The sequence below is a fragment of the Primulina tabacum genome, chromosome 2, assembly GCF_025594145.1.
Source record: "Primulina tabacum isolate GXHZ01 chromosome 2, ASM2559414v2, whole genome shotgun sequence".
NCBI lineage: Eukaryota > Viridiplantae > Streptophyta > Magnoliopsida > Lamiales > Gesneriaceae > Primulina > Primulina tabacum.
The window spans coordinates 53,757,211-53,861,476 of record NC_134551.1 but is presented as its reverse complement, the minus strand read 5'-3'; the positions used below and the strand labels follow the sequence as shown (position 1 = coordinate 53,861,476).

Genomic DNA, 104,266 nt, shown 5'->3' with positions numbered 1-104,266 from the left:
GAAGAATTGTTGTAATAAGCACATTGATTTGAGTACAAGCTGCATTTCATGCTAATGAAGGAACAACAAAATTAAATGAAAGTTAAGAGTCTACTCGGGTAAAAGAAATCGATGTTTGACTTTTGCCTGCGGAAATCTTGGTTGAGAATGAGATAGATCTGAACAAGTTAACGGGAAGTGATTGGAGAGAATCTCATGGGTTTGGACATTAGAAAATCTATACAAGTTTGCTCCTGATTAGTGGCTGCCCTTTTTGCTATATCGACATACTTCCAATTTAATGATCCAGCCTCCAGGTGACCAAAAACTTTCTCGTCTCCCAATTTTTCTCTTAATTAATCCCCTGTTCGAGCAATTCTGTTTGATGATCTGCGTGTATTGTCAACTTGGTGAAAAGAAGCTCCAGAATCAGAGCACCAGCGAGGTTTATATTTTAGCTTGGGTAGTTCCTGTTTCTTAAGGTTGTAATGGAAGATTTTCTTAGTGGGATTGCTGGATTTTGGTCATTAGACATGAGGGAAAGAGTGGTGAGAGAGAAATTCGGAAGTGGGCTAATTATTTGTTCCATGTTTCTGGACTTGGATTGCTCATGCTTGGCAAATATACTGTCAAAAGTCCCAAAACATGGTGATATTTTAAGCATCTATTGTTTTCTAACTTTACACATTTTCTTGGCAATATTTGTAGATTTCCCGCAAGGCTAAGATTTGTTGTCTGATGTGTGAAAAGGAATGCCGATCTTGGTGGGCGTCGCGTATGACCTCAGCTTCGGTTTCTTTCTATTGCCCCGCACCGGAATGAGGTATTGATCCCACATCTGCTTGTGCAGTGATCGACCGTACGAGTATATATTTTGTTTCAATTTCTTTTTATGTATAGGATCACGTTTTCAAGTGTAGGAATAAAACTGAAAATGTTTCAGTACTAATTTAAACTGGCAAATTATAAAGAACTATCTTCTCCATTTTTATTTTTATTTTTTTAAAAAAATATCTGCACTTGACGACAGCCCAAGAATGAACCAAAATGCAACGGTTAATATTTTTTCAAATATATAAAATATTTTGTCCTCATTAATTAGTTCAGTTATCCAAAATAATCCTTATCCCCCAGCTAGTTAAATTCCATATCTTGAACCTATTCAACTTAAAATGGGTGGGCACAGAGCTAGAAAAAAGAGAAGCCTTTTTGCATCCATATGTAATTGGCATTGACTCCATTGTCCACATGTCTTTGGAAAGAGTTCCCCTTTTCTTTTCTGTATAGATTCTACACTTCTTTTTACAATGCGGTTTCCAATTACTAGAGTAGGGTAAGAGTACACACGAGCTCGACTCCTGCCTGATTCACCAATTACTTTCTTTGAAAACTTTAACTTTGCACGTATGTGTATCCCTTTGTTCCACTTTAAAGTTGTAAATTTTCCAATTTTGAAGCTCCCCAGTTAGGCGCACCCCATTCCTCCTATGGCTTAGAAACCGGATAGAGACATACATATGATCTCTCTCCCTCGTAGATCAACTCGACGTAGAACTTTGACTTGTTTAATTTGTGTAGATGTATGCACGTGCACGCGCACTACAAAAAAAAAAGTAGTTTAAAACGGTGAGGCGACAGTTGTAGCGACGGTTTGGTGGTCAGTAATCGGAGGTCGCATTGCCTTCATATAGCGACGGTTTCTCAATAACCGTTACAAAAAGCGACGGTTTTTTTGAACAACACTGTCGCTATGAAGCGACGGTTAAGATAAAAAGACTGTCGCTATTTAGCGACGGTTTAGACACGCCGTCGCTACTATTAGCGACGGTTACACAGTGACCATCGCTAATTTATAGCGACGGTTATGTGCGACGGTTACACATAACTGTCGCTATATATAGCGACGTTTTATTAAAAATCGTCACTATATTTAGCGACGTTTTATTAAAAATCGTCACTATATTTAGCGACGTTTATTTAAAAAACCGTCGCTTTCGCTTTATTCACCGACGGTCTTTCAAAAAACCGTTAATTATTGAAACGACGGTGTAGATAAACCTAATAAAAAACAATGATTTACAAAATTAATAATCTAATACGCTAAAATTCATAAATAAAGTACTATACAAAAATCAAATATTAAATTTTCTGTAAAGAAAACGCTTTAAAAAACTTACGTGCACGAATATATGTAAATTCACGTAACACTAGAAGATCACACCAACGAGCAAATCTACGAAATTAATACGAAAAAATGTTAGTACAAAATAAAAAACCGGAACTCTGAAAAAATTGATAGATTTTCGTTACTACCAGAGAAGAAAGGCGAAAATCGCGTAAAGAGAATGTTCTGGAACCGCGGTATATATAGAATCATAGCGACGGTTTTTGAATAAACCGGGTTTTACTCTTTTTTCAAAATTATATTTAATTGATCACTGTTCAACTCAAGTATTTTAAATCATATGATAGCCCAAGTACTAGATGTGCGTGATAGACATATTCAAGTAGAAAAACGACTATGAAAATGATCATAGCTGCTGCTGAATCCTTAAAATGTATATATATTGAGCTACAATATGTACCAAAAAAACATGAATGATTATGTGAATTTAAAATCATTAATTGTAAATATCAATAATTAACTGATGTTTCTGATATTAATATCTCAAATTTAGAACGAAATCTCAGGTTTAATACCCAATAATAACTAACTTTTTTCCTAACACCCCCACCCACAAATAAATTAAAAGGATTATTGTAATGAATATGAAAAATCTCAAAACATTAAATATTCGCTTATATTAATGTCATATGATTTACACTCTTTAATTACTTTTCAATGAAAAAAAATGTGAAATAAATGCTGTGGGGACCCGGACGCTAATTTATTCCTTAATCGTCTTTAGGAATAATTCAAACAATTATAATAAACAGGGTCAAAAATTTTTTTTTTAAAATACACAGCGGAAACGTAATGTAACTCAATTCAAATTACATATTAAACATAAACATATAAATCTTGTATTATCTACAAGAATTCAACTAGGTTCAACTATATATCAGTGCTGAATCCTAAGTTGCTTCGAAGCCCGGATCTCCGCGCTATCTAGTCCAGCCTCTTTCTCTTCTTGACCATGATCCTATCCCACCTGTTGTCATGCACACATACAAACAAGACAACAGACGGATAACTCCGGTGAGAATTATATTCTCAGTATAAATCATGTATACATGCAATCATAAAAACCATATAAAAGCATATAACAGATATATCTAACATGTATTCAAATCAGAATATAAATCCATATCAAGAATAACTCATATTCTAAACATGTACCATCATCAGGAACATAATCAACATAAATCAATATAACTGTCAATTAGCCTCATGACTCCACATTTAAGACTAGACTCAATCCTAGTCTAGGGATCCCGGTTTCCAGAAGTTAGCATTCCCATATCGACCAACAGTAATAGAAAAGACTCCAGTTCTATCCACGTCAATAGGGTATCGATCACCAGTAATAGAATAAATACCAATTCTATCCACATCGATATGGTATCGATCACCAGTAATAGAAAGAACTCCGATTCTATCAACATCGATATAATATCGATCACCAGTAATAGAAGAAGTTATGATTCTATCCACATCGATACGGTACCGATCACCAGTAATAGAAGAAGCTCCGATTCTATCCACATCGATATAATATCGATCATCAGTAATAGAAGAAGTTATAATTCTATCCACATCGATAGCCAAACATCCGGTGACAGACTTTGGCACTATCGCCAATACACTATCTTGTGACATCGTGCAATGTGCCCGTGGCGATCCCACCACTATCAGGCACTTCTGTCACAAGATTACTCGTCTAATACCTGCTGTCTATAAATCAAGAGAACAAGTACATCAATCACATCAATGCAAATATCAATGCAATAAAGTAAAGTATGTGATTTAGGGAAACTCGAGTCAAACCTCACTCGAGTTGTGCAATCCCAACTCAACATTAATTTATATCATTTATCTTCTCGGTCCGACGAAGACGAAGTATTGAAGTCAACTCTGTCCGTACCCAATGTCCAGTTATAGCTGTCGTCGCTAGGAACACGGTACTGTCCTCGGATTAGAAATCTAACGGACGCAAAATCGCGATTAAAGTGCCACAGAGAATTTTCTTAACGATTCCTTCGATTTCCTCTTTTTTTATTCTCTGCAAATGTTTGTACACACACACACACACACACACACACACACATATATATATATATACACGTCGCACGGTGAGGCCAAATGGCTTGTTCTTGTTCTGCATGACTCGCGCATATGCGCGCTCAAAGTCCGCGCATATGCGCCGGAAGCCTTATCCAGCCACTGGACTACTCACGCATATGCGCGAGACCTACTGTCTCGTGCCTCCCCTTACTCGCGCATATGCGCGCCTTCTGCCGCGCATGTGCGCCAACCTTTCTGCCCTGCTCGCGCATATGCGCTGTTCACGTCGCGCATATGCGCCGAGCACTCCACTAGGCTACTGGACACCTCGCGCATATGCGCGTCCTCACGCCGCGCATATGCGCGGGGTCTTCTGTCCACTCCGCGCATGGCTCGCGCATTACGTCGCGCATGTGCGCGAGCACACCTCCTTACACATATATTTCGCGTCTTTTCTCACCTTTTCCGGTCTAATACTTTTCGTCTATAATTACCTTGATTAATCAAGAAATCATCCCAGACTAATCTCAGATTAAGGTAAATACACCCAATTAATTTTCGATTACGGTAATCAAATTCTCGGGCCTTACATCTCTCCCCCTCTAAGATATGATTTCGTCCTCGAAATCACAGGCAATCAAATCAGATAAAGAAGAAATGTATACTAGAGATTACTTCAGAAAATTCATTCTATCAAACCATTCTGATAAAATTACTTGCAAATACTGGCTATACAACACTCGTATATACCAATCAACAGCTCATATCAAATCAATTTCATCAGCTGTTATCAAATTCTATCTCAAATATCACCGTAATATCATTCCCATTCAGCGGAAATCTGCAGTACTCACTGTACAATGTCTCGTCTGTAGCTATCTCAATACTCGTTTGATAGCTATCATTAGACAATAATTCATAAAGTGACAAGATCTCCGGTCACTAGTGCTAAAATCCAGCACTACAGTTTCTGGATATCCTCCAGTATCTAGATAGTTCACTCCAACTATCCGTCAATCTATAAATCATAGATAAAAATCATGCTATACATTCTGCCAACAGTTTAAAATCAACCAAAAATCACGGTATGATATAATTAACTCTGGCATTCAATACCATTTGACCCCTTTTCTGACATACCTCTTCGTCGTCTTGTCATATCTGTACGTCATCCTGTACAATATATATATGCCGATTTGAACAATCGTTCAATCATAACCACATCCTGGTACATTTTGGCACGATTTCGGTAAATATCACCAGATCCATAGAAATGTACTCCTATTTCTATTCAGGAATCGATAATCTGTATAACCAATCTCCTGGTTTCTATCTTCATGTCTTCATCTGTCAGCGATTTAGACATTTCAATACAAATTCTGACAAAACTGATTTCATTTGTTTACATCGAAACTGTCTGTTCGTATTATCACACATTTGATGTTACCAGAATAATACTGAATCTACTACTGTGTGCATCTGACAATACCTGTCATTTCCAATTCGAAATATCTGGCACAACAAATCAGCTAATTATATAAAATAAAGCATTACTTACCTGATATTCTGATTAACACATTGTTCTGACTATCAAAATCAAGTTCTGAACAATATGATTAAACTTCGGAACTGCTGTAATTTTCAACATCAGCTCTGATCCGGCTTGACTGTATATAATCTCAATGGTTCATATAATCAATCATTATACTATCTTCAGATATCACACACTCTGAATACAATCTGTTACAATCTGGATTCATAGCCGAATAATTCTGTATACAACAATCTCAGTTCCCAGAATATTCAATACAAATTTCAACTGTTCGATTCAATCAATCATACGCTGCGAATATATCAAAATATCAGAGATAAAACGAGCATAAGGTCATCAGAACACTTCGGAACACAGGATTTATCAACCCATATACAGAATTAAAGTATTTCCCAGAGGAACACATAATCAGATGTAACTCTAACTCTCAGACAGTAAATCTTCTAGCTGACATTTCAATTCAATCAATATCATTCTGTACAGATGTCTAAAATGAAATTCATACCTGATATCAAATCAAGGCTGAAGTCGCTCTCCCTGATATAAGACAAACCCGGATTCCATCTAGAACGACTATAGCAACTCTCCTGCTACTGACAAATCATTTCCAGATAGGCTCAACTTCAGTAATCAACTGAATACATAAGGAATTTTTCATTCTTTTCGATAATCATCGAATCATACATAATACGGATATCAAGGAATTCAAAATCGAGAATCCTTACCGTATATCATTCGTTCATCGGCCATTTCAGGTCCGAATCTTACCATCTCCTGGCAAGAATCTATAGTAGTTCTGTACTTGTTAGTATATTAATATCAATAATGTAATCAGAATCAGATACCACAAGTACAATACAATCTAATTCAATCTCATTCTCTTTTTACTGCAGTACACAATATATCAGAGAATTCACTGATATCAATTCCTCTCCCCAAAAGGTACAAGGATCAATACTACAGTAATACAGACCCAGCAGGTACAACATATATCAATACAACTCAGTCAAAGATAATCGTAGGAAATGCATTAGTATATATCAATACATATGCAACGTAATCATAAAAGGTCAGTACATGTCACTATATCATCACGTGTGTCCTGGATCTGTTCCTCGATCACTACCACCAGATGATTCTGCTCCCTGAAATCTTCGGGAACCTCTCTGTGAACAGACTCTAGCAAAGTGTCCCTGCTGTCGACAAACATGACAACTACTAAGTACATCTCTGCATTGTTCTGTGAGATGCCTTCCTCCACAGGTTCTACAATAAACTCCGGTGTAACTCGGATTAGAACCACTGGAGCTAGATGAACCACTCGGTTCGCTTCCTAACTTCTTAAACTGTTTCTTTCGAGTTTTCAGCAAATCTTGCTTTCCACTCGTGCTGCCGCGATCCAATCGGAGAGGAAATTGTTGTGTCTGGGGTTGCATTGCACACACCCTTTCTTGTTGTCTAATCAGACTCGCCTCAGCTCTTTTTGCTTTATTCAAAGTATCAGCAAAATGGTGGTGTCGTTCTACCTTTATCAAGGCAATTATCTCAGAATTTAATCCATTGATGAACTGATCAGCTACAGCTTCATCATTCCCAGCTATCTGAGGAACAAAACACAGTAAGGTAGAGAATTTAGCAACATATTCTTCAATATTCAGTTGGCCCTGTTTCAAATTCTCAAACTCTGCTCTCTTGTCCTCTAGGTACGATCCTGAGAAGAATCTTCGATAAAATTCAGCTTTAAAGACTTCTCACGTAATCACCGTACCCCGCTGTTCTAATACTCTTTTGGTTGTAATCCACCAACTTCTAGCGACCTCGTGTAACTGATTGGGCACCAGTTTGATTCTCCATTCATTTGGATAATCAAGTGAATCAAACAGTATCTCTATATCATCTAACCAATTCTCACAATCTTCAGACGTCTCAACACCCCTCAGAATCGGCGGCTGAAACGACTGAAACCTCTTCATCCGTGTTTCCATCAAAGTTTCTGTCTCATCCATCTGATCAATCAAAGTACTACCCAATTCTCGAATTCTTCTTGGAGGTATATCTGATTACCACAAGGGTTAGCCATCACATGAGATAAATCAATCTCAGTCCCTTTCTGATCAGCTTACCTCTGATCGATAATTTGTTCTGATTTATTTTCAAATCAGACATATTACCAAATCAATTCAGATATTCAGGTAATCATGTAATTAAAACAGTAAACATAATAGCATGCTAGCATACACAATGTAAGTCAACATTATAATAAGTCACATGCTAGCAATCACATGCAGGAAAGAAAACACATTCTACCCCGCTCACTCTCTTCTATCTCAATTTCAAGAACCTACAGTTCTAGAACCTATTGTTCTGGAACCTAATGCTCTGATACCACCTGTTGTGGGGACCCGGACGCTAATTCATTCCTTAATCGTCTTTAGGAATAATTCAAACAATTATAATAAACAGGGTCTAAATTTTTTTTTTTAAAATACAAAGCGGAAACGTAATGTAACTCAATTCAAATTATATATTAAACATAAACATATAAATCTTGTATTATCTACAAGAATTCAACTAGGTTCAACTATATATCGATGCTGAATCCTAAGTAGCTTCGAAGCCCGGATCTCCACGCTATCTAGTCCAGCCTCTTTCTCTTCTTGACCCTGATCCTATCCCACCTGTTGTCATGCACACATACAAACAAGACAACATCCGGATAACTCCGGTGAGAATTATATTCTCAGTATAAATCATGTATACATGCAATCATAAAAACCATATAAAAGCATATAACAGATATATCTAACATGTATTCAAATCAGAATATAAATCCATATCAAGAATAACTCCTATTCTAAACATGTACCATCATCAGGAACATAATCAACATAAATCAATATAACTGTCAATAGCCTCATGACTCCACATTTAAGACTATACTCAATCCTAGTCTAGGGATCCCGGTTTCTAGAAGTTAGCATTCCCATATCGACCAACAGTAATAGAAAAGACTCCAGTTCTATCCACGTCGATAGGGTATCGATCACCAGTAATAGAATAAATACCAATTCTATCCACATCGATATGGTATCGATCACCAGTAATAGAAGAAGCTCGTATTCTATCCACATCGGTATAGTATCGATCACCAGTAATAGAAAGAACTCCGATTCTATCCACATCGATATAATATCGATCACCAGTAATAGAAGAAGTTATGATTATATCCACATCGATACGGTACCGATCACCAGTAATAGAAGAAGCTCCGATTCTATCCACATCGATATAATATCGATCATCAGTAATAGAAGAAGTTATAATTCTATCCACATCGATAGCCAAACATCCGGTGACAGACTTTGGCACTATCGCCAATACACTACTATCTTGTGACATCGTGCAATGTGCCCAGTGGCGATCCCACCACTATCAGGCACTTCTGTCACAAGATTACTCGTCTAATACCTGCTGTCTATAAATCAAGAGAACAAGTACATCAATCACATCAATGCAAATATCAATGCAATAATGTAAAGTATGTGATTTAGGGAAACTCGAGTCAAACCTCACTCGAGTTGTGCAATCCCAACTCAACATTAATTTATACCTTTATCTTCTCGGTCCGACGAAGACGAAGTATTGAAGTCAACTCTGTCCATACCCAATGTCCAGTTATAGCTGTCGTCGCTAGGAACACGGTACTGTCCTCGGATTAGAAATCTAACGGACGGATTTCGCAAAATCGCGATTAAAGTGCCACAGAGAATTTTCTTAACGATTCCTTCGATTTCCTTTTTTTTAATTCTCTGCAAATGTTTGTACATATATATATATATATGTATATATATATATATATATATATATATATATATATATATATATATATATATATATACACACGTCGCATGGTGAGGCCAAATGGCTTGTTCTTGTTCTGCATGACTCGCGCATATGCGCGCTCAAAGTCCGCGCATATGCGCTGGAAGCCTTATCCAGCCACTGGACTACTCGCGCATATGCGCGCACATAAGTCGCGCATATGCGTGAGACCTACTGTCTCGTGCCTCCCCTTACTCGCGCATATGCGTGCTTCTGCCGCGCATGTGCGCCAACCTTTCCGCCCTGCTCGCGCATATGCGCCGTTCACGTCGCGCATATGCGCCGAGCACTCCACTAGGCTACTGGACACCTCGCGCATATGCGCGTCCTCACGCCGCGCATATGCGCGGGGTCTTCTGTCCACTCCGCGCATGGCTCGCGCATTACGTCGCGCATGTGCGCGAGCACACCTCCTTGCACATATATTTCGCGTCTTTTCTCACCTTTTCCGGTCTAATACTTTTCGTCTATAATTACCTTGATTAATCAAGAAATCATCCCAGATTAATCTCAGATTACGGTAAATACACCCAAATCATTTTCGATTACGGTAATCAAATTCTCGGGCCTTACAAATGCTCTCTGTTACACTAGCTTGGTGTCTTTTGGTAGTTTACTAATAATATATCTTTATATTCATAATTAGATTATAAAATGTACAACAAGAAACAAAAAAATATAGTCTCTATTTTGTGTTACCCCATAATAAATGAAATTGTTTAAGAAAAAAATTATATTCTCGGTCCAATAACTTGTTTAATTTTTTTGTTTTCGTAAATTAAATTTTCAAATTTTTGTGTTGATATATTAAAATTTAATTTTCGTTTATTTTGGTACAATTTTTGTATTACAGCTACAAGTCAGCATTTTTCTAATCATTTTTAATGATATCATAGCGACGGTTTTTCAAACACGTCGCCATTAGCGACGGTTTCGAGTTAAACCGTCGTCAATAGCAATGGTTTTTGACTAACCGTCTTCGATCTGGATGGGCGACGGTTATAATAGCGACAGTCTACTAAAACCGTCGCCTAATATGGCGACGGTCTTATAATATACCGTCGCACATGGCGACGGTAAAAAACTTGTCGTCTAGTATGGCGACGGACTTAAATATAAACGTCGTCAAAGGCGACGATAAAAAAAACCCGACGCAAAAAATGCCGACGGGTTTGTTCGAACAGTCGCAATATTAGCGACGGTTTGTTGATTAACCGTCGCTATATTTATTAGGCGATGGTTTTATGAAAATCCGTCGCTAAAGAGCGACGGTTTTTAAAAAACCGTCATTCTAATAGTGACGGTTTATCTAATAACCGTTGCTAATCCAACCGTTTTTTGTAGTGGCGTGGAAGGAAGACGGAATTCTCACGTTTATGGACAACGATAGAGAAATATTCTTGTCTCTTATTTATTAATTTGGATTATTTTTGCACCCTTTCAACTAGGAAAATGGGAGAAAACACTCCAAACTGTGTTATTATGCTGTTTCTAAGCATTGTCAGCACCAAACAAGAAAGTTCCACGTCTCAGTTCTAAAATATATGTAGAACTTGGTATTATTTTGTAATTATGTGATAATAATTTCAAAAATAAAGCATGTTGTGGTGCACTGCAAAACCTGGTAGATGTAAGATCGCTTCATACATACATACATATATGTGTGATTCACTTTCCCTTGAATGGGTTTTGAGCCATCTCACAAATAATTGTCTCCGCGTCGATGAAACTGCACAAATAAGACTATATTTTAGAAGCTTTGGTGTTAATAATTCGCAAGTATCTCCGATTTATAAAAATGGTTGGCATAAATTGCTAAAAAAATCTAGTTTCTTATTAGCTACAAATCCATATGTGCACATCCTAAAGCACAGGCCCGGTCATATTGTAAAGTAATAATTAACCATGTATGAACATGTACCCTCATTTTTAAAACAAATGTTGCCTTAATCATTTGAGCATCAAAATCAAAATAAAATAATAAAATATCAAACCTGAAAGCTAAATAAATCCATGAATCTTAATAATTCAAGTTTTGTACCAACCACAAAAATGTTGTTGGTTCACATGTTTTTTTACATGTTAAGTATGATGATTCGCTCAGTATTATAAATATTTTTTTATCGAAGATGCAAACTTTGTGTTTTTATACAAATTAAGAAAGTGCGAGTATGTTCATTATTTAGATTTATTCTTATTTTCACATAGATTAAGAAAGTTATCGGAAAAATAAATTTTATAAAAAAAATCATTTTATCCTTATTTAATAAATGTTTTAATATGATAAAAATTTGTTGGAAGAAGTTAAAATATTTACCGATGAGGATAAAATTGTAAAAGAATTGATAAAATAATAATAAATATGAAAACTGGAAATATATATTTATAAATGACGGAAAGTTAAATGTGACCTTTATATTTAGGGGCTAATGAGATCCTATCTATGTGTGCACTATCTTCACTTCATTTCAACGGGTAAGATCTTGTCACACATACAATTTCAAAAAAAAAAGTGGGTCCTATATACGTATGGACAAATCTTGGTCATCCATCCTATCATGGGAACAATATCCACATATGTATGATGAAATAAATCATATTTAGGATGGTGAGAGTAAGGTTTTATAGTAATAAATAAGTATATAAATATAATTGGAGAAATAAATGAGAGCATTAAATAGAATAATTTGATGCTCCCATCATCAGCTCTCGTGAAGCCAATATCACCACACACTTCAATTAAGCAGATTAGCGAAGATTCTTTGGTCCCCATCCATTATAAAACACAAATTTCTATAAAAAAAATTAATCATCAGATCGGTTAATTAAGTTTTGATTATAAATTATCAGAGAGTATTCAGAAGGCCATCTAACCTAATTCAGTAATTAATGTCTAGAAATTACTAAATTAATGCGGTTGACATCTCAGCAAACATGGAATCCTTCGTACTTTGGATTTACAACTAATAAATAAACAAATTAATCATCTCTAATCACAGTGATATATATATATATATATATGTGTGTGTGTGTGTGTGTGTGTGTTAGTATATGCTATACCAGAGTGTTTTTCCCAGATAACGAGTCAAAAAATGAAGATTGGGGGTGCACTTTTTCAAAAAATGAATATTGTAGTGCATCCCCAATCTTCATTTCTTGACTCCGTATCTGAGAGAAACACTCCGGTATAACATAGACTATTACCGACATTAACCTTAGGAAATCAAATTTTTCCTCCATTTTTTGAGTTTCGGCTTGCAAATTTGATTTCTCCCAGATACAGAGTCAAAAAATGGAGGAAAATTTTGATTTCCTAAGGTTAATGTCGGTAATAGTCTATGTTATATTAGAGTAGTTTCTCCCAGATACGGAGTCAAAAAATGGAGGTTGGGGTGCACTTTTTTAAAAAAAAATTAGGTGGAACATGAACAAATATTAAGGGGAAAGTTGAAAAAAAATAATTAATTTTAGACTCCTAGTCGATGAAATTAAAAAATTGAGGGGGACGGTCGCACCCACCCACCCTTCTGTCTCCGTCAATGTTTCGCTTCCTATTACAATATCATTAGATCATGTGGATCTCTTATATTTTTTTAAAAATTGACAAATATATTATTGATCCAAGAACTAACGATAACATAGAAATGTTCAATATATAAGATAGATCAATTGGATATATACATCTTCAGACATTAATTCAATTATTAATTGTATACGTCCGCAAAGGGTTTACTCGACCCTACCCCTGCTGGCAGTGTCCGCAAGGGTCGATCCAACGGCTCGGATTTTTCCGAGTCAAATTTTTTTTTTTTTACATGAAGATGGGTCCAGATCACTCATGTGGATTGCCTGCACGGGCAGGGTGAAACAATCCTCCGCAAAGCATGTCTGTCAGTTTGATTAAAGATTGGGGGTTTCACTTACTCCCACGTCAATTATAGTATTTATAGATATTGGGGAGAAACAATATGAATCACTTTGTACAAAAATTTCATTTAATGGTAAAATAGAACTTTTTGCGATGTAATGCTGACTTTTATATTGTTATATCGACGTTCCCACCAAAAAAAATAAAACTAAATCGCTAAAAATATGAAAATACATAGTTAAAATTGAAATTTGATAAAATAAAAAACTAAAATCGCAAAGAATCAAACATACATGACCCATTATACATTTCACTACCCCATTTATATGGAATATCAAGCATTCAAATGTGTGTATAAAACTCAATTTTCATATGAAACGACAATTATCAATAAATGCACCAGCCTTGATTAACATTTTAATTATTGTCCTAGCTATACATCAAAACTCCATTTGCTTCTCTTTAAACGAATATAGGTCAACATGACGACAAACTTTGATTTTTTTAACTACTTAAATATTTGTTATCGATCTTGGAAAAGGTCAAAACCCTAAACATTAATCCTTTATTTTATTTACTGATACTACGACAAGCAATAATTTCTTGGATACTCAAAGACAACGTGGGTATCTCCATTTACCCTTTAATTTTCTAAAGTTTTTCAAATCTCAGTTATTGGACAAAGGGACACCCACAAAATTCTCATTTCCTTTGAAGCATCCATTGGCTTTCATCCCTTTTGAGGTGAATTACTTTCTTCTAGCAATCTTATAGGACCGAATGCTCATCGCTTTATCAAAAACTATAGCTGGTGGTAATGGTACAACTCAAATCTCTTAAACCGCACAACAGCTCAAGCACCACGGTTCGATCGCTCTACCAAACAAGGACAATTATTGCATCCAAAAAACCTCAAACCATGTTATGACTGTAGACATTGACTGCTATGTAGATATACTAGTTTTTTCTCGAAAGAACAAATTATCAAAATTTTATAATATACATAGGTTTGGGGAAGGAAACTACAGATCAATTGCAAAAAGACTAAGTGCAGCGCTAATATTTCGTTGAATCAAACAAATGGATAAATTAATGTAAAAGGCTACTAATTCTTTGGAAAGATAAGATTTTTCATGCAAAACATAGCAGTACATTGTTTTACTTCACTTCAAAATTAACTTTTTGATAATTAAAAAAAAACGACTTTGCTAACTAATATTGAGGTTTGTATTCAAAGGCTTAAAAAAAACGTGCATGGAAAAATTCAAAACTTCAAGATTTTAATAGCCTTGAACTTAATTCCCATGCACAACTTCTGCATATTGACCTTTTTCTTCACTTTTTGTTGACCTTAAAATTCCCAAATTGAAAAATATAAATAATGATATAGAAATATTTAAGTAATTTTTTTCGAAAAGTAGCAATATTGTTAGTTATTGGTCTATTACAATTTCCTGAAAATAAATCTTATGATATTTTTGTTAAATGAAAAAATATTATTTATTTACTTAAAACATCTTTCTATAAATGTTTATTTCAAAATCATGACGAACTCAAAATAATTTATTTAATTTCATGTGCAGCAGAATTTACATCTTCTTATACACGAAGTTTTAATTTTAAAATATTATTTACATAAATTGAATGGAAAATAAGATGTTACCCTAGAGAAAAAAATAAATGATTTAATATTGATTTAAGAGTGTATTTAATAGTATACGTGGTCTATACTTACTTTAATGGACCTGACATATGAGAACAAATGTTCATTTTAAATGTATCATTGGGTACAACATTATTGTATTCTTTTTAGCATGCTTGAAAATAAAACTCGTTGTCAAAACATTTAAATTAATTGTTCATACTTATATATTTCTATTATTAAGAATTTAGATAATAAAGACAAATTTGATGTCTTGAGTTTTTATACCATAGAAGTGTAATGTGTTTGATTTTAAAAAATTAAAGATATATTAGCTTATTAATATATTTTTTAAAAAATTATTTCTTTTACAATTTTCACTATCCCTTGTCACAACACTCTGTGTATATGGTGGTAAGAGCACCCACAATAGGATGCTAAATGAGTGTTATCCATTGTGAGTGGGCATTATAACGCCCACTCACAGAAGAGAGGGTATGTGGCGTTGAACGCCCCTGTGTCAGTTTATTTTTTAAAAAAATTGGACAATTAGCGACGGTATTAGCGACGGTTTTTTAGCAACGGCTTTTAAAAAACTGTCGCTGATTTGGTGACACGTAATTTAAAGTAAGAATAAGATGAATGAGTGGACAGCGATACCTACAAATAATATGTGTGAATGTTAAAATGAATGTGGGAGAATAGATGTGTTAATGTAATGTGTAAGTGGCATGTGGATCCTACGATTTTTGATGAGGTGGTCTTGTTCTATCTTTGATCAGAGATTTATCTATAAAAAATAGAGAACAGGAGTTTGAAGAAGGGGTGGGAGAAGGAGTCCTTGACCCGCAACACACAGAGGAGACCAATGCGGGTGCTCTAAGAGACAAGAGCAGCCATTGGATTTTGTGACACCCTCCTCATTTTTAATCACAGTTTTATCGCTCAAGCAATTCACTTTTCTATCACCAACCATACTTTTTTTTCTTTCAATATTTCCTCTAATTCTGTCACCTTTTAAAGAATCTACCTTTGTACACTCTTTGACAATAAGAGCTCGAGATTTTCTTCATTTCAAGTAAAATCCTGTAGGCAGAGTTTACGCTCCTTTATAGCACCTAGAGGTTCCTTCATTGCCCATAAGCCACAGATGAGGCAGCAGATTTTGTAGGGGTGTGGATGAAAATGGGAGCTTTACTTTCCTACAAAGTGAAAAGAGACGGAACATTTTACGAGTGCACATGATCCACTGCTGTGTTCAGAAATCGGATTGGGCAAGGGTGAAAAATATGCAAGAAGACTTCGGGTTTTTAACTCCAAGTTGATTGAGGTTTTCAGGACCCCCTTTGGGAATTCTTGTTTTTATTTTAAAAAAATTCAATCTTGGTACTCATAGCTCCAAAATCAGAGCTTGTGAAGGTATGAAGTTTTCAGTGGCCCCTCAAGCTTTGTATATAATTTGTAAAACTAAGTTTTGTTTGTTAGAAATGTTATATTGTGCTCGAATGATTTACAGAGATGAGTTTGGAAAGGTTTGGCGACGGTAGGTGGCCGGAGCTGGTCCAACACAAGCGATCCAAGAGGTGATCTTCTTGTTTGGTGACGCTATTTTGGGGTTGTTAGTATGAGAATGTTAAGGCTAATGATTTTCTTTATGAATTAGAAGACTTCGGTGATATTTTAAAATTTCCTCTGCCGTTCGAGAGTATCTCTGCATTATAATGATTTTATCCGTTTGACTGTGAGCCATTATGCTATTTCTTGGTGTTCATCTTATTTTTGCTTACATTGGAAAAGTTGATGAAGAAATGAGAATGTGGGGAATGATTATTTGTTTTAAATCTTGAATCTTAGATTAAAATTTTGTGATTGTGTGTTATTTTAGTAATTGATTTATAATTATATGGCATTTGTTTTGTTAAAGCTCTCTTACTTCTGTGGCAATTGCAGCTTCCCCAACTGCAAAGAACAAGAGCAAGATATGCAGGATCAATCTACTGAAGCAGTTCGTGGGGCGAAATTGGTGTGGTTACTTTGTTGTAGAATTTTGACGTTGTGAATAGGGTCGGCAGTTGTCATTTGTAACGAAATTTTTTGTATCTCCGGCATTTATCAAACTTTTGCTTGTGTATATTCGATGTAATTGTTTGCCGTTTATAGTCCCATTCTTTTCCTCCGTCTATCATTTGCTGCTTTTTCTGGAATTATGTTTATTTTGATTCAATCGACCATGATATGTAGACTTTGATTAAGACGTGTTTTCTTTTTTCGGCTGCCAGAACATGGGATGCTCCAATGAATGTACCGACAGGAAGAAAGGGCAAACAACGAATGCTGATATCCAGTATTCTTTGAAGCAAGAGGTATGGGATAATATTGATTTTCTAAGCTTTGTAAAATTCAAATCTCAAATGTTGTCAACCTTGATCAGTAATACACAATTCACCATGCCAGATATTGCAGCTTGAAAAGAGATTACATGACCAAATGACTGTCCGTGGAGCTCTCGAAAAGGCTCTAGGTTATAGGACTTCCTCCAATGATATTTCCGACGTAACCACTGTTCTTAAGGTACCACTCTGTAGCTCTTACATTTGGAACTTAAACGAGATTTTTTATCATTATCTTCTTGGTCTTCTCCTCCACAAACCTTACATAAGTCTCCCATTTATTTTCTTATAGTTCTATAGCTAGCTTAATATTTTTCATGAACTTGCCAACCATAGTGGTTTTGATGAAAATTGCTCAAACTATATACAGCCAACCACAGGACTCATCAGAGATATTGCCGTTTTGGAGCTAGAAGTTGGGCATCTGGAACAGTATCTTCTTTCACTGTACAGGAAAGCATTTGATCAAAAAATACCTTCCTTGTCCCTCTCCAAGAAACACGAAGATTTGAAACCACCCATATCACCGCCAAGAAGAAGGCGCCTAGATTTTTCAAGATCGGATATTACGTCAGCAAGAGTGAAGTTTTTGCCTCAAACTGAAATTCCAACAGTATCCAATACGAGGAAGGAACTCGATGATTCAACCGTAGAGAAGTTCAATGATTCAAGTGTACTATGTTCTCGTTCTTCTGTGTGCCAATACTCATCTCAGGGAAACCAAAACTCACCTCCAGCGGAAGCCTTTGGGAAAGCTTTGCGGGCTTGTTGTTCTCAACCATTATCCATGATGGAGGTATCTCACGTTTGTCCTTTATTTCCGTATTTTTAAAATTTTCAATTTTCCAGTAACTTAAATTTCTTTGTTTTCTTAAAGTATGCGCAGAATAATTCTTCACAGGTCATCAGTCTAGCAGATCATCTTGGAACTTGTATCTCAGATCATTTCATAGAGACACCGAACAAGCTTTCTGAGCATATGGTCAAGTGCATGTCCATTATATATTGCAAACTTGCTGATCCTCCATTAACAAATCATGGCCTGTTATCTCCCACTTCATCTTTGTCATCAATGAGTGCATTTTCTCCAAAAGATCAATGCAACTTGTGGAGTCCAGGATTGAGAAATGATTCTTCCTTTGATGTTCGGCTGGATAATCCTTTCCACGTTGAAGGACTAAAAGATTTTTGTGGACCTTACAGCACAATGGTTGAAGTACATTGTTTGCATAGCAATGGCCAGAAATTGGGTGATAATGAATACTTGTTGCAAAATTTTAGGTGAGCATACTTCCACCATGCTGATATGTTCACATATCTCTATTTTGCATCATCTAACTTGTTACCATCCCATATTGAATCTGTTATAAATTATGGAATTGTTATTAAGTTTAGGGGTTGTCCGACCTACTAACTAATCTTCAAGATTTAGCCATTTAGGTTCTCTTCTTGGGTGGCTGCTTAACATATGCTGCACTTTGAATATTATGTTTTTACATTTTGCAGGAGTCTTATTTCTCGATTAGAAAATTTCGACCCTCGAAAGTTGGCACATGAGGAGAAGTTGGCATTTTGGATCAACGTACACAATGCTTTGGTGATGCATGTAAACACCCAAATAGCTAAAATCGTGTCAATATGATGTGTTGATCATGACTTGACTATGCAGTTTTCATGTAAACAGGCGTTTTTGGCTTATGGTATCCCCCAAAACAATACTAAGAGGATGCTACTACTCTTAAAGGTAACAAAAAATAATTTATTTTTTGAAATAAGACTGAGTTTGAAAATTAAAAATTAAAACTCTTGTTACCAAGGCTGCCTATAATGTTGGAGGTCAAATAGTAAGTGCAGATGCCATCCAAACTTCTATCTTGTCTTGCCGAATGTCTCGTCCAGGACAGGTATGGATATATGTTCAGTATGTTGGTTTTCTAGAGTTTTATTTTACTCAACTTGTAAATAGACCGATCTCTAGACTGCATAAACTTTAATTCATTAGCCAAAAACAGCGAGAAACATGGCTAAGTTCTGCACTTGAGGAAGTGTTTTTGTCTTCAGTTTCATATTCTCAATAAGATAGGCATATCCATGTTTCAGTCATTAGTTCTTGTTCTTTTTTGACAAGTCAAACAAGAAGCTCTTATCGAATTACCTTTGTATCCAGTGGCTCAGGTTGCTACTTTCTTCGAGAACGAAATTTAAACCGGGTGACGAACGACAAGGATATGCAGTTGAACGTCCCGAGCCTCTTCTGCACTTTGCACTTTCATCTGGGAGCCATTCTGATCCTGCTGTAATAATCCGTAACCTTCTTGTTTTGTATATGCCTTGTTCTTTTATTCTTTTGGTTAAATCACTTCTTTCTGTACTTCTTTGATCTTTAACCAAAACAAGGGTTCGTTTTCTTCTGTTGTCAGGTACGTATTTACACGCCCAAGAGGGTGTTTCAAGAGCTGGAAGCAGCAAAGGAAGAGTACATTCGAGCGACTTTTGGTGTCCGAAAGGATAAGAAAATCGTTCTGCCCAAGGTTGTCCAGTCCTTTTCGAGGGATTCAGGTTTATGTGCTGCTGGTATAATGGAAATGATCCAACATTCTTTGCCCGAGTCATTGAGGAAAAGCGTCAAAAAACGGCAACTGAGAAATCCTCTCGAGAACATCAAATGGGCTCCTCATAACTTTGCTTTCAGATATCTTATTTCAAAAGAGCTGGTAAAGTGAATGTTAGCCTCGGTTTGTATCTTGTTCCTTAAATCATTTCTTGGTGACAATTTCATGTTCAATACCGCTTAGTCTGTAATATGCTTCAAAAGAATTTATTTTTTTTCTCCTCAGTATTGTATCTAAGTCCAGCTATCATGTGAATTTATTTTTGTACATCCTATTTTGGTACAGCCTTTTGTTTTTTTGTTGAAAACAGTACAGCCTTTTCGATTACTATAAATAGCGATGGAGTGCAAATGATTTATGATCTAAATATGTTATACTTGCTTTTTTCCAATCAACTCATTTCGTGTTCTGTGGTTGGAAAAGATTGAAAAGCCCAAATAGAAGAAAAACCAAAAACAAAGCTAAATTTGCACCTTTTATTACAGATTTCACGGAGGCAGCTCCATCTCTAAACTGTACACTTGCAACACTACAATGAATCGTTTCAAAGATACAAACCAAAAATGATGTAGCAATCTCCAATTAAATTTTACATGTCTACATCTCACGTCTTGTACAAGAATTACGGACAAGCTATAAGGTAGCTGGAAGAAGCCAAAGATTAAAGAGGGATGATGCCAATATTAGAAACCACGACAAGAACGCCATGGCAGCAGAAAGTTGATATCTGGAGCATATCTTTTGGCTGCAGAAGGAGCCTCCAAAAGCAAACAGGATACTCGTCACGCTAGCCGTTGAACAAGACGCAGCCAAAGCCAAAAACGACAGAACCTGAGAAAGGATATGGCCTTTATAAGAATATTTTGCAAATGATGTTAAAAGAAAGAAACTATTGGATATAAATATGATTAAATTTGTAACCCAATCTCCTATAACAACGATCGAAAGTATTCCTGGATGACGGGCAGTGCGTTTTATGAAAAGAGAGAAGATATCCACCACTGCTAATGTCAAGCTCCACGGAATCACTAGAGCCATGATGGTGACCAGGAAACTGTGAGCAGAAACAGTAACGGCATGTTACATAATGAAGAAAAAAATATCAAATCACGCAGAAGAAACAATGGTATTAATACTCGGCCAAGTATGCTAACTTGTCGAATATTTTTCCAAATCGATTTTGTAATGCATCAAGATCTAACATTTATCAAGCTAATACATATATTAAACCCACCCTATTCAAAGCACAAGACATACACACAATACTTAGCACCTGAAGGGTCTACTATATTAATTTTTCTTAGCTTGTAGACTGATAGTTGATCAATGAACGGAAAGGGAATGCTAATACAACCCTTGATCTCGAACCACTTTACGACGATAAAAAAACATGTTGGCTTCAGACAATAACAGATGCTTGATCCTACTAGTTTGGTAATGCATTGAAACTAAATCTTGTGACGCTTGTGGTCGATATAGATCATCTCAAAATTTTAAGCTTCTTTCAAATCTCCATCACTAATGTGAAAAAGGTTCTAACCACTCGAAGAAGCGATCTGAAACCAAAAAAGAAAAGCTACCTTTCCCATCCTTGAAGAGAAGGTGCATATCTTTCATCCATGATTTAAGTAAACATTCAAAATTTTCAATCTCAAATCCTGATTAATCACATCCTACTTCTAAATTCTTGAATTCATCACTCGATTGACAACTAAATTTCTCAACTTATATCTTTAACCACCTAACTTCATCTGATACCGACTCTGTAAAAATGTCCACCATTGTAACACTTATCAGCAGTAAAATTATTAAAGCACAACACAACTACATGATCAGAAAACATATCCATATCCAATTGGGAACTCTACATCCTAGAAAATCAATACTACCAATCAAGAACAAAGAAAACATTAAAAAACAGTATTCAAACAAAAGAAAGGAAAATAAGAAGAAACAAAACAAGGGTGTTCTCTAAGAATCAAACAAACTGAAAAGACACCATCTTTAAGTTTAAAACTTTTTACCAGAAAGCAGTGTAACTGTAAAACTCGACATCAAAACACATAAAGAGCAATGAAGCAACAGCAAAAACGGCCTGTCCCAATCTCAAAGCCAGGCTCGCACTTGTCCCCGAACCCCCAGGCAAAAAATCCATATAATCTGTACATAAGTCCCTCTGTTATCCCGAATTCATGCAGACACAATCTTTGTATGCCTGTGATGGTGATCAAAGCACAACTTCCTCACACCCATATAATCCTCTGCTCAAGGCCATTCATCGAAAGATGAGCACTGGGAAATAGAAGCAAATTCTTAAAGGCTTTCCATGGAAAATTTGAAGCAAGCGTTCTCTTTGATGGGTCGCGAAAAGTTTGTCCGGAAGGAAAAAATAGCGGTGGAGATTGGTTGAGCGAGGAAATGACATGGTGGCGACCAGACCTTTCCCCCTGTCTTTTTCTCTTTAATTAATTAATTCAGTCATAATCATATATCATAGTCGTGTACATTACTATTGAATTGAATTGAATAAAATATGCATGCAAAATGTATATGAAATATACTGAATACATATGAATTGACAAACCTTTTTTTCCTAAAAAGGTTGTTGGACAGATCATCTATAATGTATATAAATAGCTCTTATTGTGAAATCAATTAATATTTACAAAAATATGTTATTTATTTAGATAAATAATATTTTTTTATATAATTTACTGATAATTATAATATCTAATCAACTTTAAAATTTTGCGTATTATATCTACAAATTATATATTTAACATTGTTATCTAAATAATAATTAAATATTATAACAAAAATTTAAAAATAAACTCGATTAATTGATGATAATGATTTATATATATAATAATTATTATTTTACACGTAATTTCCTAGTACATATAAAATGAAAACACGTCGAATGTTTGTTGGTGATTGGTGAATGGTGAGTATGATATTTTCACGGTTGATCAAAAAAGTTGACCATTGGCCAGATTCCTATATTGAGAGGTTGGGGCTTCAATTTAAGTTCCACCATCCATGGCTTTAAACTACTTCAAATTCAACGTTCAATCTCCATTAATTCTTATAAAATTATCACACTATAAATATTCTTAAGTATATATTATTTATTTTTAATTGTTTTTTATGAAGAATATATCTTATTTATACCACGGATTCTTGGGGGTATTTCATGTGTCAATGACAATGATTTTTATTAAATGACATCGGATTCAAGGGTTTTGCTTTGCCGTTTATCCCATCGATCCAGTTTTAAAAACTATTGTTATTCTTGAAAATAAAAGTTGAAATTTTTGAATATTGAAAATGAGAGTTGTAAATATTGAAAATTAATATACGGTGATGTACGTAATAATGTATTTATTTTTGGATTATTTAAAAAAAAATTTATAAATAGATCTCTCAGTTTATGAACAATTGAGTACACAAATTTTATAAACTGTATAGTTTAATATATTTTGTGAGTTTAAGATTTTTACTTTTTACCGTAAATTTTACTTTTAACATGTTATCAGCACGATACTTGAAGGTTCGGTTCTCTATATTTTTTCAAGCTCCAAGATATAAATAAAATGTAACAATATTCAAAAGTAAAAATATTTATTTTATTGTTTATTTATTTTTAATGTGTATATATTTAATATATAATATCATGTTATTATATAAAAATGAGTATATGACACCTCATTATGATAACATGATGTGATTATATTATTTCACTGTTTAAATCAATCCAACCGAAGGTGGCATAACAATTCAATATACCCTTGCGTTTTCATTAAAAAAACATCTGGATGCGTAATTATTGTTGTATATGTTGTTGTATATGTTGATGATTTAAACATCAACGAATAAGAAAATTTAAAAAGTTTGTCGTACTTGAAGAAAGAATTTGAAATGAAGAACCTTGGAAAAACAAAGTATTGTCTGTGTTTGCAAATTGAACAAAAAAATGTAGAATATTTGTTAACCGGTCAAATTGTACAGAAAAGATTCTTAAATGTTTTAATATGGATAAAATCTTTTAAGTACTCTAATAGTTGTTAGATAATTAAACATAAAAAATTATCTATTCCATCTATGTGAAAATGATGAAGTTATTATTGCTCCAGAAGTATCATATCTAAGTGTTATTGTTGTCTTTATGTATCTTGCAAATTGTACAAGAACTGATATATCATTTGCAATAAATTTATTGGCAAAATTTAGCTCATACTCCAATAAAGAGACACCGGATGTGTTGCTCAAACGAAAAAAAGATACACAAAAGCGACAGAACTAAATATATTTTCCCTAAGTTCATTCACCTAAGAGCTTGAGAATAATAAATATATTGATATTTATTACTTTCCACCACCTGAAAACTCATCAGATCTCTTCAAAAAGGCACTTCATACGACGATATTCAGAAAGCATATACATAATATTGGGATCCGCAATCTACGAAATTTGCGAAAAATCATTCTTGTTAACATGAGAGAGAGTTTACATGACTACACTCTTTTCATTACTATAATTTTTATCCTAATGAGTTTTTCCTAGTAAGATTTTTAACAAGACAATATAAAACACGCAATGAAGACAATCATTATATCATAATCATCATCACAATGGGGAGTGCTGAAAATTAATGATGCTCGATAAACCAACGCAACGTAGTCGGAAAACACAACCGAAAACAAGAATCCATGACAACCTTTAAGAATTTTGCGCAAATGAATTGGAGGAAATTTGCGCAAATGAATAGACGAAATGAGAGCAATATAAAAGCGGATGGACTCATAGAATCCGTGACTCTCTGTCACGGATTTGTATGTCACGGATTCATTTGAATATGTGACCTCTTTTTTTGAAAAAAAAATTTAGAATCTGTATAATCACGGATTCATTTGAATATGTGAACTCTTTTTTTAAAAAAAAAAAATTCGAATCTATCCAGATTGTACTATTTTGATAACAATTTCATTTTTGCAATATTTTAATAAATAGTTTTTTAATTTATATTATTTTTTAAAAAAACCCCAAGTACCAGATGCAGCAATGTAGTTTTCAATGCAGCGGCCCTATGAAGGTCTCGAACCTGCGACCTTGGCGTTAAAAGCACCACGCTCTATCCCGGGTCTTTTATCAAATTATAGTACTTTTTATTATCTATTAACAATCTACCGTACTTTTCTAAAATTTATTAAAATATTGTAAAAAAAATAAATCTTTTACTCCTCCGCCCTTCCAAATGGGGGGGAGAGCAAATTATTTCACCTCCCCCGCCTATTGCAGTGGCGGGCAAATTTAAATATTTTTAAAATAGAATTCTTCTATATATATACACGAGACTTGCATTTTGTATTCAAAGATTTTTCACTTGCATTTTGTATTCAAAGGTTGTTCAAAAATTTGTCGGTATGGATTTGATTTATTTTTCATCTCAAATTTTTTAATAAAATTTTGAATTCTAATAATTTTATACCTTCTGTCTCTTGATTTATTTCAGGAAGTGTAGATATTGGTATTATCGTGTCTATCTTATTAAAAGGTAAATAATATTTCTAAGTGTTGATAAAATTATTTGTATTCAATTAATTTATTTGATGGTTGTATTATATTAATTTTAATTTATGTTTAGAAATTTTTAATCTTAATTCGTTAAAATTAATATCTTAATTTTTGTTATGATATATTTATTTGTTAATTTGTTATCATAAATATTATTTAAGTGTTTTTTATTTATCATGTTTACGTAAAAATGATATATTTGTTTAGAAGTATTTTAAAATGATCTTCTACACATGTATGTTTATGATCAAATTTAACTTTGAATTAGTTTTTAAAACTAGCACTTAATTAAATTAAATTCCAATTATATCATTTGAATCATTTTCATAATGACACAAAATATGTTAAATTAAGTCAAATAAGAGGGATTATTTCTATTATCATCATAATTAAATTTGGTATTAGATTAAATAACTAATCAAACTAACATATTAATTATGTTAATTGCTAAATATGTTAATTAGATTTTTATGAATACCGTTGTTAATATAAATAATTATTTTCACAATTCTATTCAAACTATTCTTTAACAATTTAAAATTTAGATCTAATATTTTGTAATATTTCGTATTAAATTTATTACTTTGTATGTAGTAGCGTTTTTTTTAAGATTAGATCTAATATTTTGTAATATTAATAATTTGTAAAATGTAGGAGAAAAAATTATGATTTAGTAGTATCATTTAATTAAAATATTAGACATAAATAATAAAATAAAATCTAAAAAATTTATTAGACATGAATTTAATCATCGAGATAAACTTTTATATGTTTATTATTTTTTAGTGTTAAATTAAAGATCACGTAATATAATATATTTATTTCAATTATTATTCGAGAAATTTTAGGGAATAAAATGGGTCAAATGTTTTTTTGATAAAAAATAATTCATTGAGTTGTAATAGTGAAAAAGGTAGTGGAACATTATAAAATAATGGAATGCTATATTATAAAATCTTTAACAAACAAGAATATTTTAAAAAATAGTGTCTTAAGATAGACTATAATAATTAAATTTATATCAATTAAATCACAATGAAATTATATATAAATATGTATTTATTTCTAACTGATAATTTTTTATATATGAAATACAGATGAAATTTAACGCTGGACCAATAATGGTAGTGTTTTATATAGACAAGAAACTCATATATCAAGTGTCATTTCAAAAAACAATTTAGATAGAACTTTAAGGGTGCGGCGATACGACAATATTACATCCAAATTGTGTGAAGATAAAACACTGCACCATCGCGTTCTTACGCGTTTAAATAATATGGGTCTTTATGGCATTATTCGTTGTGGATTCTTCGAATATGATAATCATTTGATTACGGCTCTCATTGAAAGATGACGTAGAGAGACTCATACATTTAAAAATATATTCCCCCGCCTATGCAATAGGTGGGTAAAATTTAAAATTAATTTTGCTGCCCCGCCTCCTGCAGATGCGAGAAATATTTTAAAAAAAATAACTCTCCCCCAACTGTCATAAAGGCGGGAGAGAATTTAAATTAATTTCTCAATCCCCCGCCTGTAGGGGAAACGAGGGAGGTGAAATAATTTGCTCCCCCATTTGGAAGGACGGGGGAGTAAAAGTTTTATTTATTTTTTTTTTAATTTTTTTTTACGATATTTTAATAAATTTTTGAAAATTACGATAGATTGTTAATAGAAAATTAAAAGTGCTGTAATCTGATAAAAGAACCCTCTATCCAACAGAACTAATAGCCTAAATGTTAAAATGCACATTTAATTTTATAAAAAAATGTCGATTATTGAACTTCGTTTTGTTTTCATGAACCAAATGGGTTAAGAAACACAAAACATTAAATCATGTCAAAACAAAATTTGAATAATTTCATCTTCCTTTCAAAGTACAATATTTCTATATCTTTTAAATAATAAGAGGTACTTTTATTTTCTTTTGAGAAGAACAACAAAGTCCGATCAAACAATCTGCTGCGGAGCCGTTGTTGCAGACTAAGACGACTAAATCTGCAAACTGAAAAAGGTTCTATCAATTATCGGGAGCACTCAGAATGAGTAGGAGGTTATAAACTCAATCAACCAAAAATTCAGATCAATTTGTTTTCCTCATCATGCCCCCTTTAATTAATTATTCCAAAAAACCAAAAACAAAAACAAAAACAAAAACAGGAAGAAAATCAAAATGAACGAAGATCGAGTGGTGTGGAATTCCTTTCAGACAAATGCCTCGATTCGTCGTCATATTTTTAACGAATGGATTTCGATCGGACTCGTCATCGTAATTTGTTCATCACGAAGAAACATCCATTAATCACCCAACCTTTTCCTACTAAAACCATGGAAATCAAAAAGGAAAAAAGCAGACAGGAGAGAAACAAAAGACGTGATTATGTAAGAAGAAATTATTCAGAAACCCTAATCGGAAGACGTGAGCAGTTAAGTGAATTGTTCTTAGTTTTATAGGGAAATTTTTGCGTTTAGGGTTTTGCGTTAAAATGACCAAAATGTGTATGGGCTTCTCGGAAGGTCATTTGTTTGGCATTGCTTTGGCCCAATTGTATTTAATTTAGTACCTAACTTAATACACAACCGTTGACTGGCCCAACCAAGTCGTGGAATCTGCATAACTTAATTACCATTTTATAGACTTTATTTTTTATTATTTAAAATTGTATTATTCATATCTATTTTACACTTCTTATTGGGGAAAATTTCAACTTAATATCTTGAAAATTAAATTGAAGAAGATAGAAAACATGTTGATGAGTGGAGATTCGCCGACACAGAAAATAAAAAAAGACATGATATATGCTTATTATTAAATTAATAAATTTTATAAATGTTAGTCATCACCGCTCACCAATATTTGAAATCTTTTTTTTGTTTTTATTCAAGGGAAATGACCTCTTCAAATTGATATGTAAATAAATTTATTTTACAACAATCATGTTAAATCATGCCATAACTCCCCAGAAGATTTAAAATTTTAGATTCAAGATGAACACATACTTGAATCAAAAGAGATCACTGGGTTCAAAGTAACTCGCTTGCCGTACTAGTATTTGTTCATTAACCGGAACCCCTTGCACTTCATTTTCTTCTAATTAAGCCCCAAATAGTTCAAGAAAATGAACAAAAACTTGATACTACACTTTTCAGTCATACAAACCAAATATATATATATATATGCAGTCATCGAACCATATTCGACAATAAGCTGCTGGCCGATGGTGAGCTCTGCTCACTCGGCCAAGGATCCTTCACAGAAACTGGTGAACAATCCTTCTCATCTCCTGCTGTTCTCGATGGAACAATCGCCCTAAGGCTTTTCACCCCGGATTTCTTAAAAGCCATATTTTTCAATGATTTCTCACTCGCATGATAAGGTGATGAACAAGGGGAGGTGACAGATGATCCTAGATACATAGTCTCGTCCAAATGTGCCCAACCACTTCGCCTAATCTGTTCCAACTCGTCTGCCACTTCCATCATCGAGGGTCTCATGTCCTGATGAAAAGAAAGACATCGAAAAGCCATTTCGGCCACCTTGTGTACCGATGAGAGTGTCCAAGCATCTCGGTTTGGCTCCAGATATGGGTCGATTATCTCATCAACACGACCTTTTCCGATCCTGTCGATTGCAAGTGCAGCCAAATTAATGTCGCTGTGAGGTCGAGAGAAGTCTACGACCTTCATTGCTGAGATTATCTCGACAAGAACGACCCCAAAGCTGTAGACGTCACTTTTGTCAGAAAGATGGAAGTTCTGATTATATTGAGGATCCACATAGCCAGGAGTCCCTTGTGGAGCTGTGGAAACGTGGGAATCGTCTGTCATGCCAAATCTTGAAAGACCGAAGTCAGCTACTTTTGAGTTGAAATTTAAATCTAACAATATGTTACTCGACTTGATGTCCCTGTGATATATTGGATTCATGGCAGAGTGAAGATAGGAAATGGCACGAGCCGTTTCAGCAGCAACGGTGAGCCGAATCGTCCATGGGAGAACTGCACCTCTCTCTCTTTGGAGATGCTCGGAAAGGGTACCATTTGGCATGAACTCGTAAACAAGAATATGTTCACCATTCTCAATACAACATCCTAGGAGACGGACTAAATTTGGATGGCTAACGGAGGATAAAAGTTTGATTTCATTTATCACTTGTTCCACACTGTCATGATCTCGACTTCTTAATTTCTTGATCGCTACCCACTCATCATTGTGGAGTTTTCCTGCGTAAACCGTTCCATAGGCGCCTGTCCCAAGCCGTAGCCTTTCGGAAAAGCCATTTGTGGCTCTTTCAATTTCCTTGTATGGATATAATGGCACACTGGAGCTGCCTACTGCTTCAGACATCAAACGCCTTGCAGTCAAGATGCTCTTCAGAGAGGCAGAACGTTTCTTTATGCAGAAGAAGACGAAGGCCAAAATGACCACGGAAGCGCCTCCAGCAATAACCCCTACGAACAGAACCGAATGAAGAAATTTTTACCAGTAAACTATGAAATGACTCAAAGATTTGTGGCTAAGGAGCTCGAGAGCAAGCAATCAAGGGCCAAAATGGAATGGCCCGGTAACCTTTTTAAAATAACATACAAGAATGCGCGATTTTAACAGGGTGAGAAGTACCTCCCATAAGAATGCCCACTTTACTTTCACGGCTCCGTGAAGAAGTGTAGATAGGAACGGCTAGTAGAAAATACAGAGAAGAAGTTAGGAGAACGAAAATTAACTCAAAGTACATATTTATGTCTATGTATAATATATATACTAGTGTTTCATCTATGATCATATATATACTTAATATTCATGTTTACACACGTTGTGTGTTTGTATATTATTTTTTTTATACAATTTGATTATTTTGTTATATTTTAATAACTATTATTTGGATCAAAATGATCCAACCATATTAAATATATAATTGTAAAAGATAAAAGTTAATTTTAGATATTTGGATTCTTATCTATGCAATTGGACAATACGCACCTTAAAAGCTAGTTTTTGAGGTAGATTTAGATCAAAATATCAATCTTAACATGATATCAGATCTTAGACTCACTGTTATGTGTTGGATAGTACTATGAGTCGTCCGATAACGTCTTATAAAATTAACGTTCTAGTTGTTCATTCCTGAACATGAATTAAAGGTATTAAATATCTCACATCGATTGAACTAAGTCATTGAAAATTATATATATGAACTCAGTTTAAGCTCAAGTACCAATCTTACTGTGAATATTTGAATTTAAATTTTTATATTAATTTGTACTATATAATGCGTGAATATACGAATTTATTGATATGGTTATTTTAGTAAAAAAACAATTGATATCATAAATTGGCACCAAATTATTAGTGTGCCTTATTCCATCTCCTGAGGGGGGATTAGAATCACAAGCTGCTCATGATTCATTGTACGAGAAACAAGCGACTTACTCTTAATTAACAAATAACGCGTCATTCTTCTCAAATTCTACCCAGTAAAATATAAAATTCAAAGAAAGGAAGCTGCAGACTATTAATTACTATGTCAAGTTGACAAATCAACAGTCCTTCAATCAAAATTTGACAAAAATTGTGTGAGACGATCTCACGAGTCATATTTTGTGAGACAGATCTCTCATTTGGGTCATCCATTAATACTAAGAGCATTATTTTTTATTGTGAATATCGATATGATTGATCCGTCTCACAAACAAAGATTTGTTATACCGTCTTACAAAAGACCTACTTTCAAAATTTATTTAGCTTTTTCCCAAATATTTTCTCTATTTTACTAATTAATTATGTTTCAATTTAATTAACTCCAATATTTTTTTGTTTTAACGCTTAAATCATCCAATTACATTTTCTAAAAATTGGATCTTATAATTTTTCAAACAAATTTATATCTCGCTCTCATTCGATACAAATACAAAACCAATCATTTAACTGTTCTATATAGCTATATAAAAAAGGAGAGATCATTTACATAACAAACTTTTGGTGAAACAATTTTCAGATATTTTAATTTGATTTTGATGAAATTTTTTTAGTTAATTTATCATTTCTTTAATTCAAATTTTATTTAGAAAAAATTGATATTCTAAAAAATAGTAGACGTGTAGTGTTATATATCGCTTAGCGCCTAGATCGTGAGTTTTTAGCCCGTAGTCTACGCGTTTTTTTTTTAAACTTAAATATCAAATTCTTCTTGACGACTAGGTAGCCGATTTTTTTAACAACGACCTCATACAATATTTTTCTAAAAATCAAGACGGCGAGCAATCGTCAATCGTCCACCTCTTAAGCGACAACTTTTATAACACTAGAAAAAATAATTATACATAAAAAATTATAAAAATTTTGATCTAAATTTGTTACTAAAAAATATACGAACACACGCAACGAGTGTGATTGGACGTGCTAGCAGTAAGAATGAGTGGCAAAGTCAGTTGATTGTTTTATTCACCTATAAATAAAATATAATAGAATCAAAAATTTAAAATTATGTCAACAAAATTATACTTACGCAACAATTTAATATAATTAAATGTAAATTTTATATTATAATTTAATGTGATGTGGACTTGTCATGTGGTAAAGAAATACTAAGTATATATTAACTAAATATTTATATGCGATTACGAACAAAATACTAATATCCAACTTATAGTCATGATCAGGTTTCAACGTTTACCGATTCAAAGGCTAACATAGATGGTTTGACCAAATACCAAGTCTACAATTGATGATGAAAACCGGTAGACCGGCTCTTCCACTTTCCACAAATTGTGTAAAATCCAACTACCCCTTATCCATATATTTGAAAACTTAATATTAATATTAATATAAGAGTTTTTTATAACATGAAAAAGTATTAAAATCTAATCTCATTCCTCCTCTCCAAAACTCTCAAAAAAGAAAAAGCAAAGAAAAAAGAGGTAATTTTGCTTAGTTGGGAGCGAGATTTATTACAACTAGTTATTTTGCACACACGATGCGTATGTGTACAGTCTTTTTTATCATTATCGATGTACTAAAGTGAAATTTGATAAATTATGGAGGGACTAAATTGATATTTGAATTGTTGAAATAAAAAATAAAAGTGTGTTGAAATTTAAAAACAAAAATCAAAAGTGTAATATTAATATCAATGGTAAAATTGAAAGAAAAAGTTGATATCCTCTAAATAATTAGAGTCATGTCTTCACCCTTAATAAAATAAATTTATACCATGAATCCTGGTGTCATGCATAGTAGACCAAATATTAATTTAATTTAATTTAATAAATATTCGATTACATCTGCAATCTTTGATTAATTTGCTGCAGGTCTGTCCAATCTGCAATCATTTGACAAATCAAAGGTACCATTCCCATTTCTTGAACTCAACACGCATTTACGCAGCAATAATAATAATAATAATTTTCAAATTAAATTGAAGTAATTGGACTAACCTTTCTTACAACCTTCACCGTCGGCGAAACCATCTCCGGCGTACCCATCGTTACACTTACATCGGAACCCTTTCCGCTCCCCTCCTTCTACGACCTCCGTGCAATTCGCGTTTGCGGCACATTTACAATCCCCATCAAGCCACCACCCCAACTCCGCCGTCTGAAACTCCAGAGTGACGGAGGAACTCCCTCTCACACCACCGGAATTCCCATCCATGTCCACCAGGATTGAAGAATGTAAAAAAGTGCAGTTCCCTTTACTCAACACCTTTTCATAATCCAGAAACTCTGTTTCGTCTTCAATATCCTGCGAATAACACGTTACGTTAAAATTGCATTCCTGGTCACCGATTTGTGAACTGATCAATCTACTTGGAATCACGCAATCCTTGAGTCTCGAGCTGCAGTTTTTCAACAGAAGGCCATTACGCCACGTCGGTGCGTAGTTTTGGCTGAAGAGTCCCTGCAGTTCTTGAATCGGGCGGTTACAGCTCGCCGGGAAACTGATCAGAATGTGATCGGCTGTCCAATTCTGGACGAAAAAGTTGTCGATTGTAATGTTTCCCGTGTTCCGATTGCAACTTAATTTAATTTTACATCCATCGGAGAAACCGAATGGATATTGCACTGATTTGTCGTCGCAAGACTGATTACATTCCCTTGAGTCGTTATTCTGAGCAAACGACCGCAGGATGAAAACACATAAAAATAAACCAATAAGGTAAATACGAAAATCATATCGTGCGAAAGGGATCATTAATCAGTAGCATGGAGCAATAAAACGAAGAAGAGAGAAATAGAGACGAATTGGCTTGCGAGCTAGGATCAAGTCTATGCAGCTGCTGCAAGATGTTGGATTCTTGGAAAGTAAAAAAAAATTCAACTATTTGATGCAGATTCACTGGAGCCGAACGAATTAGTTAGCCAAATGTCCACTGGGAGTACATATTGGGTTTCAGATAACAAGGGGCCCACGTGTATTGCTGAATGGTTTAGATATTTTTAACCCGTTATTTCTGTTTTTGCCAGTCCTCAAAATTTAACAACATTTGGACCTGAGTCTAACTTATAAAAAGAAGCATCTAAATCATAAGGTGTGTTCATGTTTTTTTTAGTTTCATTGCAATTTTTCAAATTAAATCAATACGTTAAAAGACAATATAAAAAACTAAATGAATAAAAATATCAAACATGTCCAAAACGATCACTAAAAAACATGTCTAACAGTTTTAGAGCTAAAAATATTAATCAAGTCTGTATAATCATGTTGTTCAGTAATTTCTTTCTCAATCGATAACATAGTCAATTCATTCAATCTTTCTTGTGACTTGGTTGATCGGAGAAAAGTTTTGATGAGCTTTAACTTTGAGAAACTTCGCTCTGCACTTGCTACTGTGATCGGGACAGTCAACAAGATTTAATAAGTAATATGAGCATTTGAGATTCTAAATGCAATCATTATTCATATGAGTATCACATAAAAAAGACGCTGATGATTAAGCGCAAACAATCTTTAGCCACATTAATAGCTTGAATGAATCTCTCACTTTTTACACAACTAAATGTCTGGGAAAGGCTGTCTTACTCACCAACCGAATTCAACATCAAATATACATATCAGTAACAGCCAATCGCCACACATTATTGATGCGACTCACATACACATTTTCGACCTTTCACTTTTGAATTTTGATCTTAGCTGGACCTGATATGGTGAACGAATGGACTGATTCCATGGGACCTTTAGGGTTTTCAATTTTTCATCTCGTTATACTTTATATTTATTGATATTTGAAATTTTGAATACATATTTTAAGAAATATTTAGGTTTTTTCTATGCACTCTCAAGCAAAGTTTCATAGCAGGAGATATCATGATTTGGAAACTTCCTCGTGTATATATTACAATAGCAAAACAAAAAGGAAGTATCAAATCTTGAATCCCCGCCTCAGAAAGAGTGAATAAATCATTAATTCGAAGGTAATATATGATTGATTCTCTTTTTCTGATTTGTTTCGATTTTTATCCTTGTCCTTAATCCGCCGTGCTTCCCACCATTACTCCACCCCGATAAGAAAACTAGATTGGTTTGGTAAATCATACCAACAACTTATTGCCAGCTAGATTAATTCATTGACTCCTGACTTTGATTTTGAAGATGACCGATAATTTCTTAAAATTTTACGAGTGGTATTTTTAATAATAAAATTCATGTTTCGGCCGCTCTAATTCTTCACAAACTGGATTTTTCCTTTCGTTTCCATAGATACATACGTGGGGCTATCTAGTATTATATATAATAATTTTTTTAAAAATTTTTGGGCCCCAAAAAAAAAAAAGGGCCTGAGTTTTTGGACTCATTTGACTCCAAATAAGCACGGCCCTGTGTAACCCATCATTCTCTTTTTTAGTCCCCTACTCTAGTATATTATAATCCTCTTTATATAATAAAATTACTAAATGCGGACATTTTGAATATTTATTTTATCCATTCGTCAAAATATAAAAATGATCGGACAAAAATTTGTGTGACACAGGTTTCACAGGTTGTATTTTGTGATACGAGTTTTTTATTTGGGTTATCCATGAAAAAATATTACTTTTTATGCTAAGAGTATTACTTTTTATTGTAAATATCGGTAGGGTTGATATGTCTCACATATAAAGATTCGTGAGACCGTCTTTCAAGAAATCTACTCAAGCGATTATTGAGACATTTTTTGGAAATTTAAAAGCAAATACTCTCTAGCTTGTTATCATATTTAAAATTTAATACTACACACACTGTCTCAACTAATGGAATCCTCCCTAATTTTTATCATGTAAAATAGTTGGGGGGAAACACGAGAGTGGGTCAACAAAAAACGTTTCCCCCGATCACCTTTAAATTTCCAACTTTTTTTATCGCAAATGTTGTGTTGTTTTCTTGTTTATCGATTTGCATACCCTTGGAATTCCATGCAATTTCAAATCGACGTCAAAACAAAACATCATAAGATCGAATAACTGACTTATATGACATCAATGCCTCAATTTTAAAACAAAATTTCGAACAATTATAAAAACAAAATGTCTTATTTCGATGTACGTATGACCAATAGAAATTGAGTGTATTAACTCTTTCTATATTATGGTCAAATGCGAAGTTTCAAATTAAATATTTACATTTTCTTAGGTAAAGCTGTTTGCTTAATTATGGATATAAATGAATTGCATCGTCTCAAAAGTAGTAATTTTCATAATGATTTTCAATTAAGGGTTGCGGCCTTCGCAGGCCCAAATCCCAGACGCCCTTTTTTTTTCTTTTCTTTTTTTCCCTCGATGGCGCCTTTTTCTACAATTTTCACAATTTAGGGTTTTAAACATAAATTTAGGGTTCTTATTACAAGCTTGATCTGCATCCAGGTTCTTCCGAATTCCATCACGTGATCTATCCTTCGAAAACTTGTTAGAAGCTTCGAATTTGGACAGGTGGAAGTGTGAGTTTTCTTAGTAAATGGCATTCTCGTTCACTCCACAGCAACAGCAGCAGCAATCGCCTTTCCAGTCTCCGTTCAACCAACCCAATCCTTTCCAACAGACTACCCCATCGCAACCCCAACAGCAGCCTCAATCCCCGTTCCAGTTTCAACCCCAACAGTCACAAACGCACCCGCAGCTCCAGCAACCGCACCCTCAACAACCTCATACACAGCAGCAGCTTTATCTTCTAACTAATGATAAAGCTCCCGCAACTTACAGTACCAAATGGGCGGAGCTCCATCCCGACTCTCAAAAAGTTCTCCATCAAATCGAGTAAATTTCTGCGAATTTTTCCCCGATATATTTGAAAAAAAACTTTCTTAATTGGATTTTTCTGGGATGCAGGGAAAGAATTTTGGGATACAGAGATGAGAGTCAGCGACTGGATCAGTGTAGCCGGCTCTATGATTCATCCATTTCCAACAACGGGTTTGAGAACGACGCCAGCTCTATCATGCAGGTTTTATTTCCCTTTCTCCTCTCTGTATTCAGTCTAATATTGTTGTGGTGCATTACCCATTACTTATTTTGATAATTTCTCGGTGGATATCTTGATGGATGGCTAAAACTAGCATTGAGCTTAAAAGTAGGAAAATAATTTTTATATTAGGTATAATTTCTTTGGCTTGCCTCCCGTTATTTGGCTGTACCATTTGAGGGAACAGTTCGACCTCATTGTGCTAGTATTGGACCTTTGTGGCTGGAAACAAATTTGCTTTTGTTTTTTTGGGCATCATCAATAAATTTATTTCATGTAATCAATGTTGATTTATTTATAACACAGCAGTTTCGATTTATCATGCACATGAATCTGATTCTGCACATCCCCAAGATAAAAAATTGTTTGGCATCTTTTACTTTAACAATTTTGTTTGGCATGTTTTACTTTAGCAGGAACTTGGAGGAATTAGCATAGCTATAGATAGACAGAAGGCAATTCTACAAAAGCTAATGACTGTTGTCAAAGATATGCTACGAAACACAGAAGGGGCTGTCCGTTCCTTTATGATTTTACAGCCAAGATTTCTTCACCAAAATAAAACGGCTGCTGCAAGTGCTTCTGCACCATCCCAAACTTTAGGAGCAATGACCACACAAACTTCAAGTGGTCATGCTGCGGCAAATAATTTACTGCCAGTACTTGATTTCTACAGTGGTGTACCAAAGAAGCCATCTCCCTTCTTGCACCAAACTGTTGACAGATTCGAGAAGTATATATCGGAGTGTCGTCAGTGGATCGAAGAGTTGGAGCAGTTGCTTTTTTTAGATGAAAAGAACTCTTGCAATCCAAGTTCTTCGCTGTTACAATCCCTGCCTAAAGTCTTGGCAAATGTACATGACTATTTTGTTCATGTTGCAGCAAAGGTAATGATAAGGTGGCCTTCTTGTGTTGTTTTTGTATTAGCTTTTTACATTATTTGTATTTCTCTTCTGGTTGTTTATGATGTATTTATTCAATTTTTCTTGTGATTATCGATAATAACTCTCCTAGTCAGTACATTCAGGACAGTGGAGTCATAACCCTGTCTTCCAGTTTTCGAACTTCATATATAATTAGAATTTACAATTGTCTCAATAATGCAATTTTTTCCTCGTAGTTTTAAAATCACAAAAATTATATTTTTCTCTACAGTTCTCTGTTACATTTATTATTTATATGGGTTTTTTTTCATGCTTACCTGTTTTTTTAATTTTTCCTTTCGTGAATTATTACCAATGACTTGCTTTTGCTAATGATTGTGTAGGTTGAAAGTATTCATCAGTATATTGAATCCATGAAAACCGCATATCTTGCTGATCAGCGACGTCAAGGGGATGGCAACAATCCATTTCTCGAGGCTGATCGACGGGAAACAGCTAAACAGGAGGCCGCCTCTCGAAGGATACACCCAACTCTTCACTTACCTGCAGTTTCAAATCCAACTGCTCAAGCTACTGGACCATTAAACAACTCAGCTGCACCTGTCTCATCAATGACAACCAGTGCTCCTGCTGCTGTATATGCTTCGAGTGGAAGTGCATCCTCACTCTTTTCTACTCCATCAATTGCCACATCATCTCCTTCTCTATTCCCCACTCCCACATCTTCTGCTCCAGTTTTGTCTTTGTTAGGGACCACAGTTTCCCCCCAGTCATCACCATTTAGTTCCTTATCTGCGTCATCCTCAGCATTTCCCATTTCCACTCCCTTGTTTAGTTCAACCCCAGCTTCTGGAGTCTCAACGTTTTCAACACCTTTTGCTACTGGTTAGTGTAATTCAATTGATTAGTTTTTCTAATGTTATCAAGATTCTAGATTACTAAGAACTCCAAACATAGAAAAGGATGACAGGTTTTTACGCACAAATTTATGCCAACAAATGGATATCCTTTTCTTTCCGCAGTGCCCCCTAAATTCCGGCCTCGGTCTTCTATCATTAGTGGAATATTCATCAGTAGGGTGCTACCCAATCTGTTATTTAGTCTGAAAATTGGTGTCAACCTGTGGTTATGGATTAACAACAATATATGGTTTGTGACTACTTTTTATAAAAGCCGCATGCTATTCTCCAAACAACTACTTTTTATAAAAGCCACATGCTATTCTCGGAAAGATGCCCCACTTATTAAGGCACTAAAATCTCATCGATTCATCCCCAGATGATAAAACATTTTTTCTTGTAATATAAAATTCTCAGTGGATTTTCTTTCTTTCGCAAGCAGGTGCCGCAACTGGATCAGGAGCCAGCTTTGGGACTTTATCTGTGAGTAATTTTGATGGTTTTAGGCCAACTCTGCTAATCCTTTTTTGCCTATTTTCACCTTTTTATCTGCCCATGTTTTGACCTTACCTTCCAAGACGATACTAAAAAGGGCTAATTTGTTTAATGATATAATTTTCTTCTAATTATTAAGAGTTGTCTGCCCAATATTGCGAGAAACTCTGGACTAGCAAAGTTTACTTTTAAGATCACATCAGAGAGAAGAATGCTCATGGCTAGAACTTTCTTCCTCTTAGCCCCAGACCTCTATTTTTCACTTCAATATTTATCCACGGTAGCTAAAAGTGAAGTTTAGTTTTATTTTATTTTATTTTCTTTGCAACCGCAAAATAGTGACCAGTGCACATACTTGGTTGCCTTGATTCCAAAAATGCAAGATTTAGCTGCGTACCAATGTATTCATTTTCTCTGATATGTGAACACTTGTTTTATTGACTTTCTTGCCATTCGTTTATGGCTTCCTCTTTTGTCGCACAGAAGGCGAGAGCAAAAAGCCGCACTGGGCGTCGCTGAGAAGGCATCTCACTGTCTCTCATCAGTTCGGTCCTTTCCATAGTAATGCAGCAGGCTTTCCGATGCTTGTTTTGATGTCCCTTGAATTAACTCAATTAATTCCTCGTCAACAACCGATCGTGAGAATATACGCCTATGAAATTGTACCTGAATCACCACCAGAAGTGCATTTTGTATTTGTTGTATATTGGATTTCCTATTCTATTTTTCCGACCGAATTTCATAGAACTTAGTTATCGAATTCGTTTGAAGAATGCATAATTAGAGATAAAGAAAACATGGAAAATTCCGGTCCTTGGTTCATATAGATTATTACTACGTAAGTTCCCAACGGAGAATGGAACAGAAATAATTAAAAAAGTGTTGAGGCGACTTAATTGAAACTATATGGTGTCTAGCTCCTACTTAAGGATGCTTAGCCTTGCCACAATATATCACCTTATCGGGGATCCCATTTTCTGTGGAGCGGCTGGGCTCATCGTTCCACACTTTAACATACAGTTCTTGTCCTAAATATCGCCGTTGCCAATTCGCAGACCTCAAATTCCACATCCCCTTGTTATCGAACGAAACAAATATTGCACTCCAAGAATATGGATACACCTGCATGTACATTTTATGTCACGATTGCATGATAAGATATAAAACTGAACTATTTGAGACGTCTTTATATTTGGGAGGAAGTGAAAATTCATTAATTACCTGAACAGTACTTCTAGAGACGGCGTCATAAATGTTGTAGAAGCGTGGCCTCAATGCAGGATTCCACTGCCCACTACCAAACCTAGAATTTAATTTTGGAGAAACAACAATGTTAGGTAATTTGTCAGTTTGTTGGAGTTTAGGAAAAGGTGATTTTTATAAGGTAAAAGACAATAATATTGATATTCTTGGCTGATAGGCTTACCCAACACTCCAGAAACTGTCACCATCCAGATGCCAAGTCTGAATGTAAGATTCATTATTCTGAAAGACTATCTCCACAAAATCGTGCAGAATAACGCTTAAAACTGGGGTGCCAAGAACTACAGGGCCGGCAGGAGGGCTGTCATTGGATGAATTTGTGAAAACACCAGTCATATTGTAGTAATCAGCGAGCTTTAATGGGGTCTCTGGGTTTACAAAAGAAACTTTGTTCACTGCGTATCTCAGCTTTCCGTTGATTTCGGCACGTGAGTTGGCTAGTATGACTGTTCTTGTTATGTTTATGCTGCCATAGTGGTATGATCCCTGGGGGTTTGGCCTGGCTGCGTTTGCTGTAGTGTTCCATCTGAAATAAAGACACATGGATATTGATGTTCATGTTTGATCTTGGTTTTTCGGATCGCATTCATTCATTCATCGGATTTAGTTAGATATACATCTTGCGCACTTTTACCTACTATGGAAGTGATCAAGGCAAGCCAAGCTACTAGTAAAAAGTTTATATAGTCTTTATAAGATCAAATATAAACCCTGTCTAAATTACAATAACTAGTCCCTCAACTAAAATTATAAATTAAATTCATCTGTGTCTGGTCATACCTGATGGTTCTAGCTTGCCTCATGGACCAGTGAAATTGGCCAATTGGAGCAGCAGGTAATTCCCTAGAAGCTGCAGTTTTCGAGCCTTGAAGATGAAGGATTGCAGTGGCAGTGAGTGTAGGCCTCATAAAACGGGTGGAGGCGACGATGAAATAATCTGTCAATGGATCAATGGCGCCATTTATCGTCACCAAAAATGAGCTGGATTGGCCCACATGAATGTCTAGTGAGTCGTACATTTCCGGGAGAGTGTGGGATCCTTCAACTTCTACCAGGGCCAGTTTGTGGCCCTGGATTCTGAAATTAATCGATGTCGTCATTCCTACGTTAGACACTCTAAATAGATACGTTTGGCCTACAAAATCAAATTTTATCAAGAATCTTGTAAATCAAATTATTATTGGTAGATTATAATTCACTTTGTGTATCATCAATTTGTATCACCTGGAACAACAGTGAAGGAGGTAGAATCAGGATTCCCGTTTATGAGGAGACCGTCAGGAGATGGAAACGGGTTCCCTGAGTCCAATATCTGTTGCAATCCCTGTAAACCAGTGACCAAACGTAACATAATTCTTCATTAGCAAATATGTTAGAATAATAATAACAATAACAATAGAATATAATACCAAACCTCGTGATCTTTCTTCCACCAGTCACCGATAAGTACTGTAAATTCGTCGTATGGTTTAAGATACGGCACTGGAATGATCGACCTGGCCAAGATATTGAAGCCCCCGAAACCGCCAGCAGCTCTGTGCAACTGTGTAGAAGGGAAGTAGTGGTAAGTTCCGATCTGGTCTTTCATCTGCATTTTGTACGTCCAGTTTGAGTTGGGAGGAATCGGGCAGTTGGTTCCGAGGACTCCATCTTGCCATGAGGACTTCCTTTGTTTGATTCCATTCCTTATATTCACCAATAAGTATACACATAATAAGTCAATCTATTATACTATATATAAGGCGCAATCTTTTACATGTTAATAATTGTAAAACTTACCACGTGAACAGCAGAGGTTCATCCAATTTATTTACAACAGTGACCCATACATTGTCATTAGTTATGACATCAACGGTAGGACCTGGAAATTGTCCATTGATAAGAATTCCCTGCAAAGAAACGCGATCAATCGAAATACTCAGAGAGCATCGTATGTAACTCATCATGTCAAATAAATCCTTGAATCTCACCCTTTGTTTGATGAAGAGGGGCGAAATATCTCCATACTCCACGACCCACGTAAAATATACAGTTCTATCTTCGGCCTCCACAAGCGAAAAGATCCATAAAGAGGCCAAGATTCCGAGCAGGATGACGACCTCTCTCATTTTCTTCACTTACAGCAGTCAGTTGAGAAAGCATGCAGGATATGCATGAGTTTATAAAATAGGAGATGTACCGCTTTTGTCTGAATGGTAACATGCAATGGACTCGGTTCCCAAATGAAATCTTACGGCTCCTTCACGCCGCACTTCATGCTCATCGATTAACGCATTTCCAGCTTGATTTCAATGGGGTCTGGACCGATGGATCGATCAAGTTTCTTTAGATTATCTATGCTTCAACTTTAATCTTGTTTAGTCAACTATTAAAATATAATTCCTGAGTATATAAGACTGAAATAAAACATACCAGAAGATTAAAATATTGATAAATATAATCTAACTCTACGTATCTTTATTACCAAAATTTATGAAAGCTTAAAAAGTATTCAAAAATAGAATAAAAAAGCGGAAAAAAAATTTAAAGAGCGTAACAAGTAATTAACTGTCTCATTCAATCAGGATTGTATCGGATCGTCAAGAGTCTCGAGAACCGATTGGTTTTGATCATGAATTCGAATCCCACCATCTGCTGCGTGAGATGTTTAGTTAGTTAATTAGGTTTCGATAAAATCTCCGTCCCATTGTATCAGTATTCTCATCGGAGAAGCCCATTGGAACAGGAACACGATCGAGGATGGAATTGTAAATTTCCTTTCTGGTCAATACTACTACAATATAGGTTTCTTCCAAATTCCTGTCGTAAAGATTAATTTGTCGGCGGATACGTTTGGGAGAGTAACACGCATGCAGCCAGTAACGGATCGACTGGAATATAATAATGGAATTTAAGGGAATGCAAAATGTTCATTGTTAATACAATTATTTTGTGGATTTTCATTTGAACTATATGCTAAATTATTTGTTAGAGTAACTTTGGAATTTTGATGTCTGCGCACTTTAGGTAACTATCTTTATTACTTGTTTTGATTATAGCTCTCAAATTATCGTTGCATGTTTCGTACCAAGGTTTTATCCTGTTTTCCACATTTGATATTTTCGTTTCAAAATAATATCAGAGAATATCCCACAATTATATTACTTTAAGATAAGAAATTCAGATCTTAATTTAATTTGAAATTTTATCAGTGTTTATTTATATAATATAATTGTGAATTAATAAAAATAGTGCACATAGCATTATTACTATATATATTGATATTATTTTTGTTATTTTGTATCAGTATATAAAAATATTTTAATCATTCAAAGCTTTGAAGACTTTTTTAGTTCATCATCTTCTCTTTTTGATAGTTTGACCTTCGAATTTACTAGGCCCTTTTTTTTTTTTTATTATTTTTCTTGTTACATTTTACTTTATTATAAGATACTTAAATTCATTATTCAAACATATGATCATCTCTTAATTTTTTGAAATTATATTATTGAATATTTTATCTTCTTCTTCTTACCTTTCTACTAAACTTTCTGACAAAACATATGAAAGGAAAAATTCGCTTTTAAGTTATAATTCTCGGCCCCAAATGGCCAAGGATATTGCATGCTGATGTATACGTATGCGATAAAGATTGTGGGCTTTGCCCGAAGATCCTCCGCGCGATGAAGTGCCAACAATTTTTTAATAATTTTTTTATAAAATTTGAACTGTCCAATTTTTTCTGACCAAAATCAGTGACAAAAAATAGCTGGTCTTTATTATTTTTTAGTATATTAAAAACATATAAATTAAAAGATTATAAACATAATCCAAAAAATTAATAGTAAATCGAAAAATTATAAAAAGAACTTGATATATTATATCAGTAGTTTACATGATAATGAATAGTGGAATTTGTCTACTTTTGAATCATGTGTAATTTTTAATTATGCGTATTTTTGTTTTTAAATTTTGTGTATTTTTTGTTGTATTTTAAAATTTAGTTTTGTGTAGTTGTATTTTCTTAAAATTATTTGAATTTTGTTTGTTTTAAGAATTTTGCTTAAATACAAAGTACTTAATAAAATAAAAAATTATATTTTAATTTCACCACTACAAAAACATGAGATGAAATCATCAATAGTGACATTAACCTGTCCAATTTTACGAGGAGTATATGATACTTGTGATCTTTACTTACACACTTCCTATGAATGACATGTGTCTTATTTATTTATTTATTTTTCTCTTTCTTTAAATTTTTTGTTTCGTTTTTCTTTTTTCCTTGTTCTTTCTTATTTTCTCTTTTTTAGCATGAAATTAATTTTTTTTAAATTTTTGTTTTTCTCTTTATTTGCTATGTTCTTATGAAATTGAATTTTATTTTTACCATTTTAACCATTAATATTTACAAATAAGAATTCCACTTTAAATGGTGAACTTTAAACTAAAATATAAAGAATGATAGAAAAATTAATACATAAATCTTTTATTGATATATATACTTTTGCTGATGACCTAATCAATACATATTAGTTAAATTGGATATTTTTTAATAAAATATAATTAATAAACATATTTACTCCTTATAAAATGATATATTTAAATATGAGTTACAAGTGATAAAATAGTATTAAATTTCCTTAAAAGTTGAATCTAATATAAAAACCATTTTTGATGTTATGTATTAATGGTTTCCTCTTCTGTTTAATCTGTCAATGAATAAAATAACTCGCTCAGTTGCTCTCAATATGTATTCTCCCATAATTCGCACATTTGTGGGTGCCAAAATGGTAGTGTAACAAGAGAGAGATCGAGACAACTGTAAATTTAACCATTTCCAGAGGTGTCTGTAATTTACGTTTTCATCACAGACCATACATAAAATGAAGGATTCTCAGAAAGAGAAGATTTACATGTGTGTCTCGCAGTCAACCTCTCATGACCAGAAAGTAAAATAAATAATGATCTCATAAATTAGTTAAGGATTTTTCGTTCGGCCGACTGCTTTGCCGCAGAGAAGAGCGTTGAAAGGTTTGTCATATTCCATGTAGAGACTGGGAATTGGGCTGTAAACTCTCAGATAAAATTGCTGGCCAAGATATTGCCTTGCCCACATTGCAGACCTCACATTCCACATGCCCTGGTTGTCTAAAGATACTAATATAGCAGTCCAAGAATTGGGATATACCTGCGAACATCAGCGGAAAATAAATGTTTATGCCATGCTATAAAGTCGGAAGCTTTCATGATATTATGTAGCCAACAGTAAGAATCAGAAAATTTTTATGAGGTAGACTCTGCTAGAGTTGAGAAAGACGTGCGACCACGTATAGCCTTCTGATGCATCATTAATACTGAATCTCCCTACTGATTGTAAGAAACATTCATGAGAATTAAGTCTGATTTTTACTGCTTGATTTGAAAAAGATACTCCACAAATATTTGCTGTCTTTCTTCAACTGTTTTTCCATTCAATTTTTAGTTTGTTGAGCTGTGGGGGCGAATATTTATGCCAGACTGCCGCTGGATCCGCCTCTCATTCAAAAATTTCAAAAACAATTATGACTACATCATGCTAATGAGGTTTAAAATTACCTGTGTAGTATGTCTGGTTAAAGCATCAACAAGATTATAACCATCCCTGCTCTCCCGAGTCCACTGTCCTGCTCCGAACCTGTTTTACAAGCATAAAAGAAACGTCATCTACGACACATGACAGACCAAGCCATTATGAGGTAACAAACTTGTTGCAGATATAGTGTTGTACCCGACAACCCAGAAATCATAGCCATCAAGATGCCATGATTGCATGACATTCTCGTTATTTTGGAATACAATTTCAACGAACTCGTGTAAGGCAGTTCCCAGAACAGATGTGGTCAGGTAAGGACCATTGCCAGATGGAGAACTCTGGATTGAGTTTAGGCTAAAAACACCAGGAATGTTGAAATAATCAGCAAGCTTTAAAGGGGTATCCGGGTTGATGTATGAAACACCATTAACAGCATATCTTTGCTTCCCATCGATAATTGGAGCCGAGTTAGCCAAAATTAGCGTCCTTGATATCGTGATTTTTCCGTAATGGAAAGAACCCTGAGGGTTTGGCCTAGCTGCGTTTGATGTCAGGTTCCACCTGCAAGAACCGTTTCAAGCGTAGTTCTTAATAAATATTTGGCTCAACGCTCATTAATTTGCTGGTTTATTTCAAACTTATTACGACTAAGATCTTGGACTCTTGGAGTACCTGTAAGTTCTGGCTTGGGCAATAGACCACTCCATTTGGGGAGGTGGACCAGGCGGTAAGGGTCCAGAAACAGGGGCATGAGAATTTGTATAATGCAGAACTGAGATTGCAGTGAGATCAGTAGGTGTGAATCTTGTGGTAGCAACTACATAATAGTCTTTTGGAGACTGATCCAATGTGACCAGTATAGTCACAGATTGACCAGAGTGGATGTCAAGAGAATCGTACAGGTTCTGAATCACATTTGACCCTTCGACCTCCACTAGCATCAATTTATGTCCCTGAATTCTGAAGTTAAATGAGGTGGACAAGCCTATGTTTGAAACTCTGAACATGTAGGTTTTACCTGAAATGTAAAATAAGATAACGTGAGAACATAAAGCTATACCGTTGCATTTCATTTTGTAATGTAAAAGCTTGAGTATTGTAAAATTGATAGCACAAAGATTACCTTGATCACCACTGAATGTGGACCGACCCTGGCCGTTTATAAGAATGCCATCAGCAAAAGGCAGGGACTTCCCTGAATCCAAAATCTGCTGCAATCCCTGCAAAGCATTTCTACAACTATCAACACATACGTATCTGGTATAATATATAATAAACACAATTTGATCATTATGCTATGTACATCAGAGACAATTGTTAATATTTCCATTTGGGATGAACTTCAACAAATTTATAATTCACATGTGATTCTATGTAAACTCTCACCTTATTATCGGTTTTGTACCAATCACCAACCAGCAGGGTGAAATCTCCCGCAGGCCTGGCATATGGGACCGAAATAACAGATCTTGCGTAGACATTCAGAGCCCCAAATCCCCCAGCAGCTCTGTGCATCAGAGTTGATGGAAAGTATGTGTAGCTTCCGATTTGATCCTTAGTTTGGAACCTGTATGTGTAGTTTGAGTTCGGAGGAATGGGGCAATTTGTCCCCAAAACGCCGTCTTGCCAAGAATTTTTTCTTTGTTTGATTCCATTCCTATTTCATATCCAAGGTACATGTTCGTAAGTTCACACCTAACCCAAAATTGTAACAAGTTCTAAATCACATTGTAACAATCTGTCTAGCACACAGTAAAAGTAACAAATAACATGCTTGTAACTAAACACCTTTCTCAAAATCGTAACAACTTTAAAATCACATTATTGACACACAATTTGTATAACAACAAAGGTAAAGGAACCGATCTTTCGCAAAAGACAAAAGAATCCGTAATGTACTTCGGAATTTTAATTTGGATATGTTGAGTCCATATATTTTTATGAACCCACATGTCCAAATCAATTTGGATCCTTGGTGGTGCTCCTTATGCTAGCATGAATTCTACTACTCCGGAATTATCAATGTCAGTTTCTTGATGGAAGATTTAGACAAGTGGAAAGTAATAAAGACTCACCATGTCAATAGAAAAGGTTGGTCCAGCTTATTGATAAGGTTAAGGACTATATTCTCATTTGTCACACATTCAATCTTGGGACCAGGAAACTGGCCATTGATGAGGATAACCTGCAGATTCAAACTTCAAACTCTTAGAGACTCAAATGCTGACCAAAAAAAGAAAAAAACATACAATGCCACCACAATTTACGTTTCGTTATCGATTGTTAATGCTAACCTGTTGAGGTACGCCAAGTGGATAGGCGGTTCCATAAGTGACAGTCCATGTATAATATTTGTAATCATCCTCAGCTTTCACAACAGAAACACCCCAAGAAGCCAAGATTGTCAGAAAACACAGCAAAACTGCTTTCCCCATTGAGCTGAGTTAGAAACGATAAACCTATGTATCTGCAAAATCCCCATTCAAATACATCAGATGTAACCAAAACACATTTTGTTTATGGTTTTCAAGAAATGAACATCAAATTTAGACGTCATAAAAAACACATATTGAAGTAAGGGATTATTACATTATTATGGGTTCTAAACTGAGCATGAAAACAATACTGAATCTCGAAACAAATATCGAAATGACATCAGAACTGAAGTGGGAGTTAAACAAATAAACCAAAGAACAGGTAAAATGTGGAAAGATCGGAGACACACCAGTATTAAGACTAAAACTAGCACCAAATCTGAAAAGATGAACGAATCTGAGAGAACTTTGTTCAAAACCGGATGTTTTGCCCCTTATGCCACTTGGGGAAATGAATTTAGCCCCCCTATGTGTATGCAGATGGAGATAGATGTGTGTGTGTGTATATATATATACATAGTTAATACTACAATGGGCAAGTGTCAATGGATTGAAAAAAGAAAGAAAACCTCTAGGGTCATGCTTGTCTGTCAATTGCCAACTTTTCACATTACGCGTTATTATGATGAAATTGGTGTCTCCATTTCATAAGTTGCTGATAAATTGCATTATTTCCCGCAAATTATGTTGTTTCTTGCTTGCAGGATAAGGGGCGGGTGGACAGTTCAAAAATAGCGCCGCCTAGCATACTATTAATTGTTTTCCAACATCAATCTTTGCAAATTTATGTTAGGTAGCTAGTTAAAATCCCTCACCCTAATGTATCAAAATAAAATATGTAATCGTGCACTTAAAATTTGACAGTTTAGCGCATTGATAATCTAGATATATAGTGATAGTCGTTGGATTAACAACGAAGAAAATATTCCATTGTAGTACCTCATTAACAAAATCTATCGTTTACGAAATTTTATGCATGATTGAATAGCAAGATTATAAATTTTTAAATAGAATAGAAATGGTTAGTGTTTCAAATTTCAAATTGTATTCTTTGGAATCTCATTTACAATTCACCGCTACACTTTTGAAGGAAAAACGTGACCTTTCATACGCATCTTGCTTGCCATGGATGAGGATAGGGTGCGTGAGCGGAAAGTAGCCAACAAAAAAATGTTAATGTGAACCCCTGAATCCTGTGAGCCGCAACTGGACCCTTGTGGGTTCCACACGTTTTCATCAATACTATTTTATTTTAATGAATAAGTATATGTAACCTTTCTACAAATTCAACGCATTGATTAGCGCTATTTGCAGGCTTTCTTTAATTTGAGTAACATGCTTAGCTTTGACGTAATTTCGATGTTCCTGTCGGCATGATATTTCGGCACTCTAGATTAAAGTGCTGGTAATAAATAGATCTTGCAAGATGTTTAAATAATAAATATTTCATTTTTGATTTACCCTTTTGAGGGCTACATTTCACGATCCAATATCACTTTGTTCGAGCTTGGCTGGATACTGATTTGGTAGTTTTAGCTTGAGTTGAGTAATTTTCAACTGGCTCAAACTTAAACGTGAAAGCTATTTAAAATATTTTAAATTATAGGTTATTGTTAATTTTTGTGCCGAGATTTGGGGATAATTGGCATGTCAAGTTAATCATCAAATTTAATCCAACGCTTCATTCTAATCACCAATAATCAAGACATGAACATTGTCCAGACTCGAACGTATGGAACCTAGTTGAATCCCTTATTACTATTCTCCTCTCAACAATACTAGAAATGAATTTGATTGCAGTATGACAATCAACACAGGTCCTTAAATTCTTGAAGACTTTTATCTCAGTTCCTGGTGGAGTACTAATTACACCGAATGCCACCGCGAGCTTCTCACTATGGAATGAGAGGTTTTGCTCCTTCTGCTCCTCCTCCACATCGTGCAGCACGTAATTTGTACTCGGGATGTACCCTTCCTCTACCATTCTTTTCGAAACTTTCCCCAGAAACTCAAATATTTCTTCTGACTTGGGATGAGACTGATCGCCAACCAAGAAAACATGGACTTTATTCTTGACATCAATCCAACTTATTCCAGGTTTCTTTACCACTTGTCTTTCGTCCATTAGCTTTCTAACTTTAGCCACTTCGCTCCATTTTCCTGCAGTAGCATATATGTTAGCAAGAGTTACATATGTTGCTGCATTCTCGGGTTCGATTTCAAACAAGGCCTCAGCTACTTTCTCGGCAAGTTCATAATTTCCATGGATTCTGCAACCACCAAGCAAGGAAGCCCACAGAAACTTGTCGGGTTTCATTGGCATTTTCTTGATAATATCTTCAGCTTCTTTAAATCTTCCGGACCGACTCAATAGATCAATTACACAGGCATAGTGATCAACAGTGTGAGACAATCCATGTTTCTCTTCTATGGAGTAGAAATAGTCGAGACCTTTATCGACTAAACCAGCATGAGTACAAGCCGAAAGAACACCAATAAACACGATGTGATCAGGCTTATCACCAGATTGCAATAGCAACTCGAATAGCTGAAGAGCATGGTGTGGTTGGCCGTTTTGAGCATACCCAATAATCAAGGATGTCCATGAAACTAGATCAGGTTGAGGAAGCCATTTGAACACTCTTTGTGCTCTATCAACACTACCACATTTGGCATACATGTGAACAAGTGCGCTAGCAGCAAATGAATACGGATCAAATCCTGACCGTATCATGTTACCATGGACCTGTCGTCCTAACCCCTCGGCCGTCTGATTGGCACACGCATTTAAAACTCCAGCATATGTGAATTCATTAGGCCTAGTGCCAGATTTTAAGAACTCGGTGAATAAAGATAGACCCTCTTCCCATCTCCCATCTCCAAAATATCGATCAATCATAGCCGTCCAAGAAACAATGTCTTTCCCCACTGTTCTATCGAAAATGTACCTTGCCTCATTTATGCTCCCGCATTTTCCATACACGTCCAGTAAAGCACTCCAAACTACTGCATCAGAATCCAACCGGGTTCGAATGATATGTCCGTGAATTTCCTTTCCCAAACGCAAAGACCGCAGAGTAGCCGAAGCTGCAAGAGCACTAGAAACAGTGAACTTGTTAGACTTGAAATTCTCATTTCTCTGCATTGTTCTGTATAATTCTAACGCATTTTCAGGTTTGTTATTTTTAACACTGCCTGAAATCACGGCGGTCCAAGAGAAGTTATCTCTTTCCGGCATTTGATCGAACAGATTCCTCGCTTCTACCATTCTACCCATTTTTGAAAATCCTGATATCAAAGTGTTCCAAGAACACAAATCTCTCTCGCCCATTTCATCGAATAGGTTACGAGCATCCGAAAAGCTGTCGCACTTGCAGTACAACTCGAGAAACTTGTTCGAAACAAAGATCCCAGGTACAAAACTCGAGCCTTTGATGTGGGCATGAACTCTTTTACCCTCATGCAAAGCCCTCTTCTCGATACAAAGTTGTAAAATCGTGATATATGTAGCTGCAGATGATACGTGAGCGTGGCTTTCGAGTAACTGGACGGCATCTCTTAAGCGCTTTTGTTGGCAGAAGCGTTGGACGTAATCTTTAAAGTTCTCTTCTTTGTATGATGGATCAAGGGATCGTGGGTCTTCCTGCTTGGATGATCTAATGAACTGCGTTTGAGAAGAATATGAAGAAGAGAACAGAGAAGAACGGCGAGCAACGCATTCATATAGCGTTCCCAGAATCAATGAACGTGGTTTCATGAAATACAATCGCAGATTATGCTCTCTTTTTTATCCCAAGCTAAACACTGGACAAAGATGTAGGATCATATGGGATAATAATCGGATTATTAATCCAATCCAACTAGCCATTCTGAAATCTAAAAACCGGATTATTAATTGAACACATTATCAGCTGTCGATTCCTAGGAGTTTTATATCTTTCAAAACCTAAAAATTCAGGACGTTAAGATTCAAAGAGAGAATTAAATCAAGCGACTGAAAAAGTTCGCTAGATATAATTTTCAGAATCATAGACTGTTTGCTTATTCGCATTTTATTTTGTTATTATTTAGTTGTTTATCGTAAAATAATTCATTGAATTTATGTAATGAAAATGATTTTAATAAAAAAAAATGTAAAAATACGGTTTTATAGTTTAAGAAAAATATATTTTACAAATTTATAATATAATATTTCAAAACAATAATAATAATATAACAACTATTTTTTTAAAATAAAATATAATTGCATCGAAAAATGTTTTTTCCATCAAATTTAATATAATGTTTAGATTTTCATAAAAATAAGAACTGAAAAGTGGTATTTGGTCCATTTCAACCATATAAATTAGTTAGTAGAGACTTTATTTTACTTAATAATATATTAAGCGTACGTGATATACATATTCATCCTTACAATTTCTAAAAAACCAACTGTTATGTAATTAGTGAGAAAAACAATTAACCATGAATTTAACAAGTAGAACATCAAATTACATTGAGTTGAAAAACATCATATGGATATGACAAAAACTTGTGTGAGACGCTCTCACAGGTCGTATTTTGTGATACAGATATCTTATTTGAGTCATCTATAAAAAAATATTAATTTTTATGCTAATAGTATTATTTTTTATTGTGAATATCGGTAGGGTTGACTCATCTCACAGATAAAGATTTCGTGAGAACGTCTCACTAGAGACATGCTTCGTGGATATTATACATCACTTGTTCCACTTTTACCTTAGTAGGGTATTAGAGTAAGATGAAAAAAGGTTCATATCGAAATTCAAAATGAGCGCCGATTCACAATTCACACATACCATTCATCTAAAAACAAAACAAAAAATAATTAAGATTCGACGGTGGACCAAGATCTCAAATAACATTCAAGATACAGACAAGTATAAAGAGTACGTCCAGAATCTGATACTAGAACATGAAGAAATTAATTAAAAAAAGGCAGTTTCTGGTTTCTCATAAAACACAGGGCTCAACCATTCAGATTAGCAAAAGGATACGAGTACCTCAAAATGCAACCATCTATATTGCCAATAATACCTTCAGGCCAGCTTCAGTAGCATGCCTTAATCATATGGAATTTGAATGTATGCAGCATCACTTACAAATGGAATGTCGGCATACATCCTAGCTAATGAACACCTAATGCACTCAAAAACCGTGAACAAATAGGCAAATGCAACTGTCATCCAAAAATGCATCCCAACTTTAGCCATGTATTATATAGAGCAAGTGGCATCCAACGGCTCACAATCCCAATAACCTGTAACGCAATCTCCAGCAACATGCCCATAACGACATGGAATCTGAATAAATGTGTCCACTCTTTTCTCCTTACTATTCCTAGGCATGCAACAGAAGAAATAAGCCATTGGAAACCAGCTTGGTAATCTCCCAATAAGTCACAAAAAAGGGTAGGTTAAAATTTCAAAATCCACCAAGAAAGGATGTAGATGATACTTGATAGGTCGTTTCAGCATACATATCCATGTTTTGTGAAGTGGCGTCAGATAAGGGACGGACACAAGAGTTCTCTACCACCATCTTTGCTTCTTCGTCATGGCAGGGTATCTATAGCTATAAGAAAGTCTTTCGATGCTCTTGGTGACAATGATAATCCACGCCTCGTGGGTAACTTGGGTATATTCTTAGCCTCCAAAAAGAAGAGTGTTGATTTTTTTTTGAGAGATCCATCCATTTTATTAGAGCTTTCATAATTCATTATTTTCATAACCAACATCCAGTAAAATTCACTTTCTTTCACCATTAATAACCTTTCTGTCTATCCCATGTCAGCATCATCATGTTTCCAGAAACTGCTTATTACACCTTTGTTCTTTTACCACCTTTGGACGGTGTTATATATTTTAGGCTCAACCTTTTCTAGACTTCCTTAAAAGTAAGATATATAAGCGATATTTCCAACATATGCAGCAGTTAACAGTTAAATTCATATCTGGATATAACAGTGCTTAACCATTTCAATTTAAAATATTGATCCTACCATATTATTCATGGATGACTGGCGAACTACTCCTTTCTCTAAGGGAAAGAACATTACCAGGTAGAGCAAATCTAGGATAAGACATAAGGTAGCACAACATCTTTTCTCTGCACATATCTTTATGTGATTAATATATGTACAAAAAGTTTAACTCCTCTAGTACTAGATCCCTACGTTTTTTCAATAGAATGAATGATATCTGCAAACAACAAAAATTCTGATTTCAGATTTTCTACTAAGAATCACTTGAAAGCATAGACGACTTCCCCGCTGCTGTCAACATCAAAGTCCTGGTCAGAATCGAGGTCTTCGATGTCATAATCATCCGGTTTGGATAAACCGGGGGTAAGTGTTTTGGCTTCAGAAATTATCTGCATGATCACTTCAAGGCTCTGCATAGGCTCTTCAACCTGCTTACCTACCATCTTCTCATCCACCAAATCTGCAGGAAGGTTCTTTAAAAACCACGCATGCTTTTTAATATCGGCCATTGTAATGCGCTGGTCACCATGTGTGCCACAAATGCGTGCTGGAGGTTAGAAAGATATTGTGCAAATAAAATATTGTCGTTTTCGAATATTCACTCACCTGGGCAGGATCTCGAACCAAGATCCTAGAGATTAGGTCCCGACATTCCCCAGATATGTTGACGTGATCTGGAAAGGAATACTGAACATTTAATATTCTCTCTATTGCCTCATGGAAGTCCTTGGATTCTCTAGAATCCCCAAATGGATAGGCACCAACAAGCATTACATATAATGTCACTCCGCACGACCACACATCTGCAATCTGAGTTAGCAACGACATTAATCTTGATATTCTTGTTATATTAACCAATTCAAAGATCATCAAGGAATACATAACATTCCAAAGTAAAACAGCAGGAGCTGGAATTTCATGGCATGAAATCAAGAAGAGAAATTCCACGATATCAAAGTTATAGCTCCAGCTATAAATAGATTATCAGTGGATAAGGAAAGCATTACATTATACATTCTTTTTCTCGGGCAACTAAGAATTAGAAATGGGACAGGATATACATATAGCAAAAAAGAGTATAAAATCCAATGATTGGTTTTACCTTGCCATCATATTCTTTGTCAGTTATCACTTCAGGAGCAATGTATGCGGGTGTTCCAACTCCAGAATTTGGTTGCGAATTCAGCAAAGAAGACTGTAAAGAACAGTTATAAACTTATAATCAAATAACGAACAGAGGAAATCAAATTACTTTAAAAGTTAAGTAGAAACCATGATGAAGGTCTTTTCCAAACAATTTCTAAAAAATAGTTGCAACAACTTTTGGTTCAATTCTGGATGGCAGAGAATTATAAAAACATGTGGTAATTCAATAATGTAACCTTTGAATAGCCAAAATCGCATATCTTCACTCGAGGTGCTGGGCTTCCATCCAACAATATGTTTTCCGACTTCAAGTCTCTATGACATACTTGCTTCAGATATCAAGAAACAAAATATCCCAATCAGATTCTATTCTGCTCCTTGCAAGTAAGAAATGTAAAGATATATACACAAAAATGAACATTTTGATACCATGGAATGGCAGTAACTGACTCCACATATAAGTTGTTGAAAAAAGTACCGAGCCTTCACGAGAAACATCCACAAACAGCATCATGGACAACCCAAATGACCAAACCACTCACATATATAATATATATTTGTGAATCAAAAACCTTATCCTCATTGAAGCACCCTTCGTTAGATATGAGCTCGTATAACTCTCCTCCCGACGCATACTCCATCACGATAGCTAAATGATTTGGTGTCAAAATCACCTGAAACAGCACATTAAGAAAGTCTCACACGGAAAATCTTATTAGACTTGATGATGTCAAAATGATAATAGGGGCAAACCTCTTTAAATCTAACAATGTTAGGGTGCCTCAAAGACCTATGATTAATAATTTCTCTATTCACATTTTCATCTATCTGCAATAAAACCATAAGCAACTGGTAGTAATCACTGAAAGTTACTAGAAGTAAACACAAGCGCTCACTCAATCCACCAACCCAAAACCTTAATTAGAAAGAAAAATCAAACGAAAGCATTAAAACAATGAAGAACACAAAGTGAAGCAGTTATCTGTAATTTTATTGAAGTCCGGGAGAGTGAATGGAACCTGGAGGAGTATTTTAAACGTTATCGTTTAGCAAAAACTTCAAGAATCAAGATTACAACTAATTTAAGTTATGATCAGAAAGAAGATTATCAATCTCGGTATGCATTCATAATTTTAAAATCTTGTATTAAGAATAAGATTAACAGTTAAAAAAACACAAAAAAATGATCATTTCTAAGCCATTTGTCATGCATGGAAAAAGAAAAAATAAATTGAAGTTCTAGTTAGTTAATCAAGAAGATTGGTTGGCATGGGAAAGGATAAAAGAAAAACTCCAAAAATTTCACGAGAATGACAATCAAACTTCAAAATACTTATATATATCCAACTCATGAAGCTAAAGAATGCATGCCAATTATCGAATTGTTTCGGCTGTAGAATTCCAGTCATCAACTGAAAAGAATATTATATACTCGCTGCAGTAATAAATTCAAGAAAATAGGCATTACATTCGGCGCAACAAAATCAATTTCCAGCTGCTAAACTAGAACACCTCCGGTCTTCACCAAAACCGGCAACGAAGAAACCAAAAAATACAGTAAAAAAGGGTGAAAATCAACAAATTAACAAACCTTGTTCCCTCTTTCAATGTACTTAACAGCAACAAGCTCTTCCGTCTGCTTATCTCTCATCAATCGGGCAACACCGAAATTACCTGTCGCTATATCCTTGACCAAATCGTATCTATCAGAGTCGTGCATGGTCGGTATATCCATTGCCGAGACAACTGTAATGTCCGATGGATCCAGTTAGAACTCAATTCACTCACAAAATCGCGAAGTATCAATGATGGTGACGGATATGGTTATGTAGCAGTTAATCAGAAAACAGCGGGAGGGATGATATATAGCGGTATAAGTCGATTTTGCCCCAGCAGGAAATCAACTCTAATTGAGGTCAAAAGGACAATTCTGTAATTTCATAACTTCTCACTGCCGTAGTGCCGTTTCGTGCTTTGTGAACTTTTAAGGGAAAATAAAATAATATATTATATAAATAACATTAAAAAATAATAAGCTAGATTTAATTTTAAACATCTTCAAACATTATCGTGATATTTAATTTTAACTTTTCATCACTTTCCAATGTATTCTTTTTTATCAAATTTTCAATTCAGTACTATATTTTAATTTTTTAAAAAAAAAAATTAAAATCTTACTACCAATCAATTTCCACGCAAATATCAATTCAAAATGTAATTTAATTACCCTTGTCAAATTTGTACAGATATGTAAACTCTTCGGATTCCTTGTAAAATCCTCTTCCAATGGTCGATCAATTACTCGAGATTATCTAAGCTTGAACTCAAGGATCCATCACTTTTTTCGAGCATCAAAAGCTCAAACGGGATTTGGATTCGAAGTTGGATATGTAACAAAAATAACTAAAACCATGCTCTTGGTGAGATAGTACTGGTTTAAACATTAATATTCTAAAAGATGAGCTAGTTTGACGATGATGATCAGTTGAAGATGAAGCAAGGGCAAAGCGGAAAAGAGCAAAGACAAGAAGAATCAAAGCCAAGAATCCCCCGCCAATCAGTTTCTTCGTCCATTGGTTTTGTGTGTGGAAAATCGATCGATAGTGATTTGAAAATCTAACATTTGTCGAATCTCTTGCTAGCTTAGTGGATAATGAATCATCACCCTGAGGATGTCTTTAATTTGGCTTGGAATTTATCCAAATTATTATCAGTGGTCGTTTCAAGAAAAGTATTATTGTAATGACTAGATACTTTTATTAATTTAATAGATATCTTGTGAGACGTTTTCATAGATATTATGTTCATATTTACAATAATGAGTAATATTTTTTTATGAATGACCAATGACTCGTGAGATCGTCTCACGAAATTTTTTCATGTTATTAATTATGTTTTTGAACCAATTCATGAATAGATAAGAAGACTAATTTCGTACGTTAAGAATCGATAGAGATTGGTAATCATGCCTTGGAACCAATTCACGAATAGATAAGAAGACCAACTTCTATGCCCTTTTAAAACCTTTTAGAAGGACAAAAAATAAACATGATGATTGCTATCTAATAATCTTTTGTGCACCATTTATACGTGTCATTATTTTGTCGGAAAAAATTTGTGTGAGATGATCTCACGGGTCGTATTTTGTGAGACAGATCTCTTATTTGGATCATCCATGAAAAAATATTACTTTTTATGCTAAGAGTATTACTTTTTATTGTAAATATCGATAGGGTTGACCGTCTCTCAGATAAAAATTCGTGAGACCTGTCTTACAAGAGATCCTACTCTATTTTGTCGGTTTATGCAAGGGTTTTAGTTGTTGCGAAGGGTGTTATTATTTCTTTGAGATTATTTGGTTAAATTTCAAATTTATTGGCAAATAGAGTGTAAATAACAACAAAAAATAAAATGTAAATATGAACTCTCGATTATGATAGTATGCTTATATATTAATTACTATATATGATTTAAATTTTTATTTGGCAGTCAATCAAAACGTTTCGCAAACTTTCAATTAGTACACAGAAGCTAGCATCAACGGTGTCAAAATATGGGTTATTATACTCTTTGAAAAATACCATATTTCCCCCAATTTTCGTTAAAAGTAATTAAACATTCAAAAAAATTTAATTAATTATGTTATTTTACAAACAAAATTCCACTAACTTTTTGCACACTTTTTCAGTATTCTTGATCAAAATTTATTTTATATATGTATGTTGGAAAATACAATTATGATAAAAATTTAAAATCAATCAAATAAAACATGCTGATTCTGTGTCAAAAACATATAACCAACCAACCGAATCTTTTTATTACAACGAATCTGGTTGATTTCCTCCTTTACCCTTTCCTTTTATTTTTACTATTTTACACACATCTATATAATAGCCCCAGCCCTTTCGCTAAGTCTGAAAGCACACCAGAAAAGGATATACATAGAGACAAATCAGACAATCGGTTTTTGTGAGAGAAAAAATGGGTGAAATTTATAAAGAAATGAACTTAGATGGCGGCTCAACTTATGTTCCAAAAACGATAGCACAAGTCCTCACAGACGTTTCAATGGTGGATGATCTTGCAAAGAAAGCGTCCATGCTGGGATTTCATATCCATGAAATGGAAAAAGAGATTTCAAAAATTGAATATTTCAAACGGGAACTTCCTCAGTACATGCACTTCTTAGAGGACGGTCAGTTTTATCCCTCTTTGTCTGGGATTTATTTTTACGTCGATGAGCTTGCTTTTGGAGAATGCATAAAGAATTAATCTTTATTTATTGTGACGATTTTCTAGCGATCGAAACATTGAAGAAAGAGATGTTGAGGTGGAAGGGCCAAGAAAAAGGACCAGTAATGGTGGAATTCTCGCAGTCCAAGGGTAATTTGGAGGGGTGTGGCGGGGTAAATGGAACACTCGATATCAGCGAGAAAAAGAGCTGGATGCGTTCTGTTAATCTCTGGAGCACCCCTGTTCATTATGAAGAAGATAGCTTTGATACCAATCAAGAGCTCTGCTTTTCACCAAGAATCAGTTAAGCCTCTATTGCCTTTATCTTGCATTTTTCGAGGTAACATCAAATGTTCGAATATTAAGTAATTTTAATACATGCAATTAATTTGTGGTGGACTTTGGATAATTTTCCGAATAAGTGTGTGGGACCCCTAGTCAAAGCTGTGTTGGTCAAAACCCCAATGTGAAGATTTTACTTAATGGTTTCTTTTAAGCAATTTTTAATTTTCAGAGTCATAAAGGAAATCCCGGAGAGAAACTATTTGAGGGATATGCTCTAAAGAACAGGGGAGGGGCATTTCTTCCATATAAGAAACCAGGAAATAATGAAAGAGAAGCAGCTGATTCGGTCGATGGTATGGGGACATCCATTGATTTAAATGTAATAGCAGGGGACCAACAACTGCAGAAGAAGAAGCGGAGGCGTTGTTGGTCTCCGGAGCTGCACAAGAGGTTCATTGATGCATTGCATCAGCTCGGAGGGGTGCATGGTATGGATGACTATTGTCTATACAAAATTTGTTTATTTTTGATACGATGTTTTCTTTGGGGTTCTTTTATTGTTTTGTTCGAAGTGGTTGTGTATTTGGAGGAAACAATTTACATTGGGATATATGGGCATTAACTACATTTTTAATACATGTATGCACATGATGTTCACTCACTAGCTCAATGAAAAAAATGGAGAAAAATAAAATTTCAAGTCTTTGTTCATCATACAGAGGCCACACCGAAGCAGATAAAGGAATTGATGAAAGTCCATGGCCTCACCAATGATCAAGTCAAAAGCCATTTGCAGGTATCCCGAAAAGTATATAATCATTTACGATTAGTTCCAATATGAACGTATTTCGCTTTTTTCATAGAAATACAGGCTTCATGTTCGAAAGCTTTCCACTTCATATGTGGAGCCACTGGATACAGGCTCCTGGTTGACCCAAGATCGGCGTGGAGGTTTATCGAACCCAAAGTTAAAGAGAAAGAAGAAATAGCCCAAAGAGTTATAAGAACAGAGGAACAAGTCCAATGAAAAGCCCACATATAAATAAATAATTCAATCACAAAGCCCATGAAGAAATTATAATATATTGTTTTTGTTTTTAGCAAAACAGAAGAATATTTCTTTGTTTTGATAGTTACAACAAGATAAGCTAGGTGTCAGTGTCAATATATTATTCGATGAATTGAGTATAAGTGTACACGTTTTGCTTTGTAAATGAGGTGAGAATGATATCCAAATATTGATTCATCTCCTGCTTGTGTTCTCTGACTTGGTATCAGAGCTAGGAAATGGCTGATGCCTCTCCTAATACTCACCTCGGCTGATAATTCCTCTGCAACTAATCCTAACTTCCTACTCATTAATCCTGCTAACCAAATCACCATTGTTAAACTCACCGAGGAGAATTACCTCTTGTGAATCTCCATATTTTGGCTGGTATCAGGGGTCTTGGACTCGAGAGTTACATCTCAAATCCTCCTTCAATACCTCCTTGCACCACCTCTATTGAGGTTGTTAATCCTGATTTCGTTGTTTGGTGCCGACAAGACCAACTTCTTTTCTCATTTCTTTTTGCGTCCATGAGTGAGGGCGTCCAAGCTCAAATGATCGGCCGTGCATCTTCCATCCAGTTATGGAGCAGAGTTTCGACCATCTTTGCCACTCGGTCTAAAGCCCGAGTCATGCAATATAAGCTTCAACTTCAGACGCGTAAGAAAAGGGGTCTAAGCATGAAGGATTACATTGTTAAAATGAAGAGCTACATGGATACACTGGCTGCCTGTGGTCATCCTATTTTGGATGAAGACCAGATTCTATATATTCTCGGTAGTGTTGAGATGGAATATGATTCTGTGGTTGTTCGTGTAACCTCTAAATCTGATACTTTAAGTTTCTCGATGTTGGTGCTCTCCTCATGGCTCATGAAGGAAGGATCGAGGCTCACACTTTTAATGGTGTCACTCCACCTGTAGTTAACATTTTTACTGTCCCTCCAGAGTGTAAACCAGACTATCACTCCCATCAAATGTCCAGTAGAGGTCGGGGTCGTGGAAAATTTTCTCGAGGGGGTCAAAGACACTGGCATAATAATAACAACAAATCAGTTTGTCAAATATGTGGTTATATGGGACACGTTACTGAAATTTGCTACTATCGATTTGATCGAGATTATACACCCCCTCAGCGCCTCCTTGCACCCCTTCTAATTGTTCCAATAGATCATACCCTGCATCAGCTCTCACTACTACAAAATCAGAACCATCAACTGAGGAGTGGTGGTTCCCCGATTCTGGTACCTCTCATCACGTCACTAATGACCTTGCAAACCTCTCCATTGATTCTGAATACTCCGGGGGTAGAAAGATTCACATAGGCAATGATGCTGGTTTGTCTGTATCCCATATTGGCCAATTTAAATTCTCATTCCCTTCCTCATCATGCACGTTTCTTTTGAATAATCTTCTTCCGAAAAATCTGCTTAGTGTGAGCAAATTTGCTCAAGATAATCATGTCTTCTTTGAATTTCATGAGAATAAGATTTGTTGTGCTCCTTTAACAATTGTATTGAATGACCAACTATTCACGATAATTGTTTGTATTCCCTGTTTGGTGGTACTTTTATTCTCGATGGAATATGATTGAAAAAAGAAAGTACGGGTAAGAATTGATATTGCATAATGATACGAGAATGTGTAAAACTCATGTGAATGTGAACATCCATAATATACTTGGAAATAAAATTAATTAACTTAATAAATATAGGAGAATTTTTCATCCTTAATTTAATTTACGTAATATAATGGTACATACCCTCAAGGATAACACTAAAAACAATAACACAAAAGTTAGGGATTGAATTCAATCTTACGGCATATTAAAGGCCCTATAGAAGGCCTAAAAGCCCAATTACGGCATTAAAGGCCCTAAGAAGGCCTAAAAGCCCAATTCTCTGAAACTACGCTAATTAGCTTAATGAAGGTCGTGAGAAAATGAAACGAAAACCCTACACAAGTAAGAAGCCCGTTTGCCTCTCCACCATCCACAAAAGTTGTTTCAAATGTCGAAGTGGTGGCGCTCGGCCGCCGGGATTCTCAAGTCCGCCGCGGAATTAAGATCCAGCCGTCCATACCATACCATTCAAGCAGTCCCGAGGGAAATCTCGGGGCCTCGGATTTCCGCTCGTGATCGAGCTCAGGGGCGGATCCCCACCGTGGTATTCTCTCAAAACTATGTGCAAACAAACCCCAACGATCCTACGGCCATAACAGCTTCAGCATCAGTGTCTCGAAAACTTCTCCTCACTACCGAAAGGAAGCAGATCAAGGCTATCCTGAAGCATATCAAGCTTCCGTTTTTCTGCTCCACCACTTTTCCTCTGCAGATTCGAGCTGGGTCTGGGTCTTCCACTATACTTGAGACCAAAAGGGTCCTTCCAATCAAGGCTAGTTCGCTTGTTCCCTGCACTATGTATTTCGTTTCTTATTGTTATTTTTAAATTGTTCACGCATGCTTTAAGAATATTTGCTTGAATCGCTTTTTTTTTCGTATTATATTCATCCTTCATGGTTCCGTAGATTTAGCTTATCTGAGTTTGAATTGATAAAACGTATCAAATTGAAGTGGGAGTGTTTGGATTTCCTAATCGAAAGGTTTTGGTGTGTAGATTCACGTGGATGGAGATGGCAATGTACTCAATTTGGTGTTCGTATGGGCGGAAGATGGCACTGAACTGAAGGTGGACTTGCCAATTGTTTATACTGGAGAAGATGTTTGCCCTGGTCTCAAGAAAGGTTAACCTTCTTTCTATTTCCATTATATTTTTCAAGGCCAAGGTTGAGGGGTGTCAAATAGTTAAGGATCGAACTAAGCTGGGTTCTCGATGCTATGTTTTGGGAAATGCAACAAATTTAACAGAAAATGGAGATGGATATTTGATATTGACTTACTTACATAATTTGATAGAAAGGTCCATCATAAAGATGTATACTCCTTCAATTACCGATCATCTCGACCATATATTGTTAAGACTGCTCAGTTTGAAACTTTGCATGATATTGGATTCTTTAGCTTTTCGATTCATGACCATGATTCTTGTCTAAATAAGAACGATGGAGTGTTGAATCAGAATTATGTCATATATTTTGAATCTTCATACTAGTTATTTCATCTGTCTATATAAATATTATTTCTCTTTTTAGCAGAGGACTAGGATGGAACATTAGCAAAAGAGTTTTCAGAAACATGTTACAAACTTCAAGTAGAATTAGCTTATCTTTCAAAGTGTATAAATAGTATTAGAACATAGTTTTGATGTCTTGTCTGTATTTAACTAAAGGTAGTGAACCTAAACAACGTCGGAAATTTCCTATACAATGTTTCTCCAGAAATAGCAGTGAGGACAGATGTCAAAAGTGCGAACTTTATTTCGTTATTTATAAATATATGAGTAATGTTCTAAAATTTTCATATTACATGCATCCTGTCATGCAAAAACAGGGGGCAGCCTAAGTCGGATCAGAACGAGTTTGAAGTACTTATGCCCAGCCTACCAAATTCCCTCCAAAATAGAAGTGGATTTAAGTAACCTTGACATTGGGGACAAAGTTTTAATGCATGATGTTGTTGTTCATCCGAGCTTGAAGCTTCTCAGTAAGAATGAGACAATGCCTATTTGTAAAATTATGGCGACAAACATAGAAAACATGGAATCTGCATAGTACAGTCAGGCATATGTTCTGGGGATGCTAAAAAATGCTTGGAAAACCGTCCCAAGATCAATGGGAACAGACCAAGAAGAAAAGATTAGTGTGGTTATTCAGATTGTATCATGGTGATATCCACATATCGGCTTAATAAAATTTCTGAAATTCTTTATAATGGTTGTGACTTGTACGTACCGGACATAGACTAGGCCCCAGGCGCCTCTAGTTTTTCAACTTGAGTCTAAAGGTAATGTCAGAATGGAAAATCTTCAGTTTTCCTCCCCGTGCTTCGTGATCTCTTTCAAGTTATTCTAGTCATCTCAATCGCACAAAGTATCCTGTTGCTGCTTTTTTATTTTCTCCTTTGCATACATTCACCTAATCATTACCCAAATGTTTGTATGTTTATATTTATAATATAATATAACGAAGTAGATTAACTTTGATACCAAGACTAGGGTTACTGATGCTTCCGGATTGACTTAAATTTTAGCATGGTATAATAACTTGGTCTTCAGCCCAGTTTGATATCGTGGTCTATATGCATGCATGCAAGTATATCGGTTCGGTTTAACATTGATTTGGAGTGATAAAATTTCAAGAAATTTTAGGATTTTGCAAATATATGGAGGACCGGTCGCTCAACATTATTTAATTCTGAAGGTTAATTAAGAATTTAGTTTTGAATTAGTTTTCTCTTATTTGTTTGTATGTATGTATGTATGTATGTTATCGAAAAACTAAATAAATAAAACGATGCATATGTATGTTAGCTATTTCAAATTGATATAAAATGGCTCAAATTAGTGTGAAAGAACAAGATGATATGCCGTTCAAGAAGAAACAAGAATTAAGTTGTTCATGCATCAACTTAGGATCCACCCCAAGTTCAATCAGTTGAAACTGCTGCTCAGGCTCGATCGGGGAGATGAAGAGGACCGGACAAAGCTATGTGTGAGTGTGTGTATTCAGTTGTTGCTCCTACAGTTATCGGAGGTCTGCATTAATTTGCTTGATACTTAGTTGCTTTTGCTGTAGTAGGATGACACACAATCTTTAGTTTCTATGTACATCAAGAAAATAATTAAAGATATTAAAAACTTAATTAATTTCGAGTGAATTTTCATAAGAAAATTTGAATAATTCCTAAATATTTTTCCCACATATAAAACCAATCAAGAAAGAAAAAGTTAGATATCATAATATGAGACGATAAATCGAAAGATAGTTATAATTATCTGAAGAATATCTTCTTTTGCACACAAAAAAGAAATTTATTTGAAGAAAAGAAAAAGAAAGACATGGAGGCTGGTGGAGAAACGAAATGGCTCCACTGTATTGCAGAATTGCCATGGGCTACGTGACAACTTCCATGATCACGTACGGACTGCAAACCTAAGCCCAACCGTATCCATTTATATCGCATTTGTACACACATCTGTAACGATTGTACTCTCCCTCTCCCTCTCTCCCCCTCTCTCGACGCACCTACTCATGCTGACGCCTCGCTCACCGACCTTTCCTTTTCCCAGTTTTCACCAAAAACCGTCATAAATACCTATTAAAACCGCCTGCTCGACGAGGAATGCTCGCTGTTTGCCTTTTAGTCTTCGCCTTCTGTTTTCTTGTCACATTGTGCGCTTTTGTCTAAACCACTGGCGCTGCGCTCGAGGTTACCATTGGTTCGGGGTGGTTTTTGGTTTTTGCTTGCTGGATTGAAAAGCGTTTCCGAGTTTTGGGTTCTCTTTTCTTTGCGTGAAAATGGTTAATCCTAGGTGTTATTTGGATATCAGCATTGGAGGAGATATGGAGGGGCGAATAGTGGCGGAGTTGTATAAAGATGTGGTGCCCAAGACTGCGGAGAACTTTAGAGCTCTCTGCACTGGGGAAAAGGGTATTAGCCCTAAATCTGGTCTTCCTCTCCATTACAAGGTCGTTTCTGGTTTAGTGTTCGTCATGTGTAGTGCGTTCTCTTTTTTCCCTTATGCTTTGTTTGCTATTGATTGGGGATTATTTGTATTTGAGGAATGTATTTGATAAAGAGATTTGAAATGACTCTGTATTTTGAAGATTTGAAATCAGCTATACAGCAGACATAAACGCTCGATGAATTTAAAACGATGGTTTGATCCATCCAACTTTCTGAAAGAATTCTGATCAACTCTTGTTTCACAGTCGAACATTGTGTCAAATACCTCATCCTTGTTATTAAAAATTATATATTTCTGAAATGACTGCTTTTCCGTTTACCAATTAGTTGGTAAAAATTGGTTATGCTTCTTTTATTTATTGCTGTTATTTATTGATAGATGGAAGCATTCATCTTCCTTTTGGTATCACACAAGTCAGCAGAATCGAAATCTTATAGTGTTCAAATTATCTATTGTCTTGGTAAAATGAATGTATATTTGTCCCAGAATGTCTATTTGTCGTCAATGACTAATGAATGATTAATGCATTCATGATTCCCAAAGTTCATGCAGATCCATACAGCACACTTATTTATCACAATTTACTTAAGAAATTTCTGTTTCTGTTTCCTTTATTCTTGACCTTTGCCCTGAAAAAAGCTTTTGTGAATTCTTTTCCTTAGGTTGGTTGATGGTATTCTATAAGAAACCATGTTGTCTATAATTTTAGGCCCCGGAGGTGGTCAAAACAATATTTTAACACTAACAAAGGTGGCCCAGACGATAATTCTATACTTTAATAATGCATTGCACCCTCTTGTGGGTAATTTGAAGATCGTGGAATAGTTAATATCTGAGCTTTGGATGTAGCTGTTGACCGGCTTTACACAAATTAACATCCAAAAGAACAACCCAAAACCTGCTTAATAAAATATAAAGATGATTGTGTTGGTATGATTTGAACTGTGACTTCCTACTCCAAAAACAAGTGGGAATATTTCCAGAAGTTCAACTTCATTAAATAATAAAATCTAAATGTTTAATGCAGGGTACGCACTTCAATCGTGTTATCAGAGGTTTAATGGTGCAAGGTGGTGATATATGTTCTGGAAATGGAGTGGACGGTGAATCCATTTATGGGTTAAAATTTGAAGATGAAAATTTTGAGCTCAAACACTCTCGGAAAGGGATGTTGTCAATGGCTAATTCAGGGCCAAATAGCAATGGATCTCAATTTTTCATTGTTACAACTCAAGCCACCCATCTTGATGGGAAGCATGTCGTATTTGGAAAGGTGATCAAAGGATTAGGATTGGTTCGGGCAATTGAGTATGTAACAACGACAGATGATTACCATCCCACTATTGATGTCATAATAGTTGATTGTGGAGAAATTCCTGAGGGGGCCGATGATGGGATAATTAACTTCTTTAAAGATGGTGATGTATATCCTGATTGGCCGGTGGATCTTGATGCAAAACCGGATGACATCTCATGGTTGATAACTGCAGTAGATTCCATCAAAGTCTTAGGAAATGAGTGGTACAAGGTGGTTACATTTGATAATTTTTATATCCTTCAAGTTTTACTGTCGGTAGCTTGTCTTCGTAACTGTAAATTGACCTTTACAGTGCCTGCTATAAATCTCTGACAGTATTTAATTTAATCTTGATTTACTTTTTCTAAATGGTTTATGTTAAGAACACAGCAATTCATGGGTTATCCAGTCTTCATTTTTTCTGCCACGATGTTTTAAATTTCTGCATCTACAGAAGGAAGACTACAAGATGGCCATTAGAAAGTACCGAAAGGCTCTCAAGTATCTGGATTTATGCTGGGAGATGAAGGACATTAATGAAGGTGAATGCAATAATGTTTATCAACTGAATCTGAGTAACAGGCGCCCTTCATTATCTTATTTCCTGATCCTCGTGTTTCTACAGTGCAGAGTGAGTCTCTGAGAAAAACGAAGTCTCAGATCCTTACAAATAGTTCTGTGAGTTCATATTCTCTTTCCCTCATACCCGTACCATTTTCTTTCGTGGATCACCTACCATTATACCTTAAGTAACTACCTATTTTTGCATGTTAGTTTCATTTCTTAATGGAAGGTTACTTTTATGATCCCTAGTTGTGGATCGTGTTAGGGGGTTGATGGAATTATGATGAAAGTTGAGGGTCGTTTTGGAGACAAGTCACGAGCTTGTAGATGGTTTGAGGCTCGTTAAAGAGAACCTTGTGATCTTTTAGTATTAGGCTTTTAAGAAAATTCCAGCTTAATTATTTATTTTCTTGCAATAACTTATAAATAAATAGAATCCTTCTCCATGTCAACCACTAAAAGATCTATAAATTTCCCTACTAACTGCTATAGATAAAGTCAAATCTTAACATAAATAGAATAACACAAGGTGAATGTATTGATCCTACTATTCAAAATAAGATAAGATAACAACAAACTCTATCTCTAAATAAAAGATTATAGGGGCATGAACTTTCCATCTTGTTTCTATCTTGTTGTAGGCCCGAGACTGTTGCTTGATCTTTTTTTAGGGCATTGTTGTTACCTTTACTTAGTTCCTCTGAAATTGAAAGCACTACCACTGGTTTGACAATCTAACCAACTTTTTTAAAAGGTTGAATGAATAGTTCTCTTTTTCCCTGTATAACATACTTATACTGCAGAAGATCAAGACATGCTGAGCCCTGTATTTTACTTTCGGGGCTAATGATTTGAATCCTTGTTTTAGGTCTGCAAGTTGAAGTTAGGAAATCTTAAAGGAGCATTGCTGGATGCAGACTTTGCAATTCGTGATGGTAAAGATAATGCAAAAGCTTTCTACCGCCAAGGCCAGGTTGGTGCCTGATATTAGATATTTTTTTCTCTGACTTGTTTTTTAAATGTCATTCTATGTTCATATGCTTCCTCACAGATTTGTTTTTCCTTTGCTGCCTTTGTTTTAATGTGTTCTTTTAGATTTTCTTCTGTAAGATGATGTTTGCGTTAAACATGCTTTCGCTGTGTTCTATAGGTGTTTGCTTTGTTGATATGTTTGTTTTGTTGATCTTAAATTTTCATATATTTCAAAAGCCATAACCACCCCCCTTTAATTATAGCTAGGCTCTTCCTATTCCAGTCTGTCCTAATCTTTTATTTCCCCAATAAACACGAACAAACTCCATCAATTCATGACTTCATATCATCCCTCAGAACCTTTCCATTTCCGTGTCACTGAAAAAAAAATGATGAAATAAAGCAAAGAAAAAAATTGTTCAAATATTTTGAGTCAGTTAATCAGTGGTGGTTCCAATAAGATTAAACTCAGAAACTTGTTTGCTTCATGTTTCTTCTAGTTATTTTATATGGATTCACCTCTGTCTGGAGAAATTATCTCAGTTACCTGAAAGCTTTTCCTACCCGTAAACTGCCATGCACAAATTCTAGTTTTGCTGCTATCTTTTTCAGGTGTATATGGCACTCAACTACATAGATGCAGCTGTTGAAAGTTTTAAGGAAGCATTAAAGTTGGAGCCAAATGATAGTAAGGACCCCATCCCCACCGCCTTTTCTTCTACAAAATTAGGTTAAATTCGTAGATATCGGTGACAATACTTAATGTTAATTTTGTTAGTTTCATATGTGAAATGGCTGTATAATCGAATTGATATTTTTTCTTTATAGGTGGTATAAAGAAAGAGCTTGCTATTGCAAAGAAGAAGGTAGCCACCTTTCCAATTTATATGTACAGTTAAATGATATATGTAGATTTAGTAGTTTTAATTTGTAGACATCGTTAACAGATTGCTGACAGACTTGAACAAGAGAGAAAGGCATTCTCGAGAATGTTTCAGTAGAGATTAAGGTGTTTTGTTTTTTTCTATTTAGTTTTCATTTTTTCACCTTTTTTTTTTGTATTCTTGATTCAAGCTGATTGACATATTTTTTTGGATTGAAGTACAGGTTACTGATAACATGATGTGGCTTTAAACTCCTTTGGTCCTGCAAAAATGTTTTAAAGAATTGCAAGACAATATGCCACCGTCACTTCACCAAATTTTGCCCAAATGTGTTTCACAGCCAATAGTTTTGTGGTCTAACATTAACTTGTGAGCTTATGGATATTTCTGATTGACATTGATCTCTACATTACCGATCATTTGAAATATTTTGGCAACTCACTCCGTACAAAAAAGCATTATATTTGAACAAAATTTGACTATCTTTTTTTTATTGACTTGGTAACTGGTTTTGTTGTTGAATTGCTGTTCTGGATTTCATTTGTTGTCTAATGTTGGTTCGATTACTAATTCGTCTTCTTGCTCAAGAGTTGAGGGCAAGGCTCAATTTTCTAGCTTCGATTGAGGCTCAATTTTCTAGCTTCGATTGAGGCTCAATTTTCATGCTATCAAATTTCTTGCAAATTGATGTAAAGTAGAGATGTGGGATAATACATAGCTGGAGCCGGGAAAATTGCAGCACTATAATGCATGGGAATAGGAAGAGCGCGAAAATATCATATCAACCACCAAAATAAATGAAAATGTCCAAAGATTCATTTCAGTTGACAATTTACAACTCATGGATCATTGAAGTATTATAAGTGAACACTCAACCACTTCATTTATGTAATATTCATATGCCTGAAGACAGACTGGACATGCAATGGGTGAATTTCAAGCAATTTAAGATGAAATAGAATCCTTCAAATTAACGGGACCGGGCTTTCTTTTCCTCCGACAGCCACTTGGCTAACCGGATAAGAGCTACCTCATTGGTGCCCTCTCCCTGAACTGGCTCCGCCGTGCCTGTCTCCAGATTAAACCACGAAACAGGTTTCTTCAATAAGCTCTTTCCGAGTTGGACAAGGTTCTGCAAATTCAAGTTAGTCGAAACATCGAGCAGCGTCGCGTCTCCGGTCAATCTATCTTCCTTCTCATCAAAATTCAAAACCCAAAGAAAGTTATGCGTGTAATCTCATAAAACAGTTGGCTATGCTACAGCATGACAAATTTTCGATTTTAATACCACCTGTATACATAGATAATTTTCTTCGTTGCCCAATAATTGGAATAAAGTGAAGATATGAATATCAACCATATCAGAGCTCGCATCCTGAGAAGCTTCGATCAACGGGGTGACTCCTTCGTTGTATACCCAACCCACCACTCCCCAATTGGCAGCCTCCCTTGCCTTGTACTTACGTCCAACAGATTGGGCTATTCCCGTGCCAAGCGATAGGACCAGTAACTTCTTGCCATCCAGGGCATGTTCTAAGCCCATCGACATTTCTTTGGAAATGTGTACTATAGACGCAAGTGCCCGCGTTCAGCTCAGTTGAATATGTATGTTTATTTAAATTATCTTAAGCTAGAATTCACGTTTTGGTTACACGCAACGGATTATTTGCAGCGACGATAAGGTCGAATGTGCGAGTCTTTCCATTGGAATCCTTTGTCTCAAAGTAATGTGGTGAAAGAAAAGTGGGAGCAGCTGCAAAGGTACCCAAGCACACATATGATAATAAAGCATTCTTGGAAACCTCTGTTTTTCCTTTTCAAAATATCAATGAAACTGATGTAATTCAAAATTTAAGTTTTTAGTAACAAAATTTCCATCACATTGAAGCGTTAATTGTTTTTCTTTATTAACGTACATTTTTCTGCAAGTATGCTCAACAAGTAGAATTGATACCTTGGTCAAACTACTGATCAGAAAAGATGCATTCGTTTTCCTCTTGAACCAAGTGAACCAGCTTTGTTTCCACAAAGTGGTAGGTGCCAAAATTACCGTTCTTGAACTCAGAAGAATTGTATAGGATCTTGAACCTGATACGACGTATTTTTGCCTGTACATCTTAAACTTCTTCTCTTCATCAAGCTTTTAGCATGTATTTCCAGACTTCCAGTGGCAGTATGGGAATAGGATAGAAGGGAGCATGCAGCAGTGTCATCATTTAATCTGGTGACATAGGAGGATAGATCATTCTGATTCTCGACAAAAGCTTTGTATAATCCAGGCAATTTATATCCCATCGGCACAAACTTCTCCCCTCAGTTATAGAGCACTAGAGTCACAAGGGAAAAAAGGAAGAGTTACCTCTGTCAATGAACCAGTAAAAAGGATTTCATTTGCATTTATTTAAAGAGCAATTCTTTTCCTGGTTAGTACAGGTGAAAGTAAACAAAAATTAGCTATGCAATTCATCATTATACAAGGAATAACTCGTGTTGACTAAATTAAGACAAACCTTATATCTCATCTCCTTTTCACAATAGCCAGCTCCGGATGACACCATTAGTGATCGGAATCTAAGTAAATGTCAATCAGGAATACAACCACCACCAAAGCTTGGTGTCCCATGCTAAAATAGGCGCAGGCAGCATTTCATTCAAGATTAAGAGCAATCATATCAACTAAGTGATGAATAATGCAACATATGAATATCAAAATACCGGAAGGAAGGTTCAAATCATGAAAATTTTATAAAGTCCAGAAACAGTATTTTCATTGTTATTGAAATTCCATATACCCCATATGACACTGGCAAATATCGAATATCACAAGTGAAGAAACAAAGGGAACTAATAAACAAGGCGGGAACTAGGTTTAGTTGTAGTCGAATTGGGGGGAAAATTGAAATTGAAAGCGGCCGGAATATGGAACAGAGGCCAGACAATCTAACTACAACAAACAAAGACAAAAACCATACAAGCTTAAAAATAAACCATCGATACATTGATGTTTTCATTACTATGCAAAAAAAAAGGGAGAATCATTCACAAAAACTTTGCAGTTACGAAAATAATAAAACTTTTGTTGACTTGAATTAAGCTTGCTCACATGCATAACAACTGAACCAATACTCGAAGATGGCTTGAAGCACATCCATGGTCCATGGATGCCAAGTTTTATATGAAACAATAGAAGCCTCCCAAAAAATGAAACAAAACAAGTACGAAACAGGTTTTTAAACTGGTGCAACAATTGATTTTTCATCACCAATGACCATGAACGACCAAGTACCCCCCGAAATACTGTAGAACTGTAAAACCCGGAATTATCAACTTTTAGTGTTAATCTTTACTAGGATGTTGTTAAACTTTATACTCAGGTTCCTTCCGCCGAAATTGCTTAGTCAAATAAATTTTAAAAAAACAGTAAAAAGAACGATTGCTTATTCATAACTTGCTAATTCATTACCCTCCATCTTGGAATTTACAGGGTTTAAAAGAGAGTTTGTGAAGAGGGTTGGAGGGCCTCTCACAAAGAAGCTCTCAGAGTTACTTTCTATAGCGCGGGGACACTTACTAGGGGAATCATTTGGCGAGTGGGTAAAGGGAAGTTCAAACAGATGATCCCCCCATATATCATAAGTAAATTTTTCCTCAAGACCTGCCTTCTCCTCTACACTGATCTCTTTCTTGAACAAGGTCTTCTCCTCGTGCTCACCAGATTTCTGGTTTTGAAGTTTGGATCCAGGTGCCCGGGCATGAGGAGCAATTCTCGATGTTGAAGCTAAATATGGAGACTGACATGCCCAGGATGGGGCAGCTCTCCAAGCACTAGGAAACGTTGCAGAAGGCAATAGAACAGCCCTGGAAGCCACATTCCTAGTCAAACTCTGGCCTTTCTAGAGGGGAGCAGCCCAGATTTTTGTTCCCGCATTTTGAAGAAACCTCAATTTCCAGAAGATTGACCATAGAGGGAGTATTAGAGATTTCTTCATCATCACATTTCTGGTCAGGTGTCTGAGCAAATGGGTTTCTATTCTCCACAAATTGTTCCCCATCAGGAGACACTAGACACGATCGTTTAGGAATTATGGATGAAACAGGAGACAAAGGAGATGAAGGGGTAGAATTGCCACTCTGACTGCTTGACAACTCAAAAAGTCCGATAGTAGAACTCTTTTTCTTTTTCCGCCTCCTTACCTTTTCTTTCGCAATGATAACCCTCAGGTTTCTTGAGTCAGTTGCATCTTGCGCATCAGAATTCACAACACATAAAGATTTTGACAGTCCTGACGCTAATCTGAACTCTGATTGAGCACCCAACAGAGTGTTATTTTTCATCTGATATTTTGCAGCAGGATCAATCATGCCCTTCGCCAGAGATATTACAATCAAGAGATTTACCAGAAGATTCCAAGGTCAATGCTTCTTCTTTTTCAAATGACCGTAGTTCTATGAGATTCATAGTGGAAGAGGATTTTTTTCCACTTTTAATTTCATGAGAAAAAAAGGCAGTAAAACAGGGAAGAAGGAGACTGACCAGCAAAAACGACAAGGTGGCAGCAACAAGGACCACAACCACAGCTTTCTTGACAAGTATCCAGAACATCGATCTTTTGCAGAAGTCCATCATGTACGTTGGTAAACTTGCTTTCATAGGTATCACAAGAATCCCAGTAGCCAAAACCAGCTCAAGGTTCCTCTGTATTCTGGCCGAGGAAAAATCAGTCTGGTAAGATAGTTGAAGCCTCATAGATTCTCCAGGTTGAAGAGAAAAACCTTTACAATTACGTACTCTAAACCCATCCAAACCACATTTTGAACCTGAAACATCAATTCGTATAACCTCCATAGAAAGATCACCCGAGTTCTTGGCATAGACCTCTTTTGTCAGGGGCTGGTAGCAGGAAGAACTTTTCTCCGTAGAGGCAAAAGATGAAAAATTTAGTTTAATTGGCAATTTTAGTTTAAATTCTAAACCTTGCACAGGTTCAGATTCCTCCAGCAACACCATTGAGAGTGAACCTCCAAATCCTTGCAGCGAAATCCACTCGACACCAGAGAGATTGTTTCTAACCAAAGCTGAACTTCTCCACTCACATCGATTGGACGGTTGAAAAAGAATTGGACCAAAAAATGCACTACCATGAGGATGAATAAGCGCCTCAGTTATTGCATTGTCTGCCAACGAAAACCCATACCTTATTGGTGAAGATAATTTATCGCTCAGAAAAGTCTTAGATGAAGAAGGTAGTAAAAGAAACTCCGATGTCTTGCACTTATCGATGACTTCCCCAGAATTTAAAATAAGTTGCGTAGCAATTGGTTGTTGGCTCGGGTTTTTAACAGCAATCCACTGGGAGCAATAATTTCCAACATGAACCGTTGGAAATAGTAATTCATTATCATCAAGAACAGACATAAAATTTGCAGTTGCTTGCGATTTCCAATTCCTCAGAACAAATTTTTCCGCTTCACTTGAATCCATGGCCTTCAAATAATTATTAGCACAATTCAAGGTTACTCACAAAACAACTTGAAATAATTTAGATTAAACTCAAAGATCATTGAAGCAACAAAACAAGTGATATTTTCAGGACATATTATCAATTAAAACCAGAAAAAAGGCATAAAGCACAAAATATATATTGTCGCGAACATGCAGGTGATCGCATTTTGGAACTAAATTGCAGCAATTTTTTCTGGCCATCACAGTGATGTGGTCGACTAAGTAATGTGGTATGTAAAAAGCCTGAACCTTTGCATTATTTAAAAGACCAGATCCAGCAATCTGTTCTCTCTGCTTCAAGTATTGAAATCTGGACATCATTATGATTTGCAGAACGACACTCAATTGCAATTCAATACCTCATGAAATGTGGTACGCCAAGGGTAAGCAATCATGTTTTTTTGATTTTCCAGTTCATCAAAAGTATAAATGTATGTTTTTGCTCCATTAAGTTAGAACACATGCAACTACCAACCATAGCCAGCGAACAACAAAAGTTCAGGCACTCAATGTAGCAACAAGAGACCAAAATACCAATTCAAAGATTAAAGAAGTGTCATGGAAAAATCACACGCTAATCCAAGAAAATTTGTTTCAAGAAAGAGACAAGAGGCAGAATCCCTTTACCTTGGTCTCAGAAGGTGCCTGAATGCTGCTTCTGTAAGATGTTTGTCTTCCTTTGATATAAACAATATTGTTGATTTTTTGTGCATATTCTACAGAAGGATCTAACTCCTTATCTTTGGAGCAGATATTGATTACATCTATGCAAGGTATTTCTATCTGAGAAATTCTAGAGTCATTTATCCATACAAGTAATTTGCAGTCCAAGTCTGCTCGGGGTGTTCCTAGATGAGTGTAATTGAGAATAGCCACTTGTGTGGTGGACTGAGGAAAAAGTAAGAGTCCTTCAACTGACTTGATTTCAAAAGTATTTGTACCATTTCCGGCTTCGCTGACCTTGATCGCATTCAATAGATATGGATGATTGTTTCTCACTGCCAGGGCGAAGGTGCTAGATCCATTTGATCTGCATGGAACTAAGGTCTCTAGAAAAACAGAAACATTGCCTGTATCCATAGCTGAGTGTGGACTCAGTTCCACATCAAGGGGTATCATAAGAGTATCAATCCTATTTGTAGATGATCTCAACAACAAACAGAAAGCACCACCAACTTTTCCTTCAAAAAGTAGTGAAAAGTCTAATTCCATGACAGACTCGGTTTTTAGAGGAGCAATCTCCCAATTCATGTGTGGCCTCATGAAAATGTGTGGTGAGCCAACTACGCCACTTTCCACATCCAACCAATCTTTAGCACTTCAATATATAGTAGTCACTTGTATCCTCCACAGTGTGAATGCGGCAAACAGCTTTTGATGAACCTGAAGTATTTCCCGAAGAAACAGAGATCCAAGCATTTATCTCCTCCACGTAGAGAGTTTCATTGAAAGGATTAAACAAAGACAGATTCTTTCTCCACCTTCCAATGGAGGAAACATTAAGATCAATCAAAGGCTTTATCAAATAAGGTGACTCAACAGCAAAGCCTTTAGCATGAACAAGGAAACCACCAATACTTGTCTGTAAAACCAGTTGGGTCGATGATAATCCCAACTCTGTGGGGAAAAAAATAAAGCATATTGATGCAACCTCCCCTGGTGCCAATAATGTTTCACTAAAATTGCAAGGATAAAAATGCAAGTTGCTACTATAAGGGTGATAGATACTCAAATTTCTGTCATCACCTATATTCTTCACTGTTAAAAACGCTAAGGAAGGATGATACATATTCTTACGTCCCCAATCCAGCAGTGAAGGATTTATTTCCACAGGAGGGATAGACAAGTCATCCAAAGAGTCATATTTCACAGTATCAACATGTTTCCCTGATTTTGATATGAGAGTTTTATAGTCAGGTGATGGCCTTGTGCAAGAGGAAATTTCTGTTTGTCGTTCAAAACCATTTTCCTGCTGCAAAGAACACAAAATGGTTCTCCCATCCGATAACTGGAAGATAGTACGGTCAAGTGACCTACTTATGCTGCTACCTACTTGCTTCAGTCCAGAGGAAAAATCCCCAGAATCATCTAACACTTCTAATTTAGAATCAATTTCATCAAACAAAACCCCAGACAACGTTGACGGGAAACAGAAAGAATTCAAAGGCAGGCATATGTTTTCAAGACCACGTTGCTGCACAGTACTACTCGAAACCATTTCTGAACTATTATGACCACCAAATACATCAGAATAGCTTGTATCGAAATTGGCCCCATAGGACCTACACGTCTCAGTATCCAACTGATTTGACGCTTCGGTTACAGGGTAACGCTTGCAAGTTACAAGAGCCAACACAGAACACAACAGAACCACCGCACAGCACAGATTCTTGGCAAAGTGAACCACGTCCCTGGATAGAAAATCGTTATTAATATGTCCATTTGAAGAAATCCTCAATGATTTAAACAATGGAAACGAAAAATAAACATAAACGAAGTTAGGAGGAAAAGAAATTCAGGGAGGTTTTTTCAAGAAAATCGTCTCAGAAGAAAGACAGAACTTGTAAGGTAACTAACTCATTTATGAACTAAAAGACTATGGCCAAAAAATTTCAATGACTAACAACAGATATTCATATTTTCGCGAGATACCAAACAAACCCATCACCAAAAAAACAAGAGTTCTTCGAACGAAAGGCTGTAATAGAAGAAAAACTTCAGATTTTCAAACCAAAAAAAAAAATTTCATAGCGCCATCATTATTAATCTGGCTTTGACTAGATTGGTTAGAATCTCAACTAATTAATAAATACTCCCCAAAAAAGAATAAACCAAAAATTATAACCTCGAAGAGAAACCAATCACACGTCACTTTAGCTACAGCATAACATCAGAAGTTCAGGACAATCAACCCAATGACACGGTTGGAAAGCTAGACTTTGTTCACAAGACCCGGAAAGTCTCCCCTTTAAACACCAGCTCCGAAAAAACATTTTTAACTTAAAACATCAAACTTCACGCAGGATTAAAAACAAACGCTCTTAACTGTCTGATTATCAAAGATACTCCCAGAAAACAGCGAAAGAAAAAAGCCAGCACAAAACAGAAAAAAGAAAAAACAAAAATGAATGAGTTTACCGGAGGCGTAACATGGATAAGAGCCTCAGTATGAGACCTTCGATAATTAGGGTTTGAGATACCATTCTCAAAGCAAGGCTGCACCATCTATACGATAATCAAAAAATATATATCAAAACTCCAAGAATTTGAAATTTAGGCCTCTTCATATTCAGCTCAAAAAAAGAAAGTGGGTGCTGATGAAAACGGGGTGAATGGCCTGATGAACTTGAAAATAATAATAACAATAAAAAAAAAAACCCCACCTCTGCTGAATTTATTCTCTTTTGCCCCCTTGAGTTTTGGTTATTACGAGGCAAGGTACATTGAATTTGAAGGGAAGTACAAGGCTATGATAGTGACAGTGTGTTCTCAAAACTACATGGTTTTTGCTGAGTCTATTCATTTATGGACTAATTTCAAAGTTTAAATCGAAGATTAATTACTATATAGATATTTTACTTAATATAAAAATTTTGATAAAAATATAAGCAAATATTGAATTATAAACGGTCGTGGTGGAGCTGAACTTTGATAAGATTGAGATTTTAATCTAACTTAATTTCAAAAGCTAGTTATTATAGTTGAGTTATGTCCAAGTCTCAATATTAATAGTTGGTTATTTTATTTTTTATCGATAAAATTAAATAACTTACCATTTTGAATGAAACGGTGTAGAATTCTTATATTTATCAACATATAATATAATAGTAGTGAGGATGAACTTGGAAATGCCTTGTTTTGAAATGGTGGGCCGTGCAAGAAATATTCTTCCGGCACATAACTATTTTCTGATCACCCATTTGACACACAAGTTCATTCCATTTTATCGAGAAGGAATAAGTGATTTCGGCCATATTCTATTTATCCGCCACTCTTTAAAGTCTAAGATAATAGGAATATATTATATTTATTAGGCAAAAAATTGTGTGAGCCGGTCTCACGGGTCGTATTTTGTAAGACATTACTTTTATGCTAAGAGTATTACTTTTTATTGTGAATATCGATAGGATTGACCCGTCTCATAGATAAAGATTCGTAAGGCCGTCTCACAAGATACATATCATATCCATTAATAATGTACAGTCTCGACTTTGTTGTTAAATTTAACGAAGCATTAATGAAAACTAATATTGTTATTTTTAAATTTTTTTATAAAGAAGAAACTCGCGATCGTTATCCTTCCATGTGCACAGAGAAATTTTCAAACTAAGATAATAACATGTAAATCACATTAATTAAATAAATCGTAATTGGAAATTTTTTATTTTTTAATTGATAATTAGGATTGTTGTGCTAGCTATGACGCATCGTATATTAATTGTCACTGTCCTAACTTGCTAATGAAATATGATTTATTTATTATACTAAAAAATGTGTAGGCGTCTATGTTTTATTATTATAACTATCATGTTGCCACTTGACGCCTGACGGGTACCAACTTGGGGCACAAATGAATATTATTCTCATTACTATTAAAAATATTAAAGTAGGTTTTGTGTGAGACGATCTTACGAATCTTTATCTGTGATACGGGTCAATCATACCGATATTCACAATAAAAATTAATACTCTTATCATAAAAAGTAATATTGTTTCATGGATGACCCAAATAAAAAATCTGTCTCACAAAATACGATCCGTGAGATCGTCTCACACATGTTTCTACCTAAAAAGAAATAGAAAGCAGCTTTCAGAAGACATATTTCCATTTCTTCTGTCCTAAATTTGTGATAATTCATGATATTATTTTGTACATGAAAAAAAAAACAATCTACATTCTATACATCGAGCTTTGAATGTATAGTGGATGAAGTTATAACATTTTTTACTTGAATCTTGATGTTGATGAAATTGGATTAAATTAGTACGTGTTATTAATATTATAATCATTGTTATTTTTTCTCATAAGTTATTCTAGTTTTCATATAAACCCGAGATAAAATCTAATTTAATTCTTCTTTTTCATGCGAACTATAAGATATTAAATGATTATATATATTTATTTTATCTAAATTGTGAATTAAACTCTACCTCATTTTTTTATAATGTAATAATTTATTATTACCACGTCATAATCTATCCACGAATGAAACGGTGAAATTGGTTTCCTATGGGTAATGGATCATATGTGATGGGTGCAATAATTGTTCATAATTGGTAGAGCGATCAAATCGTGGTGCTTGAATTGCTGTGCAATTTAAAAGATTTGAGTTGCACCATTACCACTAGCTATAACTTTTGGTAAAGCGGCAAGCGCTCGGTCTTACAATTGGTATCAGAGCCAAGGTCACGGGTTTGATTTTCATTTATTGCAAGGAGTGCAATTATTGAGAGGGAGATTGTTGGGTGCAATAATTGTCCCTGCTTGGTAGAGCGATCGAATCGTAGTGCTTGAGCTGCTGTGCGGTTTAAAACATTTGAGTTGCATCATTATCACTAGCTATAGATTTTGTAAAGCGGCAAACGCTCGTTCATACAATATGTATTAACCAACTGCATGATTATGCAATCCTAAGATGAATTCGTTAGGTAGCATCATCTCCTAATAATAATAATAATAAAAATAAAAAAATAAACTGACAGCATAATGATAATTTTTTAAGAAAATTATATGGTGAACGTGTTTGCAAACTAGCATGGTACACGCTTTTTTCAGACATAATTTTATTTTTTCGGTAACAAACAAGATACTTTTAGCATTTCACATGTTTATAGACTGAGACAGATCTAGTTTAGATCGGTCATTGGGGCCGTAGCTTATCAATAATTTTTTTTAAACTATTATGTAAGCTTTTCACTTGGTTCACTCTTGCACATCCAAAGCTCGGCTTACCTACTTGATATTACATTAAGTTCAAGACTCGATCACAACTCTAATTCTTAGTTTCGTCCCTATTTGTATGTATATTCGATACGTCATGTATTTTTTTTTTATGATATTTCCATGTTTGTCGAACATTTATTTAGAATGAATGTATGTTTGAATAAAAAAATTTGTTTTTTTATTTATTTAGATGACTTAAAAATATGAGTGATTTTTTATTTTTTTTTTCAAAAAACATAGAAAGGACCGATATTTATAAATCGCGGAGTACCACAGAATAGATAACGACAGGAAAGGGAAAAATAGATGCACTCAACGGTCGGCCACCAATGCTAAACGTCAAAAACTTTGGCGGCCCCTCGCGAATAATATAATTATTATATAAAATTCAATTCGAATAAAATAAGTATATCGACATTTTTTTTGTAAATTAAATATTAATTTCCAAAAATAGCAATTCTAATTATGAATTAAATCGGTTGCTTTATTAATAGTTAATAAAGTATATCGCCGTAGGAAGATTCATTACTAGCTCGTTATTAATTAATATAATATAAAGTATAATTAACCCAAAGGATTGTGACCCGACTCGATGCAAAACAATTAATTAATATTTATTAATAATTAGGTTATTATTAAAGAAATACTCGAATCCTTCGGCCAATCACAATACAGATACTACTATTTATCATAAATTAATCTGGACAAAATATTCGATTTCTGTGAGGCCAGCTTTCCAATATGTCAACATGGTAGTTATTTTATTTCATTTTAGTGAAATAAAAGTCAACAATTTATGTTTCCAATTTTCTACCAAGTAATTCAGTCGTGCTGCCGTAAGCAAACCAAATAATTTGTAGGCATCGACAAAGTCATTGGATCATAGAAAGTTACCTCACCTAATAAGTGAAATTTATAATTGCATGTGTATCCAATAATACAAACGCATTATATGTCAGTAGATTTAATATTTATTATAGGTAAATATATACCTTTTTTTAATTAAAGTGGAACACATCTCTATAATTCGTATATCTCTTATTTGTTTCTTTGTGAGTGTGGTATTACATTTTGTTCAATTTCGGTCATGCTGTTTAATCGTTAATTTTTTGGTAAGTTTAGTCTTTTTTTAATTAGAATTAGAATATATTATATGACACTACATACATTAACGTTATGACAGATGTACAAGTACGCCATATCTACATCACGTCAAAAAAAAAAAAAGAAGAAAAAATAGTTAAGAGAGATTGAAATTTGACAAAAATGTATGAAATATAATTGCGGTGTGCAAGTAACACAAAAGAATGTTTTTGTTACTGGACGGACAATATGCAGAAACCTAAATCACTCTTTGGTCAGGCCCATGACCCACCCAATAACGGGGAAACCTGACACTACCTTTGTCTTCAATTCAAGACTGACTGTTGCATTCTTCAACATAAAAATTTATATTCTATGTTTTCACCACGCCATATTATTATATACTTATATGTCTTATGTTTCAAATTTCTAATTAAATATTTACCATGTGCATCACAAGTTCATGATGTATTTTTACAAAACATAATGTGTCGAATCAGAAATATTTTATTTTTCAAAGTAATATCATTCATAAAATTAACCTATTGAAACTACTTATCTAAAACACTGGATCTCTCCAACCAAAAACCATCCTAATCAACAATTAATTAATCTACATTCAAAGTTGAGTAGGTATCTTGTGAGACGATCTCACGAATCTTTATCTGCGATACGGGTCAACCCTACCGATATTCACAATAAAAAGTAATACTCTTAGCATAAAAAGTAATAATTTTTCATTGATGACCTCGTCTCACAAAATACGATCCGTGAGATCGTCTCACACAAGTTTTTGCCTACAAAGTTTTAAGTGCGAATCTTTTAACATCTATCCAAACTCAGGTACCCTATTAATATCATTTATTCAAGAAATTCGAGATCCCAGCGAAGGATAGGATCAGTAGTTTTATATTTTATTGCATACTTGATATAGTCAATAATTTAATATACGTTAATAATAAAAGAAGACCAAACATACGCAGCAGCAAAAATAATAAAAGATTAACTCAAATGCTGCTAACTAGCTAGAGATCAGTTATCTTCCTTTCAATTAGTTAAGTTATATATAAAATTTGATTAATATGGGAAACTTTTTGAGGTCATTTTTTTTTTAACTTTCTATTGGGAGAAAAACAACCATAGATGGTCCACAGCATGGTCATTGCTTATGGAAGTATATTTTGAGGACAAACGATTTTTGGGGAAAAAACAATTATTGCACGGACTCAAAAAATTAAGTTCTTGAATAACAATGATAGTCTCATGAGTTGGCCACCAAAACTACAGTTGAAGCTACTTGAATATCACGAGAGATTAGGACCACTTTCTCATTTAGGAAAGCAAACAAGAAAAAAAAAAAAAAAAAGAACTTGAAAATGACCCATATATTTTATTCTGTAAAATTAAATAAAAAGATCTCGTGCGTCATAAAGAATCCATTTATTTTCCAGCATGTCCTATGCCCGGGCTGTGACCCGGCGCCGTTGGTCTCAAATCATCCATTTTTGCGCTCAATTCCCGCGGCGTGAAATCCTTTGATAAACCTTTACTATGTCCCCTCGAGATCTCATGCATATGTTTCCCATGCATGTTACCTGCTTTAACCTCTCCTTGGATCTGATTCAGCCCTTTGACTGGTGTGTTATACCCGGAATCAAGCGCTGAACACAATATCACAAGTATACAAATCATGGCCGCAGTTACCTTCAGCACAAACCTCAGTACTTTCATTGCCATGGCTAGGCTATACTAATTGCTTAGTTTGTGATAAAAAAAACTTTACACTCTCTATGTTATTTATACTACAAGTATGTAGCGTACGCGCATTAGAAAGTTTAAATCTATGCTGTGAGTGGTGTTCATGCACCCTGAGGAACTGAGGAGACCATTTGATATATATATACAAAATATGAAGTGAGATATTCATGTTATATGAAATAAGATTTTTGTGATTCTAAGTATGATCGATTATAAGGACTAAAATTTTATCTAGGGCAAAAAAAAATCATTTTACTCAATGTCATATCTACTTTTGTTTAATATCGTAAATTAATCGAAACACAAAACATGTGCAAATATATATTATGTTACACACGTACGTGCTCGGTCGCTAGTATCTATCCAGGGGCGGAGCTACATGCACTTAAAGTTAGACTCGTTTCACTTGATTGAAGTCTTTGATTAAATTATTCTGAACTAAACATATAATTAAGATATACTAATTATAAGGAAAAATCTCAAAAGTTCAACAATCATTAATTTCAAGTGCCCAAAATTAATATATTATGTAAAGCAAAAATAACAAATGGTGTGTATCTTTCTTTTTTTAAGGACGACTCAAATCAAATACCGTACGCAGTGGTCACCTGCTTCCAACTAGCCTTTTTTTTTTTTTATAACAAGAAAATTAAAAATCAACCCCACGAATTCATGTCTCCATGTGAAACGAACCCAAAAATAATTATCTAAAGAAACCCATGATACTGAATGAAAAGATGATGTTTTTAATTGATTTGAAATCTAACATGGGAATCAAAGTGGGGTTGAAATGGCCAAAAATTAATAAATTAACTAACTTAACTAACGAGAACGTGGTTACCTTTTTTGTTTTATTCATAATTTTTGTTTAGGTGTGGGTTTATAGCAGCTTTTTGATGCTTCTAAGTTAAGAGATCGAAGATGGACCTTTTTTATCCCACTATATTCACTTATAATTGAATAGTCAAAAGATTATGAAGATAAATACAATAATACATACACATTAATTAATTGAACATTCATCTTCTATCTATAGATCAGGGTCACTATACTATTAATTTTTTTTTAGAAAATAACATTGTTCAAACTAAATTTGTGAAAAATAATCATCTCTTAGTTTATTTGAATATTTTTCAAATAAACTTCACAGGGTTAGTTTTTTTTTTAAAAAGTTTCATCAAGGTTATTTTGCTAATTATCTTGTTTATATCAACTATTTTTGTATGATGACAATTGAAAAGAATATTATAACATGTCATAAATTTAAAAATAAAATTCTAATATTTAAATAATTATTTGGATTGTTTACGGGTCACTTCTCTATATCTCGTACAAAATAATTATATTTTTAGGGGGAGTCGAATATTTAATTTTATCCTTATTTTCTGATCAGAACAATCCAAAACATAAATTATATAAAGTTATGCGAAGGGAGTTTCAATCGATTCCTTCTTCATAGGATTTTTCGTCCTTCAAGATGTGTTAAATTAAGGAAGATAGATAATAATCGAGTACGATTAAGTTTTTTTTTTTTTTTTTTTTTTTGGAGTGTGTTAAGGTTTTTCCATGCATGAACACGATTGAAATTTTAATTTATATGATTATTTGAATGTAATAAGTTCAAAAATTTTACAATATTAATTGTAGCACGAGTCAGTTAGACTCACGGTTTATAATTTATATAAAATTTTTGGTATGGTGTGATATAAAATCAAACCATACCATATGGTAGGTCAAAATCAAACATTTGAAGTGGTAAAAGGTATGTCTCGGTGATATATTGTACCATACCAAAAATTTTGTATCATATATCTTATCGAAAATTACGATATGAGAATATTTTATACCAATACGTACCGAAAATTTTGGTACATATAACTAGCATACCGAAATTATATGGTATACCGAGATTTCAGTACTGTATCGGTATATATAATTTTATATTGTAATAAACCTTATATTTTTTAAATTTTATAAATTTATTGTTTAAAATTATTATATTTTTAAATTTTTATATATTATTTCGGTATTATTGTATATACCAAAATTTTCAAATTCTATACCGTCACTGTATCGAAAAATTCAATATTGTTATCGTGTCGTACCGAAATTTTCGGTATATCGAAAATTCGGTATTTTTTAAGTACGATAATCTCAATATACCGAAAATTCGGTATTTTTTTCTCACTCCTAATCTCTATAGTTTAAGGATTGTTAAAAATAAAAGGGGCTGCAAAGTTTAACTTAGTGCTCCGACAAAATAATGCACTCTTGAAATTAAATATATAATTATTTATTTGTTTAAGTGAAGTTTAATTAAAACTTTCTTTTATGTTCCTCAAATTCAATGGGGTTGGTGATAGATTTCTTCAGAATCAATTGCAACTTTTTGTTTCAGTTTCATGTGCTTTCCAATTAGTTTTTCTCAAGTGAAATGCGAAAGCACAACTTGTACGTAGGACTTTAAAATATAAACGTATTACCAAACAAGACACTCAATTAAATTAAAATTTCTGGGACACAAACGAACTAGGAATTTTTTATGGGTGAGTTAAGGATGTAACAAAATTCTTAATGGCATCATGAAGTTATAATTTGACTATGAAATTTTTATTTTTGACAAAATTCGCAAGTATATCCTAGTTTTCTACTTTTGTTTTACGACCGAGAACTGTCTTAAGTAAAAGTCTAAAACATTGCACAGAGTCAGCAAATCGACTTCTAACAGATTAAATAGAATAGAAAATCATAAATGTAATTTACCTAAACTGAATGTATAAATGCAGAAGCAAAAACTGGGTTTTGACTATAATGTATATATTCCCTCGGCGATCCGATGGCTGTACACAAGTTTTCTGACCTACGAATTCTAGTATGCAACGAATGCATCAAATAAAGACTAAAAATTGTTAAGTAAAAAGGGGTGAAAAAAATTGATCAAGCACGTGGATGAACTTCATCATGTCAATAATGGTCATTAATGTACAAGAGCTAGATGATTCTCTTCTTTCAGCTGGATCAATGAACTAGAATTAGTTTAGTCTCTGTGCAGGAAGCTCTCGTAAGTAGTTCCTCTGAGAGTTCTTTTAACGTCATCCCAGTTCTCCACATGTTCTGATAGTGGTCCTTTGTGTATCTTGACTTGGCGACTGGTTAGCTCCATTTGCGGCAACGCCAGAAATTTTTGCACGTCCACCAGTTTCTGCAAATGGGATTAAATTGAGATTAAAAAAAAAGGCGTGTTCCTGAGGTTTTCACTCGCTAGCAGTGGTGAAAAGAAAGCAGGACCAATGGCGGTAGCCATTCGCTTTTTAATTCTTGCTAAAAAGGAGAAGAATGATATTTCATCCCCCTAGGTTTTTTATGCGCAGAAGATAGCAATACAATGAATCATGTCATTTGGCAGTCATAGGAACATTTGATCACGTCGAAAAAGACGCCCGAGTGATCGCAGACTAGTTCTTTACAAACTAGAATATCCTAAAACCAGTTGAAAAATTTGATGGCATTCTTGTCAATGAACTGAGATTTTCCTATCACGGGAAAAACCACTTACCGTACGATTCTTTAGGAGGTCTTCATAATAAAGAACCACGTGTCTGGTGCTGCGGAAATAATTCAATGCATCCAAAACCATTTTCTCCATTTGCATGAGATCCATCATAAGTGATGCTAAATTGATTGTTGGTTTATATCCAGCAAGAGTATCGGCCTGAGATCAACGGGTTTTAAAAATGAGTTATCTTGCATTAATGAAATTACCATAAACGGTTTTGGAAGCTGAAAGAATTACCTCTTGGCGTGAATGCACATGGGACTTGTGAATACCGTTCAAGAGTTTGGCATTTCGATCGTAAGAATTAGCGAGGACCGAAACCATCCTGCGCAGATGATTTTTCCGAAAGAGGAAAACTACAGAGACCCCCCTGTCATTGAAATATTCAACTATTTCTCTGTGATATTCCATCAATCCCTGAAATATATCATTAGGGGCCAAAATCATTCCATTGGCGAGTTTGGAAGCAGAAGCACTTAGTTTTAAAATAATTCATTAAGCGGTCTTAGCTAATTGCTCTATTAGACAAGGTTGAAGTAGAAGCCTTAATACCCGCATTTTTCTGCCCATTATTTCGATTACAGGTATAGTTTTATGAGTTAAAGGGCAAGAAAACACTGCTACTCTAAAAGGTTGTTTTTTTTATTAAAAAAAAATAACTTCTCTGTTCTGTTGCACTCGGGTGTTTGAGTTATCTCGAAAGTAATACATAAAGGCTGATAGCCAGAATAAAGTTTGACAACAACCTGATTAAGCATCCACTTGAATCCAATGGCGGCCGAGCATTGATTCTTAGATGCGCTCGTAAACCAGTCCATATTGAAAACTCGGTCTAGGGTCGACGTTATTGAAGAAACATCCCTTCTCCTTTCCATAACGGAAAATATCTCTCCATTAGAACTAACATTACTATGGCTATTTAAAAATGTCTCAAACCAGCCACTTCCGGATCTTTGCATAGTCACAATGGCAAACAAACGCACCGGATTACAAGCACATTCAGCCCTGAAATGTACGAAGTTAGGAACATTTCTGCCAAGACCGTATTGACTAAAACCGAAATTTCAAAGTATGACAATTACCTGCTAAAGGTCGTGGGATTTGGGTAATGTAAGTACGGAGTTTGAGACCTATCCATGCCAATATTATGACATCGCTGTGTTGGATTAACTTCAAGGCCTGGAGATTTTGGACGGGTATAAAAATTGGTTTGATTTAGACAGGCTGAACATATGTAGAGACTGCACACAACAGCAAATCCTAAGACTGACACCCTTAATGAAGCTTGGGATTTCTTGGGCGGTTTAATGATTAGAGCGTCCTGTGATATACAGAATCGAATACTAAGCAAGTTTAATATCGAATAAACGTGTACATTGCCGTACACAGGATTCAGACAAACATACTAAGCTTATAAGAACATAATAGTACATCAAATAAATCAATTTAAGCAGGAGAATCGAGAACCGAAAGCAAAAGGAGAAAAACAGAGAGCAAAACCACATCAACAAGGAGAAAAAAAAGCAAAAATCCCAAAATCAGTAGATAATATAGGAAAGGAACAAGGTAGGTTTCCATGAAATCCCGCAAATATCATGCAAAGATCAAAACTTGCAAGAACGAGGACATGGAGAGCCTCAAAACCCATCTCGATTTCCCAACCCGCCAATGAACTTCAAATTTCAAACAGATTTCACAATGAACAGAAGTAAAAACATACGCAGTCCAACTACAAATCTTGAAACTATAAACTCTTCTGAAAAAAAAAGGATAGAAAACGGGGCGAGAAAAAGGTGAATTTGCTGTTCTAATTTTTAAACAACAAACGATAACCCACTACTTTAATAAACAAAAACCTATGAAACGAAAGAAAATAGAAGAACCGATGCCAACATGTAAGGAAAAAAAACCCACCTTGGTGAAGAGACAGATATCTTCACCCATTCATTATATCTCTCAAGCAATAAAGACAATCCAAAAGGTTTCCTTCTCAAAAACCGCAGACTTATCCGACTACTCGAAACCACCAAGAAACACTCGAGAATATAGTGATAATAAGTATCTAAAACAGTTGAAAAAGCATATAATGTAAATTTGACCCTACTCCATTGGGGCTGGTAGATATTACTCGTATAGGTAGTGTGTTTTCATTCACTCAACATATTACACGTATATTGAGTGATAAATCATGATCATTCATCTATACATGATCATGATTGAATGAGTGATAACAGTTTATTCACTCAGTACGTGTGTTATGTGTTGAGCTAGTGGAAAAGAACAATATCTATGTGGATCTCATGAACAAAACCCTCGACTGGACATAACAATAACTTATTTGCATTAATGAGTTAAATTGTTAGATTATAAACCCAAAAATTATAACATGATCTCAAAAGATTTACTTTTCGAATGATATAAATTTTCGGAGTTTATAGATTGTTTTTTTCTTAATTTCAACGTTGGATTTGATATTTGTAACATAATTAAATTGACGCGGGAGCAGCATGAACAATGCAATTGAGGGAATTGATTAGAGGAGAGCACGTGTTTGATGGTCCTCAAGATTAGAATGCTACACTACGTACTCTTCTACGTAACATATACATATATATATATATATATATATATATATATAATTTTAACATTTTAACCGTGGTCCCGACCCAATTTTGTCGTCTTCTTTGCGTAAAATGGAAGAGTTAAAGGATTTATAATAAGGCTCTTACAAAATTTAACTAATAAATTTATTTATATATTGTTTTGGTGGTTCTTTTTGATAAATTTGCACTACAACAAATTTGTCATTCAACAACACACATACGACAACGATTTTTCGCTAAAACCGTTTTCTTTTATTTTTTACAACGGTTTTCAAAAAATCGTTGCAATATGACAATTTTTAAAGCAAAAGACAACGGTTTTTAGAAACCGTTGTCGTTGAACGCACTTTCAACAACACTTTCAGTTACAATAGTTTTTAAATGGCCTATGACAATGAATTTTATCCGTTGTCGTTTTGCGTTTTTGTAGCAGTGTTGTTAAGTTTCGTTTTGGAAGTTTTCTCTTTGTTCAACAAATAAATGCAGATAAAACCCATAATTTTTCCTCAAAGATTTAAATTGGATTGAAAGTAGTATTATCAAAATGTAAAGAAATTTATATATTTGTAGCATTAATGAAGATAATGATTTGTCTAGTCACTATTATTCAGAGATGGGATAGAAAATTGAAGTTGGAGGCAAACAAATTAACTTTAGGGGGGATAATAGCAAATAGTAGAGAGGAAATTGAAATTTTTATAATTATTTTAGGTCCTTAATTAAGTCAATAAAATTAAAAATTGAGGAGGTGGTCGTACCGTCCTGCTATCATTATTTTATTTTAATGTGGTTTTTATAAATGGTGAAACTATTTATACGTACAATGCATACATACGTATATAGATTTAACTTATAGGGAGGGAGAATTGAAGGTCAATTTCCAAAGCTTATGAAAATTATAAGAAATTCGTGAAAAGCAAATGGAAGTTCCTTTGAAGTTTGGTGAAAGGATCATTGAAGAATTGGTAGTGGGAAACACGTCGCGGATATGAAAATGAAATCCATTTCTCCAAAGTTTTATCTATTTATTTTTTACGTACAAATTGCATGCAATCTCGTTTTCCTTGTCCGATGGACATTGTCCGATTATATATCTGATTTCTTAAATTAAAACCTTTTCACTTTTCATCGGTCAACTTTTGTTGCCCAGCTTTCCTATATATATCTCTCCTAATTAATATTCCTCGTTACCTGGCAATGAACATGGCAGACACTCAAAAAAGCACAACACCAATCAAGATTTCTCACATAGATTTAATACGAAATATGTGTATAGCTTTATAAAATTATATTTAACTTTCAATGTATAGATAGACGAGGTTGTAGCAAAGTAGCATTTTCCCTATATTTTAATATAATATGTTCAATTGATCATTTGGTAAGTCTCACGTATATCATTTTTCGATTTAGTTGTCTAATTATTTTTATGAATAGTTAGTTTTGATAAATAAATAAGAAATTTTTTTTTTAAGCGGTTCAAATTATTTCATCAAGATGAGAAAAGACATGAATCAAAAATATTGTATTAAAACATAAGAAATTAGTTACTTCAATGTACGTAGTATAGAATCAGCTAGACATAAGCATGTTAATATATGAGAATTATATATGTATACTAGTGGCTCGAGGTAAGGGCGCCCATAAATATACACATTAAATTTTTATGTGTATTATAGGTCGAAAATGCGATTTTGGTAATTTATATTTGTCTATTTATGGTTTTGATCATCTATTTTTTACAAATTGCAATTTTTCTCCACTTTTATGTTGGTAATTTTGATATTTTTTTCAATGTAGCACCGAACTGAACTGATGAAAAACTGATGTTTTGTTGATATATATACAGTGTCAATTATACACTCCCAATAAAACAATGAATTTAAAATGTCAAATTTAGAAGACATAGGAACAAGACTCAATTTTGACAACGTAAAAGAATGGAAATTCTAAAGTAACAAATATACATACCGAAAACCATAATTTTTTTCTATTATATACATTTTAATTTAGCTGAAATTTTACTGAAGTAATTTTTTCCACATTAAATCTTATGTTTAAGCTACTTTTTTCTTAAATTTTGTTGTCATAAATAAGAATATTACTGAAAATAAGGAGGAAATTAGAGACGTTCCAGAGACCAAATGTCTTTCACACACTAAAAGATGTACCACTCACTAGTAATTAATGGTTTTACGTGAACAATTAATTATCAAAGCTTAATATATCGTATTTTATTATTCAACTGTAAGGAATGTGTGTGTGTTTTTTTTTTTATTTTTTCTGAAAGGAAATGTAAGGAATGTTTTAGGAAATAAAAACAAATTAGAAGAAATAGATATCACTGGCTAATTTGATGATTCGTGCTACTACACCATTAACGGGGTGTTACACTGGAAAATAAAATCGAAAATCAAACAAATAATAATAGTAATATAGGATTAATTTTAAAATTTAATTATTTACGAACAACTAATTATATTTAAAAAATTTAAATTTAAACTAGACCCACGCACATCCTTTTAAAATTTTAGAACAGCTTTCATTTATTCTGTACGTGTATATTTCATCACACACACACACACACACACACATTAATATATATAATGATTCCATGAAAAATAATTCTGCCTTTTTGTTAATTAATAAATTTTATAATTTGGCCCCATTTTAAAATATATTTAGGGGACAAAACTCCACTAAACTTCAATTTTATTTGCCCACGAAAAGGGCATAAAACTATTCATGCACGTGACGACACTATAGTTGTATATAACAATTTATATATATATATATATATATATATATATATATTTGGCATATTTCCAAATTAATTGACTAACGTTATCATCTCATACACACGTTATTTCCTATCCACAGAAGCGTATTATTATTTTCTTAACAATGTAGACGATGGATATCGTATGTATACGATTAATTGAAACTCGGAACACACACACATATATACAAATGAAATATATGAAAGAAGCTACCACGATTAGTCCCCTCAAGCTAGCAAAAAATCAATATTAAATTCATGTACATAGTATTTTCTAAAAATAAAGAAAAATGAAATTCTGTTTTTTTTTTCCCCCATTATTGCAAATGAAAATATGAATAGTTATTTGTGAGCATCAATTCAATTATTTACCTAACCGCCCATCATGTTGTGACCCTAAATTAATTGGCCGTGCATGCCATGTTCCCGTGTTTCCATTTCAACTTAGTATATTTATACTACAAGTAATAAATAATTAATCCATGATTTTGGCACTTTCCGCAGTGTAATTTCCTATGGATCCCATCTTCTTACTTATTTGTCCTCTTTCATGTCAAACCTAACGAGTAAATTATATCTTGTTTCGTGAGATTCCAATGTAATTTTCGAAAAATCAGAATTAGCGTAGGATGCTGATGGATTTGAATTCAAACATAAACAATTTTTGAAGTTCTTTTTTTTATATATATAATATTTTTGTATGTATTAATATTTGAAGTTAATATATTGAAAAAAGGGCTAAAAATATCGTCAATGAATATGAATTTGAAAATTTACCAAAATTTTAAATTCTTATTTCAATCTAAAGAATTTCATTAGTAGTTTTTAGAGAATTTTTTTTCACAGTAATTAGAGGCAAATTTAATAAAAATAACATGTTTTATTATATTATACATCAAGTGGAACAAAATTTCATCAGCAATTAAAACGGGGTGGGAGCAAGCTCAATCTGAACCGTTCTCCGGCCATAACCATATCTCTCCCCGCATTATCTCTCTTTTCACTTCCCACATTCTCTCCGTATAAAAGCTTTGTGGCACAGAAAAGAAAGCGCAGCAAAAAGCTGAGATCTCTGCCCGCATAATATTCTCGTACTGTTTGTGTTTAATTATTGCAATCGATTCATTCGAAATCATAATAAATGTTACGTGCTACATGAATGATGGATTAAGAGAAGTTCCGGTCATGGAAAATGCCGCGGCGTCGGGGAAGAAGAGAAAACTTGGTTTGCGAGAGTCTATTCCCGCACCATTATTTCAGCTGAAAGCGCGACGGTTAGCCGACATGACACCGGTGAATTTAGACTCGTCGGTGGATTGTGATTATTCAACATGCGAATGCGTTATTAGTTCGGATACTGAGGTCATATCTGCAGTTTGCTCGAGTCATGGATCTGGTGAACTGGAGAAGGTGAGTTCGACTTTGTTAGATCTGGAGGTGTACGTATAGAATATCCCGGAAGAATTTTATTTTGAGCTGGAAGAGAATATTGTGTTATGAGCTTTAATTGTTCTTCGAAATTAATGAGTTTTGAAATTTGAATTCCTTCTCCCCAGATTCAGAAGGAGAATATTGATGAAGGGACTGGCGATTCGTTGGATTGCAGAGTCAGAGAGAGGTAAAGTATTAAACAATATATTGAACAACAATTATTGTGATACTTTTGATCTCCATTCAATTCAAATTTCAAATTTCCCGACAAAGGAATTAATCCTGAATGGCTGCTCTTCAATATTTAATTTTCTTCCTTTCCAAATTCCCCACGAACGCACACAGTACTCTTTTCTCTCCCTCACTCACTCCCATGCAATGAATGCTAGTGCTAATCAACTTCTTCACAACATAACTGCTAAAGTACTATAGTCGTTTTCAGGAGAGAAACATCTCCATTAATCGAGGTTCAAGCTGAGTCTGGCGAACTGGAGTCGACGGCGAGGCCGCTCGAATCAAATTTTCGCCAGCCTTTCACAGCCGAAAAGATGCCATTCGAAGATGAACTCGAAGAATTTTTCGCGGCCGCTGAAAAAAATCTGCAGAAAAAATTCATTGACAAGTGAACACAAACCCTCCCTTTCAGACATAAACACACACAATACCAGTTCAGAAATAAACTTCGATTTACATGTAACTTTGCAGGTATAACTTTGACATAGCTAAGGATGAGCCACTAGAGGGGAGGTACGAGTGGGTTGACATTCAACCAAAGCCATCATGAAGAAGATACATATATAATGGCAGCATTTTCGTGAAGAAGGATAGCTGGCAAATAATTTCGTCCTCCAAGCTGATAATGAGTCAATAGAACATCAAATATCAGTGTTAGTATTGTTTCCACTAATCTAATTAAGCATAAGCATTAGAGGGTTTTGAGTTTCCTCTCCAGGTTTCTCTTTTCAGCTGATGTTCTGTAATCTATATATAATTCCAAACTTCTGCATCTGCGTATATATATTTTGCAAGAAACACAACCGTAAGAAGAAGATGTGTGTCTTGTCAACAGTGTGGTAAATATAGATATATATATTTATATATATATATATATATATCTAATTATATGAATTCCTTTTTGGTTTTATTTTCTTTTAGGTTTATATATTCTTTTTAATCTATCTTCACCCATTTTTCTTCACTGAAATTCTCTGATCCTTTGTACAACCATTTATATACCTCAGTTTCCATTTCCCCTCTTTGGCATGATATTCTTTCTGCCCTTAATTTTACTTCTTCCCTTTTCAAAATTTTTCCACTTCTGATTCTAAGTGGGTGGGTTATTACTTATAACAAGCCATATTTTTATAAAATTCAAGCTTACGACAGATGATATCTTAGAATAGTTTAAATCTTAAATACATACACATACTGATTAGGTGTTAACAAGATATGCTACGTTCTAACTCTAATAACGTGTTAAAATCGTTAATGTTCTAAGAGTTTTGTGCTTATAAAAGGTAATCTAACAATAATTTGTTTAACGTTGATTTGAAAGGTTGAAGCCGGCCCCCCCTAAGTAGCCAGGAGCGAGCGAATTTCTTGTGCTTGCCTAATAAATATGTTGTTGTTGAAGATTACAACGAACTATAGTTTCCAAACATTTCACAATGGATATACGCTCAATCATCACCCAATTAAAAGCTAGCTAGGGGCCCAACCAAAGCAATTGGATGCAAGATTGATTAAGGAGAGGAAAAGAGACATTTAGGAACAAAGCCATAAATTTGATTCATTTAAACAAGTAAGAGTATATTAAAGATTGGGTTTCACACCGAGGAACAAAAAAGAAGAGAGATCGAGTAAGTGAGTGAAGAATAGAGTTTGCCGTGTAAGCTACGGACATGTGGTGAAGATTGGGAAAGATGAACTGGCTCCATGTGCCTTTGTAATGCGAGTGTGGGCGCGTTTTCTCAACTTTTTTCCGATCTTAATTTCTTTAGCCCCCCACTTTGACGCATGCATGTTCAAGTACAAAAACGCACTCAATGCATGATACTGTTAAATGTTTTTTTTATATATATACAACTTCATCATTGCTTTGTTTTGTTATTTTACCTGATTAAATGCGTGAATATTTGCATGTTGATGTTTTTACCCGAGACCTCTTTCCAAAATTAGGACTTTGGTGGTAGTCTGGTAGATGAAGTTTAAGATATCGGTCACAAAAGAAAAGGAACAAGACGAGGTGGTGCGAGGGGGATGGTGGTCCTTGGTTTTCCCTTTGGTAAATTTGCTCATAATAATAATAATAATCGTGAAATAAAAGGCCACGGAGTGGTAGGCCAAACGTCCTACTCTTGACGGCTGTAGCGTTAAGGTCATCCAAACCAATTTGATTCCCCAACTTTTAACTTTATTATATAAACCGGCATTATCATTCATTACGAGTTTTCCACCCGCATCACATGCAGATAAATGCTAACCAACAAACGCTTCTAGAGTAGCTCATTTTGGGTTCAAATATTTCCTTTTAAACCTGTAGTGTATTTTCCTACAAACACAGCTATGCGAATATGTACATTGAATTCTTTTCCAAAATATTTTTACAAATTTTTTTAATTATTTATAAATATTTATATTTTTAATGATCCTTATTATCAATTTATTTTTTTTTTTTTTTTTGCACAAATGTAACTTAAAAATCGAAAGTTGGCCTTTTTCAACAGTACAGATTTATTAATTTTTACTATAGATTTCCGAAACAATTAGTTATTGTAATTAAAATACTCCCAAGAGACACTTGGTTCTTTAATAAATAAATAAATATTCTCGAATAAATGAGATCAAGAGTATAATATATATGACTATAATTTCTTTTTCGAGCTGCATTTCGTGCCGGCCTTCAATAAAACCTAATCCCTACATGACAATGCAGTTTCCATCTTGCAATTGTGTTGGAAGCATTGCTTTTTACTTAATGTAAATAATTTATTGCCATTTGCGAATGCATGTGTATTCACAAATCACATATTTCTTTATTTTTAAATATTATTCAGAATCAAAGACAAAGAGTATATAAAAAATGAGGGAATATATATTGGGATTTGGAATAGAAGATCTGCCTTGGTCGAATGTGGGTGTGTGAACGAATAATGAGAGTGAGTGATCCATATGTATACATACATACATATATATATACATACATATATATATATACATACATATATATATATATATATATATATATATATATTTGTGGGTAAAAAGGAGCTAATTAAATTAGGTAGAGGATCCGATCGGAGCACATGTTTGTAGATTCCGAGCATCTTCTGAATTATTTGTGTTACCTTTTTTTTTCAAACTTCTGATTCGTCAAATATTAATTATATATCGTTTCTATGATTTTAAATATGCGCTTAACTATAAATTATTGTTAGAACCGTACATACTCAACACAACCTTGACTTACTCCGTCACTCATAAAATTAAACTATTCGAGGATAATATAAATATATTATATATGTTATCCTCGAATACTTTTTTTTTGTCTCTTTTTTTTCTAATAAATAAATTTCCACAACACCAATTACAGAAAAAAATCAACAAATTCTAAACTTTTTTTATTTTAACCTTTATATACTTGAGTTTTTCTTCATCACACGTAAAAAATTTCACCAGGTTTAATTTACTAGTATCAAGGATAGGGATCTCGAATAACTTTTCCAGTCGGTCACCCGGAGCTTGGCTATCCCATCGAATTTTCTCGGACAAAATTGATGTGTGATGACACATGCATCTCTCATCGGATCAGTAATCACAGTGGTGATAAATGATAATTTAGCCATGAAAATTTGAAATACTTCTTATCCAATGAAGAAAGTCTCGTATCTAAAATGTATATAAATAGCCAAATAATATAATTATTATATATATTATGTAATATTGCATTAACGACTCCCAGATTCATTATGTCTTAGTTTTTTTTCAGACAAGTTTCTTGCCTGGCCTCTTGCTGTTTGTTTTTAAATTTGAGAAAACATTAAAAATAATCAGGATTAATGAATTTCCCGTACATCGGCCCAATCACCATGTCAGTGAAGTTCATGATCAATATAATGCGTGTCATTTGGCTGGGTTGTTATACTCATGCTGAAGAAGAGACTCGAAATCTAGAAGCGGAGCTCGTGGAGATGAAAGAATTATCTAAAAAATATGATAATGAAATCGAGAGTTTGAAGATGAAAGCTGAGAAGTATGAGCTGAAGTTTCATGAAGCGGCGGCTAATTCCCCCTGGAAATATTCTCTTAGGAGCGCATAATCAATCACATAGCTTCCATACATAGGTCATATAGAGTTAGTTTTTTATGTTGGTATTCTGACCAGCTTACAAGGTTTTGACATTGCTATGCTGTCTTTGGTTGAGTGTTTTTCTTATTCAATGTTTGGAAAAAATAAACAAGAAATTTCGATTCTATCCCAGTTAGAGGGGGTTTAAATATCTGATACCACTGACCGAGGATGGGTCCAAGTCTCAATAAATTTATGTTCGTTATTGAAAGAAAAGAATGACCTATTAATTTTTTTACTAATAACTAAACTACAACTATTAAATAGAAAACTTGTTAAATTGGGTTATATAATAATTTTTTGAAAAATATATAATATAATAATATTAATTTTTCAAAAAATAATTGATCGTAGAGCATATTTAGTATATATCAATATTTTAAATTAATAAATAATGGAGTTTTTAACTGAAAATTATGATTTATTTATTGATGAATAAATAAATGCTTAATTTATGATACTACTTGTATTCTTCGCAGTCTATACATATTTAAATATGTTGCTACCCATATTCACTGCACATTCTTGTGGACAAGACATAAGCACCGATCAAACCTGTCCCAAATATTTGTTAATTACCTTAATTAAAGACAATGCATGTCCAATTTAGGAAATCCGTCATCTCCATTTTCTAATAATAACTTATCTTATTGTATTGTTTAAAATATATAATTTTAAGCATTGCAAATAATTTAAATCCATTAATTATGTTGTAGCAGATATATTTGAATCAATTTTTTTTTGGGGTAATAAACCTAATATTATTGTACATAATTGGAAGGTGAACTAGACTGTAGTCGGATATTTTTTTTATTATATATATACATGCATGAGCACGTATAACTGGAGCAAAAGCCCAACGATCGGTATGGTTGATGATTACGAGCCAAGAGATTATTTTCAATTATAGAACTTAAATCCCATAGCCTTCTCAGCAAATTCCAAGAGATTATTGATTTCATCTTCATCAATATAACCACTATGATTAAAATCAGCCTCGCTGATCCCGCGGCCACTTTTCAGCGTGCTGAACCACCCTCCCCGGCTCCAAATCGCCTTTCTGAGCTCCTGTTGGCTGATCCGCCCATCTTTATCTGAATCAAACTTCATCAGCCAGATTTTGAAATCCTCCGCGGTGATCTGCTGTTTCCCCGAGCTAGTTGTGCTGCGAGACCTGTCTCCTACTACTACTATTGCCATGAAATTATTTAAACTTGTGTGTGTGTTTGATTCGAATAATGAATTTTCGCTGGATTGATTCAAATCTATTTTGTGTTTGTGATGCATTTCTACGTGAGAAAGGGATTAGGGTGGGGACATTTTTCTTTAATGGATTCCTTCTTATCACTTTGAAAGAATCTGAAAATGACAAATCATTCACTTGATTTTTTCTTCGATTCATTCCTGAAAAATATTGTGCTATTATGTACGTTGTATCTGATCTTTTATCAACTTCTTTAGTGGCGAATATATGTGAACTTCTATATTGAAAAATTAATGAGCACGTGATATTTGAATTGATACCTCTTTTCCTTTTCTTTTTTTCCTTTTTCTTTTTTTAGCACTCACTGCAATTAATTAAAATCAAATTCATGACCTTAACTTTTATATCAGTTGTAAAACCGAGTGTTTGATGCTTTATCAAAATATATAGTTGGTGGTAATAGTACAACGCAAATCTTTTAAATAGTATAACAACTAAAACGCCACATTTTGATTACTTTACCCATCATAGATAATTATCGTAACGTCCAACACACACATATGCATCAAAATATATTTAATCTCCATCTCAAAGATTAATTCACTGTATGTATATATATGTATATATATGTGTGTGTGTGTTGCACACACATCGATCATACACATTTGAATACCTATGAGATGTCCCCACCTATTGAATTTCATGAAAAATAGAAAAAATACACATCCAATAGGTTGAGTTTCACCTTATCGATCATCACATAAGTATGCACGCTAAGTATGGATACAATCGAATTATTAAAAGAAAAGGAATCTTGATTTTGTATTAGCTTTCACATTACGCTGCTAATAACGAGAGTATAATTCTACTTCAATTTATTATGAAAGCAAGATTACGAAGAGTGGATGACAGCAAGTTTTAAAGGACATATGACGTCATGTGAAGGCATAGAGATTTAATTAGTCGCCTTGAATGTTAGGTAAAAATTTATATCATATGGTCTCACGGGTCATATTTTGTGAGACAGATCTCTTATTTGAGTCATCCATGAAAAATATTAATTTTTATGCTAAGAGTATTAATTTTTATTGTTAATATCAGTAGGGTTACTCGTCTCACAGATAAAAGTTCGTGAAACCGTCTCACAAAAGACTTACTCTGAATGCTATTAAGTCCTATTATGTAATTGTTCAAGATGCTTTAATCTAGCCAACTTTATATATAAAATGAAATAAAAATAATATTTATGTATTTAATGTTGATGACAAATATTCTTATTTATAATTATGTTATATATTCTATTAGAATGTATTGGTCTCAATATATAAGTCGATCTTCTTACTTCTTAGCCAAAGAAAATTCGATTCTCAAATAATTTCGAGCCTGGTGATTAGACTTGATTGTGACGTTGGGTCCAAAATGTTTTAACTTTCAATTACGCAAAATTTGACACTTAACTTTCTGTTTCAAAAACAAATATATATTTCAATTTTCATATCTAAATAATAATATTTTTTTTCTTTGTTTTTTACTAATATATTTCTTTTTCTTTTTATCTTGGCACAAATGTAATATGCATAGTTCCATTCAAGAAAACTCATGCTAGTGTGTCTAAAAAAATCATTTTGTGGCTGATACCTATATAAATCTTGTAAAGAAAATAATATTTTTTAAAAAAATTGAAAATTATAACGCCTAGCTAGGTATGCTTGGTCCATGCAATTGGATAATTGGTGCCTGATGGATATATTATCTGAATTATATCGAAATAAAAAATTTAAAAAAACGTAATAAAATATGTAATATTTCTGAAGGATTATATTTATAATAACACCATCATATAATTATCTCGACCCCATTATACACTGGATGCATGATGTCACGGTTCGACTCGGGGGACCATGAAGTCAATTTGTACAGAGATCGATGCAGCGGAGACCGAGGAATATTAGAGGGATGAGGTGGATGTGACATAGGGTAGAGCGGCTGCTGCCGCCCCTACGGCGGGGAGGCGAAGAGCTCTGTGGCTCGTCGGTGGGAACTGGGAGTTGAGGGATGTGTCGGCTGAGTGTGGAATGGCTTGCTAAATATTGTACAATTGCTTTGTTTTCTTGCGGACCCTTCACTTTAAGTATTTATTTGTTGCCCACAACTATGATGACCTGTTATTATTTTTTTTAAAAAAATTTGCAACATGTTCTAAATAATATTTTTTGTAAGTGGGATATTTTATTTTAATTATTCATGAAAAAAATATATTTTTTATATAAAAAATATTACTTATTATTGTAAATATGAGCAGTGTCGACACATCTCACAGATAAAGATCTATGAGATCGTTTCATAAAAGAAATACTATTATTTTTATTTGGGTTCACGTTTCATACATTATATAATACTAGCGGATCTTTGACACGCGTCACGTACTTGTAAATTTTTTAATAATTAATTTAGTTTATATTTATATGAGGCTCATATTTTTGTGAAGTCGTCTCACATCAGTTGGATAGAGTTCATGAGAATTGCATATATGAACTTGGATATTAATCTTCCCCCTTGAGCTAGCTTTTGTGTTTGAGTTAGGTCCAAGTCTCAATATTAACAAATATAATCGTGAAAAATAGTGAGAAAATAACCAGAAACGAAATAATGTATTTGAAAAAGAAAGAAAATAGAGTTGTTCAATAAAATGAACGAGATAAGATGAACGAGATAAGAGATGAAGATATAACTCACACATTTTTTTGTGATCGTTATTTGTTCTTTGAATAGCATGGTTAATTATATTGCATGAAACCAAAATTGTATCCAAGTTGCTTAAAATTAGGTCTGAAGTGACGTGGACTCAAAACATATAATTTGAACGAGTACAGTTAACATTGTGGTTGTGTGTTTATTCAACTATTTGAATACTATTTATTATAATACAATTGTATGAAAGTGTAAAAGTGATGATTATACGTGATAACTACGAACATACATACATACGTCTACGGGCAAAAAGAATGATGTTAACGGATCAAAAGCATATTTGCAAGTATTAACGTTAAAGCTTATATTTGGTTATATGTGAGACGGGTCAATCCTACCGATATTCACAATAAAAAGTAATATTTTTAACATATAAAATAATATTTTTTTATGGATGACTCAAATAAGATATCAATCTCACAAAATACGACCCGTGAGACCGTCTCATACAAATTTTTGTCTTTTTAATAAATGCCAGTCGTACGTGTAACCAAAGTGATTCTATGTTTCATCTTCATCGAGACTATGAACACGCGATGTGTATATGAAATATCAAAATATAACCTTTGAGAAAATCGCAGGCACTACAATTCAGGAAATAAATACTGTACAAACGTATCGTATGTGAATTTTACCCTTATTCCAAAAAAAGAAAAAGAATT

General features: G+C 34.5%; 15 protein-coding genes, 2 non-coding genes and 1 pseudogene across 25 annotated transcripts; 6 read left to right on the top strand and 12 right to left on the bottom strand.

Moving 5' to 3' along the window:
- The first annotated feature begins 16,061 nt into the window (after positions 1-16,061).
- LOC142537025 (uncharacterized) lies at positions 16,062-20,511 on the top strand. Of its 3 annotated transcripts, none has more exons than XM_075642546.1 (12): positions 16,062-16,567; positions 16,665-16,731; positions 17,099-17,171; positions 17,428-17,511; positions 17,603-17,719; positions 17,909-18,334; positions 18,425-18,819; positions 19,045-19,144; positions 19,223-19,282; positions 19,356-19,442; positions 19,706-19,834; positions 19,959-20,511. In XM_075642546.1, exons 2-12 carry the CDS (start codon positions 16,667-16,669, stop codon positions 20,259-20,261), a joined length of 1,839 nt encoding a protein of 612 aa, XP_075498661.1. In that variant the 5' UTR covers positions 16,062-16,567; positions 16,665-16,666; the 3' UTR covers positions 20,262-20,511. The 3 variants fall into 3 exon arrangements, with proteins under 3 accessions (XP_075498661.1, XP_075498660.1, XP_075498662.1); XM_075642545.1 differs by having other exon boundaries at positions 16,065-16,567; positions 18,416-18,819; XM_075642547.1 differs by lacking the exons at positions 16,062-16,567; positions 16,665-16,731; positions 17,099-17,171 and adding an exon at positions 17,200-17,276 and having other exon boundaries at positions 18,416-18,819.
- Positions 20,512-20,607: 96 nt separating this feature from the next.
- On the bottom strand, positions 20,608-22,617 carry LOC142538090 (CASP-like protein 5C1). Of its 2 annotated transcripts, none has more exons than XM_075643528.1 (3): positions 22,175-22,617; positions 21,072-21,204; positions 20,608-20,981 (listed from the first exon to the last, which is right to left on the bottom strand). In XM_075643528.1, the coding sequence occupies exons 1-3, from the start codon at positions 22,303-22,305 to the stop codon at positions 20,784-20,786; spliced, it is 462 nt and encodes a 153-aa protein (XP_075499643.1). In that variant the 5' UTR covers positions 22,306-22,617; the 3' UTR covers positions 20,608-20,783. The 2 variants fall into 2 exon arrangements, with proteins under 2 accessions (XP_075499643.1, XP_075499644.1); XM_075643529.1 differs by lacking the exon at positions 22,175-22,617 and adding an exon at positions 21,731-22,168.
- Positions 22,618-27,764: 5,147 nt separating this feature from the next.
- LOC142538169 (small nucleolar RNA Z105) lies at positions 27,765-27,836 on the bottom strand. The gene has a single exon (XR_012818707.1). It is a non-coding gene; the product is annotated as a small nucleolar RNA Z105 (small nucleolar RNA).
- A 91-nt stretch (positions 27,837-27,927) lies between these two features.
- LOC142538187 (small nucleolar RNA SNOR75) lies at positions 27,928-28,017 on the bottom strand. Its single transcript, XR_012818724.1, has one exon. It is a non-coding gene; the product is annotated as a small nucleolar RNA SNOR75 (small nucleolar RNA).
- A 682-nt stretch (positions 28,018-28,699) lies between these two features.
- On the bottom strand, positions 28,700-34,062 carry LOC142537024 (wall-associated receptor kinase-like 14). The gene is made up of 3 exons (XM_075642544.1): positions 33,161-34,062; positions 30,348-30,407; positions 28,700-30,178 (listed from the first exon to the last, which is right to left on the bottom strand). The coding sequence occupies exons 1-3, from the start codon at positions 33,915-33,917 to the stop codon at positions 28,911-28,913; spliced, it is 2,085 nt and encodes a 694-aa protein (XP_075498659.1). The 5' UTR covers positions 33,918-34,062; the 3' UTR covers positions 28,700-28,910.
- A 2,347-nt stretch (positions 34,063-36,409) lies between these two features.
- LOC142537023 (nuclear pore complex protein NUP58-like) lies at positions 36,410-40,260 on the top strand. Of its 3 annotated transcripts, none has more exons than XM_075642543.1 (6): positions 36,410-36,955; positions 37,028-37,142; positions 37,574-38,047; positions 38,428-38,929; positions 39,386-39,426; positions 39,925-40,260. In XM_075642543.1, exons 1-6 carry the CDS (start codon positions 36,657-36,659, stop codon positions 39,955-39,957), a joined length of 1,464 nt encoding a protein of 487 aa, XP_075498658.1. In that variant the 5' UTR covers positions 36,410-36,656; the 3' UTR covers positions 39,958-40,260. The 3 variants fall into 3 exon arrangements, with proteins under 3 accessions (XP_075498658.1, XP_075498656.1, XP_075498657.1); XM_075642541.1 differs by having other exon boundaries at positions 39,922-40,260; XM_075642542.1 differs by having other exon boundaries at positions 36,411-36,955; positions 37,577-38,047; positions 39,922-40,260.
- A 78-nt stretch (positions 40,261-40,338) lies between these two features.
- Positions 40,339-42,833, bottom strand: LOC142537022 (L-ascorbate oxidase homolog). The gene is made up of 8 exons (XM_075642540.1): positions 42,672-42,833; positions 42,481-42,590; positions 42,116-42,386; positions 41,926-42,025; positions 41,482-41,836; positions 40,865-41,227; positions 40,660-40,741; positions 40,339-40,560 (listed from the first exon to the last, which is right to left on the bottom strand). Exons 1-8 carry the CDS (start codon positions 42,807-42,809, stop codon positions 40,363-40,365), a joined length of 1,617 nt encoding a protein of 538 aa, XP_075498655.1. The 5' UTR covers positions 42,810-42,833; the 3' UTR covers positions 40,339-40,362.
- A 2,660-nt stretch (positions 42,834-45,493) lies between these two features.
- On the bottom strand, positions 45,494-49,321 carry LOC142537021 (L-ascorbate oxidase homolog). 2 transcript variants are annotated; one of them, XM_075642539.1, is made up of 9 exons: positions 49,200-49,321; positions 48,550-48,722; positions 48,331-48,440; positions 47,642-47,912; positions 47,379-47,475; positions 46,928-47,273; positions 46,451-46,816; positions 46,279-46,357; positions 45,494-45,871 (listed from the first exon to the last, which is right to left on the bottom strand). In XM_075642539.1, the coding sequence occupies exons 2-9, from the start codon at positions 48,688-48,690 to the stop codon at positions 45,662-45,664; spliced, it is 1,620 nt and encodes a 539-aa protein (XP_075498654.1). In that variant the 5' UTR covers positions 48,691-48,722; positions 49,200-49,321; the 3' UTR covers positions 45,494-45,661. The 2 variants fall into 2 exon arrangements, with proteins under 2 accessions (XP_075498654.1, XP_075498653.1); XM_075642538.1 differs by lacking the exon at positions 49,200-49,321 and adding an exon at positions 48,981-49,137.
- A 964-nt stretch (positions 49,322-50,285) lies between these two features.
- On the bottom strand, positions 50,286-52,546 carry LOC142537020 (pentatricopeptide repeat-containing protein At4g37170-like). The gene has a single exon (XM_075642535.1). It carries the CDS (start codon positions 52,385-52,387, stop codon positions 50,321-50,323), a length of 2,067 nt encoding a protein of 688 aa, XP_075498650.1. The 5' UTR covers positions 52,388-52,546; the 3' UTR covers positions 50,286-50,320.
- A 1,140-nt stretch (positions 52,547-53,686) lies between these two features.
- On the bottom strand, positions 53,687-54,346 carry LOC142537877 (protein TIC 20-I, chloroplastic-like; annotated as a pseudogene).
- A 463-nt stretch (positions 54,347-54,809) lies between these two features.
- On the bottom strand, positions 54,810-57,542 carry LOC142537027 (serine/threonine-protein kinase SRK2I-like). 2 transcript variants are annotated; one of them, XM_075642548.1, is made up of 8 exons: positions 57,372-57,542; positions 56,534-56,608; positions 56,353-56,454; positions 56,210-56,263; positions 56,009-56,109; positions 55,737-55,842; positions 55,241-55,444; positions 54,810-55,152 (listed from the first exon to the last, which is right to left on the bottom strand). In XM_075642548.1, the coding sequence occupies exons 1-8, from the start codon at positions 57,513-57,515 to the stop codon at positions 54,895-54,897; spliced, it is 1,044 nt and encodes a 347-aa protein (XP_075498663.1). In that variant the 5' UTR covers positions 57,516-57,542; the 3' UTR covers positions 54,810-54,894. The 2 variants fall into 2 exon arrangements, with proteins under 2 accessions (XP_075498663.1, XP_075498664.1); XM_075642549.1 differs by having other exon boundaries at positions 55,737-55,829; positions 56,017-56,109.
- Positions 57,543-59,716: 2,174 nt separating this feature from the next.
- Positions 59,717-61,533, top strand: LOC142538089 (transcription factor HHO2-like). Its single transcript, XM_075643527.1, has 5 exons — positions 59,717-59,975; positions 60,080-60,316; positions 60,528-60,786; positions 61,018-61,094; positions 61,162-61,533. The coding sequence occupies exons 2-5, from the start codon at positions 60,191-60,193 to the stop codon at positions 61,285-61,287; spliced, it is 588 nt and encodes a 195-aa protein (XP_075499642.1). The 5' UTR covers positions 59,717-59,975; positions 60,080-60,190; the 3' UTR covers positions 61,288-61,533.
- A 1,744-nt stretch (positions 61,534-63,277) lies between these two features.
- LOC142537017 (uncharacterized) lies at positions 63,278-65,283 on the top strand. Its single transcript, XM_075642532.1, has 3 exons — positions 63,278-63,738; positions 63,961-64,087; positions 64,794-65,283. Exons 1-3 carry the CDS (start codon positions 63,355-63,357, stop codon positions 65,012-65,014), a joined length of 732 nt encoding a protein of 243 aa, XP_075498647.1. The 5' UTR covers positions 63,278-63,354; the 3' UTR covers positions 65,015-65,283.
- A 981-nt stretch (positions 65,284-66,264) lies between these two features.
- On the top strand, positions 66,265-71,182 carry LOC142537016 (peptidyl-prolyl cis-trans isomerase CYP40-like). Of its 2 annotated transcripts, none has more exons than XM_075642531.1 (9): positions 66,265-66,931; positions 67,958-68,458; positions 68,682-68,769; positions 68,853-68,905; positions 69,660-69,764; positions 70,376-70,451; positions 70,592-70,629; positions 70,711-70,772; positions 70,866-71,182. In XM_075642531.1, the coding sequence occupies exons 1-8, from the start codon at positions 66,761-66,763 to the stop codon at positions 70,762-70,764; spliced, it is 1,086 nt and encodes a 361-aa protein (XP_075498646.1). In that variant the 5' UTR covers positions 66,265-66,760; the 3' UTR covers positions 70,765-70,772; positions 70,866-71,182. The 2 variants fall into 2 exon arrangements, with proteins under 2 accessions (XP_075498646.1, XP_075498645.1); XM_075642530.1 differs by having other exon boundaries at positions 66,268-66,931; positions 70,871-71,172.
- A 237-nt stretch (positions 71,183-71,419) lies between these two features.
- LOC142537018 (patatin-like protein 5) lies at positions 71,420-74,353 on the bottom strand. The gene is made up of 4 exons (XM_075642533.1): positions 74,219-74,353; positions 73,158-73,271; positions 71,939-72,974; positions 71,420-71,839 (listed from the first exon to the last, which is right to left on the bottom strand). Exons 3-4 carry the CDS (start codon positions 72,194-72,196, stop codon positions 71,618-71,620), a joined length of 480 nt encoding a protein of 159 aa, XP_075498648.1. The 5' UTR covers positions 72,197-72,974; positions 73,158-73,271; positions 74,219-74,353; the 3' UTR covers positions 71,420-71,617.
- Positions 74,069-79,499, bottom strand: LOC142537019 (uncharacterized). Its single transcript, XM_075642534.1, is given in 4 exon segments — positions 74,069-75,003; positions 75,005-76,132; positions 76,778-78,561; positions 79,289-79,499. Coding segments are annotated over 3 exon segments (2,235 nt in total). The 5' UTR covers positions 77,402-78,561; positions 79,289-79,499; the 3' UTR covers positions 74,069-74,520.
- Positions 79,500-87,718: 8,219 nt separating this feature from the next.
- LOC142537015 (uncharacterized) lies at positions 87,719-90,577 on the bottom strand. The gene is made up of 6 exons (XM_075642529.1): positions 90,406-90,577; positions 89,574-89,812; positions 89,238-89,496; positions 88,729-88,908; positions 88,492-88,647; positions 87,719-88,137 (listed from the first exon to the last, which is right to left on the bottom strand). The coding sequence occupies exons 1-6, from the start codon at positions 90,433-90,435 to the stop codon at positions 87,973-87,975; spliced, it is 1,029 nt and encodes a 342-aa protein (XP_075498644.1). The 5' UTR covers positions 90,436-90,577; the 3' UTR covers positions 87,719-87,972.
- A 4,223-nt stretch (positions 90,578-94,800) lies between these two features.
- On the top strand, positions 94,801-96,416 carry LOC142537014 (cyclin-dependent kinase inhibitor 1-like). Its single transcript, XM_075642527.1, has 4 exons — positions 94,801-95,280; positions 95,427-95,488; positions 95,744-95,923; positions 96,007-96,416. The coding sequence occupies exons 1-4, from the start codon at positions 95,026-95,028 to the stop codon at positions 96,083-96,085; spliced, it is 576 nt and encodes a 191-aa protein (XP_075498642.1). The 5' UTR covers positions 94,801-95,025; the 3' UTR covers positions 96,086-96,416.
- Positions 96,417-104,266: the final 7,850 nt, after the last annotated feature.

What these genes read in the sequence shown, in the direction of transcription:
- LOC142537020 (XM_075642535.1), bottom strand. Translation starts at nt 52,387, where the DNA reads ATGAAACCACGTTCATTGATTCTGGGAACGCTATATGAATGCGTTGCT.
- LOC142537018 (XM_075642533.1), bottom strand. Translation starts at nt 72,196, where the DNA reads ATGTCGATGGGCTTAGAACATGCCCTGGATGGCAAGAAGTTACTGGTC. An exon ending in AAAATTATCTATGTATACAG is followed by an intron (nt 71,840 to 71,938) that starts GTGGTATTAAAA and finishes TTTGATGAGAAG; the next exon opens with GAAGATAGATTGACCGGAGA.
- LOC142537022 (XM_075642540.1), bottom strand. Translation starts at nt 42,809, where the DNA reads ATGAGAGAGGTCGTCATCCTGCTCGGAATCTTGGCCTCTTTATGGATC. An exon ending in CTCCTTCACTGTTGTTCCAG is followed by an intron (nt 41,837 to 41,925) that starts GTGATACAAATT and finishes TTGATTTTGTAG; the next exon opens with GCCAAACGTATCTATTTAGA. An exon ending in AGGCAAGCTAGAACCATCAG is followed by an intron (nt 41,228 to 41,481) that starts GTATGACCAGAC and finishes TCTTTATTTCAG; the next exon opens with ATGGAACACTACAGCAAACG.
- LOC142537027 (XM_075642548.1), bottom strand. Translation starts at nt 57,515, where the DNA reads ATGGATATACCGACCATGCACGACTCTGATAGATACGATTTGGTCAAG. An exon ending in ACATTGAAAGAGGGAACAAG is followed by an intron (nt 56,609 to 57,371) that starts GTTTGTTAATTT and finishes GTTTTATTGCAG; the next exon opens with ATAGATGAAAATGTGAATAG. An exon ending in ACATTGTTAGATTTAAAGAG is followed by an intron (nt 56,455 to 56,533) that starts GTTTGCCCCTAT and finishes GTGCTGTTTCAG; the next exon opens with GTGATTTTGACACCAAATCA.
- LOC142537021 (XM_075642539.1), bottom strand. Translation starts at nt 48,690, where the DNA reads ATGGGGAAAGCAGTTTTGCTGTGTTTTCTGACAATCTTGGCTTCTTGG. An exon ending in CACATTCAGTGGTGATCAAG is followed by an intron (nt 47,274 to 47,378) that starts GTAATCTTTGTG and finishes TTTACATTTCAG; the next exon opens with GTAAAACCTACATGTTCAGA. An exon ending in TAACCAGACATACTACACAG is followed by an intron (nt 45,872 to 46,278) that starts GTAATTTTAAAC and finishes TGATGTTCGCAG; the next exon opens with GTATATCCCAATTCTTGGAC.
- LOC142537023 (XM_075642541.1), top strand. Translation starts at nt 36,657, where the DNA reads ATGGCATTCTCGTTCACTCCACAGCAACAGCAGCAGCAATCGCCTTTC. An exon ending in TTGTTCATGTTGCAGCAAAG is followed by an intron (nt 38,048 to 38,427) that starts GTAATGATAAGG and finishes ATGATTGTGTAG; the next exon opens with GTTGAAAGTATTCATCAGTA. An exon ending in CCAGCTTTGGGACTTTATCT is followed by an intron (nt 39,427 to 39,921) that starts GTGAGTAATTTT and finishes TTTGTCGCACAG; the next exon opens with AAGGCGAGAGCAAAAAGCCG.
- LOC142537017 (XM_075642532.1), top strand. Translation starts at nt 63,355, where the DNA reads ATGTCGAAGTGGTGGCGCTCGGCCGCCGGGATTCTCAAGTCCGCCGCG. An exon ending in AAAGGGTCCTTCCAATCAAG is followed by an intron (nt 63,739 to 63,960) that starts GCTAGTTCGCTT and finishes TTTGGTGTGTAG; the next exon opens with ATTCACGTGGATGGAGATGG. An exon ending in TTGCCCTGGTCTCAAGAAAG is followed by an intron (nt 64,088 to 64,793) that starts GTTAACCTTCTT and finishes ATGCAAAAACAG; the next exon opens with GGGGCAGCCTAAGTCGGATC.
- LOC142537025 (XM_075642545.1), top strand. Translation starts at nt 16,667, where the DNA reads ATGAGTTTGGAAAGGTTTGGCGACGGTAGGTGGCCGGAGCTGGTCCAA. An exon ending in CAACACAAGCGATCCAAGAG is followed by an intron (nt 16,732 to 17,098) that starts GTGATCTTCTTG and finishes TGGCAATTGCAG; the next exon opens with CTTCCCCAACTGCAAAGAAC. An exon ending in GAATGTCTCGTCCAGGACAG is followed by an intron (nt 19,443 to 19,705) that starts GTATGGATATAT and finishes CTTTGTATCCAG; the next exon opens with TGGCTCAGGTTGCTACTTTC.
- LOC142537015 (XM_075642529.1), bottom strand. Translation starts at nt 90,435, where the DNA reads ATGGGTGAAGATATCTGTCTCTTCACCAAG. An exon ending in AATCCCACGACCTTTAGCAG is followed by an intron (nt 89,497 to 89,573) that starts GTAATTGTCATA and finishes CGTACATTTCAG; the next exon opens with GGCTGAATGTGCTTGTAATC. An exon ending in TCAAGTGGATGCTTAATCAG is followed by an intron (nt 88,909 to 89,237) that starts GTTGTTGTCAAA and finishes GATATATTTCAG; the next exon opens with GGATTGATGGAATATCACAG.
- LOC142537016 (XM_075642531.1), top strand. Translation starts at nt 66,761, where the DNA reads ATGGTTAATCCTAGGTGTTATTTGGATATCAGCATTGGAGGAGATATG. An exon ending in GATGAAGGACATTAATGAAG is followed by an intron (nt 68,770 to 68,852) that starts GTGAATGCAATA and finishes GTGTTTCTACAG; the next exon opens with TGCAGAGTGAGTCTCTGAGA. An exon ending in CTTTCTACCGCCAAGGCCAG is followed by an intron (nt 69,765 to 70,375) that starts GTTGGTGCCTGA and finishes TATCTTTTTCAG; the next exon opens with GTGTATATGGCACTCAACTA.
- LOC142537024 (XM_075642544.1), bottom strand. Translation starts at nt 33,917, where the DNA reads ATGATCCCTTTCGCACGATATGATTTTCGTATTTACCTTATTGGTTTA. An exon ending in CGGTGAAGGTTGTAAGAAAG is followed by an intron (nt 30,408 to 33,160) that starts GTTAGTCCAATT and finishes ATTTTCTACTAG; the next exon opens with CCGTTCCTATCTACACTTCT. An exon ending in AGTGGGCATTCTTATGGGAG is followed by an intron (nt 30,179 to 30,347) that starts GTACTTCTCACC and finishes TTCTGTTCGTAG; the next exon opens with GGGTTATTGCTGGAGGCGCT.
- LOC142537014 (XM_075642527.1), top strand. Translation starts at nt 95,026, where the DNA reads ATGAATGATGGATTAAGAGAAGTTCCGGTCATGGAAAATGCCGCGGCG. An exon ending in GATCTGGTGAACTGGAGAAG is followed by an intron (nt 95,281 to 95,426) that starts GTGAGTTCGACT and finishes CCTTCTCCCCAG; the next exon opens with ATTCAGAAGGAGAATATTGA. An exon ending in GATTGCAGAGTCAGAGAGAG is followed by an intron (nt 95,489 to 95,743) that starts GTAAAGTATTAA and finishes AGTCGTTTTCAG; the next exon opens with GAGAGAAACATCTCCATTAA.
- LOC142538089 (XM_075643527.1), top strand. Translation starts at nt 60,191, where the DNA reads ATGGAACACTCGATATCAGCGAGAAAAAGAGCTGGATGCGTTCTGTTA. An exon ending in CTGCTTTTCACCAAGAATCA is followed by an intron (nt 60,317 to 60,527) that starts GTTAAGCCTCTA and finishes TTTAATTTTCAG; the next exon opens with AGTCATAAAGGAAATCCCGG. An exon ending in AAGTCAAAAGCCATTTGCAG is followed by an intron (nt 61,095 to 61,161) that starts GTATCCCGAAAA and finishes CTTTTTTCATAG; the next exon opens with AAATACAGGCTTCATGTTCG.
- LOC142538090 (XM_075643528.1), bottom strand. Translation starts at nt 22,305, where the DNA reads ATGGATTTTTTGCCTGGGGGTTCGGGGACAAGTGCGAGCCTGGCTTTG. An exon ending in TACAGTTACACTGCTTTCTG is followed by an intron (nt 21,205 to 22,174) that starts GTAAAAAGTTTT and finishes TTCTGCTCACAG; the next exon opens with TTTCCTGGTCACCATCATGG. An exon ending in TCGTTGTTATAGGAGATTGG is followed by an intron (nt 20,982 to 21,071) that starts GTTACAAATTTA and finishes ATCCTTTCTCAG; the next exon opens with GTTCTGTCGTTTTTGGCTTT.